Genomic DNA, 128,268 nt, shown 5'->3' on the forward strand with positions numbered 1-128,268 from the left:
TCAGGAATAGAAAACAAGTTAAGAGAAATATTCTTTGGACATATAGCCTGCAACTATATGGGCTATATGGGCTATCAGGTAACTGTGTGGTATATAACTCTGATATAACACTATTTAATCTTAATTAATGATCCAAATTGTTTTTAAAAAGCCAGGCAGGACTCGTAGTAGAGATGATATCTTTTAGTAGACCAAAAAGATTTTTGCAAAAAAAAAAATTTCTTTAATTGCAAGCTTTCGGGCACAAACACCCTTCATCAGGCATTGGAGAAAAGATTGTAAAAGTTCTTCTGGGTAGAAATGAAAGTTTATCTTTCATAGGATTTCACAGAGGAGTCAATAGATGGAAAACTCCTCTGGTCAGTTCATAGCCGGTATGAAGCCTCTCACCTTCTGTGAGGATCTGTGATGATGCAAAAAAAAAGTAGTATTATATCAGAGTTATATAACATACAGTTACCTGACAGGTTTGCGCGTATAGTTGCAGGCTATATGTCCAAAGAATATTTCTCCTAACTTGCTTTCTATTCCTGAAATTGTCCTTAAACCTGGCTATGTCCTTAGACCAACACGGCTACAACCTACACCCCTGTAACAGTATGAACCTGCACTTTTGCACCAGGGTCTGTTACAACTCCCTGGTTGTCACAGATTGGCCCACAGACCCACAGAGTAAAAGAACCTCATGTCTATCTTCAGGTTCTCTCATATATATATTGCAATTACTCATTTTTAGCTAATGGTACAAGAAACCACAATCCCGGTTTCTAGAGATGCCATGTTTTTATGTCAGTATCATGAGTTGTGGAGGACTGATGCATTGTTTTCAAGTGGTTGTAGTTGGCACTACTTACTTAGAGAGTACCTAAAAGGTAAAAGCATAGAGGCCTCAGCAATCTTGCACTAAAGCAAGGTTGGCCAGCCTGTGACACAAATGTCACAAGTGGCATAGGCAGCCTCTGTGTGTGATGTGGCAGACTGGGGAAGGAACAGGCAGCACAGTGGCAGATAGGGCAGAAAGCAGAGTAGCAGACTGGTAAGGAATAAGGAAGCAGAGTGGCCCTTGGAGAGGGTGCAGACTAATATGTGACATGCCTGCCAAAAAGATTGGGCCCCACTGTATGTATGAAAGTATCTATAATTACTGCATCTATCACGTTTACGTACAAGTTGCTTTAACCATAGGTGGATATAAGATGTGAGAGTAAGTATAACATGGATGCTGAAAACAATTGAACATTTCAATTCCCTGGAAAATTCCATAGAGGAGGAGAAGGTGTGGCACTATAAGTTTCCTTTTTCATTTATTTTCATTTCTCGTGATTACCTATGGAGAATAGTAGGGAACTTGTTGGAGAGGGATGAGGAACTGAAATATGATCTACATAATTATCTCATAGTTTCAATTCTCTTCCTTTCTGTCTGTGCTGTGGGTGGAGTTAGGAGCTAAGATAAGGGAATGCAGTCTTGTGAACACTTTCACCTTGTCCAAGCTGCTGTGTAGGTAAGAGTCTCTTTCATCTTCCTTTTTAAAATAGTGATGTGTACATCTGTGGGTATTTGGAATTCATCATTTTAATAGCTGAATGTACATCCACTGGCAGATACTACACAGAAATCCAAAACACTGGGCACAAGATTTCATCCTGGCTATAATAAAAAACTATTAGCATTTTTATCAGCCAAGGATACAAAATACAGCCATTCTTTCTTCTTCTTAAGGCTGTGTTTCTGAGACAGTATTTTAATGTGTTAAAGTGTGGTGCATTTGTATAATATGAATTTGTATGTTGAGAGTGATAGAGGGGTTTTTTTTTTTTTGTAATATTCAGCTTGATAGATAGGTAACACTGTAACTGTTTTCAGTACTGTGAGTACTGTAGGAGGTCATTTATGTGTAGGGAAGTTATATGAGGTTAGAAAGTATAACCTAGAACAGGGGAACTAGAGGCCAGACTTCTAAGGCAACCAGCATGGTATAGCAAAAAGAATAGTGTCTCCTTTTGGACACACACATTTTCCATATCTCTGTTTGCTTGTATACTGAAATATGTTGTTTGCTACTTCTGTGAGCACTGCAGAACCAGGACAACTACCTCTCCATGGTCATCAAAACAATTATTAATCAGAAAGCAGGTCAGAGATACACCTTATAGACTAACCTTATAGACAGAGTTGCTTAAGTACTGGCTAGTATTTACTGATAATGAAATCAGGAAGTCATCACATAATGTATTTAGTGTATTTAATGTATTTACTTATTTATAATAAGTACACTGGAAGACAAACATCGAAAGACACGCAAACACTGGAAGACAAACACACAAAGGCAAAGGTCAAATTAAGCCAGCATTATATTAATCAACAAAATACAAAAAAGTTCTGGGCATTATTATCTTTTACTATCAGCCTATCTTTTGTCTGACACTTTTTTTATGACCTGTTTTAGAAGGAACCTTGAAAAGCCTTTTTTTTCTATTGCCTGCTCTTGAAGTTCAGCACAGAGATTCATTCAGTGGGAAGCTGTCCACACTGGCTCAGGTACCAGAAGCACTATGCCTGTGGCTCTGTGTAGGCTAATTTATTCTGTTTCTCAGCTCAGTGTTGCTGAAGTTAGACTGATTCCTGTGCTCATGCTAAATCACTTAAAGGATTCTCAGGTAGTTCTGGGTTACACTGCAGTCTTCAGAGTAGATATACCTAGAGAAAGATTTGTGTTGTCAAGTCATGGGTTCCCTCGCTGAAATATACCTGCAGCAGATGGAAATCAGGCTGGAGATCAGGAAGAACTTCCTCACTATTATGTGGGTGGTTTATGTCCCTCATAGAGAAGTCTTCCTAATAGCCAACCTAAATCTGTTTCATTGTAATTTAAACCTGTTCCTTCTTGTCAGAGAAGAATCTGTCACCACCATCTTTGGACTAGGATCATTCTGCTCATACCCATTTGTTAACTACCATACTGATAAAGGTTCTCAGATCATTTTTATCAAACTATATCATTGAAGAAATAGCTGTTACCCAAAATGAAGAAAAGAATTCATTTTTTTTTCTGAAATGTTTTATTTATTTATTTATTTATTTTAAAGACTAAAATACTTCAAATAGGTTTTGAACCTCCAAAGTGTTTCATTCCCAGTTCTTCATTTTTAAAAAGGGGGCTTCCACAAACCAACACAAAAGGCCTTTTATGACCAAGTAACTAAATCCTTGGATGATGGTGTCACTGTGGATGTAGTCTTTCTGGACTTTAAGAAGGCCTTTGACACTGTCTGTCACCCGATTCTCATTAATAAATTGAGCAACTGTGGCATTGATGCCTACACAGTTGGATGGGTCAAAAATTGCCTGATGGGGCGCACCCAGAGAGTGGTGGTGGACGGGTCATACTCAACCTGGCGGGATGTGAATAGTGGGGTCCCCCAGGGCTCGGTCCTGGGGCCTACACTGTTCAACATCTTCATCAGAGATTTAGACGAGGGGGTGGAAAACATGTTGTCCAAGTTTGCCAATGACACCAAGATGTGGGGAGAGGTGGGCATGCTCGAAGGGAGAGAGAGGCTGCAACTAGATTTAGACAGACTACAGAAGTGGGTGGATGGTAATAGGATGGGGCTCAATGTAGATAAATGCAGAGTGCTGCACCTGGGGAGAAGGAATCCACAGCATACATACAAGCTGGGGAGCTCCCCCCTTGTGAGCACAGAGGCGGAAAGGGATCTTGGAGTCATTATTGACTCCAAGATGAACATGAGCTGCCAATGCCAGACCGCAGCCAGCAAAGCCAACTACACCTTGTCGTGCATCCAAAGATGCATCTCAAGTCAGTCCAGAGAGGTGATACTCCCCCTCTACACAACATTGGTCTGGTTGCAATTTTAGTACTGCGTCCAGTTCTGGGCACCGCACTTTAAGAAGGATGTGGCCTGCCTTAAGAGGGTTCAGAGGAGGGCCACCCACTTGGTTGGAGGGCAACAGGGCAGGCCCTATGACGAGAGGCTGAGGGACCTGAACCTGTTCAGCCTCAGCAAACGGAGGCTGAGGGGGGATTTGGTGGCTGCCTACAAACTCATTAGGGGAGATCAGCAGCAAATAGGAAGGGCCCTATTCCCCCCAGCAGCACCTGGGGTAACAAGGAACAATGGCCAGAAGCTGCTGGAGAACAGGTTCAGGTTAGAGATTAGGAGGCACTATTTCACTGTTAGGGTGGCTAGGATCTGGAACCAACTTCCTAGGGAAGTGGTCCTCACTCCTACCTTGGGTAAATTCAAAAAGAGGTTAGATGAACACCTGTCTGGGGTCATGTGATCCCAGCATGTGCTCCTGCCAGTGGCAGTGGGTCAAACCAGATGATCTGTTCAGGTCCCTTCTGACCCCAAACTACTATGAAACTATGAGGGTTGTTTGGGGGGTTCATGGTGTCATGTATAGATATTTTCCTGAAGGTGATATACTAACATAATATTTAGTTTCTACGGGCATGTTTACATGTTGCAGTATGGTGACATTGTTACTGCACCATATTTTAGTACTTCCTTTTGGAAGTACTTAAGCACAGCATAGTAATCACCCATAATGCACTGTACTCACGGTGCATGGTTATTTTTAGCAGCTACTTTGCTGTAGTGGCACACTATAATGGGGAAGCATGCCAGTATGGTGAAGTAGCTGCTGGTCACATGTAGACACCTGTGAATGCTACATTGTCGTAGCAAGGTAGCATCATGTGTATATGCACCCTATTTATAGCTAATGTTAAATTGTGTTCTGTCTTATCATTTTTCTGTTTGTATGAATTTCAGTATTTGATACAAATGTATTTCTGTATTTTTATTACATGGTTGGGATTGAGCAATATAGTGATGATTAAGATCAGTGTTAGTCTCAGACAGTACTATTGTTACATCCAAGGAATAATCACTGAGAATGTGCATGGCTGTGCATATTGCTGCATAGGTGAGCTGAGGTCCATCCACAAATATACAATGGGGAAGGCTGGTGGCCAACCTGACCCCTGGAAACAGTCTAATCAAAGACTGGTATTTCTCACATTTGAAGAAAATAAGTGAGAGACCATACATCACTGGGATAATTGATAGCTAAGGATAGATGGATCAGAGGTGCACTGGTGCAGTTGCAGCCCTCTGATTCCTTATCCATGCAAAGTTTAAAAACAACTTTCTGACAGTGGGAGCAGCATTTCTAGTTATTAAATGGAAGTGGTATTATCTGACTAGCCCTGCACACTGATGCAGTACAAATAGCCATTTGTTTTCATTGATACAGCCTAGTGATTTGATTTGATTTGATAAGAGACAAGACAGCTTGAATATTTGGGAAATAAATGACAGGATAGTTTTGAATTTCACCATTGTTGTTACTGCTGGACGTTGAATCCACTCAAGATAATAGAAGGATAATAATAAGGATATTATTTCAGAAGCAGTAAGGAAGAGTTGTTTGACCCGGCCTTAATCACTATTTGGTGAAAAATTTATACACAAGACCCGTGGTTGCTATACACCATCATCTAACAAAGGAAAAGAAGAAGCCAGGGAGCGTGCAATTGCTCACAGCCAGCAATGGAAGCACAGTCAACTACTGGACTCTTCGGAATCAGTCCGTCAAAAATAACTTTTCCAAAAGTATTCCAAACCCCGTCAAATACGGGTTTTGCAGCAGAGTCCCCATCACAGCTACAAGCAGCTCCCACACTTCCACTCTCAAGATCTCCCATACCAGTAGTCTCACCTCTCTCAACAACTACACCACCTCCAGAGAGAAATAAGAGTATTCAGCAAGGGCTGGCTACAGAGCACCATATCGAATCTGAGAAAAACAGACATCAGAGAGAGAAAACTCAGCAGGGGGAAATCTACGCTTCTGAAGAAAAGAATAAGGTAAGTCAAATGTCTTGCACCTGTGTGGAACTGACAGATGCTCTGGGATGAATGCTCAGATACTGTAATTTAGAGCCAGATTTTGAATGGCTGGCTTTATTTTTGCGCATAGAATTTGCAGACACAAATCAAGCATGTTTCTCTCTTTTTGAGTGCAAACCTGGGCAAGGATCCTTCAAACAATTGTATGTGTAGCCCAGATACACCCAAGGGTGTGCCCTGTTGTCAACTGGATGGGATAGGTGGACAGGCAATAGTGCTGTGAGAGGGATGCTGTCTTTTGGGTTCAGATACCTCTATCCTCAGTAGAGCCAGGCCAGGCAAATGTTACTTAGCTATATACAGTTTAGTGATTCATAATATAAATATAAAATACACCTGAAAATAAATATTTACAAAGGATAAACAATAAACAATACTCTAAAATAGTTGATGGTCTGGGAACTGACCATCCTCTGGGGTGTCACACCCAGCACCAACACCTGATAGGGAAACCCTATAATCAACAAGCAAGGTGAGTCCCCTAGTCACCCCAGTGGGAGGAGTGATAGATCCTGAAACAGGAAAGCACAGGTAGGTTAAGGCATCACTTCAGTGAACATCTACAGGCAACCCAGCAGGTAAGCACAGGTAAGTCAGGTAACAATGCAGTAGGCACATACGGACAACAAAGCAAATAAACACAGGTAAGTCAAGGTACCATTTCAGTAAACATATACAGGCAGCACCCAGGTAACTCAATATGAATATCTTAAAGAATACTCATAATTATATTAACATCAACATTATATCAATCACAAAATATGAGGTGCATTCAATATCCCACAGGGTGTCCCGTGGAGCCCCTCTCTTTTTAAGTCCAGGCTTGGGTTTACCTCCTAGTAGAGAAGGAAGGCTCCAGAATCTCCCCTCCCTCTGACAGCACCGGGCCTTCATCCCGCAACCCGGGACCTTGTATAACTAGCTCCCGCAGGGGCCCCTCCCCTGGACGTCGGCTCCCTGTGGCCTCTCCCCAGTAGTGCCTCCAGCTCCTCTTGTGGCCAGGCGCCCACTCTGGGTACTCAGGCCAAGCTGCGCTGCCTCCTCTGGCTATCGGGCCTCGCACCAGGGGTTGTCCTCTCTCCATGCCCCTGTGCACTGAGGGCTCTGTTGGCTATGCCAAGCAGCGCTGCCACTGGCTTCAGCCACCTGGCCTCATGCTGGGGCTTCCCCGGGCCCCACTCTGGGCACTGAGGGCTCTTTTAGATATGCTGAGCAATGCTGCTGGCTTCGGCTGCCCGGCCACATGCTGAAATCCCAGGCCCAAAATGCCTTAAGTGGCTCCTAGGGCTGAGGCTCCATGCACCAGTCCGTGCACCACGAGGTGGCCCAAGCGGTCTTGAACCGCTCCGAGGGCTAAGGCTCCATGCACCAGGTTGTGCACCACGAGAGCCTCCTGCTGCTTGAATCTCCGAGCAGCATCTTCAGGGGTTCTGGATGATCGCCCACTGGGCAGCTCTCCCCAACTCTGGGGGGCTCTCCCACAAAACTATGGGGAGCATCATAGGCCATAGCCCTGCATGCTAGATCTGGTGCACAGGGAGGCTTAGAGCCCAAGCCCAGCATGCAGGATTCAAGCTAGGGTAGTGTGGGGCCCCCAGAGCCTGATCCTAGCTGGGCGGGGGCAGCACAGGGCCCCTGGAGCCTTGGGGGCAATATAGGGCCTGAGCCAGCCCACAGACCAACCCTGCACCATTCATTTGGCCCCCAGGGCCAAAACTGTGAGCACCACTGGCCTGATGCTTATAGACCTTGCACAGGGACTAGGAGACAGGCATTCTAGGCCTCCTGCTTTTCTGGCATCAAGCAGTTGCTGGTCATGGTTTTTGTAAGACTACAGTTTCAGGAACTTATGCACAGTTACATAGTTCCCAAGCAAACCTCTTTCACCTCAGTGTCCACATTACTGTACTGTGGTCTTCTAAGCATGCTCGGAAAGGAACCATAGGACAAGTGTAGCTTTTTAGGTGAAAATAGACTCTAAAATCTACATAAATGCCAAAAGTGGCCCTTTAGCACGTAAAGGTGAAACTGGATGTGTTTTACAATGTAGAATGTATTACAAAATGCTTGTATCTTACATGTAGGTGCATCTACACAAAATGTTACTGTGCAGTTGGCTAATTAACTGTGCAGTAAACATCTCAGAGTCTACACAATAGGGCACCGCTATTATGGCCCACAAAATTAATAAGCTCTGTGGCATGGTAGTACTTGCAAATATAAGTACTACCCTGCTGCAGAGATTTTTTGCTGCTGATAGATGTGATTTAAACTTTAATTTCATTTATGTTCTTATGCACTAATTAACTAAAACAACAGAAAGAAGAGAACACCTTGTATAACCAGTATGAGATGAGGATCCGCCCCTGTATTGATCTCGTTGACTCTTTGAGAGCCCTTGGAATAGAAAAGGACCTCGCTTTGCCAGCCATTGCTGTGATTGGAGACCAAAGCTCTGGAAAAAGCTCAGTCCTAGAAGCACTGTCTGGTGTCGCTCTTCCTAGAGGCAGTGGTAAGAATTTACCTCATGGCTTTCCATCTCTGAAGTCTCTGATAATTGCTGGACAGGTTTGTTTCTCTTTGGAAATAGCATACTTGTGAAGCCAATTTATACCTTTACCATCCCATCATATGGAAAACATCATTACAAACAGAGCTGTGCAGAAAACAGAATTTCTGATTCACAGGAAATTCATCAGTTCTGGTATGTGACCTCACTCTAAATTAACCAAATCTTAGAATTTATCATGAAACACATTTTTTAAAGAAGAAAGGTTGGGGAAGGGAGTTAAACAAAACACTTAGTTTCAAACAAATTGAAGTATTTTGTTCTGTTTAACAAAAGTGAAAATAAACACTGATCAAAATTGAAAATGAACATTGAAATTAAAAAGTGTAAATTGTTTCAGTTTGTATACACCTTTTGGCAAAATAAATATGTTCTTTTTGCATTTTTTTCATCAGAAATTTCTGATGAAAACCATACTGTCAGAAAATTTATGATCAGCTTTACTTAAGACCATGAGTCCAAGCTGTCATTCAAAGTCATGCTTTTTCAGATAGGCAGGAAACAGGTAGAGGTCTGATAAGTAAAAGCGAGTATTGGCAGTTCCAAAGGATGCGCGTCATAATTCTTTGTATAAAAGAGTAGGATTTGCAAACTCCAAACTAACTGAAAAAAACCTAACTTCTTAGACATCACTTGGTCTTTATCATGTTTGCCATAGCATATTTTTTCTGCTACCATTACACTTGACCACAGAACCCAAGAATAATTTTAGGGAAATATTCTTAATTCAGATAATATAAACATTTAGATGACTGCAAGACGAAAGGGGACTTCGATGTTCAGTAGTGTTTTCATAGCCCTACTATGTTTATGATTCTATTCTGACCCAGTTTTTAAACAGCTGTTTCAAATGTGTATGGTATCTGTAGTACATGTGCTTTAATTATATCTTTTCTTTTCAGAAATATTGCTAGTTCCAAAGGTATTGTCCATATTACAAAATTTGAAATATCTTTCAAATAATTATAACCTTCAAAATGGGAGAAATTATTTCAGTATTACCACTTCAAAGTCCAGCATAATAAATAGGATGACTTCTCTCTTCATTGATCCATCAATATCCAACATAATTTTCCAGCTTTCACATATGGCACTGAAAAAGCTCTGTGGACAGCTGTGAAGCTTTAAAGACGGGCAGCTATGAAGCTTATGCATACTACAGGAAGAGTTATATTCTGTGGTGTTCTCTGCATATATTAAAAGCAGCAAGTATGATCTCTAACATGATTAATTCTACCTCTGAACTTCTATAGGTATTGTTACCAGGTGTCCTTTAGAACTTAAACTTAGAAAAACACCTGAACAGGTGTGGAAAGGGAAAATTAGTTACCAGGGTATGGAGGAGAAACTCGAGAATCCTATGCAGGTGGAGAAAGCAATAAGAAAAGGTATGTTCAATTTATTCCATTCTGATTCCATTGTATTTCTTTACTTTATTTTTATGTTGTCCCCCCAAAATAGCCTCAGAACAGCTGACAATAAAAAAGCCATAAAAACAGATAAAATAGTACAGGCAACCCCTGCTTAATGCTATTTCGCTATAACACTCATTTTAAATTGATACCTGATTTCACCTAGCACTCAGCAAGTTTCGTTAAATGCTCGCAGTTGCCCCCACCCAACAGGTGAACATTATTTAAAGTGCCATGAGTTACAACAGGGGCCTGCATGTCTGTCAGTGCCCACAAAATGCTCATGGGATGGAATGAACAAAGGTTAGGCACCACTGCTCTGCACAATATTCTCAGCCTACAGAAGATATAAAGTATGCGACTACTCTCCCATCCTCATACAGATCTAACTCAATATCTCTCACTTGAGATTGGTCATAACTATACGCAGTCTGTATTTATATGTATATTCTTTGATTATTTTAAGAAACAATGAAAAAAAATGATGAAGTCAGAAAAACCACTAACGTATCCAAAAGTCTTGTCCAACTTATAAAATAGGTGTAAAAAATACTTATCTGCCTCCCAATGCTGTCAGCAAGTAACTAATGCTTGCAAAACCATTTTGAAGATGAGCAAAGATTTGTGTGAATACTTAAAGCCAAATCCTACTTGAAGTCAACCCTATGAGATTTGCCATGAAGAGATCTCCAGGCAGGATTTGCTGCCAAATGGCTTCTTAAAAGCAAACCTGGGACAATATGTGTTTGTTATGCTCAACTCTGAAATTCCTTAACATGAGTTTCTAAACACTGTTTTTGTTGCTTTGTTCTTTTTCCCCTTGTAGCCCAGAATATAATAGCTGGTGAAGGAGTCGGTATTAGCCAAGAATTAATTTCCCTAGAGATCAGTTCCCCAGATGTTCCAGATCTGACCCTTATTGACTTGCCAGGGATTGTTAGAGTGGCTGTGGGGAATCAGCCTACTGACATTGGAGAACAGGTAAAGCACATACATGTTCTTCTCTGGGAATCAGTTTGAGCTGTAGAGGTCCCATGCATGAGTTGCCTTAAACAGGAGGCTTTGCTGGAGGATGCAGATAGTACTATATGGCATAGTTAATTATTTACAGACTAATAAAGAGCTAGTGAACATACAGAATGGTTACTGGAGACAGAAAATGCTGGAAAGATTGCACTGTAGTACTGAGATACCAAATCACTTTGGGTACAGGCAGAATGGAGGTCAGTAAGGTTAATTTATCTTATTTCTCTAACTAATTTAAAGCTAGCTTGGGCTTTTTACACTACACTGCAGCATGGAATACATGACGGTCAAACCTGTCAATGAAATTCAGCCAAAGGACAGCTCATACCTTAAGAAACATCTTCCTTGTGTATTTATTACACACTCTGATCCTCATTTGAGGAGCAAGAAAATGATAGATTTGTTCCATTACTGACTGAGGCATGTTCTAGTGCTTCCTCAAATAGTGGTTCAGATTCTAACTTCAAAAGAGTCCTCAAGTATTTATATAGTAGTACAAATGAGAGCAGAATATGACCCATTTTCAGTTTTTTTCTGAACCTTGTAGAATATTTTGTGAAGTGAAAAAAGATAATGAGACTGACAAGTTTCCTTAGTTAATTTTAGGAAAAAAGATAACAGGAACTAATTTGTGTAAACCAAAATGAGTTATACCACAAGATCAACACTAGTTGTTATGTGGCCCTACTGTTAATAATAGCTGAGGGCGGGATGATGATGTATATTATGCACCTCCATAATGTGGCAAAAAAGTAGGCAAAGATTAACATTTTTTTAATGGGAAGGTTCAGGAGTAGATACTGCAACAACATTAAAGAAAATGCAAGTGAGATTTCTTTACAGTCAAGAATTCAGGGCAGCAGTCATATTATTCTATGATAAAATTGTCATAGTAATTTTAAGACTACTTACTGCATCCACAATAAATTTGTTAGTGTGATATCACCTACACATTTCCATTGTCCTTGAGTGCTTTCATTCTCCAAAAATAAAAGGTAGATAGAGCATTTTACTTTCAGGATGTGCAATAAAATTGGGTTGAAGGGAAACATAAAAGACAAAGAAAAGAGTTACCAAAGCTCAGAGTAAGCAATTAATTTAATTAACTACATACAGGTAGATCTGTGTGAGCCTTTGTCAACACACAACACATTGACTTGAAGTGAAATGAAGTCACCCAAATATCACATAAGAAATTTTTCATAACTTTCTCATGAAAATGCAAAGCAAAGACATAGCGCTTTCTTCTGATGGACGTGCTTTCTAGATTTATACTTTTAGTCCGACAAATTAACATCAGGTAAATCTTAAATATAACTTGTATATTTTTTCTGGTTATGCATTTTGATATGGAAATGGTTGTCTTATACAATGGCCACTTCTGAGAGTAAAATATAAATAATATTTTCATCATCAAATAGATTGTTTACCCAGGCTGACATTTCACAAAGCTGATGAGACAGCAATCTGTCCTCATATATCCATAGTGTGTATGACATTCTATCTTGTCAGCTGAAGAAGTGACTGGTTATCCCCTGGAAATCATCATATGCTATATGATAACATTAACCATTATTTCATTTCCTTCTTATTTATTGCAGATCAAAAACCTAATTAAAAAATTCATTGTTAAACGAGAAACCATCAATCTGGTGGTGATATCCAGTAATGTGGATCTTGCAACAACAGAGGCACTGAAAATGGCTCAAGAGGTAGATCCTGAGGGGGAAAGAACTCTAGGTATGTTATAATTTCAAAAATGCAACTTAGGGAAGAAGTAGGTTATATTTCATGGAGTCCTCTCGTCCTTTCCATCATGTCTCAATCTCAATCCACTATACTAGAAAAAGAACAACCTATAGAAATAATATCAATTTTGCCAACAGATAAAAGGATGGAATGTGAGACTATTACTTTTTACAATGTACATTAAATTTAATAATGCAAAGCCATATCACTTAGAAACATTTTAGAAAAGGGAAAAAGGTTACCACAGGAAGATAGGAAAAGTCACTTCAGAATGACTTTAGAATATACTGTATTGTTGGGACTTGTACTTAGCTTGGATTCTTGTATTGAGTACTTTTACAGTTTCACAGACATGATGGAGGGTTTTTTTTAACCCAAAAGCTTGTCTCCAACTCATCCAATTATTCAAGCTGAGGCAATAATAGCTCTTATCTCACCTAACCAACCTTGCCTCTTTCACATCCCCAGACCATCATGGCTTCAACAACACCACAACTAAATACCTTGATAGATTTTCTCCAACTGTAATGTCTATGTTTCTCTAATGTTCTCATATTCATTCACAGGGATCCTGACAAAACCTGATTTGTTGGACAAAGGAACAGAGCACACTGTGGTTGATATAGTACAAAACCGTGTCATCCTGCTGAGAAAGGGTTACATGATGGTTAAATGTCGTGCGCAGCAAGACATACAGAACAACATAACCCTGGCTTCTGCAATTCAGGAAGAGAGAAAGTTCTTCGAGAATCACAAATATTTTGGGTACTTTAACAACAAATGGCCTGATCTTTAAGTTGGTGGCAAGATTCAGACTGATTTGAGTGAGACTTCATTGGGGCCCATAATGAGCATTATACTTATTTTCCATTTTTATGTAGGATTGTTTTCCAGTGTGAGAGAGTTTGCACATCACATTTTTTTTTCTTAAATTGATCTACTTTTGAAGTTAAAAGTTAAGTTCCAATCTAGAAAAGAACATTTTGACTTTTAAGAACTTAAGTAGAACCAATGAAGTCAGGTTGAGCATGTACTTAAATTGTTTTGCTGAATTCAAAACAGTTCCTATCCACTAGAAAGTACAATGAGATTTGCAGAAAAAGTATGGGCAGCTGTCAGAAGAATACCATCCTCTGCAGTAATTAATACATCAAGAGAAGGTGGAAGTAGCTTTATTTAAGTACTTCTATCACATATGGCAATGTACCATGATTTCTCACAGATAACGTGTCCCCAAATAAAATATGTATGTAAATGTTTTTGGAAGGACGCTTCTAGAAGGACGCTTCTAGAATTGTTAGCATTCCCCAGCTTGATCAAAAGAAACAATCAACCCTTTTTATGTTTCAGAACTGTGCAAAAAAGACAACACTCACTTTTTCTGCAAAAACAAATTTTGTCTGTTCTTTACTCTTTTTCAGAGATCTTCTGAAGGAAAAAAAGGCTACTATCCCCCTTTTGGCTGAGAAACTTACAAATGAACTGGTGATTCACATCAGTGTAAGCTAAAACAGAGAAACTTTAGGCTTTTACATTGCTGACCATTAAAAACCTAAGAGTTGATGTCATAACTTGGAGGACTAGGCTTGTCGAAAATACTTCTGTAACTAGCTTTTAACTAGCCTGACTTGATGACAGTTAGGAAGTTTATTGAGCCTTTTACTGGGGATCAGAAGACCTGTATTCTGTTCTCAGCTTTGCCATTGACCCAGGGTTGTCCAAGTGGCAGCTGACAGGACACATGCAGCCCACAAAGGGTTAATGTTCAGCCCCCAGGTTTCTACCCAGCTGCTGCCCCCACTTATCTCTCTAAATGATGCTGCAGCTGGGGTCTCTAGGCTTATGCACCTCTTCCCCCCATCAAGTTTCACTTCCTGCTCCTGCCCCAGGGGCAGGGTGGCCCAGCAGTAGTGTGCATGGCAGCAGCCCATATGAATGGTGCATAGAGCATGTGGCCCAGGGGGCCACAGCTTGCATTAGTGCAGCTCCCAGGGTCTGGGGCCTGTGCAGTGTGCAGTCTGAAGACACCTGGAACTTAGGGAGCCCTGCCTTTAGTTTATATGCTGACAATAGACATATCACTTAATCTTTTTCTGATTCAATTTTCCCTCCTTTAAAGTGGGTATTATGGTTGTGGAGTGGTCATAGAGTCCTGGTCCTCCACACTCACTACAGAGGACTTAAGGGAAATACTAGTGAGACAACAAACCAGGTTGGACAGCCCCTCTGGAGCAGAGAAAGGAGTAGGGGAAGAAGGGGCAGATTATGACCCAGCCTACAGCTAGTCCAGGGCTGTGCGAAATAGCAGTGTTCCACTTTGACTTCCATTCCAACATTTCAACAGAACAGTGTTTCATTTTGAGTTTTGTTTCATTTCGAAAGCACTGTTCCGTTCCGTTTAGTCGAAACAGTTTCGCTGTTTCGAGTCTGTTTTGACATTTTGCCCATAGGAGAAGCACAAAACAGCCTATAACTTTATCATTTCTTGCTTGATTCTGATGAAACTTGCAGGGATGTTAGCCCCTTCTGAGGGCATGAAGCATGCCAAGTTTCAAGGAGATAGGTGCAGGGGTTTCTAGGAAACTGTACCTCAAGCTGCTGATAAACAGGAGCCGGGGAGCAGGAACAGCGTCCTGTGATCCGGCAGGCAGATCAAGGGCCCGCACCCTCAGGAAGAGTCCGGTAGAGCCCCTGCAGCCCTCCTTGAGGTGCAGCTGGGCTCCCAATCTGCCTGCCAGATGACAGAAAGCTGCTTCTACCACCTGGGACCCAGCACTGAGGAACTGAGCCTGGCTGGGGAAAGTGCCTCCTGCTGCTGGGCTCAGTTCCCAGCGGTTCACATGCTGGGGAACTCAGCCTGGCTGGAGGAAGTGCTTCCTGTCACCAGGCTCTGTTCCCAGTACTGGAAAACTCAGCCTGGCTGGGGGAGGCACCAAGCAGGAGTGTAAAAGCAGCACTGACTGATACTTCTGTGTTTGCTAAGATAAGTGATAAGAGCTAGAGAAGACTGTTGGACCTGTGAGAGCAGGAAGTGATATGTATATGTCCATGGCCACTCAGAAATGTTCTAGTTCTTTCAAAGAATGGAGTTGTTCTGTCCATTCAAGAATTTCTCTTTTCCTCACTAGAAATCTTTGCCTGCATTAGAAGAGCGAGTAAGTGAAGAACTTCGAAAAGCAATTGAAAAGTTACAGAAAAATTGTGGGAGCGTACCTGAGGAAGAAAGTGAAAAGATGATGTTACTCTTAAAAGTAAGTATAAGAATCACTGCTGCAAACCTGGACTTAATATATGAGGGCATTTGGCTCATGGTGGCCAGTTTGGACAAAGCTCTTCTACCTAGTTCTGTCTCTTTACTATGGATCTTCCTATCCTTAAGAGTTAATAATGAACTGCTGAAAAAGCCAACATTTCACCTTATATACACTAAGGCAGGATGGAGGAATCTGAAATGGCTATCTTCAAAGATTTTAATGAACATATTCATAAGCATGTCTGAGTGTCTACAACTAGAACTGTATCTGTGGACTTATCTACACATGCATTCATGCGCCATTGCTACTGTGCATTAAGTTTAGTACCTTTAATATGAAGTACTACATAAATGCACAGTAGCCAATGCTAATGTGCAGTAGCAACGGCGCACAGTCTTTCTGTGATGCTTATTGTACAATAGACTAATTCTACTATGCATCAGAGCATTAGCATGGTTTTTGCCATCACACACTAATGCACAGTAGAGTTAGTCTACTGGGCATTGAGCATCTTGTGTAGATGTGCCGAAGGCAGGGCAGTGTGGCAGGGCAGAAGGCAGGGCAGTGTGGCACCTTATAGACTGATTCTTCAAGCCAATGGTCAATATAAATAATGTGTAGTGTGTGTTCATCCTTCTCTCCTGTTGGGTATGCTTCATTTTGTATAAAGAACTTGAGTATTCATTGAGTCAGAGGCAAGGATTTAGGTAAGTATGTACAGTATATGCAATAGTGTTTCTAGTGAGGGGCAGCTGCAGTGGATTTGCAGAAACAAGAGGTATCCAAAGCAGAAAAGAAATATAACTGAAATTTCCAGAGAAAAACCATACTTTAACTGCAAATGACTGAAATCCTACTGAACATGCATATAAATTAGTTCTGCTGAAATGTTAAAAATGTCCAAGATTCTTTTTTAATCTCATAAATTATTTTAATCTCGTTATAGAAAATAAAAAGTTTTAATACAGACATCACAAATCTGATTCGTGGAGAAGAAGACTTATATGAAACTGAAATCAGAATGTTTTCAAAAATCCGCAAAGAGTTTCAAGAATGGGGGAGAATACTGGATGTCAGGTCAGACAAGGGTAAGTACAGAGGAACGGCAGCTGAAGCTGCTCAGAAATGTTCAGTTGCACTGATCTGGACTGAAATTATATGAAATCTAATAGACTATGTTAAGCTGTTAAACAAATGACACTTAGATGCTTAGAGAAAGATCCCAGAGAGTGGAGATGGTCCACTGTGTTGCAACCAATAGTTTTCCCCCTGGCTTCACTGAAGTCAATGGAGCAAAGAATATGTATAGGAGTGCAGGACCTGCACCAAGATGCTTCCTCTTTTTTCCTTAGCCTATGGTTCAAAGTTTGGGGTAGTAATTTGTGGGTTCCAAAACAACTGCAGGCACCAAAAGAATAAATCCTTTTTACAGATAAACCAAGCTGCTAATTGCTTACTGAATTTGAACCTGAAACTATGAAAATTACATGCACAAATAGGCCATTAGTAGGGACTCAATGCATTTCTCTCTCTTTCGGAATGCCTACTTTGTTTTCTGTTGGTAAGTATGTAGTGCTCCTTTCTATCTAGCAGCTCCTCTTCACATAACACGTTTTATTTCTTGATGCATTTCTCCATTATATGACTAAAATTAATTCTAAATTAGTAGTTGTGAAATAGAGGTGCATGCCACTAAGAGATGAATTCATTTAGATGTATGCGTATTTATTGACTAATCTGTCCATCATGAACCCATAACCCATTAATCTGAAAGTATTACAGGACTGAAAAAAGGTAGGAAAGTATGGAACAGAAGGAAATAGCAGATAGGAAGAGGGGACATCTAAAAATGGCAGGAGCACACAGCAAGTGAAAAACTGTAGTTTCTTTGTAATGTTATTTAGTCCCCTTGCCAATTAGTGAAAGTTACATGTATATGTATATGGGAACTGCACTTGTATTCCAAGAAAAATGGAGACAATTATGCCTGCTGTTTCCTTGATATTGTGGTTTGAGGTCTACAGATAAAAAATATTGTGTATGAGGCAGGTATTTGTGCTTACAAAACTTAAGTGACTGCAAAGTTCATTTAATGATCCTAATTTCAGTATATCATGAAAGAGCTACAGAAAGTAATAAAAATAACAGATAAAGTGAGCTTCATATGGTAAAATATGTTAGAAGATGTTCATGTTGGCTGACCAGTTTAACAAAACCCTGCATACCTTGCTCCTAAATCTCAAACTGCCATCCAAATGACATTAAATTAAGCTTTTATTTTACATCTGCATTGTATGTGTATATACTCATACATTTCTGGTATGTCTTAGGGGTTGTAAAAAAGGGTACTGTAAGAACTGAGAGCAGCGCTGTTAGTGATGATTTGTTATCTCCCTCCTCCAGTTGCTCATGATTATACTATAATTGCATAATCCACCCATACTTCATCAATTCCCTAAGAAGAATTTGTATTCAAATCAGGGATTCTCCACCCAGATTTGGTGGTAGGGGAGTCATGGCACCATTCCCCTGCTGCCATAATTCCAGGTTCATAGGGAAACCTGTGCACTGGAGAGCATAGTTTCATAGTTGTTAGGGGCTGGAAGGGACCTTACAGATCATTGGGTCCCACCCCACTCCACTTGGGCAGGAAAGGCTGCTGGGATCAGATGATCCCAGCAAGATGGGCATCAAGACGCTTTTTGAAGATCACTAGGGTGGATGACTGTACCACCTCTGTGGGGAGCCTGTTCCAAACCCTTGGTACTCAACTTGTAAAGAAGTTTTTCCTTATGTCTAGCCTGAAGCTATCTTCAATCAATTTGTACCCATTATTTCTTGTCCTCCCCTGGGGGGGGGCCTTGGTGAATAGATGCTATCCCAGGCCTTGATGTACACCCCTGATTATACTTGTAAGCTGCCATCAAGTCCCCTCTGAGTCTTCTCTTCTCCAGGCTGAACAGTCCCAAGTCCTTCAGCCTCTTCTTGTATGACCTGGTCTCAAAGCTTCTGATCATGTGTGTGGCCCTCCTTTGGACTCTCTGAAGCTTCTCCACATCCTTCCTGAAACACGGTGCCCAGAACTGGATGCAGTGCATTAGCTGAAGTTTCACCAAGGCCGAGTACAGTGAGAGTATGACATCCTTAGCCCTGCTTGAGATGCCTCAGTAGATGCGTGCCAGTGTTTGATTAGCTCTGCCAGCTAAGGCATCGCATTGGTAGCTCATGTTCATTTGGTTGTCTATCACGACACCCAGGTCTCATTCAACTGTGGTGCTGGCAAGCGTAGCACTGCTGAGCCTGTAAGTGTGTTGTGGATTGTTTCTCCCTAGATGGAGCACTTTACATTTCTCCGTATTAAATGACATCATGTTCAGGTCTGTCCACCTCATGAACCTGTCCAGGTCGGCCTGTAATGACCCGAAGCCTGTCTTCAAGTGTGACCGCATTCTCCCATAGTTTGCCAGTTCACTTTTAATACCCGAATCCAAATCATTGATGAACATGTTGAAAAGCACTGGTCCAAGTACTGAACCCTGAGGGACACCACTAGTCACCTTCTGCCATTATGACTCAGTTCCGTCAATCAATACCCTTTGGGTCCTACCATGGAGCCAGTTACCTAGCCACTGGACCATAAAGTAGTCGAGGCTGCATTTTCCCAATTTTACCATGAAGACATCGTAGGAGACTAGGTCAAAAGCCTTTTTGAAGTCCACATATATGGTATCAACTTCACTTCCCTTATCCAGATGGCAAGTTAGCTGATCATAGAAGGAAATGAGGTTGGTCTGGGATGATCTGCCTGTAACGAAGCCACATTGGCTATCCTTCAGAATACAGTAAATGTTCTGTTAACTGGCATTTTACAAGCCGGTATGCTCAATTAACCAGCGTGCCGGCTTGTAAAATAAAGTGAAACTGGAAGTGCCCACCGTGGCACTTCCGGTTTCTCTGAGCCCCCACGGCCCGGGGCAAAGCAGCCTGTGCTGCTGAGTCCCCACGGCCCAGGGGCATGACAGGCTGTGCGGGGTCTGCCTCCCTGTCCCACAGGGCCTGCAGGAGGGGTGGCGATGCCGTAGGAAGGGCAGAGGGACGCTGCAGACGCAGCGGGAGAAGCGGAGGCCTGGGCCACTCAATTAATCAGCATATTTTGTTATCCGGCACCCCCCCATTCCCGAGGGATGCTGGAAACAGAGCTTTTACTGTACTGCCTTCTGTTAGCCTGCCTGTAATGGATTCTTTGATAATTTTCTCCAGGATTTTGCCAAGGATTGAGGTCAAACTGATTGGCCTGTAATTTCCTGGGTCCTCCTTTCTTCCTTTCTTAAAGATAGGCACCACACTGGCCTTCTTCCAGTCTTCTGGGATCTCTCCCAAGTGTCACAAGTCTTCAAATAACTTTGCCATATATTGCGCAATGACGTCAGTCAGTTCTTTAGCATTCATAGATTCATAGATTCATAGATGTTAGGTTTGGAAGGGACCTCAATAGATCATCGAGTCCGACCCCCTGCATAGGCAGGAAAGAGTGCTGGGTCTAGATGACCCCAGCTAGATGCTTATCTAACCTCCTCTTGAAGACCCCCAGGGTAGGGGAGAGCACCACCTCCCTTGGGAGCCCATTCCAGACCTTGGCCACTCGAACTGTGAAGAAGTTCTTCCTAATGTCCAATCTAAATCTGCTCTCTGCTAGCTTGTAGCCATTATTTCTTGTAACCCCCGGGGGTGCCTTGGTGAATAAAAACTCACCAATTCCCTTCTGTGCCCCTGTGATGAACTTTTAGGCAGCCACAAGGTCGCCTCTCAACCTTCTCTTGCAGAGGCTGAAAAGGTCCAGTTTCTCTAGTCTCTCCTCGTAGGGCTTGGTCTGCAGGCCCTTAACCATACAAGTTGCCCTTCTCTGGACCCTCTCCAGGTTATCTGCATCCCTCCTGAAGTGCAGCGCCCAGAATTGCATGCAGCACTCCAACTGTGGTCTGACCAGCGCCCGATAGAGGGGAAGTATCACCTCCTTGGATCTATTCGTCATGCATCTGCTGATGCACGATAAAGTGCCATTGGCTTTTCTGATGCCTTCGTCACGCTGCCAACTCATGTTCATCTTGGAGTCCACTAGGACTCCAAGATCCCTTTCCACTTCCGTGCCACCCAGCAGGTCATTCCCTAGGCTGTAGGTATGCTGGACATTTTTCCTCCCTAGGTGCAGCACTTTGCATTTCTCCTTGTTGAATTGCATTCTGTTGTTTTCTGCCCACTTGTCCAACCTGTCCAGGTCTGCCTGCAGCTGTTCCCTGCCCTCCGGCGTGTCCACCTCTCCCCATAGCTTTGTGTCATCTGCAAACTTGGACAGAGTACATTTCACTCCCTCGTCCAAGTCGCTGATGAAGACATTAAAGAGTATTGGTCCAAGGACCGAGCCCTGCGGGACCCTACTGCCCACACCCTTCCAAGTCGAAACCGACCCATTCACCACAACTCTCTGGGTGCGACCCTCCAGCCAATTCGCCACCCACCGGACTGTGTAGTCATCCAAGTCACAGCCTCTTAACTTGTTCACCAGTATGGGGTGGGATACCGTATCGAAGGCCTTCCTGAAGTCTAAGTATACGACATCCACCCCTCCTCCTGTGTCCAGGCGTTTCATAACCTGGTCATAAAAAGAGATTAGATTAGTCAGGCACGATCTGCCTGCTACGAACCCGTGCTGGTTTCCCCTCAGCATAATTTGTCCTGCCAGGCTCTCGAAAATGTGAGCCTTGATAATTTTTTCAAAGATTTTGCCGAGGATGGAGGTGAGACTGACTGGCCTATAGTTGCCCAGGTCCTCCTTCCTCCCCTTCTTGAAGATGGGGACCACATTGGCCCTTTTCCAGTCCTCCAGGACTTTGCCCATGTGCCACAAGCATTCAAATATTCCCGCCAGTGGCTGTGCAATGATGTCGGCCAGCGCCTTCAGCACCCTCGGATGGAGCTCATCCGGGCCTGCCGACTTAAAGGCATCCAGTTCTTCCAAGTGACTGACTCTGCACCATTTCAGGGTCTACGCATGGTAGTCTGGCGCCTTGCTGCTGCCTCTCTACAACCCCAGTGAGAGACTTGTTGTGCCCCTCGCTTAGGAACACTGAGGCAATGAACTCATTGAGGAGTTCAGCCTTGTCCCCCCTGTCCATCACCAATTGCTTCTGCCCATTTAGTAGGGGTCCTATTCCTCCCTGGGCCTTCCTTTTACTCCCTATATATCTAAAAAATGATTTCTTGTTGTCCTTTACTTGGGATGCCATCCTCAGCTCCATGGTAGCTTTGGCCCGTCTAACTGCCTCCCTACAAGCGCAAGCAGAGGAGGTATATTCATCTTTGGTGATCTCTCCCTGTTTCCACTTTATATGTGCTCCCCTTTTGGCCCTTAGGCTGCCCTGGATTTATCTGGTCAGCCAAGGAAGCCTCCTGGCCCCTTTCCCTCTTTTTCCTCACATCAGGATCGTCTCGCTTTGTGCCCGAAGGATCGTTTCCTTAAGGCACAGCCACCCTTCTTGGGCTCCCATCACTTCAAAACTCCTACTCTGCAATGCATCCTTGACTAATCGCCTGAGTTCATCGAAATCAGCTTTCCTAAAGTCTAGCACTTTCACCCTACTAGTTACCTTACCCACTCGACGTCTTATGGTGAATTCTATTATTAGGTGATTACTGTCCCCCAGATGGCTACCGATCTGTAGGTCCCCTACCATGTCATCCCCCGTGGGTGTAGTCCATCTAGTCCTGCTGACTTGTAGATATTTAGCCTTTGGAGGTGCTCCCCCACAAAATCTATGCTAATTATGGGAGGCTGGTCACCCTCACCATGATCATCCTGTATCCTGTCAAGTAGGCTAACAACCTTGGACTTGTGGAATACCAATGTGAAGTATTCATTCAGGAGATTGGTTTTGTCCTGAGTGTTGGTTATCAGTTGTCTCATTTCATTCATCAGGGGTCCTATGCTTCCCTTATTTTTTCTGACTTCCTACATATCTAAAGAAGGACTTTTAGTTGTCCTTGATTCCAGTTGCCAATTTGTATTTGGTTGGTGCTTTTGCTGTCCTGATCTGCTCCCTATACATGTGCACTGGTTTTGAGTATGCCTTTTTGGTAGTTATTCCTAACTTTCATCCCTTGTAGGCTTCTCATTTTAATTTCAGAAGGTCCATGACTTCTCTGTTGAGCCAAAGGGGTCTCCCAGCCCTTTTGCTGCCTTTTTTTAAAAAGGGAATGGACTTCCTTTGAGCTTTTAGAATTGCTTCCTTGAGGAATGACCACTCACTTTGTACTCCCTTCCTCATTGGGCCATGGTCCTGCAGGGCCTTGCCCACTAATCTCCTACGTTTGTGGAAGTCAGCCTTCCTAAAACCAAGGATTTCTAACCTACTGGCCAATTTCCCTGACTTATAGTGGATGGAGAAGGTGATCATCTCATAGTCTCATAGTCACTGTCACTTAGTTTCCCTTCAATCCTCGGGTTGCTCACTGGCCCTCCACGAGGGTAGTGCAGAGCCCTGGGCTTGATCCCAGTGAATGGAGTGGTGCAGGGCCCCAGGGCTCAAACCTATTGTGCAAAGCCAGATCCCAGCATATGCAGGGCCAGGCAGAGATTGTATGGGACTCTGGGGCTTCATCCTGGCATGCAGAGGCAGCTTGGGGCCCAACAGCCTATTCCTAGTGAGCAGGGCCTAGTGAGCATGTTGGGGAGGTATTGAGCCCCAATCTTAGCATGCAGAACATGGGGCCAAATCCCAGTTTGTGGGCCCAGGCAGGGGCAGCACAGGGGCCCTGGGCCTGATCAAGCAATGCAGAGGTAGTAGAGAGCCTGAATTTGGTGCACAGAGCCCAGGTCTGGCCTGGGGCCCACCTGGACCACTGAGACTCAAATCCAAGACAAGGATTGCTTTCTCCATTTTGACTGAGGGAAAAAAAAACTTGTTTTGGACTCACATAACTATAGTCCACTTCTGTTAGTTGTGGGGTACCAATATTATTCAGCATGGTTAAATTCCTCTAGTAATGACAAGGCTTTAGTGATAGTGGTACTAGAATTTACGTAGGAATCTAGTCATGGCTTAGACATCCTGTGACGTGGCTGTTGAGTTGTTTTTTACCTTTCCCCGAAGCACCAGATATTAGTCACTTCTGGAATGGTATCAGGCTTAATAGATCAGTATTCTGATCCACCACAGGATCAGCTTCCTTCTCCTTCAGTTTCTATGCTTTTCTGAATGACCACTATGCCTCAGTCTTAGAAATAGGAATGGCATATTTTGGATCAATCTTATAATGCATACTGGATACATCAAGATGAGACATTGACTGCAGAGCTGCCTAATTAGCTCCACAGTAAAGTCTCAGAATTTACATGTGTGGCCCTATTAGACCACAGTAAACTAATAAAATTCTGCTGTAGGATAGTACTTGTCAACACAATTACCATCCTGCGTTGGCATTATTTACTCCACCTCAATGTATACGTAGATGTTGATGGAGCTGGCTGGGGCACGCTGATGGGGCTGGCTTCAATGTGGGGGCTGCCTGCCAGTTAGCCCTGTACTGAAGCACACTTGTGCTCCAACCAGCCCCTCCACAGCATGCTGAGCCAGGTCGGAGCAGCCCCAGGGTGACAGGCTGGCCCCCTAGGGCCCCTGCTAGCTAGGGCTGCTCCAACCCAGCTCAACATGCTGTGGTCCCAGGCACACATGTAAATGCAGCACCCAGGAGCAATGAACTCCGGCACAAACTGAGCTGGAGTTTATTCATTTGAATTAATAGCACGTGTAGACATTCCCACTGTGCATTAGTTCTTTTAATCTAGTGAGTTTTAATTTTGGGGGGGGGGGGCCACATACCTCTTTACCTGCACAATATTGCTGCTCTAACCCCTCTACACCAGATATATCTCTGTCAACACCTGTGTTAACTCATGGCAACACTATGGCTCACCTGGCACTGACCAATCAGAAGTAGGGTTGTGCAAAATTTCGCCGGCAGTTTAATTCTGACACTGTTTTGACAAATTTTGAGGTTGAAACAGCAAAATTGGAATGAAACAAAGGCCATCAAAATAACCTCTAAACAAAATAAGGCTGATCGAAACGTTTCGAAAGTTGAAATGTTTTGACCATAGGCTGGGAACAGGAAGTCAGTCCAGCTGTCCTGACTTCCCATCCTCAGTGCAAGATCCGGCAGGGGGGAGGCAGCCAAACAGGGCTGCTTCCCAATGCCCCATGCTAGATCGCACTGGGGGCAGGAGGCAGCCTGGCTGGGCTGCTTTCCCGACCCTGTGCTTGATCGCGCAGGGGCGGGAGGCAGCCCAGTAGGCCAATGAAGCACGGGGGTCAAGGAAGTAGCTCCGCTGGGCTGCCTCCCACCCCCAGCGCGATCAAGCACGAGGGTTGGGGAAGCAGCTCCGCTGGGCTGCCTCCTGCCCCCAGCGCGATCAAGCACGGGGGTCGGGAAAGCAGCCCAGCTGGGCAATCTAGCGCTGGGGATGGGAAGTCAGCCCAGCTGGTCTGACTCCCCATCCCCAGCGAGACTTGAAACAGTGGCGAAACAGCTTTTCTGTTTTGATTCTAAATGAAATTCGAGACAAAACACTGTTCTGTTGAACTGGCGAAACTCAAGGCAAAACGGAACAGTGCCATTTTGCACAGCTCTAATCAGAAGATCTACTGCCTTTATTAAAATGTAGGCATGTACGCCTTGCTTATTGTTTACTGTGTATCCCTAGGGGTATTTGCATCCCAGTTTGAAACCCACTATTTTAGTCAAAAGCATCTTTAGAATAAAGACTTAAGCTTCTTTTTAAAATTGATTGTTTTGCTTATAAATTAATTAAAATAATATTGTTTTTAATGTTATAGTAAAAAGATCTATACAAGAGGATGTGTGGAGATTTGACAATCAGTATCGTGGAAGAGAACTCCCAGGTTTTATCAATTACAAGTCATTTGAGGACATTGTAAAGAAGTATATCAGGGAACTAGAGGGACCTGCCCTTGAGGTCTTAAGTAAAGTGATTGGTGAGTTTCATTTACTAAGTTTATTCAGAGCTTCAGAAGTATTAGTCTGTCTATGTTTTGATTGATGTGGCAAGAGTTGCCACATCTTGGCACATGTACTCAGGACATTTCATGGAGGGAAAAATGAATACGTAACAAATTGATTTCACTAACTGATTCTTCTTTGTCAAGATCTCAAATCTCTGTGCATGACCTTCAGATTTTGACAGCACTATTTTCAAAATGTCCAGTAAGTTTTGAAAAAAATAGAAACTTAATGTGATAAGAAAATTATATCAATCTTATGGTATGATGGAATTAAAATTGTATTGGATAAGCCTAGCTATGTAGTAATGTCATTTGGATCAATTAAGGAGACTGACCAGTTTTCTTATTAATCAGACTGCTGCCATCATTTTATGTTTTTCTTTTCCCCTCAGATATTGTCGGACAGTCTTTTACAGAAGTTGCCACAGCTAATTTTCCAGAATTTTTCAATCTTACCAGAGCTGCTAAGGTGAGATAAAAGACCACAACAATACTGAACGGCCTTTTATAGAGCATATTTACTCCTTTACTCTTGGTCACTTTCTAATTTAATTAATTTTCCTTAAGCAACATATGTAATCCTACAGATGCTTACCATATTCAAAAAGTAATAAATAACAAAGAAACCTAATATTAGAAAAAAATTATTTGCAGAAACACTGAAAGTGTTTATACTCTCCATTGATATATAAAATACACCTTTCCCAGTTAGATGAGTGGGCTGCACCATATTACACTCTCACTAAAGGGTGAGGATAGTTGTAAAGAAGTGTACATGAATATGACTCCTAATCTGCTGTTGACACTCTTTCCAAAGATGTCAATTTTGAGGAAGAAGGGCAAACCTTACATGATGCTGTGGTCACCCAAATGAGCTAGCTGATGTCTTTGTATTTGGACAACATCAAGGCTTTAATGACCATAATTCAGTCATTCAGTTTCTGCTCAAAGAGAAACAGAGCTCTAATTAAACTGTACTGGTTTAGCTGGACTCAAACTGCCGATCAGTTATTTAACTGACAGGAAGGCTTGCCATGAAATCTAAATCAGATTATATCAGAGGAAAGATCTTTCAGCAGAACACCAAGGTTGACAGACTGCAGGCATCTACTTATTTTAAGTCAGACTCAAGACACTTTATGGACCCGTGTGGGAGGTGTGTGAGTCTAGAGCAGGGACAGAAATGTGTTGATGTCATGTTAAGAAAGAATATGATAGTACTGGCCAACACTGCCAATATCTGTTCAATGGCAAACTGGTTGTCAGCAGCAAGGCCTGGTTGTTGGTTAGTAGCTTCTGAGAGTTTTCTTCTCCATCTTCCTTCACAGGGCAGAATTGAAGACATTAAAATGCAGCAAAGAGCAGAAGCTGAAAAAATGATCCAAAACCAATTTAAAATTGAGCAGATTGTATACTGCCAGGATAATTTTTACAGAAAAGCTTTAAGAGATACCAATGTTAACAATGTTGAGGAAGCACTTAAAACTCTGAAATTCCAGGATGTTAATGGAATTGTTCCAGATAAGAGCCCATCCACTGTTGAACTGGCTTGTCACCTGGAGGCATACTTCAATGTGAGTTTCTGGATTCCTGTAATAGCAATTCCTATTTCATTCTAAATTCAACAGTGTATAATGTTCATCCAGCCCCACTGCAGTCAATAGAAGGGGTTCTCTTTTGGTTTTAAGAATATGGTGATACCAACAGGAAGATGGCACATATAATCTCCCACTTGATGTACATGCACATCTGTCAGAATTAACTGAAACCTTGAGTGGCCAATGGAAAAATATGGGCATATTCTGGGGTGACCAGAAAGGTTGGGGAAGGAATATACATACTACAAAAGTAGTTTATTGGCTCACTCTGTAACAGGAAGTTGTGAAAGCAGAGGTCCCCTTCATCTTGAGCTTCCTTTTTCAAGCTACTTTTCTTGCTACTCATCTTCCTCTCAGATTATACCAGTTTCACCCTCAAAACTTAGATGGTCCCTGAATTCAGACCTTAGCCATAAAAAAGAAGTCAGAACTCTGGTTTTAAGCTGATTCTCAACCTGTTCTGTAAACTGGTGTCACCAACTGACGTGCTGTGGCATTCACTTAGACACCCAACTGTATTTTTGGAGTACAACTAAGCTAAAAAGGTGCATCTGTCAAATGCTGAATACAAATACTGAATATAGTTTGTTATAAGCAGTGAAAAGACTTCTCTTCGTGAAAGCACAATGGAAACTAACATATTGCTGTAGTTACTAGAATGGGGTATTTTGGAGGCAGATGCTATCAAATAGGATGCAAAGAAAATAAAGTAGAGTTTGTTTTTGTGTCACACATCCTTGTGGTTTCCTAAAGTGAGTCAGACTGTAATGGATTACATATTAGTCAGAGTAGTGAGTTAGCAGTTAAGAGCCTTGATACTCTCTGCTATATGACACAAAGCCAGGAATATTAGGAGTAAACTTTTCAAAAGTGATCAACCCCTATTTTCAGCAGTGACAGGCACTTGAAGTTGAAGTCTCAGAGGGAGCGAGTGGAACTTGAGTACATTAAAATGCTCAGACTAAAGCCCATTGCCTTTCAACACAACTTATATTGTTAGATGCCTGCAAATTTTGAACATGGGGCCTCAGCTATTAAATCAGTAAGCATCAGGTTTTAAAGATGCTATGTACACATTTAAATCCTCTAAAGTCCTGTTTAGCAACTGCTGAAATCTTGAGGGTGCCTAAAATCTATGAGCAGCTAAAATATCAGGACTTAAGTTTCATAGGTACCTAAAGGTCTGCTTCTAAGTATTCTAAGAAATAGCTAAGCCCCAGGAGTACTGGGCAACTAGGTGCCAAGCTTAGGGTTTCCATACTTCCAGTTTCAAAAAAGAGGACATGTGTCGGGGGGGGGGAGTGAGAGTGAGAGAGGGAGGGGTGGGCAGTGATATGCCTGTGCCCTGCCCCTCTGTCCCTCACTGCCAAGCGACAGCCCCCTCAGCCCTGCTGCTGCCCCTTATTCCCAACCCACAGTACTCTGCGCCCCCCAGACCACGCTGGTGCCCCCCACTCCAAGGATGGAGATTCCGAATATAAGTTCTCTAGGTAGCCTGTGGCGGGCCAGTAGGGGTGCTCCTGCATTGAGCCACCCACCTCACTGCACCTGACCACCTTCCAAGCTCTAAGTACCTCCCTGGGGGTGCCTCGCGTCTGGCCGACCCCCTTCCTGGAGCACACCCGCTAGCCTGGGGGTTCCACTGCCACTACCCAGGGCTGGGCTTGATTCTGGCTCTGCGCACCCTGGGAAACACAGGCCTAGTAGCCCTTGAGGGTACTTGATTCACTTCAAGAAGTTGGGATGCTTCCCTCAGTCAGAAGCACAAGTAGTGGTCTCCCTTAGTCAGCCAAACCAAGGGGACCCCAAGGCATAATCTAGACCCACTCCCAATAAGTCTCCCATACTAGGTACAAAGGAGAACTTTATTGGTTACAGAGGGTAGGGTTAGAATAGGGTACAGGGTAGAGCAATATCAGAGAAATCTCATAGAGCAAACTCCCCTGGCTGGGCAGCCTTTGATCACACATCTGAGTTACTACAAGCTATATATCTCATTAGATCTCAGGTAGCTTACACAAGCATCATCCAGAGGCAGGTAGAAGTTCCCTCTGGAGGCAGGCAGTTCCTTGATCATGAGTTTTGAGAGAGAGCAAGTTTCAGATGGTACAGCTCTTCTTCCTCTCTGAGTCTTCCTCATGGCTGCCACCCCCTCCTCCCGGGCAGTCCTTAACTTATATAGCCCTTGTGACCTCATTTACCTGGTCCAATGGAGGCCAGCACCTGTTCGCTGTCAGCCAACCAATTTGAAATGCATCACTAGTTGCTGGACAGACTGGCAGTTCCTAGCTCCCCAGGGAGCAAGCCCCTCACCCAGGTATGTGATATCAGTCACATAGGCAGAGGGAGCAGGTTTCCCTCCTCCCTCAGGAATGTATCCAGCTCAGGTCACCAAAAGAGATTAGGGTAAGGTGTGTATCCTCTGCTGGACCCACCCTAACCAAATTGTCACAGAGCAGAGTTTCTGGGGAGAAACAGAGGTATCCTTCTGTCACAACCTGTTCCAATGTTTGAGCATTCTCATAGTCAGAAAGTTCTTCCTAATCTCCACCCTAAATTTCCTCTGCTGCTGCTTGAAGCCATTCCTCCTAGTACTGTCCCTTATAGCCAAAGGGGAAAGTCTATATCTATCCCCTCTATAATCACCTTTCAAGTATTTGGAGACTGTTATCAAATCTCTTCCTGTCCAGTCCTTTCTCATAAATCATGCTTTCCAGGCCTCTAATATTGTTGCCACTCTCTGCTAGACTCTTTCCAATCTGTCCACATCTTTCATAAAGTGGGGCACAAAATTGGTCATAGTACTCCAGGTAAAGCATCACCAGTGCTGAATGGAGTGGAAGAATCATTGCTCTCAATCTGCAAGTGGCATTCAAAGTGAAAGCTCAAAAACAGCAATGAAAAGGAATTTCCAACCTTCAACTAAATATTTTTGGGCGTCTTTACACGTGCTATGGGGTGGGGAGGGCACTTTAACTAGAGTGGTTCTCAAGAGCTGCTCTAATTAAAGTGTATTCAGCATCTTGCGCTTCAAAATGACAGCGGGGCGCTTTTACTAAAGCTCGTTTGACTTGCAACTGAAAGGACTAAAGTGCCAGACTATCTTCTAGATCAGACACTTTTGAACATATTGTTTGATGGATAGGCTTCCAAATTGGATTCCATTAACAGTAAAATTATTTATAAAATGTTATTTATTAGATGACCCTCTACTACAAAATTAATTTAATTGTACAAAGGACATAGCAGTAACTAGTATAATTGATGTTTATATTCCTGAGGAAACCTGTGGTTGAAATTTAGAGCAAGTCTCATTCTGTCTTTAAAAAAAGATTAAAAATGAAAACATAGCTCTTGGATTTTGTCATTTCCAGTCTAATTCCTGAGGTTAAAAATCACTTGATGAAATTTGAAGAGCGCAGCTTTTTGTTATTTCTTACTAACTTTGGATAAATAAGTTGCTGTCCTTTCCTCCCTTTACTAATTAAATTATGTAATTATCTCTTTTCAGGGAGCAGGTCATCGCCTGTCCAGTCTAATCCCTCTCATCATTCAGTCCTTCACCATTCGGGACTATGGAGATAAACTCCAGAATGCAATGCTGCAACTTCTGCAAGAAAAACAGCTATTAGACTGCCTGCTCATGGAGCACAAAGACGTGGCTGCCGAGAGGAATTTTCTCATGCAACAAATTAATCGCCTCAGAAAAGCCCAGCTTTACCTACTAAAAGTCTCTGTCTGATAGCATCTGTGACTTCTTCAAATAGCACTCCTTTTACCAACAATATGTGTAACAGAGTGTTGTAAAACCTTTTAGTCACTTTTCTGAACTCCTTAGCTTTTAAAAGACCTAGCGCTAAAATCACAAATTGCTTAGTTTTGACTTAGTTTACATAACTGAGAGTGGGCTCATCTGTTAACTATTCAACTAGTCTTGAATCCTTAATAAAATGTTATTATTATTATTACCTTAATAAAATTTTAATACCTATAATTTGTTAATAAATTTCGGTAGGAATCGTCTCAGATTCTCTCTCCTAACTATCAGAAGATATATTCCCAATTTGTTTTAGCAAACTGGGGACCAGGGGCTTGCATCAGCGCCATGCCAAGATGACAGTGTACCAACACTTATAAATCAAAGTCTTGCAATACATCACAGCCTTTCTAAATCAAAGCCTTGCTCATGCCCGAGTTCCCAGAGTCCTCTTCTCTTTTCCGGACTGTCGCAAGCGGCGTTCTCTTCTCGCAGCACGTCGCAGTTGTCTTCTTTCGTACTGACACCACGCGGGCGCTTCATTGGAAAGCCCGTGTGATGTTGTATCCATTTACGCGTTTGTTATTGCTGTAAGGACTGAGGCTGGCTGGCTGCGGACAGGGGGACGTCACAGCCCGAACGGCTCATCGCGGGGAGGGGGAGGCGCTGCTTCCGGAGCTGCGGTGACGTCACGTGCGCGCCCTAGTGCCTCTGCCCGCCCGGTGCTTTACGCACGTGGTGTCTCGCCCACCGAGGCGGCTGCGCCCATCGCCGAGGCCCGGTCCGGCCCGGCTCCATCTCCCGTGCTGCTGAGCACCCCGCTGAGGCCCGAGTCTGCCGAGTCCCGGGACAGCCCCGCTCCCCGCCCGGCCAGCCTGCCCGCCCGCCCGCGGCGCCTGCCCCCCTTCTCCCCCCTTTCCTTCCTCTTCCTCTTCTTTTTCCTTTCCTCTCCTTATCTCTCTCTCAACCTCTTCCCCACCATCACAACATGCTTAACAAAAAAGAAGGCCCACGAGCACAGGTAGTACATGAAGTTTTATTGATTGTCCCCAGGTTTAGACTTTTTAGAAACCCTGGTATTTACTATTAAAAAAAAAAAGCGCAACATTTATGATTGTTAATTATATTAACATGCAGTATGTCCTGCCATGTACCCTTCGCCCCAGTTTTGTTTTTTCTGGTGTGGCCACCTCCAGCACCTTGTGGATGCACGTTGCGGATTTTTTTCAGTACTCTGCCCAAAAATGTTGCTTGCCCCTGGTTTGCACTACCTCTTTTCCAATGTACACCTGGTTTATATGGCTACCATAACTGATAAAACAGTGTTTTATGATTACTACTTGTTTTGATGTTGTTTTATTGCATAGTCTGTTACCTAGGTGTATGAAAAATTTGCTGGTGGTACTTAAGGTTGTATCATTTCAAACTGGTGGTACTGCCTGTGAGAGTTTGGGAACTGCTGCCCTAGCAGGTAGCAGAATTGCCCTAACAGGTTTGCTTGATTAGTTGAATGACTTCTACAAAGGGGATTGTTAACACCTGTGAAGTAAAAAACAACAGGTCATTAATGGGCCATTGACTCCCTGGCTGTCTGAATAGTAATACCAGTGATACCCTGCCCCCACCTCTGCCTGCAACAGTAGGGATAGAAGGGAGCAGTGTCCCAGATTTCATATTGTCCCATGTAGTCACCCTAGTTATGTATACCTTTATGGTTTGGGATATGGCTTAACCAGAGAACTTGGGGAGTGGATAGAACTGCTAATTATCATTGTGTTCTTGGGCCAGGACAACTGCAACTCCCAGTAGCAGAAATAAGGGCCACTGGTGGGCTGGGCACCCCTGGGCGTTGTCAACCTGTGATGGGGGCAGTCAACTCTACAACAGCAAAGGCATCTGGAAGTAATGGCCCCTCAGGCCAGTGGAACTCCAGGTACCCTAAGCACACTAGAACTTCCTGGAGGAATCTGGTGACCCATGATTTCATAATTCATAGATTTCATAGACATTCGGGCTGGAAAGGGACCTCAGAAGATTGTCGAGTCCAGCCAGCCAGGGGCAGGAAGTCAGCTGGGGTCAAAGGATCCTGGTAAGATATGATAAACATCCAAATGTCTCTTAAAGCAGTCCAGAGTAGGTGCTTGCACCACCTATGGCAGCAGTCTGTTTCAAGCCTTGCAGGGCTCAGACAGTAAAGAAGTTCTTCCTTATGTCCAGCCTGAAATGGTCTTGGAGAAGTTTGTGACCATTTGACCTTGTCATCCCGTGGGGTGCTCTGGTGAACAGGTATTCCCCCAGATCCTGATGTACACCCCTTATATACTTACAGGCAGCTACGAGGTCCATCCCCACCCCGGCCCGAGCCTGTGCTTCTCCAGGCTGAAGAGTCCCATGGCTCTCAGCCTCTCATCCTAAGGTTTGTTCTCCTGCCCTCTGATCATGCATGTGTCTCTCCTCTGGGCTCTCTCAAGCTTCTCCACATCCTTTTTGAATTGTGGAGCCCAGAATTGGATGCAGTACTCCAGCTGCAGCCTCACCAAGGCCGAGTACAATGAGATGATGACATCCTGGGATTTGTTAGAGAAGCATCTGTGGATGTAAGCCAGAGTTTTGCTTGCTTTACTAGCTGCAACTTCACATCGGTAGCTTATATTCATCTTGTGGTCAGTCATGGCCCCCAAGTCCCTTTCGGCCATGGTGCTAGCAAGCGTAGCACTGCTGAGCCTATGAGCATGCTGCAGGTTTTTCTTCCCAAGGTGGAGTACCTTGCATTTTTCAGTGTTGAAAGCCTCCTCAGGTTTTCGTCCGCATATTTTCTGAGCCTGTCAAGTTCAGCCTGGATCACCGCCCTGTCCTTGGGTGTGGACGCTTCACCCCAATATGGTGTCATCAACAAACATCTACATTGATGAAGGGTAACAATTCTCCCTCACCCTGGCCATCCCATCCCTTGGGGCTGGTGAAAAACCAACACAAAATACCCATTTAGTAAGTTGGCTTTTTCTTGGGTGTCAGTTGTCCCGTATGGTTTACCAGGGGTCCAATGTTACCCTTGCTTTTCCTCTGGTATCTAAAAAAGAATTTGTAGCCGGTTGGAGTTCAGTCACAGCCTTGGCTTTCCTGGTTCACTCCCTACAGGTTCGGGCCAGTGCAGAATACTCCTCCTTTGAGGTGGATCCAGTCTTCCATCCTTTATAGGTCTTTCTTTTAGACACAGAAGGTCCACTAGTTCCCTGAAGAGCCAAGGGGGCTGCTGTGCCCTTCTGCTGCCTTTCCTCTGAGATGGGATAGACATTGCTTGTGCTTCCAGGATCGCTCCCTTGAGGCACAACCATTCATCCTGAACTCCCCTCCTCTTCAGACTGTGGTCCCTTAGGGCATCACCAACAAGCCTCCTTATCTTGTCAAAGTCAGCTTTCGTGAAGTTGAGGACTTCCGCATTGCCGACTGACTTGCCAGCTTTACGGCAGAGGGTGAAGCGGATCAGCTCATGGTCACTTTCTCCCAGCTTCCCTTTGATCATTAGGTCACTGATTAAGTCATCCCCCATTGCCAGTACCAGGTCGAGCAGCACTTCGCCTCTCATTGGCCCATAGACTTCTTGAGTCAGATAGTTCTCATCCACACACGTGAGGAGGCTTTGTGGCCATTTGGATGTGGCTGAGTGCTCTTCCCATGAGATGTCTGAGTAGTTGAAGTCTCCCATGACAACCATGCACCAGGAGTGTGCAGCCTCAGTCAGTTCCCTGGCAAATTCCTGGTCGAGCTCTTGATCCTGGCTAGGAGGTCTATAGTAGATTCCCACCATTGTGTCTTTTGTGCTATGTTCACCACACATTTTAACCCAGACAGTCTCCAGTCATCCACCCTGGGTGCTAGTGTTGGCTTGCAGGGATGTGTAGCTTTCCTTGACATTGAGAGCTACACACCCACCCCTTTTGTCTACACAATCTCTCCTGTACAAGGTATAGCCGTCTATATTTGTGGGCCAGTCATAGGCGAAGTCCCACCAGGTCTCCGTTATCCCTATGAGATCACAGTCATTCTTGTTGAGCAGGAGGACCTGTTCCTCCTGTTTATTTCCCAAGCTCCTGGCATTGGTGTAGACACATAAGTGTCCCATTGGGGGCCCTTGCCTTCCCTATGGCTCGCTCTGGGGTTGGGGTAGGGGTGGGTTCCCTTGAGTGCCTTAGCCTGCTGGATTTGCAAAATTTGCCCAGTGGGCTTGCTGTGGCAGTAGTCCCACCCCCCCCCCACCCCCCCATCCTCCAATGTGCTTAGTTTAAAGCCCGGTGGAGCAGGTCAGCCTCCTCCTCAGTGCAGTGAGGTGGAGGCCATCCCTTCCCAGCAGCTCACTGCCTCTCTCCAAAGAGCAGACTGTGATTGTGGAAGCTGAAGCCTTCATGATGACACCAGCGGCACAGTCTTTGGTTAACTACCTCGATCCTCCTCTCCCTCCTCAACCCATAGCCCGAGACGGGGAGGATTGAGGAAAACACCACCTGTGCCTTCAACACCTTAAGATCCACCCCCAAAGCCCTGTAGCGCCTCATGACCTGGCTGGGATTGCTCCGAGCCATGTCATTCGTGCCCACATGGATAAGGAGCATAGGGTAGTGGTCAGTGGACCGGATGAGTTTTGGGATTCTCTCGGCTACTGGGAAGCAGCAGACCTCCCGGGCTAAGGGGTTGGGGCGGCAGATCGTGCCCTCAGTCCTCCTCAGGAGGGTGTCTCCCACAATGACCACTCTACGAGTGGCCTTAGTGAGAGCAGGGACGGTAGCTGTGAGTGAGCCTGTGCTGCCTGCAGGAGCTGGCAGTTCTGCAGGCTCTGCTGGCAGCAGAGGTTCGTACCCATTGCAAAGCTCCAGAGGGGAGGGGACCCTGGCGCAGCAGGCCCTGGGGCCATTGACCACCTTGGTCCAACCCCCTGGCTGGACAGTATGGGAGATCCTCGAGTCTTCCCTTGTCCTGGAAAGCAAGGTTGGTCTACCCTCCGCCTCCAGGGGGTGAAGGGCCTGGCAGTAGGAGTCTGTCTCCTGCTTGCCATCCCAGATGGCGCCCCAGAGACTCCAAAGTGGAGCAAACCTCTCAAGGGGAGGTGGCCATGCTCCCGGTCCCATGTGCCAGGAAATGTGCCAGACAGCCCCGGCAGCTGAGAGCCAGAGGCTCCGTGTGCGTGGGGCCTGGAACCACGAGCTCCATCTGGGTGGAGGCCTCAGGCTCCGAGGGGTGCGGCATGTGCCCATCCGCATTGTGCCACTGGTAGCCTGGCCACCGATGGGACTACCTTCCCTAGGACTCACTGGCAGGGCCTCAGGCACTCCCTTTCACCTTCCTGCACAAACTCCTGCACTAAACTACTGCGCTGGGCCCAGAAGCGCACCTGTTTGCATGTCCTGTTTGTGAGGCTCCGGCCGCGTGGCTCCCTGCAGGGCTGGGCCAAGTAGGAGCCGGGGGGGGGCACGACCCTCCTTGGCTCCACTCAACTGCCCCACAGCTGGGCTACGTCCCTCCCACCACAGGCCCCTGCTTACCTTCTGGTAGGCTGGGGGTCCCTGGGCTCACGGTGGCGCAACAGGCTTCCACCCATGCATCTCTCACCAGAGCTGGGGCCTGAATGATTCTGGTTTTTCTGTTACAAAATCTGAAATTTTCTGATAAACCTCAAAATCTGTTTTTTTCTGTGATTAAATGAAATGCCACTATATATAGGTATCAGGTAAACACAATTTTTTTATTGATATATTTACAATTTTAAAGCAATTTGGAAGCCTACCACTGCCTCAATCATTTATAATAAAATTAATTCTAAATACCCACCTATTTTCATGTTTGATTTTGGTTTTCTTCTCATGGAAAATAAGAAGAGGGCTCCCCCTGTCCCCTCTGCTCACCCAAATGTGGGTCCAGTTGCGACTGTTTCCCCCCTCCCTGCAGCTTTTTTGCACTGAGCAGCCCTGATATGCTGGCATCCTGCCCATGCTGTTATCCCTCACTCCCCAGCCCCAGTGCCCTAGCCCTGCCTGCCAGTGCCCCTCACTCCTGACCCACAGCCCTCCCCTCCCCCCATTCCTGTTGGTGCCCCTCACTCCCAACACACAGCTCCCACTTCCCCATCCCTGCTGGTTCCCCTCAGTCCCAAGCTGCTGCCCCCCACCCCTGCAGTGTGCCACTATGGTTGGCTACTTCCCCATGGTGGCACCACTCAGACTTAAATGATTAAGCTATGCTGAGTCAATAGAATTCAGAACTGATTTGGCCCAAGGCACAAAATTAAAAAAAAAAAAGTTTATATAGCATATAAGTAGATGACAAATGTGTGTTATCGAGTACCTGTGCTAAAACTTGCAGGAGTTTCAAAAAAAAAAAAAAGTAACATGCATTAATTTTGGATGAACTAAATGCATGGGTAGTGTATATAAGACATACAAAAAACTAGAACTCTTGGTTCCAAAATGATACCTTTTATTAGACCAACTGGAAAATGGCAAGAAAGTTGTCCTTTTCTGCAAGCTTTCAGGATCAAAGTCCCTTCTTGCCATTTCCCAGTTGGTCTAATAAAAGGTATCATTTTGGAACCAAGAGTTCTAGTTTTTTGTATGTCTTTTTGTCTCACTAACATGGCTACCAAGTACACCTCTGAAACATGGGTAGTATATGCAAATTACTACAGCTATGTATAATTTCAAGGTTATTGTTTTCAAATTTGCTCCTCACTTTTACATGCTCAGGGCGAGTAGGGTCTGACAGTAAGGAAATGGGAAAGTTGTTGAGTGGGGAGCTGGGGTGGAGTAAAGAGCAAAGGGGCTACCTGACCCACTATATTTGTTTTCCCTGCTGTAGCAGTAGGAGGGGGACAAATTCAAAGTAAACCTCCAAAAATTCAATTCTATACCTAAAAAATTATAATGTATAATTTTTCTATATACAAAATCTAATTATTGGGGGGCATTGTCATATAATTAGGGTCCTTTTTTATTTGAGTAAATACAGTGATTTCCAGTTTAGAGACTGCTCTTGTTTTAGTTTAATTTTCCCTTGTTATATTTTAAGAATAGGTGAATGTGGTTGCAAGCCAGAAGCAAGAAAAGAAACCTACTGTATTTTTACTTCCATGGTTTCATTTCTTCTGTTTTTGGTCATCAACTATAGGTGGAGTCTAGCAGCTAAGAAAAAGAAACAGCTATTAGACAGCAGTTTTCCCTTGGTCCAAAGCATCAGACAGGTAACAGTTTCTCTCTTCCTCCTTTTTAAGGTAATTATTTAGAAGTCTGTGAATGTATTGAATTTATCCTTTTTTGGTACTTATATGTACATAAAAAGTAGACACTGCGTGGGAGTCTGAAATAAGAGAGTGACTTGTTACCAGGCAAAAGATTTGTCTTTGTGCTTGAAATAAAAACTATCGGTGTCTCTGCCAGCCTCGGGGCTCATAATTCAATCTACACTCGGGTCTTTCTTTATGCAAATTAATTTATATGCGACAACCTTATTTATACCACAAACTCGCTTTGTGCCAGCAAAATTAAGCATTGTGGGAGGGTGAGTGAGGTGGGTATGCAGTGCCATCACGCACTTGCCTCAGTCTCGCATCATTCATTGTTCTGTGCTACTTGCACTCCTATCGTGGTGCATCTATTTGCCTTTATTATTGAATTTAGTGAAATGTCATCTAACCAACTTTCTAATGCATCTCCTAACTCCCCTCCTGAGCCAGCCATGAAGCAAAAAAGCAGGCTGGTATGTATCCCTATTCATTGCATATAATAATGGATTCACTTTATGCGAGGCTTTTTTGGAACGCAACCCTCGCATAAAGAGAGACCCGAGTGTAGTTTTTGCTTCCTCTTACTGGAGATGCAGGTGAATGTTCGGTATGAGGATGTGTATGCTAAGGGGATTAGTATCTCAACCTGGCTATCACAAAGGATCAAATTTCAATCAGAACAAGGGGCAGGGACTGATCTTTGTTAACTCTTCCTAAGCCTATCTCATCCATTCAGTCGGTCCAATTAAAGAAATTGCCCATAGAAATCCTTGCCTCTAACTTACAGCAAGTAAAAGCTAAACAGAGGTAATTTAGCCCTCTACCATTGAGGCTACATGGATGTGTACAGAAGTTGCTTTTTTACCCTTTAATGTGCTTTATCACCATGACTTAACAAAAGCACATGGCTTTACAGCACTTTAAAATGGGTGCAGTACTTTAAACTAACCCTTGGTAAATGAGGTGTTAAATTTGAAACACTGGATTTTACAGCACTTTAACAACCTACAGTGCTTTAAATAACTTCTGTACCCTGGTCAAATTTCTGCCCAGTGGAGAAGCCCCAGGAGGCTGTGGAGTGCCCCCTGCCTCCTATCCTGAAAAGTGCAAGGAGGCTTAGAGACCCCATCTCAACCAAACTTGCCCTTCTTTCATGTTTAAGAGCACTGTAACTTTATACTACTATAAAAAGTGCTCTAAATTACAGCACTTCTCAGAAGGTGAATGTTGTAGCTGCACTGGTCAAGAAGAAGAGGCAGCCAGGACTCGTAGTAGAGATTATACCTTTTATTAGACCAACAAGAATTGTGCAAAAAAAATTAATTAAAGAATTTTTGTTTGCAAAAATCTTGTTCTAATACAAGGTATCATCTCTACTGTGAGTCCTGATTCCCAAGGGGATTAGCATTTCAGCCTGGCTACCACAAAGGATCACATTTCAGTCCGAACAAGGTGCAGGGAATTACTGCAAAGCAGCTCATGTTTAGTAACTCTTCCCAAGTCTGCCCCAACCATGCGGCTGGTCCAATGAAAGAAATCACCCACAGAAATCTTTGCTTCTAGCCCACAGCAGATGAAAGCTAAACAGGTAATTTAGCCCTCTACCATTCAGGCTCCATTGCTCCAGATACTCTTTCATTCTTATAGGCAGAGGAACAGTTAGAGCAAGTCACCTGCTGAGCTGTAACCCCTCTCCCCCACTTAACTCAATTTGATCCTTTGTTCCTAACTGTTTTCAGTGCTGGGAGAACTGCATCAGTCCACTTCATGCCAGTTGTGTGAAATGTTAAGTTATGAAATGGGATTCAGGTGTATAAAGGATTGACATGACAACTTATTCAAGGAATGACTGAATTCAAGGACAGAAAGGCTTTATTTACTACAACTATTCACTGTTAAATAACCCTAAAGCAAAGTCCAGTATACTTAGCTGTAAAAGTGGTGGTATTTCATTAATACAGGAGAAGAGGTGTTCTCAGTCTTGTCAGCTTCTTAAAGCGTGGATCTGTTAACCAGAAGATAATCTGGGCACAGTAGCGGTTTTTGTCAAAATGATTTCTCATTTTTGAAGTGCACCCTGTTAGCGACTTTGTTCCTTTTTTATACCCCTCAGCTCAGCATCTTCAAAGCTTTTTTGTAGTTGTGTAAATTAAGTGAGAAACCCAAGCAATAATTAACAAGAAAATCCTGTTAATCAAACTATTCATTATTGGTTATCAGAAAGTCCCAATTTTGATTGAATTATATTCCTTGGTAACAGGAGGTTATAGTGTATAGTTCTCAAAAGACCAAGGAGTTAAGCGATAAAGTTCGTGTATTCAGATTGCAGGGCTCAGCCTACTCTTCTACTGTTCCCTCCTGCAATCCCTGGAAAGGTGTAATAACTTATAGATAACACTCCTAAAAGTATCCACACATTCTGTTTCTACTAATTTGGGACATATCAAGAAATTGATTAACAACTGGGAAAAACACAAAGGTTTTGAGGAGTTATCCTTGAAAGATCAAGGGAACCACTGAGGCAAACAAAAGTAAATCAGGAGGAAACGCCTATCAAAACCCATATGGAGAATGTTTCTTCTTACACACAAACATGAGTTAATTGCAAAGAAATAGTTACTATAATAATTAGTCAAGAATAGACATTTCACACAGTCACATACCAGACAAAGAAGCCTGCTTAAAATCAGCATAGGTAAAATAAGATGGAAGTGATGCCTCATTATTTCTTTTCAAAAGATCCAGCCAGAAACTTGCATCCTCTTGCCCTATGCGGATGTCATCAATATTTTATATTTTAACTTTTGTGAGTAGGCCCAGCTCAGCTTAAGCTTCACAGTCATCAGAAGTTAGAAAGGATTACAGAGGGTATGTCTACACATGCCATTAATGTGCAGCAATAAACTCCACAGCTTATTGCTTCCAGGAAGCTCCTGAGTGCACGGTTTATGTGTACACTTGACCCACAGCACATTGAGCCAGGTCAGAGCAGCCCTCACTGGCAGGAGGCCTGGGGCAGGGGGTCAGCCTGCCAGCCTGGGGCTGCTCTGACCAGTCTCCATGTGCTGCAGAGCAGCTGGCTAAAGCACAAGGTTGCTTCAGCATAGGGCTAACCAGCAGACAGCCCCCACACTGAAGCACCTTCATGCCTCAGCCATGCGGTCAGGGTCTTTACTTGTGCTGCTGCAGAGTAAAAAACTCTGCAGGAGGGTAGGGCTTGTATTTACAAATACTGCTGTGGAGTTTATTTGTTTCCTGCGCCCTAATGGAAGTGCTCATTTAGACACTAAGATATTTACTGCTGAGCTAATTAGTCAACTCCACAGTAAATGTCTAGTGTAGATGCACCCACAGAGTGCAGGGATTAAAGGCCATAGTTCTGAGGCAGTCGCCACAGTATTGCAGGAGGAAGTCTGTGCCTTCGTTGGGCTGGACAAAAATTTGAATTTGGATTACATTTGGGAAAGAGGGTGTATGAAAACTGCCCCTTTCTCTGACAGACATAAATTATATCAGTATTGAATGACAGAGGTATGAGCTGTTCCAATGTGCCTACTCCTACAGCAATACAAGCATTTTTTTCAGGGTTAAAGTTACAGTGATTTAACTCACTTGTATTGCTACAAGACAGGTTACATCAGGGGTCAGCAACCCCCCGGCACACGTGCTGAGCATGGCACGTGAGGCCATTTTCCTCCGCGTGCATTGGGGCCGGGGAGGCAGCAGCTGTTTGCAGCCTCCCGGCTGCAGCCAGCCTCGGCTCTGGGTAGCTGCTGCCAGCCAGGAGCCCGAGCTGCTCCCAGCAGGCAGCTGGGATGCTGCAAGCCCTGCTGGGAGCAGCCCAGGCTCCTTGGCTATCAGCAGCTACCCAGAGCCGGGGCTGGCTGCAGCCGGGAGGCTGCAAACAGCTGCTGCCCCTGGGCCCCAACAGCGCTCCCCGCTGTGCTGCCCTCACTGCTTCTGTAGAGCAGCATTAGAACCTGGTGAGGCAGGGCACAGCGGGAGGTGCAAAAAGCTGCCTGCTCTGAGCTTCCTGCTGCCCTGCCACGCTTCCCCTGCAGGCAGGGGCAGCAGTGAGGGGCACAACCCTGCACTGCTGCCCACGCTGCTCCCATGCTCACAGGGGAAGTGTGACAGGGCAGCTGGGAGCAGGCAGCTTTCTGTGCCCCCTGCTGTGCCGGGTGTCAACACTGCTCTGCAGAAGCAGCGAGGGCAGCACAGTGGGGAGCATTGGTGGTATGTGCTGTCTCCCCAGAGCCCAGGGCTGGGGCGGAGAGGCAGATGTTTGCAGCTGGCCCAGGTTCTGGGTAGCTGCTGATAGTCACAGAGCCCAGGGTGGGGAGCAAGGGGCAGCAAGGGTGGGGAGCAAGGGCTTTGGGTGGGAGGTAAGGGGCACAAGCAGGGCATCCTGCCATGTACCCCCTGCCCTCATTTTGTTTTTCTGGCATGCAGCACTCTGGCACCTTCCAAGGTAGGTATTGTGGAGGGTTTCTGCGCTCTAGCCAAAAGATGTTGTCTACCCCGGGTTACATCATAACCATGAATATCCACCCCTGAGCAGCAGCAGCTTCCCCTCCCATTCTGAAGTGGATAAACATTAGGCCTCTCCATAAAGCTCTTATTTTGTACCCAGTGCTACTTTTCTTAGAAAGATAGGTAGAGAAGAGTGGCAAGGCTTCTATTCAGGGTTATGAAAAGAGGTGTTGATGCACAACATTATTTACAGGCACTGAAATCAGTGGGTACTATGTAATGTGTGGTGCAAGCACCTATTCTGGGTACCGTTAAGAAATGCTTGGATGCTTATCTTGCTGGCGTCATGTGGAAGAAGGTTATTTCTTTTGCATGAGCAAAAGAAGGACCTGGTTGGTAGTGGGTGATGAATGTATGTTTATGGGAGATTTGACTGTAAATATGATGACTCCACCTCTCCACTGTAGTAAAGGAGGCAGTTAGCCATATTAGTCTGAAGTCAGGTAGAAGGCAGGGCAGGGTGGCACATTAGCAAAGATCCTAGTTTTCTCTGATTAAAACAAATCCCCAGTTTTCAGATTTAAAAAAGTAACCCAAAATTCACATTTTTCCATGGTTAAAATGAAACACCACTAATATTTATATAAATAGTGGTGTTTCATGAAAAAATGCAGATTTTGGGTTACTTTTTAAATCTGAAAATTGGGATTTTTTTTTTTTTTTTTTTTTATCTTGAGAAAGCCAGGATCCCTGCACATCAATAGATGCTGGCTTTAAGGTGCCCACCTGCCCTGCCTTTCATTTGCCCCGTTTCCAGAGGCAGGAAAGGGAAGACCATGCTGAATTACTCCAAAATGTTTTGGGATTACTGAAAATGCCTTTTGAAAACAAAATTTTGGGACTCCTATAGCTGTGTGGGGAGCCTGCTCCAATGCTTTTTAGTACCAGTTTTTTGGTAATCCAAATCCAGTGTGTTGGAGCAGACTCAGTTAATCGAGTTTGCTGGATCACAGAAATTGATGTGCTCCAGCACCCTTCCGCGTCGCCTGTATCAGTGTCCCCATGGGTCCCTGTGCTGAAAAAACCGGTGGCGGGGTGCTTTGAAATAAAACACATTCAATGAGCTTTAGTTCAAAGCTCCCCGCTGCCATTTTTTCAGCCTGTGGACATGCAGGGATGCTGATGCACATGACACACGGGTGCTTTTAATTAGCGCAGCTCACTAAAGCAACCAGTGCTGCATCCCAAAACACGTGTAAATATGCCTTTGGTTTCTAGTTTTCTACTAAAAAAAAATGGCACACTGTAGAAAATTTGGGGGGGAAAGGAAAATATTTCAAAATCCCCTTTAAAACACAATTGCTGTTATTTCGTGTTGTTTAAACAACTTGGCAAACAAGTGCAGCAAAAATAAAGGACCAGTACCTCGATTAATGTAAATTGGTACAGACCATGGGTCTGAAAAGATCCGTGACAATTTCTACCAGATGTGGAGTGGCCTGATTAAATAACAGGAGTGGGGAGCCTTTCACCATTGTTGTTACTATTGCAAGCTGAATCCAGTCAAATTTATTTATGATTTCAGGAGCAGCGCAGAAGAGTTGTTGTTGTCAATTACTATTTTGTGAAAATTTTATGCAAAAGTCCTGCAGCTGCCGTATACATTCAACTGACAAGCAAAGAAGAAGAAAGCAGGGAGCGTCCAGTCGTTCCCAGCCAATTATGCAGCCATCCTCTGGATTCTCTTTTGGGCCTATCCCACCAAACCTGGTATTTACAGAATTTTCAACACAGCCAAATAAAGGTGTTCCAGTGCCAGTTTCAACACTGCCAACTGTGCCTTTTACACATGCAAACCAAGCAAACTCAATTTTTGGAGTCCCAGGTGGGTCAAATCCAGGTCTGAATGTACAGCCTCTACCACAGTCAAAAGCAACTTTGCCAGCACTGTTCCCGCCAGAGTTGAAAGAACCTATACCAGTAGCACTGCCTCTGTCAGCAACCTCGCTAGTCTCAGGGAGAGATGAAAACATTCAGTATCTTACAGATAAAGTGCAGCAGCTGGAACTTGATAAAAATCATCAAGAAGCAGAAAAGCAACAGGAGGTAATGTTTCCTTACCATGAAGAACAGAACAAGGCAAGTCAGATTCCTAGTGCTTAAGGGTGAACTGACATGGTCTTTGAACTTTGTTTTCAGAGGCTATAGTTTAAGGTCAAATTTTTGGGAGCCAGCAGGGGTATAACAGGCCAGTACTGCACCAAGGGCAGCCCCTTGTCTCCCCTCTCCATCCTGTACCTTCCTTGCAGTGGATCTGATGGCAAGAAGGGCAGAGCAGTGACAGTCGCATAGGAGCAACTGCTAAGAGAGATGTCACTTTATTTTCTTGCCCCCAACACTCATGTCAGTGAACATTTAAATGCCAGTTTTCAGCAGCAAAAACATGAGGTGACATCTCCCAGCAGCAGCAAACCATCGGCTGCTACTACTGTACCACTGTCTCTGCTCTGCCTTCCCCACTGCTGGCACTCAAGACACTGCAAGGAAGGCAGGTGGAGAACGGGGATTGAGGACAAGAGGGTGAGACACCCCCTGGCTCCATTCTAGCCCCCCAGAGTATGAGACTGTCCCACTCACACCCCATTGTTACACTACTCATAGCCAGTATCATTTTTGAAGAAAGTATTTTTAGGCAGATCAGTTCTCTTCTGTTTTGATTGTAGTAGGGAAATCAGCACAAAATCTTTAAATGCTTGTCCTGGGTGAGTAAATTCTGTTGACTTCTCTTGTACTCTGTATCTGCATCAATCTAAGCATAAGCATTCCTATTCACAGGAATGGAGTGACTGCACCTATATTTCATTTGTAGATGTAAAACATGGGAACTGAAAAAGCAGGAGGACCACAGCCTGACTGCAGCTTTGCCCTATAGCATTTATGCCATTGAGTATTCGCATTAGGAAATGTGAAACAGAAATCTCATGACTGAGTTTTTACATAAGGTTTCAGTGTATGAAGTAAAATAGCAATTCTCAACCAGGGTGCCATGGCACTGTTAGGTATGCCAGCACCTACACATGATAAACCCAGAGATTTCAAATAGGAATCTATAGTTTTTGAGTACTTTGCAATAGAATTGCTCAAATTTTTTTTGGTAATCCAAAAATGAGTGAAAGCTAAAGGCTTGAGTCTAAAAAGGCCAAGAATTGCTGCAACAGAAAGTGGTAGAAATAAAAAAAACCTTTTGTGAATATTTCCTATTGTTTTTTAAACCAAAACATAGGAAAAGTCTACTGCAAAATTAATAAAACTCTTGGGAACAAGTACATAGTTAAATAGTATTTGCTTATTAGATTATAATTTTGTAATTAAGATGATCAAAGGGCTCAATATATGTCATTCGTTGATAAGTACTGCCTTTGATAAACAGACTGTCATTGAGGTTTGCAACAATAAGGGGTCTGCTGAATTTGAGGCAGTGGCCAGCTGATTTTGTGGGCAGATCACAGGGTCGGCTGCCATTTTTACAGGCTTATCCTGGCTGGGGGTCCTCCCACTCCACACTGCTGAGGGATTGGAGAGGGTTGTCCATCATAGAGCTTCACCGCTGATTGGTGGAGAGGGGCAGGGCCACATGATAGGCAGCCCTCAGCCAATCCGCAGCAAGGGACAGGGGTGGCAGCCATCTTACCTACTCACTTTCGTGCCGGCAGTCCTGTTAGTGCCAGGCTATGTGGCCGGGAGGACAGCTTACATTTAATGTTTAGTAAGTTTGGGGTTTTTTTCCATGGATTTCACAGAGATCACCTGATTTCATAGTTTCCTTGAAATCCACAAAATTGTGACTTGATTAGATCCCTAGCAATATTTATTTACTGATGGAGTGTTTTTAACTGAGGGTATTGATTAAACATTTAGTTTATTTCCCACCTTCATGCCATATTTTAGGTTAAGATATGAAGCTACCTCACCAGATAAGTCATCAAATATTTAGTTTTATCAAAATGGCTTGGATGCCCTAAATGCAGGAGCCTGCTTGAATCCTGAAGGGAAGATTACAGGATGAAGGAGAGAAAATTTGGAAAAGACAACAAGATGTCAGACTGTCTGCACATAGCTGGGAATCCTAAGCAGTAGTTGAAATGCTAAATAGTTTCTAAGGAGCCAGTTTTAGTTTATTAAAAATTGATTCCTCGTTTGTTTATTACCCTTTGCACACAATACCTGAAACAATGTTACATAAATGGCTCGTACAGAAACATCCATGGGGAGTCTCCCCAAATTTTTATTACTAAAACCTGCATTATTTTCACTACATATATTGCAGTACATGTACTAGGAGGTTATTAGCTTTATAAATATTATAAGCAAAATAAAAGTGCATTTACCAAAGTAAGTGGACAGAGTGCATTGATAAGTGTGGTGTTCCTGCTTTTCTGCAACTTATAATGTGTACCTCAGTCACTGGTGCAAGTAAACTAATATTTGCTGCATTTATTGTGTTTTATAATGTAAAACATATTTCTGAAAGCTTGAACATTACAAAGCTAAAGCGTGTTATGAAGTATAGATTGTTGTTGATATATTTGACTTATTTATATGCCAATATGAGTTATTGTGTGGAAACATTTAACTTTCTCTATGCTCTTATGAAGTGAGCTCTCATTAAATGTCATGCTATTCTATCAGAAAGCAGCGAACAGCTTGTATGGCCAGTATGAGGAGAAGGTCCGTCCCTGCATTGATCTCATTGACTCTCTGAGAGCACTCGGAGTAGAAAAAGATCTCCCTTTGCCAGCAATTGCTGTCATTGGAGACCAGAGCTCTGGAAAAAGCTCAGTCCTAGAAGCACTGTCTGGTGTCTCTCTTCCTAGAGGCAGCGGTAAGTATTTACTTTTATGCTCATAGGTGGTGGAAGGCTGGGTGGGGCTTAGCCCCCACAAATGCAGGTAGCCTAGTCGTGGGCTCCGGGCGGCTGCAGTGGCAGGGGGAGGAGTGCATACACAGACGAGCAGCCGGAACTTGCAGACAGCTGGGAACTCAACCCAGTCTGGACCATCCCACATCCAGCAGATAAATGTGTGGATGGGAAGGGACGCAGGGGAGGGGAGGGAAGGACTATGGGGGTGTAGATCGAGGCCCTGGGGGCGGAGGGTGAATAGGGCCCTTGTACAGGGTGTGGGATGCTCCAAGTCTGGGCAGCTCCAGGAGCACGGGGTGGGGGCGGTGTCTGCCACCCCCGGGGCAGGCACAGGGGGTACATGCCCCCCGATCTGTGCATGGGGCAGAGAGCTGGGCTCTGCTCCTGCTGCCGGTGCCCCAGCAGCTACGTGACATGAGTGGTAGGAGGTGTGTGGTGTTGCGTGGCTGCTGAGTTACCGGCAGCAGGGGCAGAGCCCAATTCTCAGCAGCAGCAGCTGCCTCTGTGCCACACACAGATCAGGGGGCACATGCCCCCTGTGCCTGCCTCAGGCAAGGGAGCAGGGTGAGCCCGTATCCCTGGACAAGCTGCCTGGGCCCAGAGCATCCCACAATCTGCCTTGGCCCTGGGGCTCCATTCACCCCTGCCCCTGTCTCTACCCCCCCACTCCCTTCCCTCACCATGGCAGCCTCGATTGGACCCCCCACCCCTTCCCCATAACAGACTTACCTGCTGGGGTGTGTGCATGCTCAGCACCCTCCCCCATCATATTTTCTTCCTCTGCCTATGATTATGGTTTTTCATCTCTGAAATCTCTCAAGTTTGCAGAGGTTGCAGTCAGGCCTTTGTCAGATAAAGAGCTGAGATTTGGAAAACTGGAAGTGAATTTTAGATTCATAACTCAAGGTATCCCCCAAAAAAACTTTGCCATCAGAAAGTTTATGATTAGTTTGACTTGCAATCACACACTCCGGTTGTCACTTAAAGTCACTTCTTCTGAGTCAGATGAGAAACATATAAAGTTGCTCTCCGAGGTAAAGGAGAGTGTTTGTAGCTCATACAGATACCAGTCTTCCCTCTCTGCATAACATAATACTATCTGCTTATTCACTGCTAACACAAAAATGTCTGCATCAGTAATAGGTGTTAAGTTTTGTCATGTTTTCACATCACATCCAGTTTTTGTTTTATCGTTATCTTAGATTTGCATGCATCAGTAAATATTTTTTAGGGAAAAACGTGTTAAGTTCGAGAAAATTATTCATTTAGATCCCTGAAGTTTATAAAAAAGGACTGATACTGTAGCTCAGCAGTGATTTTAAACCAGAGTGCTTCCAACAAGGCTGCCCACCTACACATGTAAAAGTATTAATGACATTCCTAGAAGAACTGCAGAAACCACCACAATCTTAGACTGGCTCCTATTTGGTGAAAAGTAATGTGTCTCACACAGAAACATTTTCTGATAACATCTGCTTTTTAAATACCCCCCCTTTATGCAAACATGTCTGAAGACATGGCTTTGAATTCAGTTTTCCATAGCCTGTAACTAAAAGGGGTTTTTTTCATCACAGCTGGAGGAGGATTTGAAATTTGGACCAATTAATTAGGAAGTCCATTGCATTTTTCCCTCTTCATGTTTTCACCATGGTCTGGCATATCTTAAGTTGAACTGTTATTGGGGAGAGGGGAGGCATGTGCCACTGCAGCACACAGGGTTAAAGCAAAAGTGATTTTATGGAGTGAAATCAACTTAAAAGCTGCTACTGTTGTTGCTAAGAGACTTATACTGGCCAAAGCAACTGTGTAGCATATGATTTCATATGTTACACAGGAAGCAAACTTTGAACACTTGTGAAGCTTTAGGCATTGTGTGTATTTGGAGAGGGATTATATTTTGTGGCAAACTCTAAATCTTAAAAGCAACAAGAATGATCTGACTAACTCAATTTGTAAATCGTTATAGGTATTGTTACCAGATGTCCTTTGGAACTCAAACTTAAAAAGACAACACCTGAACAGGGGTGGAAAGGGAAAATTAGTTACCGGGATATAGATGAGATACTCCAGAATCCTGCACAGGTGGAGAAAGAAATAAGAAAAGGTAAGTTCAGTTTATTCCATTCTGATTCCATTGTATTTATTTATTTTATTCCTATATTGCCCTCTCAAAAATAGCCTCAAGGCAGCTTACAATAAAAAAGCCAGAAAAACAGATAAAATAGTACAGGCAACCCCTGCTTAATGCTATTTCGCTATAACGCTCATTTTAAATTGATACCTGATTTCACGTAGCACTCAGCAAGTTTCATTATAATGCTCGCAGTTGCCATTTTGTGTCATCAAATACTTTTGGTTTCACTTAACGCTCATTTCACTTAATGCTCTGTTTTTCAGGAACCAATTAAGAGTATTAAGCAGGGGTTGCCTGTAAATGATAAAAACAATTCCCCACACAATGCCACAGAACTGCTATAAGATTCTCACCTTTTCATCATTTTCTTCTTTCAATATGCAGAACAATACTTCCCAAATTAACACACAGGTAATAACCATTAAGAATGCCAAGAACATGGGGCCAAATAATAAAAGCAGAAAAATAATACTGTATTGTAGTGTATGTTATATATCATCTACATTGATAAGAAATAGTAACATGGAGTAATAAAAGTGATATATTTGCCATTCTTGGCCTCAGTGAAGTTCCATCAGGGTTTGTCATATCTGCTTACAGTAGGCACTCACCTGGATGGCATTTCTCTGGAGGTTTGGCTGTAATGCAGTAATGGTTTAATGCCTCATCTGATCAATTCCAAAATTTCAGGGAGAGTTCAGGACCTTCATGTTTTTTAACTAAGTAAGAAAAACTGAAAGGGATAAATGCAGGACACATGGAGTCCCAGCTATTATTTTAACATGCCAAATTTTCTAACAGTTCTGCATGTGTCTGTCTATATTTCAAACACATCTTAATAGCTTCTGAGTAACCCTACTTGTCCTCCCTATAGGCTAGGTACAGACATTCAAAATGTGGTTTTCTGTAAGTAGCATAGTGTAGATCAGTAGTGAACAGAACATGCATTCACCCTTGTTGGGAGGGGGTGGGGAACACAAATCTTAAACTGGGTCCCACCATTTTTAACCAGTCTGTGTGCACCAGACTTCTGTTCTGTTAGGGGCAGAGACCGGTTTCCAGTTACTTTTATACTCATAAAAGTGCAATGTCTATACCTGGCCATTGAACTTAACATGCTGTCATGGTGCAAAAATAAATGACATAGCATCCCAAAAAGGAGTAATGGTGAAAACAGACATACATCAAGAGGCAGTGGCATGAGGGGCCTGGTGGGAGAATTAGAAGCACCCAGAAACTCTGTCTGAGGAAAAATTGGGGATAGTCTCATGAATTCCCTGAAGCAGGAAAAGGTAAAAGTCATTTGTATAATGAAATGGAAGGAGCCCTTAGCCTCCATGAGAGGCTTGGCTTATAGAAGATACTACATACTGTTTAATCTTTATGCATCCAAGTGACTCTTGCCACTGTGTGGTGGCAATTTTTGACATTTCTGCACCATTTGGATTCTGTTTCCACTTATAACAGATAGGGATTGCTTTGTACGTGTACCTGTCAGAATAGACTGGAGGAGGGGAGCCCTCCCACCTTGCAGCCCACTAAGCTAGTCACTACAGCCACTTGCTCAGGGAGCAGGAGACCTGAGTACCAGGCCCTCTGACTCAGGGTATCCTGTTTCACAGCAAAGTACTGTAACTGTTAAGCCATGGGGAGTCAACCTGCATCATGGGTGCCACAGGTTGCATGGGAAGCCTCTGTCTGCAGATTGAGGAAGTGGACAGGCAACACAGTGGCACATAGGACAGGGAGAAGAAAGCAAAGAAGCAGTTTGGTCAGGAAGCACAGAGCAGGGAGCAAAAAGATGAGCAGCAGATCAGGTAAGGGTGTGGCATTGGACTGGAGTGGCATTCAGGAAGGGTGCAGGGCTAATTTGTGGCAGGCCAGCCAAAAAGGTTGGTCCCCATTGGTCTCAACATTTCTCAGAGATCTCTCCAGCTTCCCCTTGAAGCCCCATGGGTTGCTAGGAGGACGAGGAAAACATCTCTCCTGCCCTACTGATAATCTGTTTGTCCCCAGAAGCTTACGGCTTGATTGTCCCTACTGGCTTAGCTTTTATAATTGCATACATTGTTAATGGTCATTACTTTATCCAGTTCTGGTTTATTTGTACATGCTTTGAGGTTTTCAAGAACTAATTAAAAATTTGGTAAAGTAATCAAGTAAATGACATCCAGGTCAAATAAGCAAATCATGGTGAAAAAAGGTTTCTTATGAGACATGATTTACTTTGATATCATAGAACACTATCCTCGCATTATCATCTGACAATATGGTTAGGCAGAAATAACAAACCAGTTATGTATGTATGCTTTTCTTTGACCTGTTCAGCTTGGACAATGTGATCTAATAGGTAATGTAAAACCCTGGGAATTGATATTCCTACGTGCTGTTCTTGGTTCTGCCTTTGATTGTTGCAGACGTAGTTGAATGTGGAAACAATTGTATAACAACTAAATATTTCAGTAGCTCACTATTGCATCGTATCATCTGCCTCCATCAGTCTTCTTTGGGTATATGGAGATTTCTCAGAAAGCACATTTCTCAGTGATTATCAAGGCCCACATCCTCTGAAGGACATTAACCATGGCCCAGTAATTTCCATAGCATTTTTCATGGGTAGATCTTTAGATCTTTTAGCCTCCAAAAGCTTTCGTAAAAGGAAACATGGGAGCAACTCATGTTCTCCAAATCCATTATGCTCAGCTGAAATTCTAAGTTTCTGAACTCTGCTTTCATTGCCGTGCTCTTTCTTCCTTTGTAGCCCAGGATGCAATGGCTGGTGAAGGAGTGGGTATTAGCCATGAATTAATTTCCCTGGAAATCAGCTCCCAAGATGTTCCAGATTTGACCCTGATTGACTTACCAGGGATCACAAGAGTGGCTGTGAGGAATCAGCCAGAAGATATTGGAGAACAGGTAAAGCATTTTCACCTTCCTATCTGGAAAACAGTTGCAACAATAGAGATCCCATGCACACCATGCTATAGGGCACAGCTAATTCATCACAAACATCATGAAAGAGAGAATACACAAGACAGTTGCTGAGAAAGGAAATGCTCTGATCGCTACTGGACACAGCAGTGTACTGTAGAGATGCCCATGCTACCCCAGATACCAAGCAGTCTAATTATGGCAGTATCAGTAGCATAAGGATGGGTGGGTAAGCAGAGCATGATCCCTGAGCACTGCCCAAGAGCAGGATGTGCCAGAATGGAATGGGGGACACCTGTCCTTCCTGTTCCCCCCTGTACCACTTGACTCCAGCTCCTACCAGGAAGGTCACGGTGTCAGCAGTGGTGGAGGAACGGGTCATTTAAAGTCATGCTGGGGAATGTAGGTTCTACTGTGGTGGGGGAGATGTTACTTCATATTTTTTTTATGCCAAACATTTTTGGCTGCTGTGTGTACATATCTGCAGCAAAAAAAAAAAAAAAGAGGTGACACCTCCTCTTAGCAGCAGTGAATTCCAGCTGCTGTTCTTGCAGTGCTGTCATCACTTTTCCCATCCCTGCTGCCAGACCCACCAGAGCCAAGAAGCTGAAAGGTGCAAGGGGAAGAGAAGAGTGGGATTGTCCAGGCCATAGTCCTGGCCAATTATGCCTCTGGAAAGTATGGAGCTCTTTTACCCTGCTTCTGGTACCTAGCCCAGCTGGTTTAAAGTAAGCTTGGGTACACTACGCTAAAGTCTGGTGTGTAACTATAGGCCTAAAATGAAACATGTGCTGGCCCTATAGAGATCATTGTGTGAAAGGATGGCTAACAACTAAGGAAACCTCTTTCTAGCATATTAATACACATTATCATCCTCAGCTGTGGAACAAAAAAGGCAAATTGGGCGCATCCCCATGAGCATACAAATGTGGTTTGCAGCACCTCAAAGCAGTCTGAGGTGCTGCAAACATCACCTGGTGTACATGCAAGCATTCACTGCTGCTTAGCAGCACTGTGCAGGGGGGTTTACACCAGGCAATCCCGATACCAAAAAACCCCACCTGCTGCTAAAAGAACCAACGTGGTGCCCATGGCAGCAATGTGCACTGCCAGAAACCAGAGCATGACTATCCAAAGCCACGTTCTGGCTGCTTGCCGGGCTCCAAGCAGCCAGATCGCCCTTGGCTCCATTACTGGTTCAATGATTTCTCAGTGCTTCATCAAGTAATGGATCAAAATCTGACTTCAGAGGGTCATTGTGAAGTCACAGTAGTATAAATGGGAGCAAAATATGACTCACTGTTTCTGTTGGTTTTTTTTATTTCTGTTAAAACATTTTCTAAAGTTAAAAGGATAATGCACAAAAGTGAGAGAGACCCCCTTTTTTAATAAGGTAACAGAAGCTAATTTCTGTAATGCATGTGAGAAGACTGGAAGCTTAAGGCTAACTCGATGTAACTTTAGCATGAATAGGAGCTAAAGGATGGTATATAGTCTCTTCCCTCAAGGAACATCTAAATAGTAAATTGGAATGAGAGCAGACATAGATCAGTAAATCTTTATGAATGGGGTTTTGGGGTAAGTATTGTAACAGCACCAAGTGGTCTTTCTTATCCAGCCAGAATGCAGGGCAGCACTCATTCTCCTTTATAATAAACTTACTATAAATATTGGTAGGACAACATCACAATCAAATGGTTGGTTTGATATTGTCCTGAACTGGGTATATTTTCTAGACAAAAAAATAGAAAAGATAGAAAGCATCTTAACTTAGGAAGAGGACAAAAATATGATTGAAATGAAATGGGAAAGATGTTTCAAAACTCAAAATAAGCTATTAATTTAATTCAATAAAAGTAGATCTGTGCAAACCTTTAGCAATACACCCAAATCCATGAAAAACCCTGTTAATTTGGGGGTTTATACAGAGAAACAAAACCAGCCAAATACAACATAAGTTTATTTCTCAAATCTTACTGTACTGCACAGAAACAATGCTTTGCTTTCTTTTGATGGATACCAAATCAAGACCAATCATGTAGCTCTACATTTAATTTGATGCTGGTGTGTCAGTATATTCTGACTTCATTTTTTTTATTCTAACATGCACTTTGACAACAGAATCTGGGTTTCTCACACCGTGGCCACTGATGTAATGAAATGCCACTAATATTGTCATCATCAAATATTGGAGTTGGCAACCTATGGCCCACAGCCAGGATCTGGCCCACAGTCATGGAGCGTCAGCAGCAGGGGGTACCTTGTGTAGGTGCTCTCCTTATGCCACCATGAGTATGAATGTCAGCTGCGGAAGCTCTCCCTGTGTAGATCAGAAGAGACCTATCCGCTGCAGGTGCTTTCCCTGAGCAGCCAGGGAGACATTCGGTAGACACAGCAGGATCCTAATGCCTGCCTCCTGCCTGCCTTTAATCTAGGGAGGGTCATTCTAGCCCACAACTGGAAAAGGTTTCCTACCCCTGTTCAACTGTATTGTGTATGTGAGCTAGTCTATTTTCAGACAGTTTCACAGAGTAGATCCTTTTAAATCTAGCCAGGTTGTAAAAGAGGTTTGTCTCCTGTCTCCATTGAAACAACAAAAGAAAAAATGCCTGCAGTTATATACCTTGAACATTTAAATTTTATCTTTGGGTAAAAGACTGAATTCATCTGCAGAAATGTCTATAGCCACTTTCATGAAATATTTCATAATGTCGAGGTACCTCACTTTAATTGGAAACTGGTCCATGCTATTTGATAACATAAGCCTTAATACATCTTTTTCTTTCCACACTAAACTGCAGATTAAAAAGCTAATTAAAAAAATCATTACTAAACAAGAGACAATAAACCTGGTGGTGGTACCCAGTAATGTGGATATTGCAACAACCGAGGCACTGAAAATGGCTCAAGAGGTGGACCCTCTTGGAGAGAGAACAGTAGGTAAGATGTATGTTTAAAAATGCACCTGGAAAAAGAAGTTATATTTCATAGAGCTCTATTGTTTTTCCCACCATGGTCCAAGCCCACAATAGGTTATAAAAATATATAAGCTATATAAAACAGCATACAAAGAGATAGAAGGATACTAATAAGAATAACTCAATCTTGGGCCCTACTGGGCACATCTATATATGTACTTTACTGCAGGCTCGACTAATTAGCTGTGCAAAAAAAGGTCACGGTCTATACATGCCATATTAGGGTGCAGTAAATTAATTAACTCTGCTGTAGGATAGCACTGCCTGGGATAAGTACTAGTCAATGACAGAGTACTTACGTGTGCTCAAATGCATGTATAGACTGTACCAGGGTTGGCTGGGGCATGAGGGTGCTACAGCGCGGGGGCTGCCTGCCAACTAGCCCTACACTATAGCACTCTTGTGCCTCAGCCAAGAGACTGCCGAACATTACCACCTGGAGCCCAGGGCTGACCCCCCAGGCTCCCTGTTCTGGATCAGCTGCTCCTGGGTGTAGCATCTTCATGGCTAGGGTCAGACATTCAAAAAGCCTGAGCCTGAATTGATTTAACCTTTGCAGGTTAGTCTAACGTGGCTAGCCTGAACCAATTGGAAACTGGACAGACATTCTCTCTAGACTGAGGAAATTCAAGCACATGCCTGCAGTGGCTCTGGCTAGAAGCCGGGGAGCACTAGAGCAGCCCTCCCTTCCCTTGCTCAAAGTTGAGCTGAGTGGGGTATGGCCAGGCCCCAGCAGGACTTTCTCATTAGGGAGGTCTGCCTGCAACATCCCAGGCTTTTCCCCACTGGCTGCTCAAGGGGTGGGAGAATTGTCAGCTCCCAGACCCTTGCTAGCACTCTGAGGCAAGGGTGCGTGTGGTTCTGGGCGCACATGAAGATACTGTGTCCAGGAGCAGCTGACTCCAGCATGAATGGCACTGTAGTTTATTGCTACATGCTAAAAGCCCATGCATCTGTTGATGATATGGAGCTTTTCAATCTCCCTCCCTGCTTGTCAGACTGTCTGCAGCAAACTGACAGGAGAGCAAGGTAGCCCAGAGCTGAAGAGTCTTTATCACCTGCTTAGCAAAATAATAGGCTCTCTCCACATTACTTCAGACTTTTCTTAAACAGCTTACTGGGTTGATCTGCTGATTAGTTCCAAAAGCCCTGTTCTGTCTGACTGCCTGTCCCAATGAAATTGAAAAGAGATGCACACAGACACCTCTTGGCATTATCTAGCACGCCACATGCCTAGGATCTGTAGACCTGGGGTCCATGCTGTGGGAGATGGAAAGGGGGGGATTCCTGCTTGAGCAGTAAGGGGGGCAGAGCAGGGGGAAGCCAGCAGACCCTGCTCTGTCTGCAGTCTCCTGTTGGTATCTTATACAGCACTAGCTAGCGTACCATATGCTGGCTATGGGCCACGCTGTGGAAGAGGGGAGGAAGCGATCCCTGCTTAAGCAGCTAAGTGGTGGGGGGTGGTGCATGGGGAAGCCAGCAGACCCTGCTGTGTCTGCAAGTCTCTGCCAAAGGAGCTCTGCCCAGGGAGCAGAAGGAAGAGTCCAGCCCTGCTGTGAAGCAGAGACCCACCCCCAGTCCAGAGAGCATGCCAGGATGCTGGGGGTGTTTGGTTTATCTTAAACCAGCAAGGGGTCTGGGACAGACATCGCATAAACAGGTTTGAGCCAAATCAGTTAAGTCTGATACTACATTCAACCAGGTTTATCTCAGACTGGTTTCAGCCATTTTTCAACTGGTTTATGTGCACTGAGCATCTGTTCTGCTACAGATTTAAATCAGTTTCTGATCACTTAAACTGGTTTATGTGTAATGTCTGTCCCTAGCCATGTGTTCCTGGGACTGCCCCAGCTCAAATTGCTGTGGTTCTGGGCACACACGAAGATACTGCGCCCAGGAGCAGCTGACTCCAGCATGAATGGCACTGTAGTTTATTGCTACATGCTAAAAGCCCATGTAGACGCACCCACTGGCATTAACAATGCTTGCAAACTTCTAGAAAACTGAAAAGTTCAAAAGTTAATACTGGGAAAGCCTTGTTATTACTAAAATATCTATAAGGTGTGGAAGTCTGGGAGGAATCGGAGGTGTTGATTGCTTTTCACATTGTAGATTTCTTTTTAGAGTATAAAGAGTCATTATTAGGAAACATTTTAGAAAATGAAAACAGACACATGAAAAGAATGGAGAAGTTCGTTTAGAATTTTGTGCTAAGGAATTTTCCTGCATTGGAAAATTAAATATCCCAATAGATATTCCTCCTCTTTAATTTTTGTACTCATACAATCTTCTCATTGTATTACTTCACAGGGATCTTGACAAAGCCTGATTTGGTAGACAAAGGGACTGAGGAGGCTGTTGTCGATATAGTACGGAATCTCACCATCCATCTGAAAAAGGGTTATATGGTGGTTAAATGCCGGGGACAACAAGACATTCTGAACAACCTGAGCCTAGACTGCGCAATCCAAAAAGAGAGAGAATTCTTTCAGGATCACGAATATTTTGGGTAGCTTTCAAGCAAAGTTCATTATGTTACTGGAAAGACTTCTGCTGACTTCAGTGCGCTTAGATTACACCTATACTAAAGATTATACTTACTTTTTTGTTTTGTTTTTTTTTTTTTGTTTTTTGTGTAGTATTACTGAATGTGCAAAGAAGACTTTAAACATCAAATAATTGCTTGTAAACAGAACTTCTGAGATGCAAGTTTGATTCAAGCCCTAACCCAGAAAGGAAAGTGCTGAAATTTAAGCACCTAAGTAGTTCTAATGAGGTTAGGTTAGATGCTTTAAAGCCTTGTGCTGAATGAAAAACTCAGGCCTATTCACTGAAAAGTATAACAAAACTTGTAGGCAAATTATGAGTGATGCCTAGAGAATAGTGTGCTCCATGTAAGACAACTGTATGGCAATTGATACATCAAGGCTAGGGACAGAAATTACACATAAACCAGTGTAAGTGTTTGGAAACTGGTTCAAATCTGTAACACAACAGAAGTTCAGTGCACATAAACCACTTCCAAAATGGCCAGAATCGGTTTAAGATAAACCTGGATGGATGTATCAGACTTAATTAAATTAGTTTATTGAACTTCTGTCCCAGATCCCCTCCAGATTCAAGTTAACTCATAGTCCCCCTGCATCCCAGGGTGCCTTGCACCTCCTGCAAACCCTGCTTGTAGGATGGGTGGGGTAGCCTTGGCCCAAGCTGTCTGCTCCAGCCCAGCTGGGAGGCATGCTCTAGTGCCCCCACCACCATCTCCCTGGCTTCTGGCCTGGGCCACTGCGGCCATGGGCTGCATTTCTGGAATCAAAAGTGAATGTCTGTTCACTTACTTATTGGTTCAATCTACACAGCTTAGACCAAGGGTGTCCAACCTTTTTGAATGTGGGGCCGGATCATGAACTTTTTATCACCCAGTGGGCTGGCGAGCCATATTCAAAGACCTCACAGGAAGTAGTATCACATCACCCCCCCCCCCCCCAAACAAAAGTACAGTGTTTACTTTCATTTCCCATCGCAGCACCTCGGGCCTCAGAAGACAGCTTGGAGGGCTGTGTGGCATATGTTGGACAAGCCTGGCTTGGATTAACCTACAAAGATTAAATTTATTCAACCTCAGGCTTTTTGATTCTCTGTACTTAGCCAAAGAGAATGTTTGAAGCTGGAAGTAGGTTCAGTAGTCTTACTGCACACAGCAATAGATACATTATTATTATATAATAAATTATATATCTTTCTTGAGAAGCAAAATTTGTTTGGTAATATCATTTATTGGACCAATTGTGAAAATGAGAAGAGACTTAACAAGCTGTCAGGCACAAAATACCCTTCCTCACATCTAGGAAAGAAGCAGAGACAGCTTAAATTAAATAACAGATAAAATCATGGCTTTTGCTTAACCTCATTATTTAAATTATTTAAATGGTTTCTTAATAAAGGAAGCAGGCAGTAAATCTGTGGAGCAATGATGAGTCATCAGCAGTAGTTACAGGCCAAAAAAGGATAGTTATAATAGATAAACCCAATTACTGAAAAGAATCAGGCCATTCAAAAGGTCCCTCCTCCCCCTCTTTTCCCTCTACTACCAATCTGAGTCACTCAAGCACCCCAAATTTGGTGGCTGACAAGGGATGGGAGGACAAGCAGGCCAGTATTTACTCCCAGGTTTCCAGAGCCCTGCTAACTTAATGGTTCCAGCAACCACACCAAGCCGTGCAGGCTACAATTTAACCTCCCACGCTGCACATGCCCTGCAGAACACTGCTTGGACAGCTTTGCACAAAACCATTGTCTGGTGTTAAATCTATGGTTTTGAGTGTTTAGTAGAGCCATGAATTTTATTCCCAAGTACTGTGTTGTTTTTCCTTGAGGATAGGCTGAGATCAGAAATGGAATGGTTGTTCTGTGAAAAGTGCTCTCCCACTGATGACTGGATAAACTTGTATTGCTTTTCTGTGAGAGCTCATTTTGGAATGTAATGGTTATTTAATTACAGCCACATAGTTTCCTTGGGGCATTGGATGAGGTATTTCATATTTTATGATAGGCATGGGTAGAATGATTTGTTGGGGGTGGTGGTATTCTGACTGGTGATGATGGAGTGTGTTGGCAGGTCATAGGCAGACAAGGGTCCTTGGGTGAATCTGATATCTTTTATTAGACCAACCCAAATAGTTGGAAAATAATTATTAAGCAAGCTTTCGGGTTCAAAAACCCTTCGTCAGGCTAAGGAGGTTTCAGCAGTTGGTGTGCGCTCTTCCTGGATGGGCACACTTCCATCCAGGAAGAGCACACACCAACTGCTGAAACTTCCTTAGCCTGACAAAGGGTTTTTGAACCCGAAAGCTTGCTTAATAATTATTTTCCAACTATTTGGGTTGGTCTAATAAAAGATAATCAGATTCACCCAAGGAACTTTGTCTGCCTGTGTCCTTACACCAACATAGCTACAACCTACACTCCTTTAACTTGGCAGGTCATGCATTTGTTGTTTAGGTAGGGTCTTGCTCTGGTTGCTGATAAGCAGAGAGCTTGCTTCTGATGGGGAGTTTGGTGAAGTTAGGGGCTGATTTGAAAGTCAGGGGGAGAAGTTGAGAATATTTCCCTCAAGGTATCATTTTCTTCATCAATAGATTATAATTTCTTAGTTCTGTTCTTTATAGGTTTCAACGTGGAATGGTATCTGACAGCCAAGTACAGGTACTCCTCACTTAACGACCTACCTGTTTAACGACCGCGCGGACTTACAACCAGTGAGAACTGGTCGTAAGTACAAGAACTTTGGTTGTGGAAACGGCAGCGCAGCATCTCAAGCCTAGGCACGCAGTATCAAGGGGCCGCTCCTCGCTTATCGACCAATTCGCTTAACGACCTAGTCACAGGAACGGAACTCGATCGTTAAGTGAGGAGTGCCTGTATGACCATCAGCGGGGGGGTTTTTTCTCTATCATATTAGTTTTGTGCATGGTACCGAGGGGGTTTGTTGAAAGATGTGTTTTGTTTCGCTCATGGATTGTTTTTGTTGGGTGAATGATTCTCTTAGTTGGTGAGGTGCATGTTGGAAGTATTTTCAGAGTAAATGGAGTAATATCTGAGAGCCTGGCAATAAATGACAGCTTTCTTGGTGTGTTTGGGATGATTGCTGACCTTGTGGAAGTGTGACAATTCATAAGGGGTGTTTTTTTTGTATATAGTTGTTTGTTAGGGTGCCAATCTGGATGTGGATAATGGTATGGTAGTGTCGTTGAACTGATGTTAGTGTGAAAATATTCTAGAGAGAATTCGAAAGGCAGGATGTTAATTGTTGAAGTTGTATAGCATCAGGAAGTGGCTTCAGGTATTCAGTCCAGGTGATGATGTCATCTTTGTATTGTAGGTATAATAAAGATTTGGTGGTGAATTTCTCACCACCATAGTTTGAGGATGCTTCAGTTATTGAAGGTAGAATTGTTGAGAGTGAGGATGAAATGCATGAGCTGTGCAAAATGTTTTGGTTAGGAATCCCAATGGGCACCTATACACGTGCAGCAAGGCTCCTCTGATGTGTTGTCATTACAGTATGTCGGAACAGACGCGATTAATCGAGTCTGCTGAAGGGTGGCAATTACCACACTCCAGCAGACTCCAGTGTCATGTGCATCAGTGCCCCCGTGCTGAAAAATGGTGGCAGAGAATCTTTAAAGCTTGTCAAACGAGCTTTAGTTAAAGCACCCCTGCCAACCTCTTTCAGCGTAGGGATGCTGATACATGTGATGGTCCAGGCACTTCCATTAGAGAGGCTCTCAGACCCACTCTAATTAAAGCCTCCGCTGCCCTCCCCCGCATGCTCTTGGCACACGTGTATAAATGCCCGATGTTCTCAGTGCGTCCCTGTGCATATTTCAGGCAGGGATGGATGGATGCTAACATTCTTTTATGTGGCTTCCTTGTTCAGCAAATAGCTCAGAGTTCCAAAAATAATTTTGTGCAAAAGCAGTTTTGTAAGGAAATCATAAGGCTACTGCTGCATTTTTGTAGTATTCCCCAGCTTGATCAAGAGAGTCTGCTGTTACCTGTCTTGTGTTTGAGGGAAATACAAAAAAGAATGGCAAACAAATCCCAAAAAACAAACAACCCCCCCACATTGTTCTTTTCTTTGTAAATTAAAGCTTTCTATTTTCATTTTTTTTTAATTCTCTTTCAGTGTCCTTTTGGATGAAAGAAAGGCCACTATTCCTCTTTTGGCAGAAAAACTTACAGCAGAACTTGTGCTTCACATTCATGTAAGCTAACAGAGAAGCTTTGCCTGAGCTGTTACTGATGTAAAGAACCTAAAAATAGGACTTGATCCTGCAGTTTTGGAGACCAGTATCCCCACCTCAGCTCCCCAGCTGCAGATTCTTAGCTGCACTGTGCTGTGAGCTCTCCCAGTACCATTGGTTGTGCCTTTCTGTCTCTGGGGTGAGAGCAGGAAGCAAAAAAGTCAGAGGAGAGAAGGGGAGGCTATAGAAGTCAGCTGCAACAGCACCTGGAGTTTAAAGTGGGAACAATGGCTGGATGACAGCCTAAGGCCTGTACATTAACCCCTAATAGGCTGCTAGGTGGACAGCCCTGGGCTACACTAGGGCTGTCTGGCTGCTCTGGGGTCATCTCCAGTGGCCATTCTCAAGCACATCAGTCTCAGGTTGCGAGAACAGCTGTAGGGATAGTGTCTTCACTGGTAGACTTGCAAATCTGGATTGTGCATGTGACAGCATGCTCAGAAAGGGCCAGCTGGTGCATGCCACTACGTTGGTGTAGACATGGCCTGCATCTCCCTGAGATTCAACTTTCCCATGATGTCCCTGCCAGCTCTAGTTTTGTACAATCTTTAAAATGAGGGATTTGAATTCCTTTGTAAAGAGCACTTAAGATGCATGGATGAATAGTGCTATAGAAGATAGCAAATATCATTATCATTGCTGACTCGTGAGAGCCTTGTTTCTTAAAGTAAAAAAGAACCTTTTTTTAAAATTTGGGGTTACTCATTACACTTCTAAAATTTGTGTAAAAAATAAGGAACTGGCAGCTAAGGTGCACTGGTTCTCAAAAACAGATATTGTAGTGACCTTGCAGGATAATTTTTTTTTAATTTAAGATTGAGGAAAGAATCACTGACAAGCAGATTTAAACCTTCCCCTTTTTGAGCTCGGCTCTTTCTGTACTTAAAAGAAAAGATACAGGGTACAGAGCATTCTTGAATTTAAAGAACAACCCTCTGTGATACCCAAAATTGTTTTATTTCTTTCAAAAATTAAACTTGTCCAATCTGTTCATGTGGGTTTTGTTTTTTCTTCCTCCCTCAAGAAAAATATCCCCAGATTAGAGGATCAAATAAGTGAAGAACTCCAAAAAGCATCTCAAGAGTTACGCAAATACGGCAAAGGCACACCCAAAACAGATGGCGAGAAACTGTTTTTCCTTATAGATGTGAGTATAAACATCACTTGATTTTAAGATGGAACAAAGAGAACTGAATTAAGAAATCTTATCTTGTCAAAATCATGAACTTTAAAGGAGAACAAAATAATTTCTGATATTAAAGCTTTGGCAGGTTTTCACTGCTTACAACACTTGTAAGATTAAATGCATCCCCGGATGCGGGACGTGCACAAGCATTTACTCTCTGCCACTGAGCGATAAAGATACTTGCCTGGATATGGGCTTGTGGTCTGACCCAGGATGGCATTTCTTATAGTCTTATGCTCATTTTTATGAATTAATCGTGTGCATTTTGCTCATGGTGTCCATCTTGAACCAGTGCCTTCTGTCTAGTTCTTTCTGGTCTATATTGTGTGTCCTCCTGTGATGAATGGCTAATAGTGAGTTCCTGAGAGAACCAAAGTTTTGGGTTACATAAGTTTCACAGTAAAGCACATAAGGGGGAAGAGGATATGAATATGCTTAAATAAAACTTTAATTAATATATTGATGTATTAATATATTGACCTGACTGCTATTCTTCTTGCTGTTTATGAAGAAAACTAGGCCACTTCAGACTCAAGGGTTGTCACGAGCAGCATATGCTTTAAAAATTAATGACCATAGATTTTCAAAATTCAAGTACATGTGGCAAGCCACACTTGGACATCCAAATAAAGTAGGCCGGCTTTCAAAATTGCTAGGCCCTCAGGACTGTATAATTTTTTAATGCATTTAGACCTTTAACTTCCACTGGAGTCAAAGGAAGAGGCTTTTTTAATGATTCAAAGATAGGTGCCTAAATACCTTTAAAATGCATTCTCCGCCCACTTCCATAAAAATCAGGACACTGGGGGCAGAATCCTATTTCACTATATCCCCAAATGGCATTTACCCAGCTGGGTAAGAGATGTTTTTGACATGTATCATTTGTGAGCCTGCAGTGCGGGGGGGATGTTCAAGCAGACATGTTGCTGTTGAGCATGCTCAGAAGGCCATGCTCTGGCTGGGCAGCTACCCAGTTCTAGACGTATTTATTTGAGCATAAATTCCAAAATTGTAGTTAGGCAAAATGGAGGGCACTTGGCTTGGAAATAAGAGACCCAGGTTCTAGTCTGCTCTCCCCTGGATTTGCGCTCACATCTCACCCAGCACAGTGCACCAAGGACTATGCCAGAGATGAGGTATCATCCAGTCCCTACTCCAGCTATCCTCTTAAAGCTGAACTACTGCACCTTTTGTATTTAATAATCTTAAATGCCAGCTACACCTGTGTTCATTGGCTTTGCATGTATTTAGCTGAGTAGAATTTAGTAAGTTATTCTGGTCCATAAAAAGAATAGAATCAAATTCATTCTTTCTTCCCTGTTCTGGCTTTGCAGAAATAGCAAGACTTAAAAGCCACAAAAAGAAAATAATTCTGAACTTTTCAGAGATTGACCATGCTTCAAATTAAATTAGCTTCAAAAGTAATACCTACTTACATAAATTGGACCTGTTATGAAAGTGTAATAATTTTTCAAGGTTTTCTTTCATTATAGAAAATCAAATTCTTCAATCAAGACATTGTGAATTCAGTGCACGGAGAAGAAAAGGTGTCTGGAAATGAAAGCAGACTGTTTACAAAAGTCCGCAAGGAGTTTCAAAAATGGGGGAAAACACTTGATGAGAGTTCAGTGAAGAGTAAGTAAAGAAGAATGGCCAATGAAGATGCTTTGAAATGGTCAGTTGCACTTATTTGAACTGACATGTTAATAGAGATTAACATTTATTGAAGTTAAGTAATGTGTTTACTATGCTGTGAAGTATAACTTGCCTGGGGGAAGACTTCCAGGTAGTGCAAACTGTCACAAAGATTGCAGTGGAGCTGGTGGAAACCCACTGAAAATGTACACCATCCAAGACCATGCTCCTTGTCTGAATAGTTATGCTAAAGAAGGTTTTCCCATGGTTTCAAATTTGGGAATACCAATTTATGAGTTATAAAACTCACTAAATGAATATCCATTCTTACAGAGAACTCAGCCTAACTGCAGACTGAAATCAAATCTACACAGTTTAGACCAGATGCATTCCCATGGGAAGGGGAATAAGTAAAGTTAGAAATGGGCATATCCCGTTGACTTTTTTCCATCAGATACCCAGAACCAACTACTTTGAATTCAGTGGGGGAGTATGATAATTGGAAACATGGAACAGGATGAAATATTGCACACCCACACACAAAACAGAAGGAAATGGAAGGCTAGAAGTAAAAAACTGTAGTTTCTTTGCAGTGTTGTTTAGCCCTGTTCCCATTCCCAATCAGTGGAGGTCCAAGCACATGTGATGTGCATAATTGTTTGTAACAACTACACTTACAACTTCTTTGGTTTTGTGGTTGGAGATTTATGAATAAAAAGCACCTTGTCTGAGACAGATATCAGTGGCTGCATCTACACAAGATGCTGACTGCACAGTTGTTACTGTGCAGCCATTTAGTACTCACATAACTAAGTACTAAATGACTGTGCAGTAGCATCCTAATACAGCTTCCTGGTGGCGCTGTGCAGTAACCTTGCAGCATCATGGTTTGTGCCATAGGATGCTGCTGAGCGGTACTAATAAGCTACTGTGCAGTAAGCATCTCATGTAGATGCAGCCAGTGTTTATAAAATTTAAGTCACTGCAGTGTGAGTTCATCTCATAGTTATAGCTGCACTGCATCCTGAAAGAGCTGGATGTAAATAATAGAAATAGCAAACAAATATAATGTCTCGTAAGATAGAAGACAGATAATGCAAATCCTTAAGTGGGCTAACTTCTGCTCGTCTGGTGGAGAACTACCCATGAAAGAATTGGGGTGGAAATTCCCTTTCTGGTCTAGTCTTTTCCTAAAAAACAAACAGGCTATTACTTACTTAATTGGCTGTTCCAGTAAGCTTGCATGGCCAAACTACTATAATAGCTGCTTACTTTGCAAGCTACCCCAGGATAGCTTGCATGTCTGTCTTCTTAACTGGTATAACTCACATCAGTTTACAATTAGTACAGTAGTTGGTCGTGGAGCTGGTTTTGTTCAATATCTTCATTAACGATGTGGAAGATGGGATGAGCAAGTTCGAAGATGGCACCAAACTGGGGGGAGCAGTAGATAAAGGGTGCAGCTACATGTGCCCCTATGGCACCATTGCTTTTTGTCTGTCATTTAGTACTTCCTTTTGGAAATACTAAGTGATGGTGCAATAACAGCCTGTACAGTGCTGTGCACACCGCACAGTTAGTTTTAGCTGCTACATCCCTGTAGTGACATGCTGTACTGAGGGAGCATGTCACTACAGCAACATACCTGTGGCATCACAGTTTTTGCCTGTGGATGCTATGTCACCATAGCATGTTGGTATGGCAACATAGTGTCCACATGTAGACATGCCCATGCTGGAGGGTAGGGCTGGGTTTCAGAGTGACCTAAATAAATTGGAGGATTGGGCCATAGACATCTCATGAGGTTCAAAAAGACAAGTGTAAACCTGCACTTAGAACAAAACAATCCCATGCACTGCTACAGGCTGTGGATCACTGGCTAAGCAGCAGCTCTGCAGAAAAGGACCTGGGGGTTACAGTGGGTAATAAGCTGGATATGAGTCGAGTGTGCCCATGTTGACAAGAAAGCTAACGGCAAACTGGGCTGCATTAATAGGAGCATTGCCATCAAATTGAGAGATGTAATTATGCCCCTCTATTCTGCACTGGTGAGGCCACATCTGGAGTGCTGTGTCCAATTTTGGGCCCCCACTATAGAAAGGATGTGGACAAGTTGGGTAAAGTTCAGCAAAGGACAACAAAAATGGTTAGAGGGCTGGGGCATGCAACTTTTGAGAGAACCAGGCTCATTTAGTCTGCAGAAGGGCAGAGTGTGAGGGGATAGTAGCCTTTAACTACCTGAAGGGGGTTCCAAAGAGGATGGAGCTAGACTCTTTTTGGTGGTGGCAGATGACAGAACAAGGAGCAATGGTCTCAAGTTGCAGCAAGGGAAGTTTAGTTTAGATATTAGGAAAACCTCTCTCACTAGGAGAGTGGTGAAGCACTGGAATGGGTTACCTAGAGCGGTGGTGGCATCTCCATCTTGGAGATTTTTAAAGGCCAAGCTCTACAAAGCCTGGGCTGGAAGGATCTAGTTGGGGATGGTCCAGATGCAGGGCCATCCCTAGGAGGGGGTGAATTAGGGTGACCATCCTGGGCCCCGTGCTTTGGGGGGCCCCGCAAACAGTGCCATACAGGCCCTGCTGCAACCACCATGTGCTGCTGGCTCTGCCACCACCGAGTGCTTGCCACCCCCTCCCCTGCTCCACTGGCTTCCAGTACTTCCAAAAGAAAGCACAGCGCAGTAACAATGTCACCACAGGGCAACATATAGACGTGCCCTATGATTCTATAAGTCACACCAAGTATAGTCTCTCATGCCTATTAGTTAGAAAGGTATGTTTCTCTACACTTAAAGTTTTACAAATGGTGCTGGTAGAATTTACCAAGAAAACTAATCACAAAAAGCTTTCATTTTTACCTGTAGCATCACCTAATGGGGCACTTTTGAAAGGCTATTGAGATATAACAGATGAGTATTCTAATTGTTCCTGTTTCCACTGTGTCCTTTTCTGTGGGTGAAATGGCTCATCCATATAAGTAGAAATAACATAGTTTGGGCTCTGGATCACAGGAATGAAAGTGCATGAATGACCAATTGGATAATAGGTTTCTCTAATCAAGGGCATCTTCAGAACAAATAACTAAGTTTCTTATCCCAAATTTGTAGCTTTCTTTATAAAATTAGTTGATTTGGTGTACTAAAAATAAATTACTTTTAATGTTTTAGTTCAAAAAATTATACATCATGAAGTATGGAGATTTGAAAGTCAGTACCGTGGAAGAGAGCTTCCTGGTTTTGTCAATTACAAGACATTTGAGGACATTGTCAAACAGCAAATCAAGGAACTAGAAGAACCAGCTGTTGATGTATTGAAGACAGTGATTGGTGAGCTTCTTTTACTAAATTTGTCCTATGTTCTGACTGTAGCAAGAATTGTACACTGGATACTTTAGGGAGTGAAAATTAATATGTAACAAATGAATTTCCCTTTGCTGAGACCTCAGATATCTGTGCATGACCTTCAGACTTTAACAATGCTACCTCCAAAACTGAAACGATTTCTTAAAAAGGTAGAAACTAATAACCATCATGAGAAAATGAAAGCAATGACACACAGCATGGTGAAATTAAAAGCATACTACATATGCATAGCTGCCTGGCAGCATCCTTTTGGATAAATATGGAGAATGACTAGTTTTCATGAACCTTTTGCTATCAACAGCTACGAATCATGTTTACATTGCTGCTTATTTCTCCTTTTTCTTCTCAGAAATCGTCCGACAGCATTTTACAGTTGTTGCCAAAGTTCATTTTGATGATTTTTACAATCTTAACAGAGCTGCCAAGGTGAGACGCCATACATAACTTTATAAAAGGCAAAAGCAATACTGAGTGGCATAATAAATAGTATATAGGACTGTATTTACTTCTTCACCCCTACTTGCTTTTCTTCCTTGTACAACTACGGACATTATTTTTGTGAAGACACTAAACAGTGAAGTTACAAACTAAAAATAGCTGGCAATGCTTACATATAAGAGTAATGAATGTGTGCAATAGTTTTCTGTAACATTTCATTTGCTGTTAAACACCATTTCCTACTTGAATGGGCTGCACTGTATTTATTAAATGTGTATGGCATCAGTGCTTTCACACCATCTCTCAGTTAGGAAGGGGATTTTTTTCATAGAACTGATTGAGAAAAAGGCCCAGAGACAAATATAAAAGATAGACTCTTGCAGCTTAATTTTCAGAAGTGAGGAGCATCCTCAAATCTTACTGAAGTGTCATTTAGGCTACAGTTAAGTGAGTGGCTTTGGTTGAGTGAAAATGTTTAGAGAGATGATTGTGAAGGACAGTAACCAATAAGGGGGGAGAAGATGAAACAAAGGTTAGTTGTGGAAAGCCTTGAAAGTGAGAACAAATCAGAATTGGATTGTGAAAAAGGATGATTGTATTACCCAAAACTCATTTTTTCTATTGAGATGCAATGTAAGTTAAAAGGGTGAGGTAAGGTACCAGAAAGGCCAGAAAAGGGAAATTGTTATAGCTAAGTCACTAAATGATCAGAGCTTGGATAAAGGCTGGCTGGCTGGAACTAGAGAAAAGAACAGACTTTGGAGACAGCACAAAAGAAAGAAAATTCTGTACAGGCATATTCATCTATGGAGGAGAAACATGGTCAAAATGCTCCCAGTGTGCAGGCTGTAAACAGCATTAGAAGTCACTACATGTTGCAAGGCAATAGTTTGAAATGAAGGTATCATGGTACCCCCCCCCACTCACCGGACGTGCCTTGAGATGCAACACAATGTTAGCACTGTTAGGTGTGCAAATAGGATTCAAAAGATAAACCCAGAGATTCCAAATAAGAAGCCATAGTGTTAAAACTATTCTGTCCTCTTGTGCTCTTTGAGTTCTTTGCAACAGAAGATTTACTCTGTTATTTTCTGTAGTAGAAAACAAACAAGTGAAAACTACAACATTTTTCAAGGGGTGCCTTGAGTCTAAAATGTTGAGAACTGCTGTTGCAAGACAACTTGCTGCATGTTGCCTTCAGTGGCCCCTGTTCTTTTGCACATCCTACTCTCCTGGAGTGCCTAGCCCTCTGGAAATTCAAACACCAGACATTTGGCTCTCCCTGTCTACACATTTGATCTGACAACAGGACACTGACCTCTTATAGTCACTGAGAAGGAGCCAAATTCTGACCCTTTTAGCCGCAGCGAGATGAGCATGGACGTTTGTTTCCCCCACCTACCACATGGCTGCGCTCATCTGGATGTAGCCTGGGTGCCCAATATAAAATGGTTAAGCGCTATGATTGACAGACTCAGATATCATGTTGAATGTTCGTGCTCACACAGGGCTGGCTCTAAAGTTGTCTCTTAGTGAATTCTGAGAGCTTTCGTCTTCCAATCTTTCTTCACAGAACAGAATTGAAGACATTAGAGAGAAACAAGCAGAAGCTGCTGAAACAATGATACGAACCCAGTTTAAAATGGAGCAGATGGTTTACTGCCAGGACAATGTTTACAGTGAAGATTTAAAATCTACCAGAGAAGAAACAGCTGAGCAGGCAACAGGCAAAACTACGATGTCCAAATTCAGCAAGTTCAATTTTGGAACCATTCCACTTCATAACCAAAATTCTGTCAAGGAAATGGCTTATCACCTGGAGGCATATTTCAATGTGAGTGTATGGATTGCTAGAAGACTAGTTTCTATGGCATTCCAAGTCCCCTAGCTTGCCTTGTTAATATAGACTCATTATAATCAATGGCATGAGTGGTTATTTTAGCAGCAATTAAACTGCACTTAATTAAATACCAACAGAGCAGCCAATAGGTGAAGAGCTGTTACATGCCTGCTAGAGGGCTCAAAACTGTGAGTATTAAGAATAACTTTATCAAGGTATGCAAGCTGTGCTTTCAACAGTAAGAGACATCTTTGACTGCCAAGGAAGCTTGAACCCCAGGGGATTGAACAGTTAAGTCACTCAGACAAAGACCCTTTCACTTTTAATGAGACTTGATCTCCAAGGTGCCTGTCTGTTTTGAAAATGGGACTTGGGCATCTAATGGCTCCTCTAGATTATAAGCCTTCTGCTGGCAGACAGCAGACACCATAGTACAGCTGTCAGGAGCACCTCACCTTCATGGTGTGCAGTACATGCTGGAAAGTACCTTTTAGCTATTCAAGGACTGCAGCAACCAGCAGAAAGCATGGGCCTAGCTACAAGAATTTTGTAGCAGTTCCTGGCAGAAGTCTTCTGTTGCTCACACAGCTAGTATTGCTTTGTCAGAATTCTGTCAGTCACTTCAGGGGAGCTAAGAATTGATGCACTTCCTTTTGCCCACACAAAACCATTGTCAAAACCATGTAGAGTTCCTCATGCCAGGACTAAACAGTGCAAAGGACTTAAGCACCTACTGGTCACATAAGGTACCTAAAAGCCTAAAATTTAGATTCTCAAAACACCTACTCAGCTGCCAGCTAAACTTTGAGGTGCCCAATATCCATAACCATGTAAGATTTACCAGCAAGTCTCATTGAATTTAAAAGTTAGATCTGGGGTTTCTCTGTTTCTTCCAGACTAATTCACAAAGGAAAGTAACTTGATGTAAAATTGGTAGAGTGTGTTTTGATGCTTCCTACCAACTATAGATTCCCTCCCTCTCCTCTTTGCAAACTATAAATCTCTCAACCATCTTCTTTCAGGGAGCAGGTAATCGTCTTTCCAGCCAAATTCCTCTGATCATCCAGTCCTTCATCCTTCAGGACTACGGAGATAACCTACAGAATGCAATGATGCAGCTCTTACAAGAGAAAGCACAATTAGGTTTCTTACTTGAGGAGCGGAAAGAGGCAGCTGACCAAAGGAATTTTCTGAGTGAACGGATTAATCGTCTTACAAAAGCTCGTCAACACCTACTAAAATTCTCTGTTCTGTAGCAGTTACATTTTAAATGCCGGGGGTCTCAACACCATTAATTCTTCTTGAAAGAATCTGCAGCAGTTTATCCTTGTGGAATTGCTTATCTGTCTATAGTGGCCTTTTTTCAAAACAGATCAATAGCTGAAATAAATAATTGCTTACCTGAGACTTAATTTGCATAATTAACTTAAAGGAATGCTTATATAAAATGGATCATAAGCAGGCGAGCGTAAATTTTGGAGTATAAGTTACTTAATACTTGGAAACAAATTTAAATCAGAAATGCAAGTTTACTAGAAAACCAGTGAGGGCAGGAGCTTTCATATGTAAAACACCCAACATTTCAGTAGATAAGAAACCTGTAGTTTAATTTCTGTAGATCAAACTCTTGTACACACTAGTAACGTCACTGTTGTGGGATCATATTACCGCTCCAACATTCATCTCATCAGTATGAGAGAGGAGTCATTCAGGATGGCAGTAATGTCAACTGTATCAGCTTGGAAGACAGAGCTAAGAGGTTGGGAATGGGATGGGAAAGTGTTAATTACTGTTATCAACCAGGTCGTATCTGTGTACAGACCAGAGAACTAGTTAAATGCCTGCTACAAGCAAGTAGCAGCAGCTGTGTGCCACCTTATTTCCCCTGAAATTAATAGGAGTTTGCCTTTTGATGCCTAAAATATTCCCTGACACTTTGGAGGTGAGCAAGATATAGCTTTCCAAAGACCTGCCATCAAGTTAAGCAGGGGGTCCCACTTGGCTAAATCAATGAATAAAGGCAATCTAATATACCTTGACAGCCTTGTGCTGGGACATGAGCAGAAACCTTTCAAATCCCATCCCCCTGTCCCTCAATCATGGAAGCAGGTTATACTTATCTGATGCTTTTCTGGAATTTGTTTGATTATATTACAAATCAAATGTGTGTAGGGTGGGACAGTGAAAGAAGGCATGCGCCCCCTACCAGAAGTCAGGCCACAACTGAGTTTAAGGACCAACAAAAAGTTTAAGTCAAAACAACAAAGGTTCCACATGACCCTCTTCACCCCCATCCTGTGCTTTTTATCAGGTAAATGCCTAAATAGAGCCAGGAAGAATAAACAAGCATTACCAAAGACGGAAGTAAAAGGTCTACAATATAAAATTTGTAAATCATCATTTATTAGTTAAATTACTTATGTGCAAAATAAATTTGTACCAAGATTACTTGTCATTGTAAAAAAAGTCATTCCACTTCAATTTCATTCCTAGAGAAAATAATTAATTATGGCTTTTCCTTCTGATAAGTTATAGGATTTTAAAAAGATTGCCTCATCAGGTGGCACTCTGAGTCAACAGATTCTCTCTAAAATGTGGGCAGTTAAAAGGTACAGTTCAACAGGAGCAAGCAGGCTCATTTTTTTCCACTAGAAGTAGAGAGCAGATTGAAGCAGCATACTGAATTTCAGTACTTCTGATGACTGTAGCCATGTCACATTTATAGCTACAGCATTTCCTACTCCTGTAATATATATATATTTAAAAATACCATTAGGTTATTGGTCTCCTGTTAAAATATACATAAAATATACAGAAAGTTCTTTACATGTCTGTATAAGAAAATAAAAGCCAGATTATTTAAACACTGAGGTAGTCACGTGTAAACTTTGGAACAGCATTTTCTCATATCTGACTTCCACATTTTACCAGCTTTCTGCATCTACATTTGTTATCCTTGTGATGCACTGCATGCGATACAGCCTCAAAGCAAAGCTTTGTTCTTTGCCCCTCTCAAAAGGACAGAGTTCTCAAGGGTCAATCTGTTAGTGGCTTCCAGTACATAAACCTGAATATGCTGCTCAGTACACTGTCCTTGCTACAAGTCAGAAGAACTGTTCCCAGCAGCTTATGTAGGCAGCCTGGCTTTTAAAGGCTACTTCAAATATTTCTCTTGTGTGTCAAGCAAAAACCACAACAGGAGTAACATAACATTAGGCAGGAGTGAAGGACAGGGACACACATTACTGAGCAAGGCTGATCCAAAGCAAGATCAGCCCAGCTGAGTGCATCACCCAAAGTCCTGAGGATTTTCAGCTACCTGAGCACAGTACCAAGACATTTTCTGTGCCTCTACTCTCCAGTGTGTGAAACAGTTTCCCTTATACCCTACAAGGGGCACTCATCATTTCAAATCTCTAGCCAGCCAGCAGCCCAAAGATTCACATTCACATCATATTTATATTAAACATAAGCCAGGTGGCTTGACACTTGCTTTAAATTCCAACTTTTTTTTTTTTTTAAATAAAAGAGTGAAGTTACAAGGTGATTACACTTATGATTATAAAAATGAATGATTTTCTAGCCCAGATGCCAGAAAACGTGGGACATTTCAGGGAGCAACTGCCAGAGCAACATTTTATCGGCTCCCGTGTCAAAGGAAGACAGTGCTTGTTGCGAGAATTTTACTTCACAGACTAAACCAGTCAGTCACTGTAACCAGCACAGAACTGAGGGTGCAAACTTTTGCATTACTTTCAAAGTAAAAAAAAGACTAGAGAAGGAGTGCAGGGGAAGGGGGGGGGGGGGGGGGAAAAAAAAAAATCACTTGCAAAAAGTAAATACAGTAGTTAGACATCCAAGGTAACCAAACGTCACTTAGGATTGTTCCTGAAAGCACGGTTCAGCAAGAATGGCAGATACCATCATCTGTTTGCCTGTTTAAAAGAAAATAGGTGGGGGGAAGGAAATGTGGTTAGTATCATGTGTATTTACTCTCCAACAGCAACAAAAAAGAAGAGAAAAAAATCCACTATAACTTCAATTAAACAGCATCTCTCTTATTTGAAATCATAAAGCCAGTTAGTAGAACTGAAGAACTTTAAAAAATGCAGTGTTCCTTTTGATACTTTAAATGATTAAGCCCAATAAAGGGCATTATAGCCACACAGAGCGCTTTACCTGCATGTTTCTGTAAATCCAAGCCGTAAACATGGTCATATTTCCATAAACTCCAGGTCTATTGCGAGTGGCACAGCCAGTTCCCCAGCTTGTGTCACCAACTAGCCACCACACAGAGTCCTTCGCTGTTACTAAAGGGCCTCCACTGTCACCCTGAACATAAAAAAACAAGCCACAAGCGTGCTATTAATGAACAAGTGTAACAAGAAGTGGACACAGGCACCAAAGATGGGAATGAGTGAATAAAACAAGACAAACCAACCCCAGCCCCCTCTCTTGAATTTGCAACACGATGGGACTCAGAAGCCTGACTGCAATGTTCAGTGCCATAGCAATGATATTTGGTGCCTGAGGAAAAGCATGCAGTGGCAGTCCACCCTCACACCACGCACAGATCTGGGGGGGGGGGGCGGGGCACATGCCCCCCAAGCCTGCCCAGGAGTGCACGCAGCAGCAGAAGCCACCCGTGCCCCACCCCCCCACCCTCCCAAATGAGGTGCTCACGGCTCTGCCCCACGCCCTGCTACGGCTGCGAAGCGCCTGTTGGCGCTCCTTCGCTTTAGCACCCAAGGCAGTTGCCCCACTCACCCCCATCCCCTCAACCCCCTTGCTATGGCACTGGCAATGTTGCAAAGAAAGGTCAGCGAGTTTTCTTTTTTGTAAGACTTGTTCATAGCCACTACCATAATGCCCTTGCTAGCAGATGCTCAAATAAAAAAAAAAAAAAAAAAAAAAGCTGTTAATATGAGCGGTGTTATTACCTGACAGGAATCAATTAGTCCTTCTAGATATCCAGCGCATATCATAGTAGGCAAAATGAGGCCATTATAGACTAACCCAGCATTACACCTGGAAGGCTCTATCAAAGGCACCATCACAGCATTCAAAAAATTTGAGGTTTTACCTAAAGTTGGAAAATGCAGATGCATAAAGGAACTGGAGCAAATGGGAAAACGCGAGAGTAGTTTGCAATGGCACCCCTGATCAAAAACAAGTCAATACTGCTTTGGGATGCGTGCTGAAGTTCACAGTTCAATATAACAAAAAACTGAAGAAATTTTCAGTGTCCCTCTAAGAGGAAGAGAATTTATTTCAACCAGCTGTACACATACAGCTGCCTCACAGCTGTGACCCCCATGATGTTATCTACAGGGCTATAGAAGGGAGTGGGCCTACAAAGATGGAGAGGCAAACCCCTGCAGCAACTCCAAGCAACCTCATGATTAGGTAAGGCAGCGGGGGAAATCAGCTACCTCCTCCTCCCCCATCACTACCCAAGATCTTCTATGCCCAAGAAGCTTCACTTCTCCCTTTGAATCATGCTGCAGTGACACTGCTGTCTCAGCCTTAAGATGGGAAGAGCAGGAGGGTATTCAGCCTAGAGTTTATACCATGCTGACCATATCCCCATCAAATACAGCTCACACATGAAGGAACTCCTGTAGAGTGCACGCTGCTGCGCCATCACAAAAGTATGGCCCATGGTCACTAAAGCCTCTGCCGATAACACAGGGACTGAAAAGATTTCTATTGCTACACTACCAAGAATATTTTCCCCTCTCTATGATAATCCTTATACCCCAATATAAACATTAGCTGAATTTGCAAATACGCATTACAAGCATCTCCACACTAGCAGAAATGTTGACTCAGCAAACTGTTACTGTGTGTACGGCCATATCTGCATAGCAAAAATGGCCCTGGCCAGCAGCACCCTCAGAAGCATGAGGAAGCTGGGCTAAGCAGACTTCCCTCTAAACTGTATGCAGTGCAGCCACATCTACTTGAGGCAAGCAAGCTGGTCTTGTCACTTGGCAATGCTATTTATTTGACTGGACATAAAATGAAAGCAAACTAGTTCTTTGTCCCCACCTTTTAGGTATGCACATCTTACCTCCTTGTTGTAGGGCTCCCCATCCAGATATCCAGCATGACTGATTAGGCTGGAACATCATTCCAGGGTTTGGCAGACAAATTGGTGCTACAAAATCTGTGGAATAAGAACATGGCCATAATCAGTAAACCTAGATGAGTGAACATGAATAAAGATTCAACAGAAAGTTGTCTGAACAGGACAAGAAACACCTGGATTGAATACAAGAGAAACTGAGGGCTCCTATGCATTTGCAAGGAGCCTGCTTGCTCCAGCAGCCTCTAGCATCACGTGCATCAGTGTCCCTGTGCTGAAAAATGGTGGTGGGGCATTTTAAACTAAAGCTTGTTCAACGTAGGCGGAGGAAGAAAAAAACTGGTCAACTGAGCAAGCATGCACACATGCCCACCCCACCCTCCCCGGGAAAGTCGGGGGGGGGGGGGGGGGAGGCGGGAAGGGCCACAGGTTGGGGGGCAGGGAGGAGAGGAGCAGCATTTCCCTGCTCCAATTGCCTCCCAGCCCTGACCGCATCAGCCCCAGCTGCCGCACTGGTCCAAGCGCCGGCCCCAGCTGCCTCCCCATCCTGGCCCCAGCGGTCTCGATCTGCTCTCTGTCCCCACCAGCCCATGGAAATAAAAGAAACCCAGATTAAAAGAAACTTACCTGCCTGTGGCTGGGCCAGCTGTGAGCGCACAGGGTAGCCGAGTGTGCACACCCCTCCCCACCAGCAGCCAGGCTGCTCTAAGGCAATGCCTGCTGCTGCCCTGTGTCTGGGGGGGCTAAGCCCCATTAGTCCCCCGCTTCCACCGCCTATGTTGTTCAATGAATTTTAGTTCAAACTGCCCCCCTGCCATTTTTCAGTGCAGGGATGCTGATACATGTGACACTCTGGGTGCTAGTAATTAGCGTGGCTCTTGGAGCTGCACTAATTAAAGCACCCCTCACACCTCCTGAAGCATGTGTATAAATGCCCCAGGAGCCCATATTAGCACTTCCTCATATAAGGGCTCCTTCCCTGTACTTCAGTTTCCTAGCAAATAGGTGTTGTGGTCATGAAGACTGTCAGGTGGAGAGCTCTGTCAGCCACTCCATCCAAGTTTGGTACAAACGGCAGAAGGGCAGGCCTCCTACCTGTTTCTCAGTTTTGAGTTGAACATCTTGGGGGGTAGATATAGCCAATCAAGCAGCCATTACTTGTTTAATTACTTAAGAGGTTAGTGACAGATTTTTGGACAGATATTATTTTTGGGAAGGGCAGAGAGAATGACAGAGACAAGAGACATTTTTTTTCCCCCTGAGACATGGCTTGAGGGCACAACTCAGTTAAAAACAGAACAGCTTACTTGGGCACCAAATATTTTCTCTGCAGATCATATTAAAAGTAAGTGCGACGCTTCCATTGTAAATTCCAAATGTATTGTGCACTAGGCTGACTAGCACGGAAGTGTGCTAAACAAGACCATTCACATGCTATTCTTGGCAAACTGACTTGCCTCTCTCCAAGCAGCAAGGCAAAACTCTTTTATGTTATTTTCACCTAGTCTTGTGCACCACTTTTCATCAGTGCATCCTTCTAGAATGTATTTAAATTTCAGGTAACTTAAACACTGTTTCATTGGCCTTTATCTAGGATGCTGGAGTAGAACATGTCATTGCCATAATGGTTCCTCAGGCATCCCTCCTTGGGTTTGGACTATGATACTTCTTCCGGCTGTCAAACAGCAATTTCACATTTTAAGAAGGGCCTATATCTGTTCTGCACTTTTTGCTACAGTGTGGCAATCTGCAACTGTGCACAGTTCATGCAGGAACTGGAATAGTTCTTCATGTCTCCCCAGTATTTTCTTCTTGCAAACTTTGAAAGGCCTTGATTTAACCTATTGCATACATTTCAGTTTAGAGTGAGGTCATTTCCTTCACTGTTGAGTTTATATTTAAAAAGGAATTATTTTTTCTTATTTCATCTACTGTTTTATTGCATACGAACTATATATTGTTTATGGCAAAAACTAGGACATCTCAAACACTGATGGATTATTACAGAAGTTGTATGCATTAAGTTCTGAGAGTTTCACTAAATCCTTTTACTGTTTTTTGTGCCAAAAGAAAAAAAGGGACTTCATATTATGTGCATAAGGCTTGTGTGCTGCAACACATTCTAGATTGCATAGGAGGCTCTTCAAAGGTATAGGATGGTAACTGATACAATGAGCAGGTCATCAACATGTAGCATAGACTGGGTTTCTCATTCATTTAAAAAAAAAAAAAAAAAAAAAGGATAGTCTTCTGGAAAAACATTCCTTTTTACACTTATGACCTACCAGCTCTTGGGGAAGAGACATGCTGTAGTTGCATCCCTGCCTTACCCTCTACTTTCTTGCCTTTCTACATAACTCATGCCTTCACTGCATATCTTATTTTGTTGCAAATTAAATATTCATTTTTGAAGGTTACATGTTCAAGTCTACACTGAAAGGGAAAGAGGGTATTCTATAAGTGGCCTGAAGCAGTGTAACTAGGGTAGGGTGGCAGGGGCCAGCAGCCCAGGTGCTGACAGGGATAGGGAGTTGGGGGGGAAAAAAAAACAGCTTTTGTCCTGGCCATGCAATTGTGGCAGCCACAGTAACAGGAAGTTCCTGTGTGTGGTAGCTGCCCCAAGCACTCAGCTGCACTGTTATGCTGCTGGTAACCAGGGATGTTTGAAAATGGGGGAGTTACTACAGCTTTAAGATTTTACTTTCAACAATGACAGAATACATACTTGTAAAACTCACTGATGTCTGTAACTTCATAAGGGCAACATCATTGTCTTTAGTCTCTGTATTGTAATTTGGATGTGGAATTATTTTCTGTACTCTGTGTCCGCTTCTCAGACGCATTTCATCCTGTGTTAGAATCCCAGCAAAAACTTTCCAGTAAGATGGATCTGCAAGCTGTCTAGAAAGAAAAAGTAAGGGTAGATTATTCATTATTGTAGTAAACAAAGTGCATCAACTCATTTTGCAGCACCAATGTTATTTCAAATTTCAGGGGGGATTCTCCCCTTCCCTTTTTTTTTTTTTTTTTTTTTTGCAAGCTGGCAAGCACCTGCATTGAACAGTAAATAATGACCTAGGACATCTATTTTTCCCCAGTCTCTCCTTGGCTTGCTTATTTAAACTTGCCAACCAAGTATTAACCATTTGATTTATAATTGCAAATAATGTTTGAAAGATTGGGGGGGGGGGGGGGGAATCAAAAGATAATAGAAAGCCAGGTTTTATGCAGTTATTGCAGATATGCCTGAGAAGGCACAGACAACAATTTAGGGAGATGGTCACACTTTTGAAGTCATGTTGCCAGTGCGCAGACTGATAATGAAAACTATTCACTATATTGTGAATACTGGAAAGACATATATCAAATAGTTATCCTATTTTAAAGACTTGTTTCGTATACTGCTTATATAGTGCTATATTCTGCAACTTCATTCAGACTGTCTAAAACCAGTGGAAGATTGTATTACTAACTTCAGGATCAGGCAGTTCCTCTGCAGATAGTCTCATGTTTCAGTAGGCCTGCATATCTTCATAGGCACTCCCCAAAGAATAGGACAGTATAAGCCACCTACTCCTATACCTGGTGAAGTTTAATATCTACAAAATCTTTAGTGTTTTGCATAGCACAAATAGGAACTTAAAATTAGCTAGAGTCGCCATACGAGTGAGTTCTTGCATTACAAGCCAAGTAGAAAATTAAGACTTACAAGCAGTTTCTATATGGATTACTTACTAATCTAATTGCTAAGGCTCTCTCTCCACTACTAGCCCACCTAGAACAAAAAATACAAAAAGACTGACTCTTTTTCACTCTTGTTTAAACCAGGATAAATAAATAAAAAACACAAGCAATATTGTTTTCCTGGCTTCACTTCAGACTCTGAGCATTTCCAGGTAGTTAGTAATTCTTGTAATGGCCAACAAGGACATCTAAGTGGCTAAACTCAGGATATGTTTTACCCCTGAATATAATTTTTGGTGCCTCAAATGCTGTTTATGTTTTGTTTCTATAGGCTGTTATTTAATGAAGTGTATTGAAAAGTAAAATTTAACAAGTCTTTGGTAGATTGTATTAACTGAAGTTAGCACTGTTCTTCATGCATTACATTTGTTATCTATATATTTCACATTAATCTGATCCCCCAACCCAAACAGTCACACCTCCTGCCATGCCACACGTGCCTTGCAGGATGTATGATTTGCGGATCAGATCCCAGCTGTGCCATACTTGACAGCACAAGGTGAGCCTGGGATCATGAGCCTGGGCTCCCCCTGCATCAGCAAGTTGAAAGCTGGGTACCCAACAATCGGCCGACGGTCAGCTTGGCCAGGGGGCCACACTGGGGTCTGGAACCATCTCCGATGCAGTCCCTAAAGAACTGACAAAACCAGATGACTATTGGTCCAGTTAAATCCTGGCCAGTGCTGCTTGGGGAGGGGTTTAAAGTCCTGAGCAGGTTAAGTTCTTTGGCTATCCCCCTGACCCAGCCTCCAGGTGGGCCAGAAATCAGGTGACTGCTGGCAACACACTAACATTTAGGCACCCTACAAATGAGCCATAAAAATATCTACATTACACGTAGAATATTTTTATGGTTTGCTCCCCATTTTGAGGTGCCTTCAATTGGTAGCACATGTAGCACCCTTCCTATTTATGCCATGATTAATACATTAACTGCAGCATAAATGTAATGTGTAGAAGGGACCCAAGTCCTTTTTACTTTCTATATGTATTTGCATTGCTCGGGTATACATGGCAAAATTTAACTTTCTCCATTTCCTCAAGTCACCATGTCCACCATTCCAAAAGCTTATAACCAATGATAACTTGCTCAGTGCTATAGGTCACTGATTTTTGGAACTCAATTAATACAATACAATTGCTCAGGACTTACCCTTCCACACAGTGTGCTGCTGTCACTACCCATTCGGGGGTGATGAGGGAGCCTCCACATACATGAGTGTTCTGGATATGAAGGCTGACCTGCCATGGCCACTGCCCAAGTGATGCGGCACTTCCACCCACAATTCTGCCTTTAGGCATCAGGTTGTTACTGGAATAACCACACACTGAAAATATAGGGGGTTGTTAAAGCACAACAAAGAGTGTAAAGAGAACTTCTTCCCCACTGTCACGTCTTCCCCATCAAGGTTGCCAACTGCGAGTCTCAGGATTATGATCACACAAAACACCACTGGATTTTCTTATTAATTTTTTGTTCTTGCCATTAGCAAACAAACTAGAGAACCTAGACCCTTGCAGCCTGAAACTATTTGTTACTGTTAAACTGCTGTTTAAATGCATTATGACTCTCTGGTTGGGGCTGTGGTGACTGCCATCTCTAACATTTCAGACTCCTGCTTAAAATTTGAAGGGTCCAAGACAGTAGCAGACTCCTAATTGTCCTTAAATGATTCACCCACTAGAGGGCAGCATAGATCCATGCCAGAACCCATGCGGCCCATTTGCCTTTGGTTTCTTAGTTGTCTGTCCATAAGGAAACAAGACATCACCTAACGAAGTGTGCTGTGGCACAGCTGATCCATTTCATTGGGCGCAACACATGTTGCTCCTTGTTGGTGCAGGACAAGAGGCAGCGTGATCTCCCCGCTTCCTCTGCTCAGCTAGACCTGCTGACCCCCACCCCAGGATCACATAGGGGACCTGGTCTGGCAAAACTGGGAGGGACATTCCCCTGCTCAGACAGACTTGGTCCTGCAATGGCCAGAGACAGATCTGGCTGAGCAGGGAATCCGACTTCTCTGCTTATGGAAAGGCACTGGAGATTTTGTAAATGAGAAAAGTAGGCAGGTGCTCCAAGCCTTGAGGGTCTCTTAAGGACCGACAGCATTTGCTCAGAGTGGCTGGAGAGTATGAGCAGATCACTTTCTGCTCTCCCACCACAAAGCTAATAGATGTCTGCCACAATAAAGCAGCAGTGTCTAATACTACCATCTGTTGCGCCACTGATTTTCCTTTGATGTGGCACAACAAAAGGTGGCAACATCCATTAGCTCACCATTTGGACTGCCACAAAAATTTTTATGGGAGCACAAATGAAACATCTGTTTGCACCCCAATTTGGTAATTTTTTAATGGAAAGCAGGGTTGATTTTGCACCTTATAGATTAACCAAAGTAAATGATAGGTATCAAAGTGTGCGTGATCTACTTTGGTTAGTCTATAAGGTGCAAATCCCCCCTCCCTGATGACTGACTTCAAACTAAACATGGCTAACTTTTTTATTACCTGTCTGGGCCAGCAATCCCTCACCTCCTTTCTACAGACTCATAGGTTCAAATTCCACATTAATGGTCCCTCACATCATTCCAAGAGCAGGAAATATACTAAGCATATAGGTTGCTGAGGGGACCAGAAACAGAGGAGGTGGCAACCCACACTCAGCAGAACTGCAGGAATCCCTTTTAGCCATCAGCGTTCAGAAGGGAGTGGGGGAGAACGAGAGCTAGGGGTAAAAATGGGGCTAGTCACCCTCTCCCTACAAATGTTTAGTCCAAATTTTTAAATCAGAACTATTGTTTTCGGCATGTTAATAATATACCTGGCAAACCAGAGGACTGTTCTCCCTTCCCACTCAGTAAAGTTTTACCCAAAATGCTTCCTTTAAAAATAAAACACCGATACAGAGATAAAAAAACAATTAGTCCTATGCCATTTTATTAAAAGAGTTGGGAAAGGGTCTCTATTCCACCAAACTTGGAGGCAGGGGAGGTTGATGTATAGCAGTATGACTTTTACTTATTGTTTCTAAATGATTAATAGCAACTAAAGGGTGGCAAGTGGGGAGAAGGCAAGAATAAGTACAAATGTATGAATTTATACCTATGCCATATTCATGGTCTTGCTCTAGATCCCATAAAAGAGAAGCACAGCTCCCCACTTAACCATGGGGGGCACAGGATGGAAATCAAACCCAGTTATGGGAACCAAACCCAGTTATAAGCAGAACCAAAGAGAAAATTCTCGCACCACCACCACCACCTCTCTCCAGAAAGGAAGCATCATCTGGGTGACAAAAATCCACACACAGCCTTACAAAAAGCTTGAGAGAAAAATGAATCAGTGATAAGAAGAGATTAAGAAATTTGCACTGTGGGCCGGTTATTGCTTAAGTGTAATGCGTGCATGAGCAATGTTACTTGGACTTTCCCCCAAAACATATGATACTGGACTCTGGTATTCAACCTAGAATCCAGTCATACAGGTCTAACCTTATATGACAACTGCCAAACAAGACTAATCACAAGCAATTCATTCCAAAGGCTGGTATAGAATCATGGGGTTGGAAGGGTCATCTGGTCCAACCCCCTGCACAAATACAGGGACAATACTCCTAAATCATCCATGACCACTACTTACTTACCCAGCATCCTTTTGGAAACCTCTTGTGAAGGAGATTTCACAGCTCCCCCAGACACTCTATGTCACTATCTCACTGTTTTAACAATAAGAAAGTTTTCCCCGTATATCTAATCTTAGATCTACTTTGCTGCAAAATTGGAAGTCATTGCTTCAAGTCCTGCTCTCTACAGCAGTTCTCCCACTTCTTAAATAGCAGCTTTTCAGATATTTGAAAACCGCTATCATGTCCTCCGCTTTAATCACCTTTTCTGTAAGCTAAAATATGACTTGTTCTCTCATCCTTTCCTCATACAGATTGAATTTCAACCCCTTTGTTGCCTGCCTTTGGACTTTCCCTAACTTTTCCAAATCTTTCAAATATGGAGCCCAGAACCATACACAATACTGTAGATGTGATCTAACCAGTACAGAGAAGAGCGTCACTATTGCCTCCTATGTCTTACACCCAATACACAGATGGACAAAAACAATTTGTGACCCAGTCTACTTGCTTTCTATCTCCCCCTCACTCCCAAATTCCAGATTTAAAAATATAACCAAAAACATCTCTCCCATAAAAATAAAATGCAATTCTAAGGGTAAGAAATCTTGCACAGCAGATTTCCAGACAGATTCAGTGAAAGTGCAAATAGAAAAGGTTATATGTTACTGAAGAAACACAAAACACTTACTTATGCAGCGCAGAGAAACCACTGTTCCCAATGCACAGGAATCACTGTAATAAAAATCAGCACACAGCTATTTAGTGTTCATATGAAACAGGTAAAGTTACAATTTAACAGATGGCAATCACAGACAGGTCTCCCCAGCTGCCTCAGTTACCTTTGCTTCTTGGACATCACCTATGCATTCCTGCCCCCTCTTCATTCAAGAATCCTTACGCAATTGCTTCATCCCCACTTTTGCTGACTGCCCTCCCAGCACTCGAGTGCCTTTATCATTTCCTCCATTTACATCAGCATACAACGGAGGAATCTGGTTCTAATTACAACTGCCAGAAACACAGAACTCCAAGGCATATAAACACAATGAGTGAGGTGAATTGTGACTTGCCTCTGTAGCCACTGGTTGGCCCCAAATCATTCACATAACAGTATGTCAGAAAAAGGGGAGGAGGAGGATGGGAATTTTGCAAGTGCAGCAGCCTCTGCAGCAAAATCTGAACTGAAAAAACTCATTATATATAACAAAACAAAGTTTAAAAAAAGCAGTTGAATTCAGAGCCTGTCACCCTAGCAAGTATCCTGTTTCATCTGTATTCACATAAAACACAGTACCAAATATTGCAACTATTTTATGCTTGGTACAATTATCAAAACAAAAATTCAAGATAGTAATATCATGGCTGACTAGTTATATGACAGTTTCTACACCCTTTTGGAAGTGTGGGAGCAGAGGGAAATGGGGAACTGTTAAGGAAGTAGGTTTGCTACAGGAAACAAGGTGAGAAAGGGGGTGGGAAAAAAAAAAAAATCAGTGTCCTTAAAAGTTGTCAAACTTCTGAAATAGGATTTGGAAAACAAATCCCTAGAAAGATAGTGTCAGGAATAATTTAATAGATGGAGGTTTAAAGATGATGAAGAATAATTATTCCATATTAAGCACGGGACCTTCTCCCCCTGCTCCCAATCCTAAAAATAAGGTAATAATATAAAGGGAGGCTAGCCCTAATAAAGATGGAAGACGCACCACTTACAAAAAGGACAATGACAATGCAAAAAAAAAAAAAATTGTAGTAGTTTAGACTTAAATACCTGTTATACAATTTCTTGTACAAGTCTATATTCCCAGCACTTGTGTTCAGTCTCAGAAAGCTTTTAGCTCCTTTCTCAATTGCTATTCTCCCACTAGAGTAATAAGTATTTCTGTAAAGGAAAAAAGGTTTAGTTATAATAGTGATGCGTCATGTAGAAGACTAATTGAGAACAAAAACAACAGGCAATCCCATCAAAAAATAAATAGAAAAAAAGAAAGATTTTGCTTCAATCTAAAGTTAGATCTAATAGTTCAATCTAATAGTTATAGAACATTAAATAAAACCACAATTAAGATGTACAGCAGAAGAATTAAACTTTACTTTCTTCCATGATTGTTCTCAGTGCCCACTTACACCAAACAATAATGTTTTATTTTAAACTAATTTTGTCATGATCAATAGCTCTACCTGCTGCAGAGACTAAGGGTTATGTCTACAACACTTCCAGAGCACTCTAAGGAACACTGCCTACCTGGTCCCACATACGTATGCCAAGCCCAGAAGTGTGGAAGTGAAGCTGCATGGAAGGATACTGTGATTAAATGGTGGCACTCTTATGAAAGACCACCACGAAAAGTGATCAGTGTCCTCAACAGGTCAGGACTTTCTGTACAATACTTACCATAGTGAACTAGTTTGGATAAGGATGCATTTTATAACGCAATTTTATTCCCATGTTCTGCTTGCATTATATGCACAAACTTTCACCCTACCATTGATTGAATGTTATGTATTACATGCTTTAACATCATTTCATTTTGCTCCTGTGATAACATACAACCTTTTCTACATTGTGTCTCTTCTATTTATGAAAACTGGACTAGTAATTTTACAGCAGATATCCATTTTTAGGAGGGGGGGAGGGGGGAAACAACATAATGAAAGGATTGCCTTGGATGTACATCTTCATTGCTTTAGTTTCACAAGTAGGTTTATCATACTTACACATTATACCCCATGTCTTTACATGCTGTCTTTCCATAATCATCATTCCAGTCATCTGCACATACAGGATACCAGGATTTGTTCTCTGATGAGTAGACCTCCAGAATAAAATTGGGTCCATAAAGCCTAACTGCCACCAAGACAGACAACATTACTGACCTCATTCCTCAAAGCCCAGGACATTCACATTGCTAAAAAAGGTATTTTTATTTCCTGTCACTATAAACAAGCACCAAGAGTACCAAAATCAAAATATCAGAAAAAGATTGTTTCACATATTTGAAACTAGCTACTAAAAGCATTGGTCAGTGTTGCCCCTTATAGTCAGTTCCCCATCTGGTTTGGTCCTTCACATAGCAACAGGACAACTGCCCCCCACTCCCCACTTCTGAATAGTAAAAATAGGTTTGTGGGATTATAACAAATCAGCAAAAGTGCACAGAAATGCAGTACCTGAAGCTATCTTATATGAACTAGATTTCAAGTTGATGCTGTCTCTTTAAACAGATATTTTTGTCAAATTTTAATTTCCTGGAGGATTACATAAAAATGTGTTTATTTTGTCTAAGTCCACTTGAATGAGTTACTAGCTTTAAAAGGTATATTTACATTGTGTTATTCGTCTCTCTTTACTGTGTGATCTTTAAATTTTCCATGCCTCATCCAGAGGGTAAGAATGAAAAGCAGTAATTAGATAAGAAGGCAAAAACATTATGTTCTCTCAGCATAAAAGCTCAGGAGCACAGATCTGACATGGAAATGTTTGCTCTGCCCCTTCCAGGCATTAAATATAAAGATACTATGTACTGTACATGGCAGAAAGAGGGAAGAAAGCAGGTCAGGCAGAAGATAATTGCAAAGAGACCCAATTGTGCATCCAAATAAGGGGAAAAGGATATTAAAGCAAGCAGAGATAAAGTATACACCAGAGTACCAAAGGCAACATAGGGCCAAGAAGAGCAAACAGTACATCTCCAACCCAAAGTAATTTTCTTGAAAAACACACAGATATTAAAAAAAAAATCAAGACAGGTATATCTTTCGAAACTGTATCTTTATGATCTCCACCACGAGATATTCTCTTCAGATATCTTCAGCTCAGCATGAAAGCCTTTAACTATTTCTTTAACTGAAGTCATTAGCAAGCCTCCTACCCTGCAAGTTACTTAGTGTTCTTTGCAAAGCAAGGTTTTTGGTGGTGCCAGTATTGTTGATCTGGTGGGGGAGTGAAGGGAAATTCTTATGGAGGGATTGTAGAGAGGATAAGAAATAAGCCAACCCATGTCAACAAATTCAAGCAGAATCGTAGGAACACAATGATTTCCTATAGACCAAGTATGAGAGACGTCTTCAAGTAAGTTAACTTATAATTTTTAAACTAACCTAATTAAAATTGGCACAAGGCCCTGCACACACCCATATTTCAGCTTAGCAAGCCATTAGGAATAAACTTAGGATAAACTAAGTCAGTCTCAAGCCAAAATAGGACAGTTCACACAGGCATCTGAATCAGTTTAAATTGGTTTAGAGTTGCATCATATGTAAACGAAGCTGGTAAAACTTAGAAAAATACAGTTTTACCTTTGCATACTTGAGGTACCTACCACATCGGTTTTCATCTTCACCATTAGGACAGTCAAAGCGTCCGTCACACCACTGGGATAATGGCACACATTCTCCTGAAGACCCACATTCTATTGAAGAATCAAAACACGGATCCTGCACTGCGAAGAGACAAACACACAACCGTTAATTTATCTTAAGGTTCATTTATCCACAAATTATTACTTCTACTGACTTTTCCAGCAGCATAATCAATTTAGTTAAGCTAGATGTGGAAAGATCATTAACTGAATAACTTGGCGACTTCTGTATGAAAGAGGGCAAAGAGGTGAAGACAAAAATGGAAAAGTAGTTTAGGCTTTTTAATTATACATGTCATCATTAACAATTGTCAAAGCAGTTTTTATTTATTAACTCAGGGTTGTCCAACTTCTAAGCACACCAGGAGCCCCTCTCCCCCCACTACTCCATATACACCACTGTATCAGGCAGGCACTCCAGCCTTACCTTCAGCTTCCTGACTACAGAGTCCCGTGCTGCGTTGCGGCACTAGGACACCCCTGGCCATAGGTTTCCATGAGACCATGGGCTACACCATCATGCCCTTGGGGCAGGGACAGGAAGTGGAAGCCTGGAGACTTCAGCTGCTGCTGCAGCCATAGCCTGGTGGGAGCCCAAGAACCACAAATGAACCCTTCACAAGCTGTATGCAGCCCATGAGATGCCAGTTGGACACCCCTGTATTAGGCTATTAGATTTCATGGTAACTCCAGTGAATTTCAAACGCAGTGTTAAGCTCATAACTCACTCTGCCAGCTATAGCAAAAATTAAAGGAAACAGGGAAAGAAAATAGCTCTGTTTAGCTGCCACCTCTTGATAGATACCATTCTTACAGTGATTGGGATTTATTTAAATCAGTGGTTTTCAACCCATAATCCAGTGACTAGGTCTAAGGGGTCCACAAAAGACAACTATGATCAGTCTAAAGTATGTGAATCCCCACATTTACAATTAAAAAGGGGTCTGCCCCCTCCATTCAAAATTTCCAAGGGGGTCCGCAAATGAAAAAAGGTTGAAAACCACTGATTTAAAACAACACTTATTTTCACATTAAAATTTGGAAGTCTGTTCAAAATAGCTCCAAATTAAAGGCAACCACACATGCTCTCTCCCTCCAGGATTCCTCATTCACTTTTTTCAAGTCAGCCAACACAATAAATGAAAGGAATATGCAAACTTGTTTTGGTTCCGGGGGGTAGTCATTTGCAATTCAGGAGATTCGGCATTGTGTGCGACTGGTGCAATTAATATAATTTTCCTATCATCTCAGCAGGCATTCGCTATACTGCAGGTATTTTTAGTTTAAAAATTTGAAATTAATAAAATCTGAGTCTAGCAGTTTTACTCAGCATCTCATTCTACAAAAGTCTAAAGCCTCTAACTTATGTCATTCACTCTTTTGCTCTTTTCCCTGAAGTTAGGGAATGAAACAGTGTGGGAAGTTTTAAAATTTGTTTTGAATTTAAGTGCAGAAGCTAAATGCTTAGTTAATGTTCACTCAAAACCTTAGAGCCAAGCAAGCTCTGGAATCATTTAAACCCCAGGTCAAAAGTCTTGTAAGGGCCCTTTGCACCAAGTTAAACTGCACTTCACACCACTGTATCTGAAGTGATAACAGCTGTACAAAAGCTGGTGCTATAGTAGTAGCTAGCAGGAAGCTCAGGATGAGCTGATGCGTAAGAGTTGGCAATAGGAGTCAAAAAGTTGGTGGAGGTTAATTGTTTCAAATAAATTTACATGCCATTAAAAAAAGAGGAAAGGAAAACAGCAGCAGTGATGCTGGTTATAACAGATAAGTAGCCCTTCAGATTAAAAGGAAAAAAAGGATTTTATACCGGGGAAAAAAAGGAGAGAACCAAGACTTCCCTGTCCTAATTCACCATCAGATGGAAAAAATGAGACTTTCCAAACACAAGCGTGCCAAGACATTTTAGGTTTCATATTTTTAATATCATGCAGATCCTTACCAAAATACCAGATAAGGAGTGCTGCAACTACTGCACCTGTGAGGATTACTGCAACAGCTAAGACAATGCATAAGGTTTTCTTAACACCTACAAATAAAAAGGGAGAAAAATAAAAGTTAGGGAAGGAGGCTAACCTTAGATCTCTTATCTGGAATCTATCTGGGCAGAAGTTTAAGGCACAAATATCAGTCACTAGTATGCAGGTATGAACCCAGGCAGGCAAGGTTCTTTGGGTAGATGTGATATCTTTTATTAAACCAAATAAGTAGTTGGAAAAAAATTCTCATCAAGCTTTTGGGCACAGTCACCCATAGTGACTGTGCCCAAAAGCCCAAAAGCTTGCTAAGAACTTTTTTTCCAACTACTCAGTTGTTCCAATAAGAGATATCACATCTACCCAAAGAACCTTGCCTGCCTATGTTCTTAGACCAACACGGATACAACCAACAACCCAGGCATGAACCTGAAATTCAGAAGTCTCCATCGGCCCACACTCTTCCAAAGAAAGAAGGTGGTGCTTATGGAATATTTCACTCAGCTGGAGAGCATGGAAAGAAAGATCTTTCATCTATCAGGATATCAAACTACAGCAAACCTACATGGTAAGAAATCCAGACAAGTCTTACCTGATGTGCACAGTTTCTCAGACGAAGGCTTTGGCTGTACTACCACTGTAGCTGGATGTTGAGGAGGAACACTTGGAACATAATGTGGCACTGATGCAGGATGGCTTGTAGGAATGTACTGTGGATAGCCGCTAGTGTCTATAACGTGCCTAGAATTATAGGACCTTTCTGGCTCATAGCCGTGATTTTCATAGTATGGTGGTAGCCCCTAATAACAGCAACAAAAGAGGGAACCAAGAAATAAGAGGGGGTAGAAACATGTGCCGTGTAATATTGCAAAGTCAGAATACAGAAGTTTCTAAAAGAGTGTTTTTGCATAAGTGCTATTGATACAATAAAACCCTAATTCAGAAAGGCATCAGTCATGCAACAGAGGATTTACAAAGTCTACTGAATATTGGAGTGAAAGACAGACACACCTTCAACTGCAGAGAGACTACATTTAGAGACAGTTTAAATTAATTTTTAATACACTGCCCCTCAAATAAGTCTTGCATGCATATATTGAATTCTTTTAAAATGTTAAATGTTTTGCTTCCCTAGTCATATCTAATATTTCTTTTATACTGTGAAAAAAAAGACTGCACAGGAGAATAATGAAAGCAATTATACACCAACTATTATAGTCACTAGCAAATAAATCAGGAAAATAAAGAAATATATTTCTGCAAGCTTTCTTAGTTTAATTTTAGGGGGTTGTGACCATTTGAACAGTAAGATTTCTCAATGATAAACATAATTTTCCAGTTGACAGCACCCCTTTCATTCTAAATATCAGATCTAACTAGTGTTCTGCTAATATCTCATTACTTTTGTCAAATGCACTACACAACAAACAGAAGTTAGCCTAACAGAATCAAGGCCATTCATAATAACCATCAGGCTACAACTTGGTATGCAGAATAGTTTTTTATTATTATTATTTGTTTGTTTTCCTTCCAGCCATGGGATACAATAGTTAGAAGGAATCAACAACTATAAGTCCCGTAACTCTGCATCCTAAGTAAGTTAATTGCATCTCTTCTGTACACTGAGGCAAGTCTCTTCCTTGTTATACATAAAGTTCTTTGCTTCAGGTTTCCCTATAAGTCAAAGTTTAATAGACTAGATTATTAATTAGTGTACTACTCAGTCAGCTGTTACCCAAAACAGAATGTTTAACTACTTACTGAGTTTGAGGCCATCCTAGCTATGTCCGTAGTGTCTACACAAGTGAGAGAGAACCTGTAAATATAAAAGTGGCTATATATTTATGATAAGAAACAGTCAAAAAATTCTACATAGTAGTTTTCCATTGGAACATAGCAACGCAACAAAAGCTAAATAATTTTGAGGTTCTGTGTAGGTTTTAAGTTTTGGCAAGAAATCAACCCATTGTATTTCAGTAAGGTCCAAACATTACACAAAAAGCCAAAATATTTCAAATAAAATATTTTTGTGGGGTTTGGGACACACACACACACACACACACACACACACACTCTCTCTCTCTCTTTTTGTTGCAATTCAGGACAAAGCCAGAATTTCATACTCTCCAGAGGTCCCACAAGGTGGAAGTTCCAGTTTTCAACCAACTTTAGTTTTGATATAAATCAAGTCGTGAAATGTACTGTCCTAGGTACAGCTATAATTTCATCTATACAATCTATAGCTTCTCAATCCACTAGTAAGTGAGAGCAGGAAGTAAACAAACATCAAAGCACTATCACATCTTTAAAACACACCTATAATAAGCAACAATATTGTTGGAACAATAGTCACTGCTCTGTCCTAGCTAGACAAAAAAAGACCCCAGATACTTCTCAGTGTTATGGTTCTAACCCTCTACCAAGATAAGAGATTGAGAAGCATCAGAGTATTCAGAGCTGCAATGCTGCACAGGTCTGCTGAATTGCTCCAGACCTGGCTTTTATTTCCAAGGGCTTCTCCAATCAACTGCATAGGACCACCCATGTGCTCCAGCTGATTCAAGAAGTAGAGCCCTTTCCTGAATTAATGGCTGTTCAGCTGTCTGCTGTGGCATTTGCTAAAAACGAAATGGGTTGCAAACCACCTGGATACAAATGATCTAAAGTCTATTGTATTATCCCCACCCCTAGACCACAAAATCAGCCCTGGTTCTCGATTACATTGCGATGTTAGAACAAAATGGCATTAACAGTTTGTTTTCTAAAGAGAATTCAGTCAGACCACTGCCTACTTCAAAAAAAGGAAAAGGAAACGTCAGTTGTTTGTAAAGTGGGCAAAAGTATTTCAGACCAACTCAAGTCAGGCTTATTTGTCATGCAGGCCGTGGGCCTACACCAGTGGTTCTCAATCTTTTTAATATTCAAGGCACCCCCCCTTATCAACTTTTATGAATTTAGTATCAACTGGTTGAGAACCATGGTTGTACTGGCTCAGCTTACACCTCAGTGGTTCTCAACCAGCCCAATGAAACTGGACCATCCCCAGCAACTACTCCATAGCACAGTGAAACTGTCCCCCAGTGCCTGGTATTGGCATTCTGACACAATGAAATTGCTCCACACATTGCCGTTTTCAGGTTGTGGCAGAGGAGCAGGTGCTCTTTCCTCCATTAAGCTTAGTAGATAAGCTTAATGCATGCAGGAGCACACCCTCCTGCCTGTTAGTCACTTCCTGATCTGGCTCCACTGTCTCCTCAAAACAAGTGCACCAGGCAGTTTCACTTGGCTGCAGTGGCAGCACTGCGGCACTCTTGAGAGGAGTTACGACACCCTGGTTGAGAACCACAGCCCTAGACCCACCAGCAAACCACAAGCCCCCCCTCAATGGTTATTAGCCATATAACAATTACCTTCCTGGGACAAAGGACATTAAAAAAATGTCAGGAACAGGAGTGCAAGTCAAAAGCTAATAATTAGGTTTCTCAGGGGGAGGACAAAGGGGGGGTACATCTCACAGAGAAAACTGGATAGTGCCCACCACCCCTCAAACACAACTAAGGAGCCTATGGATAGCCTGCCACTGAAATTCTGGCCAGAGACATCCATGGATAAGTAAAAGAAAGACAACCATGCAGTTGCCCAGGTTCCTTCTGGCCAAAGCCTCCTCCTTGGTCTGGCAAACAGACAACTTGGCCAGGGCCAAGAGAAAGTTAACCAAAAGGTCCTACAACTTTGTAGGGCCACAGATGGTGAGTGCATAAAATAAAAGCGGTGGGGGAAAAGTGAAGCCAGAACCTCAGTAAGAGGTTCTTGAGGAGACAGTATGGGGACTGCATTCTGATGCACTTGAGATAGAGGGAGACCCTGGTTCATCATGGGTATCAGGGGAGTCAGTAAAGCGTGCCAGGTACATGGCCACATTGATAGCTCTATGCAAGAACTACCAACTGACGTCCCTGGTGGCTTCTGCGACTAGGATGAAATACAGGCCAGTCCACTGGGGAGGGATTCTTGTTCACAGCCAAGGCCCACCATCTTGTGTCTGGGCAGGTCACGAGGGCAGGATGTTGAATGGTATGGATCATGAACATGCAGAGCTTGTGGTGATGGGCTATTGGGAAGGGAACTGCTCCCCCAGCCTAAATGACATGGTGCAGTGAGGTGTTTAGGGGGGGGAGGAGAACAGGACAGCACAGGACAGTGCTGGTAAGGCAGAAGTCCCCCAGTCTTGTGTCAGGACCCTCAGAGAAAAGGCAGAAAGAAGTAGTGTTCCTTTTCAAAGTTGAGAACTCTAACAAGATTTCAGCTCAAAGTTCATCTTACAACAAGATGAACACAGAAAAAGCGTGCTTTATAAAATTGAGTATATTGACACAATGTTAAATATTCTACAGCAGCAAATAATTTAGCTGCAGAAGTGCCACACACCCTGAAAAGATGAACCATGGAACCACTCCTACCAGAGCAATTAAAGCTCAGAAAGGAACTCAACAGGTCATTGGGTAACACAAGGTGCTACTCTTTCCATGCCCTGACAATGCAAAGTTTGTGCTCGTGTATTTGCTGTGCACATTTACTGATCTACGCATATTGTCATTCATTCATCTTGCTGATGTTTATAACTTGGATCCCAGGACACTAAGGAAAGACCACAAAAAAAAAAAGTCAGCTGGCTCATTTATTAAGTTATTCTGAAAACTAGTCCCACGAATCATAATGACTTATTTTAATTGTCTTCTGCTTTGCAAGCAGTTTTCTTCCCATTTGTATGCTATAGACACTGCACCCTGATCAGAGTAAGGGTGGAAACAAACATGAACCTTCATTGCCTTTCTACTGCCATAAAAGGTTTTATGGCAGTACAAAGCAACATCAAACAGACACCCTTACCTTTTGTCTTGCCACAGTAGGGCCACAACAAAAGGTAGTAATAATATTATGCTGCTTTATTGTGGCAGATGTCTGTTTGTTTTATGATAAGAGAGTGTTGGCAGCTCTGGCAGCAGCTGCCCACACTCTCCTGCCACCCTGGTCAGGCAAATCCAGGGCTTGAGGGGCCCAGTCCTGTGCAGAATTGGGACCCTCAAGCCCCAGGAGGGCCTGCCAACTTTCCCTGCCTCCAGAAACATGCCCCCCATCAATCTCCAGCATGTATCCAGGAGTACAAAAGGTCAGAGTTCCCCACTTCCAGAGACTCACCCCAGAGATTGTCAGAGTTGCATCTCTGGATCTCCAGTGATCTCCAGCTTTCTCTCCTTCCACAGACATGTCCCAGAGCTCCCTGGGGATGTCTCTGGAAGCAGGGAAAGCCAGGACACGATGGTGCAGACCTGACTTTCCCTACTTCCAGAGACAAACCCCTGGGATCTCCTGGGTGTGCCTCTAAAAGCAATGAAACACGGTAACACACTGTCCTGCCTACTGATCTTGCGGGACAAGTGACGTGCTTTATCCAATAAAGTGGATAATTTGTTCCAGGTAATGGCCTGGCATAGCTGAGACATCCCCAGATGAAGCACATATTTCTAGTCCAAGTGATTCAGAAGGGTTTTTTAAATATACCAGTTAAATAGAAATGTTCATCATCCAAAACATGTAGCAATTCACAGACTTCAGCAAGAGGAGCGCAGGTCAAAGGACGGCAAAGGTTGGCAGAAACACCAGAAAAAATGATCCCGTGTACAGCTAGAATGCTGCATTTGCAACTTCTCTGTAAGCAATTCTCTTACAAGTGCAATATTCCTTTATTCCTTCCTCCATATATACTGTACTTTCTGAAAGCAAAGGTCTCGACATCTCTAGGCATTATCGTATGCATAAGCTTACTGTTGCGCCCATCACAACAAGCAGTTACTGTATATATTAACAGAACACAATTCAGGTTAAAGGACTACAAAATGCTTTAGAACGTATACATGAGTCTCACTTTACTCACTACTAATGGTACATCTGCTTGGAACTAAATTGTGCATTGTAGGTAGTCAAATTCACCATGTAGACAATACACAAGGTTCACATTTCCTTGGCAGCAGATTGCAACAGCACCCTCCATCAGCTAAGAATATAACATGCTAGTATAGCAATTTGGGGGGGGGGGGGGGGGGGAAGAGAAAAAGAAAAATACCCAAAGCAAAACTATAGGAAACACTTAGGCTAATGGAATGTTACTACTGTTATTCAGGTAGGATGATTGTATTGTTTGTTTTCTTACTTAGAAGTGCAATGGAAGCCAGAAGACCCAAGTTGTCAGAACATCTATCTTTGGTCACAGCCACTCTCCATTAGCTCTTCATGATGTTATAGTTGGCACATGAAGTTAACCCTGACCTTAGGAGAGGAACACTGCTGGAAATGATCTTCTGTTCTCTGGAAGAAAAAAAAATATCTATGAAAATTAAATGATAATTGACACCAGAAATACTGTTTCTTAAATAAAATTTAACCTTAGTCTACACTAGTGTCTCTCAACCCCTGGGTCACAACCCACAAGTGGGTCACAAGAATATATGAAAGGGTCGCAAATAAACTTTAAAAATGCATCAACAAACTTAAAAAATGGATTATCCTTTAAAAGGAGAAAAACATGGGAAACTGTGGCTTCTCCCTTGCAGGCTAGCAGAGTTCCAGCCTGCAAGGGGCTGCTTGGGGACCCTCCTGCCCATTGGCAACACATAGGGGGTGCACATGGGTGCATATGCACCCCTAAGAGAAGCACCGCCAATGCTGCTGGCAGTTGCCACTCACCACCCCCTCCCTCCCGCCACCGACACTGCGGTGGCTACCTGCAGTAGCTCCCCACTCGCTGCTGCCTGTGGGCAGTTCCTGTGCCCCCACCAGCCTCCAGGGCACACATCATTCATGTCCCTGCCCCACACACACCCCCACCTGCCCTGCACAGCCACCCCCTGCTCCACACACGGGGGGGCTAGGGCCTGGGAGCAGCAGGTCAGGAGTGAGGGGCACTGGGTCGGGACTGGCCATCAACGTTTACAAATGGGTCCTGGTACAAAAAAGGTTGAGAACCACTGATCTGCACCATGATGCTTTTGTCATTTTCTATGGTGGAACCTAGACCTCGTGGGATATATGCAGTAGGCATTTTTCCACTGCTAGAGTTACACCAGCTTCCCCAAAAGACAGGAGCTCAGCCCCAAAAGACAAGGCACGGCTGCATCCACACTAGGAAGTCTGCCAACATAGCTAAGTTACCTAAGCAAAACAACCTTTTCACACTCCTGACTGGCACAGCTCTATAGTAGAACTCTAATTTAGACAAGGCCCCAAAAGCAGCTTGAGAGAACAGAGTACATCTACAGTACTCCATGCACCCACCAGGTTGGGAGGGAGGAGGGGATGCCAGACCATGTGTATGTCACACTAGAAATGATTAACTTCCTAGAAGTTAAATTCACAACCAGTTTTAACCATATAGCGCTGATGCTGTCTGTAGGACTCACATTTTTTACATTATCCTGTGATGTGCTCCAAAGAATAGTTACACACCAGGTCCAATTATATTTTCATTGATTTCAACAGAAAGACACACTATCTTCACTAGCATGATCTGTAGGAATCGAGTGCAATGCCCTCAGAAACCTTTCCCCCCTGCTCCACAACAGCACTCTTTATGAAGGGATTTTTGAAGATGTCAGCCAGGTTGGACTCCAGCATCTTTGTTCTTCTTCTAGTTATTACCCTATGAAGGTAATAAACTACCATTAGTTATTAACTGGTGTAAACGGGAAGAACGAAGCTAATGCAGCAACACTTTCAACAGAGCCCTAGGTTTGAGTTCGAAGGCATGTCGACATCACATATTAGAACATCACAGAGTGGTACATGGACAAACTCTAACTGAAATACCCCAGATAACTGTATGCGGTACAACAACATTAGTACATTGCTCTGAAAAAGCTAATTGGCCCTGCAGAGATGCAGGGACTATTAGCCTAGGCAGACCACCGTGCTAAAACGGCTTTCCTGCTTCTGCTACCCATGCTAACAGATTTAAAGTGAGCTCAAGTGCATTGATGGTGCCATGTGCACATACCCCCAAGACCAGCCATGCAAAGTTCTAAACACTCCTTAGCTTGTGATGTCCAGTGAAATCATAACTTGAGTTGGTGTGGATGCAGGGCAACTCTAGTCACATCATGTATTTATAGCCACATATTGAGTGAGTTTATCATTCCATGCTTCTTAATTACCTTTAATTCTTTTGAACTATAGTTTTAAAATACCATTGAGAGTAGTCAACTTTCAGTCCAAAAAAGGAGTTTGAAAAACTCGTACCCACCACCGCAATGAATAGCACACTGTACACATGCACACCCTTTCAGGGCAGGAATCAAAAGTATTTATGCAACTAAGATGGGAAAGTTTTTCTATTTCAATCAAAGCAAATGCACTGCGTAGAAAACAGGTTTTGTTTTCAATGCGCATTCAGTAGATAGCAAGCGATTCTCCTTTGCTGTTAGTATTTTTTTAAGAAAGCTGTCCTAAGAAGATTTCTACTAAAAAGATCTTCTAAGAGTTTTATTAGAGAAATTAAATCAGGTTGCGACTTCCACACAATTCAGAACTCTGAATGACCTCATGACAAAGACAATTGGGCCAATACAGTAAAGACACTTGCATGCAAACATCACTAGTAAGAATTCTAAAAATATGAATTTTATTTCTCTGGCAACTTCTTTCTTCTTACTGCCAAGCTAGAGAGAAGGCATCCTCTCAAACAGTTTTTCCCTACAGTGTTTCAATGTAAATTTTGCATTCAATTCTATTGTCATTGCTTTTAAATTTATCAGATTCCTTATATTTAAAAAAAATATACAGTTTAAGAGACAGGTTTTTTATGGGTGATTATTTTTATAGGACCAATTGTATAGTTGGGAGGGCTACAGACAAGCTTTTCAGTACCAAAACTGGAGGAAGGGTACTCAGTACTGGAAAGCTTGTCTGTATCCCTCCCAACTCTAGTGGGTCTCTTCGGGTGCCAACAAATGTTCGCTGCACCCAGTTTAGGTTTAAGCTGCCTACACATAACCTGGGAGTGACGCATGCAGGCACTTGCTGCTGCTAGGAGTGGTGTGGGCAGTCAGAGGTAAGTAACTTGGAAGGGGTTGGGGTTAAAAATAGCTGGGGGGGGGTATGTGTGGGGAGGAAGGAAAAAAAAAGAAAGAGGGCAAAAACAGCACAGCCCTGGGACTGAAGCAAGTGGCTGGACTTCCCCAGCCCTAAGGCTGTGCTGAATTTTGGTAGGTTGAGTTAACCCTTCATAGATTAGGTTAACCCTTCCCCACCTAAAGTTAGTTCACCCCGAGGTGAACTAACTTACATGGGGGCACACCATTTTTGGGGTGATTTAAGCCCTGTGAACATCTGCACGACTGGGCATTTAGATCGACCCTAAACTTGGTTAGGCAAAAAAAAAATTTTTTTTTTAATCCTTGCTACTTGCATTTTTCCTAGACCATCACTGTTAAATATTTAGTTATTGTGCTGTATTTGAAAGCACATTGCATGGTAAGACAGACCTCTTGCAACATGACGTCCTTAAATATCTCCTCGGCATAGGTGCAATTGTTCATAGATGTCAGGGTCGGAAGGGACCTCAATAGATCATCGAGTCCAACCCCCTGCATAGGCAGGAAAGAGTGCTGGGTCTAGATGACCCCAGCTAGATGCCCATCTAACCTCCTCTTGAAGACCCCCAGGGTAGGGGAGAGCACCACCTCCCTTGGGAGCCCGTTCCAGACTTTGGCCACTCTAACTGTGAAGAAGTTCTTCCTAATGTTTAGTCTAAATGTGCTCTCTGCTAGCTTGTGGCCATTATTTCTTGTAACCCCCAGGGGCGCCTTGGTGAGTAAAACCTCACCAATTCCCTTCTGTGCCCCCATGATGAACTTATAGGCAGCCACAAGGTCGCCTCTCAACCTTCTCTTGCGGAGGCTGAAGAGGTCCAGGTGCCCCAGTCTCTCCTCATAGGGAGGGCCTGCAAGCCCTTAACCATACGAGTGGCCCTTCTCTGGACCCTCTCCAGGTTATCCACATCCCTCTTGAAGTGTGGTGCCCAAAACTGCACGCACTATTCCAACCACGGTCTAACCAGCACCTGACAGAGGGGAATTATCACCTCCTTGGTTCTGTTCGTCATGCATCTGCTGATGCACAATAAAGTGCCATTAGCTTTTCTGATGACTTCGTCACACTGACAACTCATGTTCATCTTGGAGTCCACTAGGACTCCAAGATCCCTTTCTGCTTCCGTGCCTCCAAGCAGGTCATTTCCTAGGCAGTAGGTATGCTGGACATTTTTCCTCCCGAGGTGCAGCATTTTGCATTTCTCCTTGTTGAATTGCATTCTGGCCTTGTTGAATTGTTCTGCATTACTAAACAAGCAGACCTGCTAGAGGACAAAGCACAGAACTGAAAGCCAAAAATTCCTGTTTTAATTCCTGCTCTGTTGAGAACTTTCTGTCTGACTTTGAGCAATCTGTTTCTGTGTTAGTTCCTTGCCACCCCAACCCCCTAAAATGGCAGCAATACTTAAGTCCACACAGGAAGTTTTAAGTCGGGGTAGGCAACCCCTGGAACGGGGCACACAAAGGCATTTTGCTTGGCACATGCACCTTAGCATGGATGGTGGGGAAGGAGTCAGGGCTGCACTGCCACAACAAGAATCAGGCCCCTCACAGCTCCTTTGCCATCCGCCCTTGGCATGCTAACATCCTACAAGTCAAGGTTTTGAGCAGAGTGCCAACAACACCTGCAAATATTGCCAACCCCTGCTTTACGTATTACTTTATAGTCGTACCATTCTTTAAAGAAGCAAAATGTTATTCATATTAGTTTCTTCAAACTTTATAAAGAAGGAAGAGAGAAAGACAGCTCTAGATTTGCGAGCAACACAACAGGTGCTAAAAAAAGCACTGCTGTTCTATAATTACCTTCACAAATCTTAATATAAGCAACATCGTTCACTTCAGTCATAAGACGAGAGAGTCGAACAAAAACATACTTCCTGCATTTGGGTAACAACTTGCTATCATATTTTATGCCTCATTTCTCGAAACTTTAATCTTATTTGCTCAGTCTCCAAGATATGAATCAGCAATAGAAAAATCAGGCTAGCTATGCAAGAGCCAACAAGGAAGGAGAAAAGACAAGGAAGAATACATAACACATGATGCAAATTAATAAGCACGTCCATAAAAAGGAGCAAGGTCACAGTCCTGACACACAACCACATCCAAATAAAACCTGCAAAAGACTGTATTTTCTTGCATATCACCCCTGCCCCCAAAATAAGAGAGACCTTGTTTTTCCAAAGGCAGAATGAAGAGACAGTATTTCCCCAATTATAGCTGCTTAGAGCAGGGACAGAGCTAACGAGTCTTCAAGACCAAAATAGGAAGAGAGAGACTAGGAGGAACAATTTTAGCACACGACAAAATTGCCAGAAGCAAGGTTAGCTTGATTAGTGGAACACTGAAAACATTAGAGAGGAGAGGTGCTCCTTAGCACCTGTGGAGTGAAGAACAATGTGCTATTAAGTCAATTGACTCCCTCAGGTGCTTAAAAAAAAATGCCATTGCCAGGCAATTGGTTTTAGAGCAAGCATCAAAGCTGGGTGCTACAATTCTGGACAGAAAAATCAACTTCCACATGCAAGACATACACGCCAATTTTGGGGGGCTGATTTTTTTGGGGGAAAAGGATGTGTGATATGAGAGAAAATATGTATTACATTACAGTAATAAAGACTCAAAGGTTCCAAAGAAAGAACAAGGTAAACTGAAATAAATCAAAACAATTTTGTCTGCTTTGCAGTCTCCCAAGACCCAGTGAAAAAAAAATCAGAACTCTTCTGCTAGACATTCAATGAGCAGGTAAGGAAAAAATGTGCCTGCCCCAAAGAGTTTACAGTCAAGAAAGACAAGACAAAGACTATAAACCTATTTCTACAAACAGGCCATTGGTACATAGAGATGTACTAGCTTGCCTGAGTTCACCAAGCAAGCAGTAGAACAACTCCAGTGCAGAGATTTGCCTTTAAAACAAAAGGTGTTACAGCTCTCTGCTTAATGATACCACCGAAGAAACTACCTTTTAAAACAGTTATTGTAATGTAATGGACCCCCTACAAATTTTCAAACCACCAAAGCTACTGAAGGATTTGAGCAGAGAAGGAAAGACCTTGTCTAGAGCAGCAGTTCCCAATCTGTGGTACACGTACCACCAGTGGTACTCAGACAACCTGTCAGTGGTACACGTTAACAGATTTATTAAAATGACTTTATATGACAAAAATTTGCTGTGGTGGTACTTAAAGTTGTATCATTTTAAATTGCTGGTGCACAATCTGTCAGAGTTTGGGAACCGCTGTTCTAGAGGTTTATGCATGGTCTTCTCACACATTGCCCAGTCCTTCAGTCTTTACTGCCTCAACAAGATACAAAAAGCAAGCACAAGATTCCTGTTGAACAAGCAGTACTCTGTAACATTTCCATTGGTCAAATATGAAAATATCAATTACAGTGTAATGAATATGTTGAAATATTCTATTTTCCATTATTTTAAAGGAAAAGAATTAATAAAATAATCCAATCTCAAGAGGTTCTCTTTCCAGAGGTAATATCAGTCCTTTTAATCTAGGCACAGAGACCTTCTCAACAGGGTGCTGAGACTTCCTTTCAAGGGTGACACTGTGGGGAGGGGGGTGTTTAATGTTAGCACTGTTAGGTTTGCCAACCCTTACGTAGTTCACAAGGTAAATTCAGAGATTTCTCACAAGAATCCACAGCATCAAAAGCACTGTGACCTGTTGTGGTCTCTCTAAATTATTTGCTCTAGTACAACGATTCTGGACCCTTTCAGACTCAAGGAACCTCTCAGAAAATGAAAGCTCTTAGTTTTCACTCTTTTGTTTTTTTGACTACAGAAAAAACAACAGCGCAATTCTTGTTGCAGGAGAAACCACCACAGGGCAAAATACTTTTGACACTGTGTATTCCTATTTGAAATCTCCAGGTTTATCTTGTAAATCAAGTTTATACATCTAACAGGGGCATCCCATTGGCACCCCTAGAAGGATCTCTAGGCACCCCAGGGTGCTGCATGCAACCCTAGCTAAGAATCACTTCTCTACTACTTTTCCATAGTCAGAAAACAGGAGAAAGGTAGGAGCTGAGATTTTCCAAAGAGCATCTCAAGTCTAATGAGGTTGAGAACCACTGGCCTAGATACATTCAGACAGCTTAGCCCATAGAGTTGAACACATCTCTGTGCAAAGGGTCAACACAAGATCTGCATCTAAGATATGGCCCACTTAAAACTCCCAAATTGGACATTTTCCTGGTACAGCAGCCACAAACTAGTCTTCTGTAAAAGGATGAATTCAATCAAGATACAGGAATTATGTTCATGTGCTCAGGGTTAAACCCATCACTCACTTTAGGGTCAGGAAAGATTGCTCAGCTCAAAATGGCAGGACCATTTGCTGCATGTGTGGGGGAAGGGGAGCTTGGGGTCACTTACTTTCCTCTGTGGCATGGGTCATGGCTCAGTTCCTCAGATAACTAGGCATATTTCACCTTACAGGTTCTTTGCCATCAGAGAGGCCCTATTGGCATGGACACAGTGCCTCAGTATCATGGCAACACTGCTCTGACAGGGTCTACTTTTTCCAGTGCATCAAGCTGCTGAGCTACAATTTATCATGATGCTTAAAAGAAGCAGTAAAGGAAGTGTTTCTGTTAATATTGTATGTGTACATTATTGGGTCATAGTACAGCAATGCTGCCCAGATTAAAAGGCCGAGAATCTCTTAACCCTATCCATACCAGAACTGTTTTGCTTCAAGAACTGAAGAACTGTGACAGTAGCAACAACTTTTATTTAAACAGAAAAAAAAAGAAGAAGAAGAGTATTCGTAATGCTACAAAACAAACAATACCCTGAAACTTAAATAGCATAGCTCAGTCATGCAATGTGATTTCAAATAATGATCACACAGGAAAGATCCAGAAGTTGAGAAGAAAAGGGCAAGAAAAACAAAGGACAAGTTTATTTGTTAGACAGATTTAAGTTGCAAAAAAATAGATTACAGCTAACTGAAATTTGCGAAGTTATATTTTTAGGGAAAAAAAACAAACTGAGCCTAAACAACATATGCTCTGGTTCTGCTCTATGTAAGCTAGTACTACAGAGACATGGGATCCAAACTGTGCTTTATTGCCAACTACGTGCATCCATATCCCATTGCCTTAAGCAGGACTGTGCATTGGAGTTAGGATCTACCCATACAGATCATCTGGCCGAACAGCTGTCCCCCTCAAAATACTATTATAGCCAATATCTTTTAAATAGGATTTAATGTTGTTTTACTTCCTGGTTTCACTGGTTCTTTTACAAAGTATACTGACAGAAAGGTTGAAGATGAAGGAAAAAGTAGCCAGTTAAAGGTTAAATGTCTCTGCCTGTGGTTTTTTTTGCCTAATTAAAAAAAAAAAAAGCAAACAATTTGAATTTCTCAGCTTTTGTGCAGTCCAACCATAATTTGAATACCTATGAATATATGTCCCAAGATCACACCTGTTAATTGGGAGGCTAAGAGCTCTCTATTTCATTCTTCTACTTCCTAACAAATACCATAAAGTTCTCTTGGGACAAGCTAACTACTTAGAAATCAAAATTCAACACATTTCCTTCCTCTGGTTTTCCCTAGCATGTCACATTTTCTCTAGGTTTCTGTTTTAGAATAAAAATTTATCAGAGGAGAATCTGTTTCATTTGGTGCTTTGTACAGTGTTAAGGACAATTCAACATGCATTTATTAAATGCTTATAATTTTGGACCTTTTAAACAAAGGGATCTGGAAAAAACGTGCTTATATCACTTAACTACACTAAGGAAACCTGGTCCTGGTCCCGTGCAAGAGCTAGGAATTAGTACTGTTAGCGACATCAGCAGCAGTCTTGTCATCCACTTCAGCAGAGTAAATTTTACTCCCCTGGATCCATTTTCATCCCATATTTGGATAGATTGGGAACAGGTAGCTTATACAAATTTCACCAAAGAGGCATGACACCTGTACTCTGAAATTGAGCCTTTATTAAGAGTCCATAGAACAGTCGCTATGCGAATATGAAACTGTGAATACTGGACTAATAAAGAATTCAGACCTACTCCCAGCACAGCCAGTTCTGTGCGGCCCGAGGCAAATCGCTTAATCTCCGTCTTGGTCTCCTCGCCCATAACTGTAAAACGTGGATAATGTTTTACCTCCAAAAGTATTTGGAGGCTCAGCCGAGTGTTTGAAGAGCACCGAGTACTTTTAACACGGGTATCTCAAAGTACTCTTATTATTCCAGAACATATGCCAAGTTTTCCTCATTCTTCTGACATTACGGGGAGGAGAAGGGGACAGCAAAGAAATGACCCACACAAGCATGAAAACACTGCGTGTTTTCCACCACTGTGGTACCTAAGAGACTAACTCTAGTGTGATTCTTAACCTTTTTAGACTCAGGACACCCTAGAAAAGTGCCAGCTTATATGTTTCTGTAGTCAAAAAACCAAGCAAAAACTAGCAGAGCAATTCTTCTGTTCCAAAGAACTCTGAAAGCCCACGACAATCCTGAATGCTTTAATACAGGGTGGGCAAAATGCGGCCCACCAGCCCATTCTATCCAGCCCGCGAGGCCCCTAAAAAATTTAGAAAATTAATATTAATATGCCCTGGGCTGCCTGTCATGCGGCCCCCGACGGCTTGCCGAAACTCAGTAAGCGGCCCTCTGCCCAAAATAATTGCCTGCCCCTGTTTTAACAATATACGTTCCTATTTGAAATCTCTGGATCCATCTTGTGAATCAAATATGCACATCTGACTGTGCTCACCCTGTGTTGTACCCCATGACACCCTTGAAAGGATCTCAAGGCACCTCAGGGTGATGCCACACCATGGTTGAGAATCACTGAATTAGGGTGGGTACAGGGCCACAAAGGGTAAGGAACCTAAATTACAGCAATTTAGGCCACATTCCACACTTGTAAATCTCTCCTTTTTAGAAACAACCCCACTGAAACCAGTAAGACTACAGATCAGGAGCAAGGATCACTTGTGCCTCCACATGATTTGACCACAGCTTCTCTTTTGCCTTTCGGACACCACTTCCACCAAGGAGGCCATATAAATAAGACGCGCCAGCTATCTCTAGCACCTATTACTGTCTTCCAATGCACCTACCAGTCTTCCAATGTATGCCTGATGGCTTGGCTTGCACTGGGAGAGGAGCTGAGAGCGGGCAAGCCTGGGTGTGCTCTCCCTTCACCCCTCGGCAGCACCCACTCTGCCTCTGTGCCAGGCAAGAGACTGGGCCAGAGGAACACCAGCTCCCGCCTGAGTGTCAGACCCTTCACCCAAGGCAGTCAGAGAAACACAGGACCAGACAAAGTTTGGCACCAGGGGCAAAGCCTGCAGTGACACCCTGCCCTCGCCCCACGCACGTATCCTGGGCGGGGGGGGCACACGCCATGCTTGCCTGGGAGTGCACACAGCGGCGGGGGGCTGCCCTTTCCCCATCCCCGCACCTCCCCAAACAAGCCACTTGCAGCTCCATCCCGTGCCCTGCCCTTGCTGGGCACCCCTTTGCTTTGGTGCCCGGGGCGGTCACCCCATTTGCCCCTCCTGCCCTACTATGGCACTGGGACCAGAGGGACTGGCGGGGCCAAGTCAGTGGCAGCTCCTGCCCCTTCTCCAAGGACTAGGAAGGGGCTTCCAGCAGTTCAGTGCTCCCCCCAAGGACTGGGAAGGCAGGTCTCCATGCCTGAACACCCTGGAGATCTCAGAGCAGCAGAGCCCCCCGCTGCCTGAAGAAGAGCGACTGCGCCCCAAGAGCTTGCCAAGCCCTTTCCACCAGCTGCTCCGCTGGTCGGTCTGCTAGAAGTTACATCCCGCCTGCCCGAAGAGGCTTTGCCTCACACCAGAAGCCAAGCGCGCTCTCCCCAGCCCGGCTCACACGCCTCGCCTCGCCTCGCCTCGCCTCGTCTCGTCTCTCCTCCCGGGGCCCGAGACCCGCGCTTCCCCCGCGTCCCCTCCCGGCCGCCCCGGACGGAGAGCCGGCGCTTACCTGGGCTGGCAGCTCGGCGGGCGGGCGGCAGTGCGCTCTCTGCCGGGGCCGGGGGCGGAGCCGGCCGCAGGGGGCGGGCAGGTGGCTGCAAGCACGGGCAGGGCAGGGCAGGGCAGGGCCAAATCCCTGCGGCTCCCCGCCCCTCGGCTGGGGGCCTCCCCCGGGGCAGTCCCGCCCCCCGCAGTGCTGCTACGGCGGCTTGCGCTCATCTGGAGCCGAGCCTCGCTCGCACAAAATGAACTTTCCCAACCCGGCAAGGCTGCTTGGGCATTTGCGTGTGTACCTTTTATTAGCTAGCTAGTCTATTCGCTACGTAGTACCTTTTGGGACGCTATTTCTGCTTCTGTTGCTCCCACTTTTAATCCAAACCTCACTTGCACAAAAGGAGCTTTTCCAAACCAACCAGGTTCTTTGGGTAGATGTGATACCTTTTATTAGATATTTATTTTACCCGATATGTATTAGCTATTTAAGGCGATATTTCTATCCCTATTAGTCTTACTTTTATCAGAGCCTTAGGTTCTTTGGGTAGATGTGATACCTTTTATTAGATATTTATTTTATTAGCTATTTCTTAGATATTTAGGACAATAATGATCCCATTCCTATTGCTCTTTTATCTGAGCCTAATTTGCACAAAATGAACTTTGCCAACAAGGCAAGGTTCCTTGGGTAGATGTGATATCTTTTATTAGATATTTATTTTATTAGATATGTATTAGACCAACTGAGTAATAATAAATCAATAATAATAAATGAATGAATCAGTCAACCAGTACATAAATAAATGAGTCTAATAAAAGGTATTGCATCTACCCAAAGAACCTTGCCTGCCTATGTCCTTAGACCAACACGGCTACAGCCAGAAACCCTTTTCCAACCAGGAGATCTTACACCACCTTCAGCTCTCCTGTGAAATATGAATTTTCATTTCCACCTAGGAGACATTTTTACAATCTTTGCATTCTCCTATGCCTGAAGAACGATGTGTGCACCCAAAAGCTTGCAAAGAAAGAATTTTTTTTTTTCAAATATCTAGTTGGTCTAATAAAAGATATCATCTCTACCACGAGTTCTGATTCATACAATAATTTTAACCCTTGTACCATGTACGATCAATAATAGTAAAGGTGCTCAAAGTGTACCATGGATTGTTGGTTGTAGCCATGCTGGTCTTACGACATAGGGAGACAAAACTCTGGGTAGAGGTGACCAACTAAATAAACACATAATAAAAAAACAATTATTTTGGAACTATTTAGTCAGTCTGATAAAAGATATTGCCTCTACTCAAGGAGTTTTGTCTGCACCATGTATAATAATTTCTGAGGCAGCTAATTCATGCAGCATATGCAAAACCCAAATCATTCTGGGAAGTTTTAACTTTTGGGTTCACTGTCAGCACTTCCTTATGACAGTTTGCTTCAAAAATAAAGAAATGCTTCAATCTGATGACCCAGTTCTCATTCACTCACTGGCAAGTTATCGTGAACAATATAAAGTAACTAAGTTTTATTGGCATATTTTCAGTGTACAATAGTTTTTCAGCAAATACAATAATTTTGAGCTTCCAATACGATAATTTCATATTGACGACCTGGCAGGACCCTGCCATTGCCTCCAGCCAGGCTGCAACGGCAGCTGCAGTGCAGGGGTGGGGAGGGGTCCTGCCAGCCAGACCCAGAGCCTCTAGCGCCTGGGCACCACTGAGGGGGCTCCCCAGGGCTCACCCTGCAGGAGAGCTGGGCCCCTTCTGCCACATGTGGATGGAGCCAGCGCAGCAGCTGACAAATAACCTGGCAGGGAAAATACTGTGACCTATCAGGTGGGTTTCCTAGTTGCAGGGGAAAACCACTTTCTTAGCAGGGAGTAGTACCCTGACTGAGCCAATGTATTAGCCTCCCACTTTCACTTCCAGTGGGAAGATCTTGGCTTTACGCCCGTCTCCAGGCAGAGTATCTGGGCAGTGTCCACTGACTCCTTGGATTCAGTCAAGGGCCAGTGGGTGGTGTCCGGTGTACTCTGCTCAGTGTCTCCCCTTGGCGCACTAGTTATTAACCTTTGACCATCATTCCCATCCCTCTTTTTGTTTATTATTTGTCCCCAGTAATCTGTAGACTCCCCATCTGAGGGAGGCTGATAGGTTACCTGGTGGGCCTTGACCCATGTCCCTCAAGGTGACAAATATGCCTGGCCCTGGCCAAACTGATCCATCTGACCAGGAAAAAGGCTCTGGCTGGGTGGAACTTCAGAGGCTACAGGACCACTTTCCTGCCCCTGGTCCATTCACAGCTGCGGGCAGAGTTTCACTGGAGAGTGTACCTTGCTCCTTGAACTGGTTTGGGGACCAGTGGGCACTGGCTGGCGTGCTCGTCTCAATGTGCCTTCCAGATCCCTTATTTTGAACCTGTGACCTCCGTCCCTTCCTTGTTTTCTTTGTTATTTTGTCCCAACAAATCCATTGTTGCTTTTTAAGGGTGGCTTATAGGTTTTCTTGGTGGGCATTGGCCCACAATCCCTTGAAAATAGCCACTAGGCCTGGGCAACCTCTTCCTGGCCCTGGCCAAGCTGGCCATCTACAAGAGCAGGAAGGAGGCTCTGGTCAGGGGGAACCTGGGCGAGTGTGGGGCTGTCTTTTTGCCACTCCTCCGCTCACGTCTCTGGGCAGTTTCACTAGTCAATGTCCACAGGCTCCCTTGACTCATTTAGGGGGCACTGGGCACTAGCTAGCCCATGCTCTGTTCTGTGTCCCCTTCTGGATCCCTTGATATGAATCTATGACCTCATTCCTCTTCCTGTTCTCTTTTTATTTGTGCAAAGAAATCAGCTTATAGTATTTTGTGATAGGCGTAAATCCATGATCAAACAGGCCAACCCCCACCCCTGCCTGAGGCAGGATTGTCCCTAGCCAAACCATCCTATACAATCCATCACTTTAAACTCAACATTGTCTTTCAGCAATAGCTGCTTTTTCAGCCTTTGGGTTGAAGGCCCATTGCTCTGTCTCAGATCACAGCTTCTAAACAAAATCTACATTTATACTGAGGTGGGTTGGCATTGTGATGGTCCAGGAGATAACCAAGAAGCAAGGGTTTTTTTTTATTGGACCAGTTGGGAGAGATGTTCATAGAATAATCCTAGAGAAGCAGGGCTGAGGGGGACCTACAGAAGGCATCTAGTCCAACCCTCTACCTGAGGCAGGAGGTCCTAGACAAATCCCTATGTTATTTGTTTTAATCTTGGTGTTGTGGTTACTGGACAAATCCCTAAATTTGTCTTTTAATCTCAGTGTTATGGTTTCTCTTATTTGACAGAGCATCTTTAAAAAAATGCTGGACATCTATCCTTGCTGTTTAATTGGGTAAACAAACAGTAGACCCTTAGGCTGGGAGTATCTCTCCCTGAATTGCGAAGGTCCTGATTTGTTAGCATAACAAAGATGGAACACCTGGCTTCTCTTCCCCTAATTTACACCCAGTAGAGTTGATTACAGTTTACAGATGATTACAGATTACAGTTAAGTGGTCAAACAAGAGAAGACAAAGGGCTTAACTCTGCACTTGGGCTTGATAGATGTTTTGGGTGCCCAAAGAATGTGAAGTGGAGTAGGCTGTATGTGCTTAAAGTGGCCTGTGTCTCTTGCTCCTGTCAGTAAGTCTGAACCCTGACATTTTTTTAACTGGCTTTTTGTGAACAGATTCCAGTTGGAGTGAATAAGGCCCCACCACATTTCCAGTCCCAAGAGTTTTCAGGTCCCCACCCAATGGCAAAATTTAAACCTTGAATTCATCTTTAAGAACCTACTGGGTAGTTGAATCCAGACCTATGAGCAAAAATATGTCTCCCATCTCCTCCCTTTTTAACTTCCCTAACTAAGGACAACCTGAGTACAATGCTAAATATGCAGAAAATATTTAATACATTTTATATTACTGCAACATCAGTGCTATCCTTGCTAAATTACGCTTTGCTTTGTAGAGATACTTAGGTGTGTTTAACCTGAAGTTGGGCAGAAGTCAAGGCAGAATGGCCTTGTGGGCTGAGTAATTCAGATAAGCATAAGCTTTCATAAGTAACAGAGGGTTCCTCAGTCTTGATTGTGTGATGTGCTGTCTTTCCTCAATCCTCTAGAAGCTTGTCTGCTGGTGACATCCAGAGGTTAAACTGTTGGGATTTGGAGTGGGATGGCCGCTTTGATAGCTTTCTTGTTCCTGCTCTCTGAGGACATTGACATATGCTAACAGTGACTTTCAAGGACTCAACATATGTGTTGTCCCTTTTCTTTCTCTTAGGTAAAAAGAGGCCGAAGTTCATAAAACAACTTCATGCATTTTTTTCTCCCATTTCAGAAACTCTTAGAAAATCTTCCTTGATTTTCTTGGAAGATGTTACTCATAAACGAGCCAGAAAGGAAATAAAGTTCTTGGTTGTATTTAATTGTACCTGAGGATATTTCTTTTACCTGTAAAGAGCTGTTGTCTCTTCATTTGGATCTACCCAAATACCTTAAACAGCTAGAGGTATTAGTGGGTGGTGTAAGGCACATAGCTCTAAAGCATAGGAGTGTGAGTGTTTCCAATGAATGGAGTTAATTTAATTTTAAAGGGTAGAAAAACAAGAGTGAGTGACACAACAATAGGACTTTAAAATCTATATATGATGACATGTTAAAGCCAATTATCCCTTGATCGAAAAGGTGAATGCATCTTTATAGAAGTTACTTGTTGAACATGGAACTTCTTTGTGGTGGGTAGGTACCTGCCTTAATATTAACACATGGCATGTTACTTAGATCCTCCACTATCCCATAGTGCTCTGCTCTCCCACCTCCAAAGGAGAAGGAGGGAGGAAGAATGACTAGCTTTCTGACAGCCCACCCAGCAGCACATTGTCAGGGAGGCTTGCACACAGCCCTATTACCATTGTTTAAAGGTTACCACATTTCCAGTTCCAGAAAAGAGGACACTTGTCAGGGGTGGGAGGTAATACGATTTGGGGGGTGGCAGTTTCTAACTGTTACAGTAAATAACAAGTGTTATTGCCTCAGAAATTAAATGTAAAACAAAAATAAAGCCACAGCACACCCCCCCCACCCCAGCAGTGACCCTCACTCCCAACCCAGAGCCCCCATCCCCCTGGGCCTTGATAGTGCCCCTTCGCTCCTAACCCACAGCCCACCTTTTCCCCCCCATACCAGGTTATGCTCATGCCCCTCACTTCCAACTTACAGTCCCCTGTCCCTGCCGGTGCCCTTCACTGCCAATCCACAGTACCTCAACCCCCTGGACCTTGCTGGTGTCTACCTCTCAGTCCCAACCTACAGCTCTCCCCCCGCACTTCCTTCCAGTGCCCCTCACTCCTGACCTGCAGCTCCCTGCTCCCCGCAGCCCTGCCAAAGGGGGCCTCCAGCTGCCCGCATCCTAACCGGGCCAAAGCGCAGCAGCTCCCACCACCCTATGGGGCCATGTGACTGTGTGTACAGATGCACATGGTGCTCCCTGCCGCCAGTCACCCCAAGCAGCTCCTTACAGGCTGGAAGGTTGCCAGCCTGCAAGGGGAAATCCATGGTTTCCCCCTTTAAGGAGGAAAATCCACGCTTTTCCACAGCAAACGGAAAACCTGGATCCCTGGTAAACACGTACACTGCTAGGGCAAACCAGGAAATGCAGCTCTACAAACATCAAGACTGAAAAAGGACTAGCAGAGCAAAATCCTGTATGTTTGTTTATATTTCAAAAAAAAGCTCAGACAGAGATCGGAGGACGTAAAAAGAGGACATGTCCGGGAAAATCCAGACATATGGTAACCCTACCATTGCTGCATGACAGGAGAGCAGCTTCCAGGTCCAGGAGTACCTGCCCTCTTTGAACCTGAAAGCTTGCTTAATAACTGTTCTCCAACTATTTGGGTTGGTCTAATAAAAGATATCAAATTCACCCAAGGAACCTTGTCTGCCTATGTCCTTAGACCAACACGGCTACAACCTACACCCCTGCCCTCTTTAATGTGAGACTGTGAGAGTGGAAAGCTCCTACCCAGCTTAGGGGCAGATCCAGGGGAGGGTACAGTAGTGCAGTCACACCCCAATGTGATTTTTTTTACTATTGGTATATGGAGAAGCTGGCTGTTCATGCAGCTGTTCTGGGGGGTGGCTGTGAGGGAGTTGGCATGACTCTTCCAGGCTCTCTCTGACTCAGTGCTGGCTGTAGAGAGCTACTACCGTTCTCTGGGCAGAGCAGGGTAGGGGTGGGGGTTGTGATGGAATATTTCAAGGACCACCTGAGCCCCCCAACATCAGCATTTCCTAATGCAGCTTGGGCTCCCTGCACTAGCATACCTAGATAGGGCAACCAGGACATGCACTCTAGGAGCTGATTTGGAGGAGGCAGCAGACTGGGGGCCCCAGGGAGCCCATGATGTGGTGAAAGGGTCTACAACCAGGGTACAGAGAGCAGGCAGCACCTACACCACAGTAGCAGCTGCTGGAATGCAGGCAGTTCCAGCCCTGTTGGGTACCACTTCCACTAAGCTCCATCCATGGAGCGTGCTGGAGCTCCCAGGCTGGTGGCAGGCAAGCAGCAAGGCCAGGCAGGCAGTGGGCTCAAGAAGGGTGAACCCATTGGCTGCCGCTGCTGTCTCCCTGCTGGGAAGGAGCCCCAGAGCTTCTCCTGTCCAGCTTGAGCTGGAGGCTGTGGGGAGAGCTGGGTGGGGTGCTGGGCTCAGTTGGGACAGGTGGGGTTTCACTCTCCCTGCCTCTGTTCCCAGCCAGTGTATGACATAGGAGAGTGTGGGAGAACCAGCAGGGGGCAGGGCCAGGAAAAGGGAATCTTCATGCTGCAAGTACTGTTGCCTGCCAAACCCAGCATCCCACACAGCTTCTTCCTGCAACTAGAGCCCCCAAGTTAGCAGGGGACACCCAGTGGGGCTGGGCAGGGAGCAAGGGCAGGAAAGAGGAACCCAGCCACCACTGCCAATATCCCTGGCTGAGCTTGGCACCTTGCACAGCTGCTCCCTGCAGCTGCATCGTCTAGGTTGACAGGGGACACCCAGGGAGCCAGTCACAAGGAACAAGGGACCCACCTGCCACTATACGCCACTGACTGAGGCACTATATCCCACTGACTGAGGCCTCTCTACCCCACTGCCTGAGGCCCCAGAGTTGGTCCTGCCCCACTTCAGCTATGGGCTGCAGGGAATGGCTGCACACAGGGGCTGGGCTCAACTGAGGACAGTAGCAACAATGGAGCACTTCACTGCTCTCTGCCCCCCACCACATTCCTCACTGGCCCAGGGACTCTGGCCCCATTCCTCATGGTCTGAGGGGCAATTCCTGTGGCCTCTGCCCCCCATCCTTTTCCAAATCCTGGATCTATCCATGACCCAGCCCCATGATGTTCGCATGCTATTTAAAGTCCTAGTGACAATGGGAGTCAAGGAGCAGCCCTCTATCCTCCCACGGCTGGAGACTGTGACTTTGTCACACTCCAGCCAGGGGGCTTTTATCATGTGATTGCCCATAGCTCACTCTTTTTTTTAGGTTTACACAATTTGTAGCACTACAAACATAAAATATTGGGGGGGCTCTGACACATCCAGGTATGTTTAATTTTGACAGACCAGCATTAAATATTTAACTGGTATCCAAATTACTTTGTAAATTCCTAAATAATGGACCAGATTCTCAGCCCTTCTAACTTAGCGTGTGCACACCTGACATGTTTAATATGTGGTAAACTGATTTTTATTACACCCTAAGCATAGAGCAGACACATGAAATGTGGACCTGCTGCATAGTAAATCACTCTGATCCAGAGTAAAATTACCCTTTGAAAAATGTGTGGTAACCTTGCCATGCAGTAAAATTACCATGTGAATATGAAATATTTGTCCATAGTAAGTTTCATCCTGAGAGAGCCCATGTGACCATGCACTGTAATAGCACCTACTTTGGCAGCTAGGTGGGGAGAACTGTTGGCGTGTCTGCCACAATCTATATAGTAAAACCTGGGGTAAATCACTCCATGGTAATTGTACATCTGCACCCCAGTGCAACTACATTGAACTTAACAAACCTCTGCTGATTTATACATCTGGGAACCTGGACTAATGAGTATGTCAGATGTCTGATTAATGTATGCTGGTAATGTAACGTGACACATGTTCCAGTAGTATTTTTCTAAATTCTTTGTACATGTACATTTTGACACTTACTTGCAGACCTACTAACCAGTGTTTCCAGACATGGATATTTTATTATTGGGTACCCAGATTTATATTTCAGCAGTGTCTTAATAATAGGAATGCCAATTATAGGCTATCATTCCATCTTCCTATGACTTTCTTGGTTTTTTATGACATGATTCTTACTATATGCATTATGTTCATTTTGCACATTCACTAATCATCCAAGCAATGCATTTATCTTCATTCACTCTCCCATATTGTTAATGCTGGGATAATCAGTGTGTAGGTTGCTCTGCTGTTTAGATTGCTGTTTAATGTTACATTCATGTTTATTAGTGCCTAGGTTAAGATTTGGGAATTGAAGATGAAACCTTCCCAGCAGAAGTCTTCTCAGTTCAAGGACCTTTTTTAAAGAACGTTAAACTGTACAGCATCTAGATATTGGTCAAAGACACTTCAGAAATGCTTCTAGATAAATTATTCTAAAGGCGTAGGTCAGTCCTTTAATAACAGGTGCATTTCTTTTTTAACCATTAACTCTGCTTTCACTGTTGATAAGGAACCATCTTTCTTATTTTCTACTGTATTTACATATATAATCTGAGTAGGAAGTGAATCTCTAGGAAAATCAGAATCCTTTGCTTTGACCCTCTCACTATGGAAGGCACATGGGGAAAAAAAGGAGGCAGTTTTGTAGGCATGACCAAAACAAGACATGCTGAAAGGCCATGATATATGTGGGTTAGATTAAATAAATTATCTTTGTTTCAGCTAGCTGTGAGAAAAGAAGCATGCATCCATGGAAAAGGGAGTGTGCATATGTACATGCATGTGCACTTTCTCTCAAGCCAGACATGCTTGAAGCAGAAGGTCCAGGAGAATCCCGGTGCCTTCTCAGAATTCTCTTCTTCCTTCAAGAGGTGCAAAAGAAATTGTTCAAGTGACAGCAGTGTTGCACGTGGTCTGCTGTAGGTCTTGGAGCGTGGGGGTGTTGGATCCTTTGTTCCTTCCACAGAGAAAATGAAGGACAATCCCTTGCCCTGTTGTGCACCCAGAAAACAAAATTAATGGAAAGCCCTACACATTGATACTGAGTCTCCTGTCCTACATTTAGGTTATTCCCACATAGGAAAGAATGAGGATTTTTGTTTAGAACCTGTTGGAATCAGGCTGTAGCTCTTCATTTTGTGCAGGGCTGAGTCAATTATTAGGACTCAGAATTAATCATGGTACAATGTTCCATAACCCTCCCCAACCTGTTTTTCTTTTTCTACAGTTTTTAGAGGAAGAAAAATTGAGTTTTTACGTGAAATTCTTCCCTCTTACCCTAGAGGAATAAGTCATGAGTTATAAACAACCTTCCCTTTCCTTTACCTGCCACTAAGGCTGTCTCAATGAGCTGCTTACCTGTTTTCTAAAACTAGAAAAACAAGAGAATAAAAATTCAAACAATGTCCTTGTTTTACACCCGGAGAAATCCAACAATGTAAATACAGCTGTGTTGTAACTGAGAACTGCATTTGGGCTGCAACCTGCGTCAAAATACTGGTGGGTCTGTTTTGAACACAAAAAATGCATAACAACTTTTCCATATTGTATAACTGCACAAAGGGGCCAGATTCACTGGCATGTGCTGGCTGCTTTGTGTTACTGAAGCATCCATAAATCAAGCATGATTGGCCAGTTAAAACAGGTTGGTGGTTGGTTTTAGTGCCAACCAGAGGCATAACAAGTCACTCAGGCTCCTGGGATAGCTGCTATAAATGGAGGTAGCAGTGACTTTCAGCTGCTGCTGGCACCACAAACTGAACAGCAAAAGTATTGATTCTAATTGATTTCTGCTGGAGTAAATGCACTGACCCATATACAGACAAATATCCTGGCAATCATAATGAAAACAAATACGCAATAAAATAAAAAGTACTAATGCCTGAGCAAGACTGATATCTTAGATTTAGAAATCCTGGCCCCGGTATGTAAATAGGCAAAATTTCCATTGCCTTCAGCAAAGGCAGACTTTCACTCTGGGAACCTGAAGTCTGTGCAAAGAGGTGTTTAAAATCTATGGAGAAAAAAAAAATCAAATATCAGTACTGAAGTAATTGAATATTGAGTTCAGGTTCATTGATATTTCCTCTGCTAAGGAGCAAGGACCTATGACACTTTTCTCCTTTTGGGTATTCACTGATTATATTGAGAAAGTATACTGTAGTTCAAATTAGCTGTGGATGATGTCTGGCAGAAAATCATGGTCATCTTCTATAGCATATGATTGAGAATCAGAACTTATTTTTAGTTCCAATTTGGCAACAGAGTTGCTGCATGGCTTTGAGTAACTAAGTGCTCTGTGCCTCAGTTTCCTGCTCTGTAAAGAGGGGTTAATAATGATACCTGCCAGTAAAGTTACTGTGTCATTTAACTCACTAATTTTGTAAAGTGGTTGGATATTTTTTTTCTGATAGAGTATACTACAAAAGTGCAGGGTAATGTCTTCATATCTTAGTTTATATTGTTACCATTCAAGGTTTTGAGTTGTCTTGCTGTGTCAGCTATATATGGCTAATTTATCAACAGAAATACTTCCTTTTAAATCCGAGAGAAGTCAGGAAAGGGTAAATCATTAATGATTTGCTGCAGCCAAAATACTGGTCCAGTTCCCTGGTTGCATCCAAACATGTTGTAGGTAACTGACAGGTAAATACCAATATAGATTTGAAAATGATACCATATAACAAAGTGAACAAACCAGTAAACAATCCAGAACCTAAAGCAGCAAATATTTACTCGATTAAATCTTAATAAATGTTATGATCAACCAACTCAAAAGCAACAAAGCAGGTTCCTGGTAACTTGTCAAAAAGAATATTTTAAATTTTCTTGATGCACAGTAGTGAAACTGCACACTATCATGAAGCAGTGGAAAATTTAGGCTCTGATCCCACAAAAAACATACGCACCTTCTAGCTTCATATATGTAAGTGGTTCAAATAGGGCTGCATAATTCAGCCCAAGTTCTGTGTGGAGATATATATATATATATATATATATATATATATATATATATATACACACAACCCTTTTGAAATGTTCATTTCTGAGGGCCTCTCTGCACGTATAAGTAAAGCCGAGATGAGATCTTGCATGCGTGCAGGAGGGTTGATTGTGGGATGATGCATCAGATCCCATCAAGCCTTATTCCTGGTACAAGGGAAGCCCGATCCCAGACTCCCCTTGCACCACCAAGAAGCTCCAACGGCTAAGGGCCCCTTCAGTTGTGGGACTCCAAGCTACGGGGGCTTCATGCACCCCTGAGGCTGGGGGATCCCATAGCCCTGGGGGTTTCATACACCTCTGGGGCAGCCATGCCTCTCAGCACCCAGCTTCTGCAGCTGTGGTGGTCACCATGTTGCTAGGAGCTACAGCCCTGGGGGTTTCATACATCCCTGGGGTAATCATACACCCCCTACCCCTGCAACTGGGACCCAACTGGATCCCAACACCCAACCTCTGCAGCTGTGGGATTCTGGTTCTCCATGCTGCCTAGAGTCGGCAGCTGAGACCGATCTCTAAATATTAGAAATAGCATGAGTAGAGCAAGGGTAGGAGAGACTGGGGAAAAATAAATCTTGGTTTATGCCAGGTTATTTAGCAATGCTTTATATGCAAGAAATATTGATGGTGAAGGTTTGACAGATTTCATCACCACCACTACCCTTTCTGGTAATCCCCGTCAAGTTTGTAACAGCTGCTGAACACTTGGATTGTCTGAATAGTTTGCAAACAGTTGGAGTAACTATGTACAGATGGACATAATCACTGTGTAGCTGGAACCTCTGGGTTTGGGGTTTTTGAAGGAATAGTCTTTTCTTTTTAATGATCTCTTGTAGTGTACAGCACTAACTATGACAGATGTGTTCTTTCAACTAAGTATCCACGTAAGTTCTGGATGGAAAAGATCATGGGCGACTGGTGCCTCCTGAGTCACAGGGGGCACTTGCCCTCCCCGCCTCCTGCGGCCAATTACACTGGGTGAGTTCCCCCGTGGCCAATTGCACCAATGCAGAAGTGCCAGCATGGGAACCACAGGGATCTCTTCTCCTGGAGGCCCCACTCCCTGGCCAGCGCTCTCAGGGGGGTACCAGCACTCTCACCTGCACCCCGGCCCATCACCAAAGTGGGGAACACTGCTGTCATGGGGTGCACCAACGCTCTCAGGGGGTGCACGTGCACTCCCGTGCAACCCCTGCACATCGCCACTGGAAAAGATGTCACTCATACTGCTTCCGACTTTTTTCTCTGTTTGTGGTATTTTGTTTTTACTGCTTTTGATTTGGTATGTGCTTCATGGACTAAAACTTCTTAATACCAGGAAAACTGTTCTTGCTGTTACTGGATGCTTCCCTTTTTCTACAGCTACTTGTGGGTTTGGGGCTTTTGGGGGCATGGAGGGGGTTGTATACTGATTTAAACAGTTCTTGCATTTACAACATTCAAATATTTGTAGACTGGTATCACATTCCATCTCTTACTCCCTCCAGTTAGTTATCTTTTCTCACTAGTCTCTGTCTCCTATCCTTTGATCATTTTTGTTGCTCTTCTCTGAATAGCTTCCAGTCTTTCGAAGTCAGTTGGGTAACGTGGTACCCAGAAATGCATTCCATGTTCCAAGAAGAGTTGTACCAAAAGTACCACGGGCTCACTAGCTTTCCCGTTTATGACAGAAAGTTTTGTATATGCTGTCTAAAATTGTGATAACTTTGCAGTATGTTTGCTAGCTATCTCCCCAGATATGAAATATCTGCACAATGTCATACAAATAATAATTAACCAATTGTTTTTTTAGATATTCTGCTTAGTCACATATTAATAGTTATTGTCAATGGCTGTTTTCACAGGACCATCCTTCCTTGCTAATTATTTAAACTATTTTTCCATATTCTTCTGAGAGGAATATTTTAAAGAAGACACTAATGGCAATATCTAAATTTAAAAAAAAAGTCAGTTTCATACAATCCTCCTGTGTGTGTATATGTGTTGTTACTTGTTTGTTTTTTTTTCTTTTAGCTCTTTTTGTTCCTGCTGGTAACTCTACATTTGCATTAACAATGGTTTCCTGTGAGTTTAGCATTGTTGAAATTATATCAGCCCAATAGCCCTGAAAAGATTCTCTGTCAACCCAGTGTGTCGCTTTAAGGCCGTTTAATGGAGTAAAACAGAGGGTACCGTCAGCCTCTTGCTGGGTAAAGGTAAGGAAGAAAGCAATGTATTCCACTGGCCAACAGCTTAGACAACATACAACATTTATTTGCCTTGATGTCCTACATTTTGCTGAGTTCACTGACAAGTGTCTAGGGTTGCAACAGAGAGCAAGGGAGTGGTCCAAACCTGCTGGAAAGTAAGACAAAGGGCTGATGACTGGATTTGAGGACAGTCCCTAGGGGACAGACAGAGATAGTTAAGATGAACTCTCACTTCAGAGGTCAGGGTGTCTGGAAAGTTAGGCCAGCCCAGAAGATTTCTTTGCCCAAGGATGCAAGTCTTTAGTTAAGCTAAATAGACATGTAGATCCTCTGTTGTTTAAAAAAAGTATTTTCTTATGTTAGACATTGTACCTGTGATCAAAAGTTTTATATATCTTGAAAGGTGGTTCTGCATTATTCTGCCTATAGCTGGTCACATGGTAAGGAGACAACCAGGACATGGACAGACAGGGCTTGACCCTAGAAAGCAGTAGTGTAACTATGGCAGGGCAAACAGAGCACCCCTTCTGGGCGCTAACTAGGAGGAGACGCTAAGATCTCTCTCCATCAGGAACCTTTGCAGGAACAAGGGAAGCCCTGTGCTATTGCTGTCCAGCCACAGAAGCAAGGCAGCAGAGAACCACACCATGGCATATAATATATCTGGAGAGCAAGGGGGTGAGTGGGTCAAGCAGGATGGTGCTCCACCCATCCCCAGGGAGCACCCCTCCCAGCCTAGGCATTTCATTTGCTTGCTATACCTCTGCTATAAGGTCACAGTCCAGAGGTTCAGAAGCAGATAAGATCTAGACAAGAGTTGTAAGTGAGGGGATCAGGTCAGGAGGCCAAAGTCAGGCAGGTCAGGCAGGTCAGGAGGCCAAAGTCTTTAAGAAACCAAGACATGGACAGATATTGAAGTAGAGAGGCACGCTAGTGGGGTCAGGCACAGAGAGCAGGGATCCAGACTGGATCCCTGTTGGCCAAGGGGTCCAGGGCTGTAATTGTAAGAGAGTAGGATGTGACGGTTGACAAACCAAAGCCACAAGCCAGGAGCCACCAGTCAGAAGACAGGGGTCTGGAGCCAGAAAGCTTGGAGCAGAGGAGTTGGGAGCTGACAGGTGTTGAGCAAAGGGGTCTAGGTTAGAGTCTAAAACCAGAAGCTGGGAACCAGGAGCCAGAAGTTAAGCCCAAACTAGACAGTGATGCATCAGTCCTGTCACATAACCTACTAGGCACTGAAAGAGCAGTTGCTGCTGTTTATAAGCAGACAGCCACACCTGTTGCAGGCAAGCTGGGGCCAGCTGGAAGTAGTGATGCCACTAGCAGCCAAGTCCAGCTGGGACTAATTAGCCAGCCTGATGCCCTGACTTGTGACCTGTGAATCAAACCTAGTCAGACCTAATAGGTTAGCATGCTCAGATATCACTCTAAGGGAAAAAATTAAAAAGAGGTCCTAGTAAGCAGGATCAAACATTGTTATTCCATTGTTAAATCCTTCCAGACCCTTCATGGTATGGTTTAGTAAAGTGGGAGGAACCATACTTCCTAATGGGGCTTCTGGAGGCATGTTGGTTCCATTAATTTATTGGGTGATGCCATCAAAACTGGCTGCTTACCTTAGCACCGTGGAGTGCACTGACTTCAGTATAAAAGAGGGTAATCATGTTGATTTGAATTTCAGCTGCTTAACGACCAATGGGCTGTTTATTCAAAGCAGGAACAGAGCTTGCTTCAAGGTCATGGTTAAAGCTTTTTTTTAAGTACCTAGTGTGTAATGCAGCTGTGCTTCTCAACTGTTTGCTTCCCATGTTGTCAGTGATCTTTGGATAAGGAGATGCATAAATCTAATAAATAAGGCTTGCATTTACAGACTTAGAGAGGTGTCCCCAGGACATGAGGAAGTGTACGCTGTGCTTTAAACTTGTCTAATTTCTCTCTCAGTTTACAGTTGGTTCAATAAAAGATATCACAAAATAACCTTTGTCTCTCATATGTTTCCTGGACTCTTGCTCCTTTGATAATACTCTCACCCCATCACACTTAAATAGGATTTTCGCAATGGTACTCTTAATGTGATAAAAGTGTAGTTTTAGACTATGCTCTTTCCTAATAGAGAGACTCCTGCATGCACTTTTTTATTCTGCTAAATGTGAACCACGGCTGAACGAAATGTTCCCCTAAGGTTTCTCTAGGAACCGACATGTACAACCTGTTGGAACAGTGTGTACTTCCTGGTGCTTGTATTCTTTTTCTGTTTGTCCGTGAGAAGGAACTAGAAGAACTTTTAACAGATTTATACTGACACAGTACAGTAAACTCAAACAAATTGGTCTTTACAGAACACACCCTATATTTTTGTCCCCGTGTATATGGAAATTATGTAAATGCAAATAAAATACAGATAAATCTTGGCAAAGATTTGGGTCCAGAATCCATGTCCACTGCCTGGTAGTATAGAAGTCTAAAATCATGCTTACCATTTAACTTATAATATTTTTACACCCACTTTCTCTCCCTCTCTCTCTCTCTCTCTCTCTCTCTCATGATTAAGATGCCAGAAGGTACATTTCTTAGTATGTTTAATAGCTTATGGGAAATGCTTTCTTCTCCCTCCTTTGATTGTTCTTTTTGACTGCTTTCTTCCTGGAAACAGGGAAGAGTCTTTTCTTCAGTACCACTTAGTAGCATTTTGCCATGAGTGATCCATATATATCAGCTACATCTAGGAGCATTCTGAGATCAGTACCCTACTTAGATCCAGAACGGCCAACAGGAGAATAGCTGCTAGAACAGAAGAACAGCTGCAATGTATCCAGCAGTTCTCCACAGCCAAGGAGCTTAGCTGCTTATGGTATACTAGCTGTGTATCATAGTACAGTATTCTGGCCACCTTTTGAGGCCTTCAGTCTAGAGCAGGTCTGTAGCCAATGGGGCAGATCCAGCCTATGGGATTTCTTGTGGACTGGATGACCTACCTCTGTGGGGCAGATTTAATCTATTGGGCTTGTTGCCACAGCTACTAGAGTCACTGCATTGGCGCAGCAGCACAACTCTGGAATTCAAGGCGTTAATGCTGCTGCCACATGAGGGGGAAGAGGGGAGGGAGAGAGAAGCCTTATTCACCACTGAATTTGGGACTTTCAATTCTTAATGGGCGCATCTACATGCAATACTATCGAGCAGTGGTTACCGCGCATTTATTTAGTGCTTGTATAAACAAGTACTAAATTAATGCGCGGTAACCAGAATTACTGCTTAGTAGAATGCCTCTTTAGTGACACAGTTGTGCAGTAGCGTAATAATACTGCACAGTAGAGTATTAGCACTGTTGGTGCTGTGATGCACTACTGCGCAGTATTATTCGGCTACTGCGCAGTCAGCATCTTGTGCAGATGCACCCACTAGTGACTCAAACTAACAAAAGGAGAAGTGGGGATGGCAGCTGCATTTACCACCTGAGTTCTGGAGCCATGCTGATGCAGTCAACCAGACTAAAGCCACCAGTGCTGCTCATGCTCTGGACCTACCCTGTGGAGACAAATGTCTTTGACATCTCTGATCTTGATTTGCTTTTGGCAAGTGCATTTGTTTTAAGACCTGTGTAGGAAAGAAAAGTAGTCCTGGATTGAGAAAACCTAAGTTAAGCATTTTGCTAAGATGTTTTCATTTATGGTTTTGCTGTTGGTTTCTTTTAAACATTAGATCTGGTCATAATCTTCAGATAATTAAATCTTCCAACAAAATGAGGCAACATTTTCATTAAAAGTTTTTCCTACTTTTTGACCAACTCTGCAAACTCCTAGGATGTCCCTGAGTACAAAAGGACCAGGATTTCATCCCTAATATTTAAATTGAAGTTCTATATTTTTTCCTAACTATTGAAGTTGGTCTAATAAAAGATACCAGATTCACCCAAAGAACCTTGTCTGCATTCTGGAATGTGACTCTTCAAATCATCACTTTTTTTTTAGTTCCATATTGTGCCTTGCTTGTCTCCATATCAAATCTGCTTTGTTTTCTGGTATCAACACTGTATTTCTAACTGTTAACCCTGCCAACTCAGTGGATGCATCTATACAAGATGCTTTACTGTGCAACAGGCTAATTTGCTGCACAGTAAAGTATTACCATCTACACGTGCACAGAAATTAGGGCACAGTAAAGTAATTTACTGCACTGCCAGATAGTCCCATCAGATACAAGTGGTATCTGGCAGCACAGTAAATTACTGCGCTTAAACGCACATACAGACTGTGATGTTGCGATTAGTTTACTCAAGCTCAAATTGAGCTGGAGTATGTTCATTTACATTAATTGCACATGTAGACAAACCCAGTCTGGGATAAGAAAACAAAAGTTGTGTTCTCTGTGGCTTGTGCATTATAAAAGTAAAGATCCTGTAGCTGACATGTTTTCTTGTTTTGTTTGTTAATCTCCCACAAATTTAAATGGAATTCAATTCACACTTTCTTAATGGCCTCAGTCCTCTTCTGCAAGGAGTATGATATTGGATCTCACTTTAAAATTAGCTGATGTCTTGCTTCTTCAAAGAGAAAGAAGAAGCAATTGTTGTTACCCAACAATTTGTGAAGACCCAAACAGCCCAGAAGAGGAAGAGGTGCCCTTATTTGCTTTTCCACCTACTGGAAAGAGCAGTGTGATGGCTGGTTTGGCTTGTGTTTTTTGCCAGGGGGGTGAAGTGTTCCAGTCTCTGAGTGCTATGCAGTCTCTGAATGCTAAACAAACCAGATAGCCCCTTGAATTTATGGCTTGCCCTGTGACCTCAATGCTGATCCCCGTGAAGTCAATTTTCAAGCCCTGGTTTGTTTTTCCTTCTCCCCTCTTGTGCTGCTGCTTCTATGCCTGACAGGTCCTCCCAGTCTTTGGGGCTGGTAAAGCCACTACTATTCTTCAATTTCTTTTAAAAGGTCCTTTCTTCTGTGACACCCACAAGTTTTCATTTTAAGGGTAGGAAGGAAAGCAATGTGTCAGTCCCTCCTCTAGATTTTTCAAGGCACCCTGCTTCTTCATGGCTGTCTGACTTGACTATAGTTCTCTGACATAAGGGCAGTCTTGTGTAATTATGGCAAGCACATAATTGGTATGAAATAAATAGCAATATACTAGTATTGCTATTAGGTTAGTAGTTATATTTATATCAACCTGCAATCAATTTGTCATAGGCTGCGCAAGTATCACAAAAACTAACATTTTAAAGAGGCCTTCCAAAAGCAGAGGTTTTTTTAAAGACCAGTTTGTTTTCTCCTGATGCAGCTATTAGAGTACTCTGTCTTTAAAGGAGTACAGTGTGCTTTCAAGCCAACAAAGCTCTGCATTGTCTATACTGTACTATGCAAACATGCTGCATTTACATGTGAACTTCCCCTCTTCAAGTTAATCTTGGAACAAATCTTGCCTAAAAGCACAAGATAGAAATTAAATACAACATTGAAAGGAACCAAGAAAGATTCCCCCATTTAATTACCACACAGGCAAAGGACAGTTAATGCTTTTATCCTGCTCTTCCTGTCAGTTCAGAGAACTGAAATTTTCATGAGCAATAAACAAGTATTCTCACCAGAGTGCCCTTGCCCAGGGAACCTGACCTCTCATGGTAGGTCTATACCCAGAGAATATGTTGAATGGAAGAGCTTTCCTTGAATCAGAAGGAGGAAAACAGGTTTCAGCAAGACTTGTGTTCTATAAATTGATGCGTTCTTCTGGTACAGACAAGCCCCAGGTGTTCCTTCTCACCTTGAGTTCAAAGGCCTTCAGGGCATGGTGAAAAGCATGTGATCATCCATAATTTTAGCTGATTGATATTAAGCTGAAGATCCTCTGTATACAAGAAATAAGAGAAGGATATATTGATCCATCCATCTCTCTCTCTCTCTCTGTGTGCATGTTCTGCATATTAACCACCTACATGACATAGCAGAGGGTACTGGCAAAATTAAATGAATACATAAGGTCTTGATTCAAAGCAGGACTGTCCAAAAAGGAGTGTGTGCTGTGGTTTGGTGGCTGAACTGAGAAATTGGAGGAAAGGAATTGAAACAGAATCCCTCTTTAAGTTTCCAAGAAAAACAAAAATCATTTTGGCTTGACCCAAACTACCAAGTTTCGTTCTGCTTTCAGGTTCTTTTGAAAAGTAAAGTCCAAATGTTTCGTTTAAAATATGTCACAACAAAATGTTTGCTTTTGTTTATTTTTTTAACTGAAATGATTTGTAGTTTGACAGTTATTAATATTTTAGCTCCTTCGAATTTTTTTGGTGAATTTACTTACTGTCTGTTAAAAAAAACCAACCTAAAACACCCAACATTAATCCGAAGCTCATTCAAACTGTTGGTAGTCTTTCCATTTTATTTCAGTGGTCTTTGGATCAGGAACCAAATGCTTATATCTGATCTATTTTCAGAATGTCTTTAAACTATTTTCAGATCAATTTTCAGAAGATCTTATTTTCATCAGATCTGTTTTCAGCATGTTACCTAATTGAGTAACTTGCAAATATTAAAATATTTAAAAATAGTGTGATGGGTAAGAATGG

At 43.1% G+C, this 128,268-nt stretch overlaps 3 protein-coding genes across 6 annotated transcripts; 2 read left to right on the plus strand and 1 right to left on the minus strand.

The window, feature by feature from the left end:
• The first annotated feature begins 1,446 nt into the window (after positions 1–1,446).
• LOC106736680 (interferon-induced GTP-binding protein Mx1-like) lies at positions 1,447–31,620 on the plus strand. Its single transcript, XM_019476369.2, has 14 exons — positions 1,447–1,504; positions 5,441–5,900; positions 8,262–8,454; positions 9,765–9,899; positions 10,750–10,904; positions 12,551–12,689; positions 13,265–13,463; positions 14,120–14,198; positions 15,827–15,949; positions 16,899–17,040; positions 25,843–26,001; positions 26,421–26,497; positions 27,357–27,602; positions 31,138–31,620. The coding sequence occupies exons 2-14, from the start codon at positions 5,583–5,585 to the stop codon at positions 31,366–31,368; spliced, it is 2,196 nt and encodes a 731-aa protein (XP_019331914.1). The 5' UTR covers positions 1,447–1,504; positions 5,441–5,582; the 3' UTR covers positions 31,369–31,620.
• Positions 31,621–31,702: 82 nt separating this feature from the next.
• LOC102568651 (interferon-induced GTP-binding protein Mx1) lies at positions 31,703–72,766 on the plus strand. 2 transcript variants are annotated; one of them, XM_019476368.2, is made up of 15 exons: positions 31,703–32,404; positions 38,539–38,641; positions 44,712–45,232; positions 47,816–48,008; positions 50,014–50,151; positions 52,943–53,097; positions 55,914–56,052; positions 58,401–58,599; positions 62,779–62,857; positions 63,921–64,043; positions 65,576–65,717; positions 68,887–69,045; positions 69,431–69,507; positions 71,093–71,353; positions 72,382–72,766. In XM_019476368.2, exons 3-15 carry the CDS (start codon positions 44,762–44,764, stop codon positions 72,613–72,615), a joined length of 2,370 nt encoding a protein of 789 aa, XP_019331913.1. In that variant the 5' UTR covers positions 31,703–32,404; positions 38,539–38,641; positions 44,712–44,761; the 3' UTR covers positions 72,616–72,766. The 2 variants fall into 2 exon arrangements, with proteins under 2 accessions (XP_019331913.1, XP_059576736.1); XM_059720753.1 differs by having other exon boundaries at positions 38,539–38,611.
• A 974-nt stretch (positions 72,767–73,740) lies between these two features.
• TMPRSS2 (transmembrane serine protease 2) lies at positions 73,741–108,386 on the minus strand. 3 transcript variants are annotated; one of them, XM_059720754.1, is made up of 15 exons: positions 108,292–108,386; positions 97,371–97,525; positions 92,921–92,975; positions 91,752–91,959; positions 91,126–91,212; positions 89,139–89,258; positions 87,535–87,664; positions 86,588–86,698; positions 85,505–85,548; positions 82,345–82,519; positions 80,173–80,348; positions 77,433–77,528; positions 76,300–76,442; positions 75,539–75,691; positions 73,741–75,294 (listed from the first exon to the last, which is right to left on the minus strand). In XM_059720754.1, exons 3-15 carry the CDS (start codon positions 92,933–92,935, stop codon positions 75,283–75,285), a joined length of 1,470 nt encoding a protein of 489 aa, XP_059576737.1. In that variant the 5' UTR covers positions 92,936–92,975; positions 97,371–97,525; positions 108,292–108,386; the 3' UTR covers positions 73,741–75,282. The 3 variants fall into 3 exon arrangements, with proteins under 3 accessions (XP_059576737.1, XP_059576739.1, XP_059576738.1); XM_059720756.1 differs by lacking the exon at positions 108,292–108,386 and adding an exon at positions 108,181–108,248; XM_059720755.1 differs by lacking the exon at positions 108,292–108,386 and adding an exon at positions 98,617–99,328.
• Between the last annotated feature and the right edge of the window lie 19,882 nt (positions 108,387–128,268).

The sequence above is a fragment of the Alligator mississippiensis genome, chromosome 1 (assembly GCF_030867095.1).
Source record: "Alligator mississippiensis isolate rAllMis1 chromosome 1, rAllMis1, whole genome shotgun sequence".
Taxonomy (NCBI): domain Eukaryota; kingdom Metazoa; phylum Chordata; order Crocodylia; family Alligatoridae; genus Alligator; species Alligator mississippiensis.

Coding starts and splice junctions, on each gene's coding strand:
- TMPRSS2 (XM_059720754.1), bottom strand. Junction 86,699..87,534: donor AAAGACATGGGGTATAATGT/GTAAGTATGATA, acceptor TTTCCTTTACAG/AAATACTTATTACTCTAGTG. Junction 77,529..80,172: donor GACATCAGTGAGTTTTACAA/GTATGTATTCTG, acceptor CTTATTCCACAG/ATTTTGTAGCACCAATTTGT.
- LOC106736680 (XM_019476369.2), top strand. CDS start 5,583: ATGGAAGCACAGTCAACTACTGGACTCTTCGGAATCAGTCCGTCAAAA. Junction 8,455..9,764: donor CGCTCTTCCTAGAGGCAGTG/GTAAGAATTTAC, acceptor GAACTTCTATAG/GTATTGTTACCAGGTGTCCT. Junction 14,199..15,826: donor AACTGGTGATTCACATCAGT/GTAAGCTAAAAC, acceptor TTTCCTCACTAG/AAATCTTTGCCTGCATTAGA.
- LOC102568651 (XM_019476368.2), top strand. CDS start 44,762: ATGCAAAAGTCCTGCAGCTGCCGTATACATTCAACTGACAAGCAAAGA. Junction 65,718..68,886: donor TGATGAGAGTTCAGTGAAGA/GTAAGTAAAGAA, acceptor TTAATGTTTTAG/TTCAAAAAATTATACATCAT. Junction 71,354..72,381: donor ACCTGGAGGCATATTTCAAT/GTGAGTGTATGG, acceptor ATCTTCTTTCAG/GGAGCAGGTAATCGTCTTTC.